We start from the raw sequence: 144,179 nt of genomic DNA, 5'->3' as shown, positions 1-144,179 counted from the left end.
CAAACTTCTACTGTGAATGCGGAGGGTGGACCTGCCCAATGTCAGTCATCCAGGTGGGTGGGCAGATCCCCAGGTGAAACTGGAGCTAAGGTGGGCCATAGAAAGGCAGGAGGGAAACCTGGACACTCGCCCACCTGCGTCTTTTCCTCTCTCTTTCCTCCCCCCTCACCATTCCTCCCCCTCCTTCCACTCGCCCCCCACCTCTCTCTCCCCTTTTCTACAAGTCTGGGCACTCCCCATGGTACTCTGAAGTAACAAGGGGAAGGCATTTTCTGGTTAAGTTCAGGGCTCTGACTTATAAACTAGATAATCTAATGATGGAGGACTCTGCATGTATTTCCTTCTCCTGTTCTAAGCCTCCTCCCTCCCTCCCTCCCTCCCTCCCTCCCTCCCTCCCTCCCTCCCTCCCTCCCTCCCTCCCTCCCTCCCTCCCTCCCTCCCTCCCTCCCTTCCTTCCTTCTTTCCTTCCTTCCCTGCCTTCCTGCCTTTTTTTCTTTCTCTCTCTGTCAGTATTGCGTGCCTACCGTGTGTATGCACTTTTCTGGGGCTGAATACACATGGTTAAACCAAACAGGCAAAATATTTTGCTTTCAGGAAACTTACATTCCAGTGGGGAAGACAGACAGTCAACGTAAAAGTAAACAAGAAAATATTACTAGACGAGTGATCAGATGCAAACGTTAACGGATATGGTAGAGACTGACCGGAGAGCTGCTCCAGCAAGCGGGGACAGGGAGGCCTGCCTGGGGGACAGCAACAAGCAGAGACCTCAGCGGTCAGGAGAGACAGGAGGGGAGAGCAGACGGGGAAAGCCGGCCAGAGAGACCAGGCGATGTCGCAGCAGCAGTGAGCACGGCGTGTTCGAGGAACAGGAGGAAAACCAGGCCGCGCCGGAGCCTAGGGAGAGAGGGAAGCTGGCGTGAGACGTCCGACCAGCGGGAAGGCTCTGCGTCCTGTGAGGTCTCACGGGGCTTGGGTTTTAGTCCAAGTGCAGTGGGAAGCCATTGGAGCTTTACGATCAAGAGTAAGTGTGATTTATGTATGAAACAGACCTGTGGCTGTTGTGTGAGCCGATTAAAGGGGATGCTGTAAACTAGAAGCAGAAAATCCCGTTGGGAGACGACTGCAGAGGGCCCGGTGAGAGAGGGTGGAACAGCAAGGTGCCAGGCGTAGAGTAGGACGGAGATTTGGATGATATTCTGGAGGCAGAACCGAATTTGCTTGTGGGTTGGATATAAATCTACCAAGATGGGGGATATGGGGGTAAGACCTGGTTTGTGTCCAGGGAGCCAAGTGTTCGCTTTTGGAAAGGTTAAGTTGAGGATGACCACTAGATAATCTAAGTAAGGATCTAGAGTAGGCAATCGCTCAGGGGTGGAGTCAGGGCTGGAGATATACATTTGAGAGTTTTGGGCATTGTGATGGTATTTTAAAGCTATGGGATTAGATGAATTTTTCTAGAAAGGGAACCTAGAAAGAGAAGAAGAGTTTCATGACCAGCCCCAACGTTAGGGGTCCAACCTTTAGTAGTATCTTGCTTAATAGTGTAACTTGTCTCAGCTGTACTATGGCAATGAGAGGAACTGTAAAATCCATATTTTGTCCCCCTAAGGTCAGTCTGCTGATTGTGGCTGCAGCAGACGTTGGTGTGAGAGACACCCAAGGTTAATTTAGGGTCTGGAGTAAGGTCCCTCCCAAGTAGAAAGTCTCCCTCCATCGCCAACTTTTCAAGGTATGGGTTTAAATTTGTTAACCAAGTCAGCAGATTTTCCATGTATATCCTGATTTTGCAAATAGGAAAAGCGAGTTTCAGAGCTTAGTGTCTTGTGGAACTCATGCTCAAGTTAGGCTGACGTAAATCTAGCACGTTCGTAATCTCAACGCTCTGGAGTATTTGGCCCAGTTGACCATTTTCTTTCCTTGAAATCTCTGTCTTGGCTCCTACAACCATTAGTCCTTTCTAGTTCTTCTCCCTGCCCGACCCAGCTCTGAGTGTCCCTTGCTAACTGCCCTCTCCACGTTCTTTGCTCATTCCCTGGATTCTACCTGAGGAACGCTGTCTGTTTCCCCAGACTCAGTTCCCACCTGTATTATGATGATGCCTGAATCTCTGTATGAAGCTCACCTAGAAAACGCACAGTTTCCAGCAGTCTAGTTTTGGCTCTGCCCCTAACTAATTCTTTAAACGAGGCCAATTTGCAAACCCCCTGGGCCTCCGTTTCTCCATTTGTACAATGAGAGAATTAGACTAGAGGATTCTGAAGTTCCTTCCAGTGTTCATATTCTGATTCTAGACCCTATGCTGCTTCTAATAATCTTAGTAGTGGTAATGACACATGTTACCTACTCAGTGTCAGACACTGAGCCAAGCATGGTGCACACATTAATGTATTTAATTCTCCTAGCAAATCCCCATGAGGCAGGAGCTATTATTATCCTTATTTTATAGTTGGGGAAATCAAGATCCAGATTATGTAATTTCCTGCTGTTTTATAACCCAAAGCGGCAGAGTCAGGATTCAAACCCAGTTTTGGTCTGGAGCCGGCGTCACTCAGTCCCTGCTCTGTCCCTGCTGTTTCCCTTTCGAAGACCCTGATCCCTGTGCTCCCTTCTCACCTTAGCCCCGGGTCACTCCTGCCTCCTCTTGATTTACTCCTGTTACCTCTCTCCACTGAGTCTTCAACCTCTTTCTCTCTTTGCCCCTAAGGGCTGTTTTTTCACCCTAAAACAAAACAAACGAAAAGCACCTTGCTTTGGACCTCCCGCCCTCATTCACCGCCTCAGCTCGTCCTCACTGCTCCGGCACTGTCCCCTCCACCCAGAGGCCTTCCCTGACTCTCTTGAATAAATCAGCTTCCCACCTCCAGGCACTTCTATTTGGGGAAAGTTAAGTTTGAAATGCCCATTAGACATCTAAGCAGAAATGGCAGGTGGACAACTGGATATAAAATTCTGGAGCTTAATTTCCACGGCACCTAACACTCCACTATTAAATTTAACTTCTGTATTTTTTATTTTTGTGTGACCCCCTCAACCAGAACACAGACTCCGTGAGAGCCAGCACTGTGTCCTGTTCACCACCAGCAAAGAATTAGCTGTGGAGAGGGCTCGGAATAACAGTGTGTTAGTGTCCCAGGGCGGCTCTAACGCATTGTCTCAACCTGGGTGGCTTAAAAGAACAGAAGTTTATTCTCTCACAGTTCAGGAGCCTAGACATTGGAAATCAAGGTGTTGGCAGGACCACACTACCTCTGGAGACTCTAGGAGAGAATCCTTCTTTTCTTCTTCCAGCTCCTGATAACTGTCTGCGTTCCTTGGCTTCCTTGGCTTGGGGCCCCGTTGCTCCCATCTGGCTCCATCTTCACAAAGTCTTCCCTTCCTTTGTGTGCCCCTCCTCTTCTGGCTCTTGCAAGGACATTTGTCATCGGATGTAGGGCCCACTTAGATAATCCAGGATGATCTGGTCATAATTTAATGACATCTGCAAATTTTTACCTTTTTACGATTATTTACTTTATAGTAACATTCAGAGGTTCCAGGGATTTAGACATTGGCAGGGGGAGGGCGCACCATTCAACCCGCTACACAGGGCACAGGAGGAGTTCAGGAATGTCTTTCTCCAACCTTTATGCTGGCTGATTTAAATGTCCTTCAAGATTCAGCGCAGTGGATGCCCAGTCAAGGGAGCCACACCCCCATTCCCATTGCATGCCCCTCCATTAATAATAATAATAATAGTTATTTAGGACTTCATGGGTAGGAACTCACTTAATTCTTGCTACAACCCTGTGAGATGCCCCCTATTACTATCCTTATTCTACTGAATGCTAATAGTCTGCTTTGTTGTCTCTTTCCCCCGGTAGACCTCCTCAGGGCTACAACAAATAGTCATCCCTCTGTCCCCAAGACACAGCATGGCACCATGTTGTGACTATAACTTTTGTATTTATATAGGGATGGTTCACAGACTTCCCTAAGTAGAGCATCATGCCTTCGTTTTTTTAAAAAGATTTTTTATTGACTCTTAGAGAGAGAGGAAAGGAGAGGGGGAGAGAGAAACACGGACGGGAGAGTAAAACACGGGTCGGCTGCCTGCTGTGCGCCCCTGCCGGGAGGCAGGCCAGCAGCCCTCAGGGCAGGGACTGCGCCGACCGCCTGAGCGGTGCTGGCCATCACAAGCACCACACTTTCTTTTGCTCTCATAAACTTTTCTAATACCTCTCTCCTGGAAAAAAATTAAGCACCCAGACAGGCATCAATAAATTGCTCAGCTTCATATTGTTAGACGTTACAAAGTTAGAAAACAAAATTAATAAGCTTTTAAAAGTACCTTTGAAATTGCTTATTTTTTCCTTTATAATTTATGTTTGTTTTGACAATGTACATTAGTATACTAGTCCGTGCATATGGTTTTAAATAAATAAATGCCCTGGGCGACTTGTCACCCCCTAAGCCTCTCCCATTCTTTCTAGAGCTTTGTGCTCTTGTTACGCTTTTTCTCAGCCTGGTTTCTCTTTTCTCCATGTGGCGGGGTCCTAGTGATTGCTCAGTCCTTCCCCAGCGTCCAGAGGCACAGCTAATCACTTTGTTTCTCTTCCTTTAGAATATGCCTCATTGTGGCCCATCTCACCTTGGGTTGCCCTTGCCTTGGTCGTGTCTCCCCTAGTGGCTGACGGTGGCTCCCAGAGGTAAGGACCATTCTTGGTCGTCACTTTGTCCCTAATGCCACCGTGCAGTTCCAAGGAGTGGGTGTTGCACGTGTTAAATGAATTTAGTCATCTCACAACGTTCAATGTCCTAAATTTCAAATCAATAGGAGACATACAGGAACCTATGAGACAATATGAGATATGAAGGAACAAGAAGCAGAGGGCTATGGAGTCGAAGCAAGAGGCTTAATTTCACCTACAGCATTTTATAAGAACGATTCTTGAGGTATGGCCTGTAGGGCTCCTGAATTTAACAAAGGCCCAGCTTCCTCAGGACATGCGAAGGGTGTGTAATTCCACAGGTTTCCAGTTCTGTGTGCAGCGAGGGGGCACTTACTCATCTCCTAAATGTGCTATTAAAATGTAATATTTATAAACTGCAGTTGGCACACATCTAAAGAATGCCGAGGATTCTAATTTAGCGCTCTGCTCAAAAGTCTGGCAGCCACGAAAACGCTTGGCAGGTGCACATGTGCAGAGTGGGATTTCTCCCAAATTTCAAAAGGCCGATTTCTTATCATGGACCATCACTGTTCTATTGAGGTATCTGAGGTTCTGATTACAAGTCTTTTTACTTATAAAATGTGTATTACTGTTAGTTTAGTTTTTATCATTATCGGTTTGTTCTGCGTTTCATAAATTTGTTGGTCTCAGCAGGATAGGTTTTAGACATGGGCTCTGGAGAAACAGCATCTTCCCTGTACAATTAATATGAACTTGGGCAAAGTATTTAATTATTCTGAGCCTCAGTTTCTCCATCTCAAAATGGGAGTGGGTGGTAAAAGTGCTTATCTTATTGGTGTGATGTGGGCAGTCGTTGAGTTAATGGGTAGAGTGTTTCCACAGACAGTCCTTAGAGAAGGTGCTGCCCCATAGTACATGGTTATATTAGGACTTGGTTCAGCTAAGAGGGACAGAAAAACAAAATAAAAATGTTATTAAGACAGAAGTTGGTCCTGGCTGGGCAGCTCAGTTTGTTAGAGCATCGTCCCAATACGCCAAGGTTTTGGGTTCGATTCCTGGTCAGGATTCATACAGGCGTGAACCAATGAACGCATGAATAAGTGGAACAGCAAATCAGTGTCTGTCTCTTTCTCTCTTTCTCTCCCTTTCTCCTCTCTCTAAAACCAATAAATAAAAATTTTTAAAAAGATAGAAGTTTATTTCTTCGCACATAACCATGGGCAGCCCAGAGGTGGTATGACAGTCTACAACCATCATACTCCTCCATCTCCACCTTGTTCCGTGATTTCTCAAAATGGGACTGACCTCCCGTGGTCTGGGTGGCTGTTCCAGCACCAGCCGTCGGCACCCGCATTCCAGGCAGGAGGAAGGGAGGGTGGCAAAGAGAAGAACAGCTCTCTCCAAGGACGGTCTCAGAAGTTCCACACAGCACTTACATCCTTTTGACCAGAACTTGATCTCATGGCCGCATCTAGCTGTAAAGGCAGCTGGGGGGAAAATCTTTATTTTGAATAGGTATGTTCCCAACCATAAGAAGGGGGAGTTCATTATCACAGAGCTGGGTTTGTCAGCTGGAACAGCGCTGGCCGTTCGGGCAGGACCCGTCTTTACTGGATGAGACTGTTCACTTCAGGACATTCGCACCTGCAGGCCCAGACACGACCTGGATGCCAGGAGCGGCTCCCAGGCGCTGAATTAGATTTTAGGTTGAGTACGTCTGCCCGGGGCAGTATTACGCACCTTCCAGGGAACGCTCCTCACGGCCTTGTTGGGGAGCCGTCTTCTCCAGTGACCCTTTCTCTGACAGAGATGAGAAAATAGGCCAGCTTCTGGCGCAGGCCAGGCCAAGTAAACTCTTTCCCAGGTCTTCATAAAATTGAACCTAGGGGGGAAATTTTAACTTCTTCACTGGGGTGGTCCCGGGGGGGGGGCACAGGAGCCAGTGCCCTTCATGCGCTACTGACGAGAATGTAAAATGGTGCTGCTTCGGAAAACAGCCCGGCAACTCTTCAGAAGGTTGACTATAGAGAGACCATGTGACAAGCAGCTCTACTCCTACTCATGTACCCAAGAGAGATAAAAACATGTTCGCATACAAACTTGTACATGTGTACTTACAGCAAGCAGCATGATTTGCAATAGCCGAAGAGTGGAAACAGTCTAAGTGTCCACCAACAAAACGTGGTGTATCTCTATAATGGAATATTATTTGGCAATAAAAAGGAATGGAGTACTGGCAAACGCTACAACATAGACGAACCTCGAAAATAGTATGCTACGTGAAAGAAGCCACCCCAAATGACCATATTTTACATGATTCCATAGATATGAAGTGGGCAGTGTAGGCAAGTCCACAGAGACGGGAAGTCGGCTACTGGTGGCTGGGAGCGATGGGATGGGAGGGACTGCTCCTGGTATGGGAAGACAGTCCAGTCACATGGCCAGTGATTTAATCAGTCATGCCTCTGTGATAAAACCTTGATTAAAACGCTAAAGAGGTTCAGAGATCTTCCTGGATGGTAAATATATCTATGTACTGGGAGAGTGGCACACGGTCCCAGGCCTCGCCTCACGCGTCTCTCCCATTTGGTAGTTCCTGAGTTGTACCCTTTATAATAAAATAGTAAAGTATAGTGCTTTCTGAGTTCTATGAGTCATTCTAGCGAATCATCGAATCTGAAAGGGGTCATAGGAACCCCTAAATTTGTAGTCAAGCTGGTCCATCAGAAGTGCATATGGCCTCTGGACTTGTGGCTGGTGTCTGAAGTAGGGGCAGGCTTCTGGGACTGAGCTGTTAACCTGTGGAGTCTGTATAGTGTCAGGTTTGAGTGGAATTGTTCAAGAGTTGTTAGAGTGCACTGGGGAGGGAGCGTTTGCTAAGAGGGCCATTATCTAAAAAGTCTAAGGACACTGCAGGACAGGAAAGTACTTAGTACAAAAGCACCCAATCTTGAATATAGATAGAAGGTAGCAACAGTGCTACTTGGAGGCTCTTCTTAAAATGAGAGATAAAGTATTGACATTTTTTGAGTTGAATTGTACTTTATAATATGAATGTTTACTAAGGGTACTTTTCAAAAGATACTTTCTCTTCTTATTGACCTTTTCAAAGATAACGAGCCCTGTTTACCCAAAATTATTCAGGGTAGATACGCCTGCAGATGAAAGAATGAAGTGAGAGGCTCTCTTTTAGCCACAGGATTACATGTGCTTCCATTAGGAGAATATCTCCCAGGATTTTTAAACAGAACAGCTGCTGCTATCCAAATGTGTATGAATGGTGGTATGAATGTAACACATTATACTTCATTCAGTACATATTTTTGTTACATTGATTCTCTTGGAAAAGTTGATTTTTTCCATACTTGCTCTGTACCCTCCTCTCCTCTTTGGTCTCCTCCTTTGTAGCCTCCACACCCAGGTAGGAAGAAGGACCTTCTTGTGACCAAGTGTGTGAGCAAGTTGGACATCAGGAGAGACATTAACGGGAAAGAAACAGTCCATTAGAAAAAAGTTCCATCAGTCCAAGAAGATGGGAGTAAAGGGTGTTACATCGTGACCTGTAAGGCAGTGACTAGGAGACGAAGGGCCACACTTTCAGGTTTGGACAAGCACAAGGCTTCAGAGCAAGCATGTGGCAGGATATAGAAAAAATATTTGTAAAATGAACATAAATTATGAGAGAATTTTTTAAGCAACTGCAAAAATAATAAAGAAAATAACTGGTCAATGTGTGTGGCTATAGAATCTTCCTTATGAAGAATCACATCATTGTCAGATGTGTGACTGCTCTTATTGAAGCAGAATCCGCACCTAGGGCATTAACTCACAAGTTACATTTTTAATAAAAGATTTGTCTCCCTCACTAAATACAAGCAATTGTTTTACTGTTATTTTAAGTGAGAATATTTACCGTGCTTCATTGATTTAGTTCATCAAATAGTGACCAAAATGGTATAATGACATTTTTTCTCATTTTAAAAGTTTGCGGTTACAGTCTTATAATGGGTCTTTATAGATTGCCTTTTGTGCTAGAAAAAACACCTTGTATTAGTCTCCTAATATTTTAAGATGACAAAGCCTCTATTAATAGCGCCCTGAGGAAATGGTGAACATGAGTAAGATTATGCAGACAGTTTTTAGTTTGCTAATTGAATAACACTTTAACTCATTCAAAGTGGTTCCTAGAGACTGTAACAAGCAGTTCATTTATTTTTAATTGCTAATTTAATTTTGGCTGTAACACTTTTATTTAGGAAATGACTTCACAGGAGAAGGCGTTAGGCGGCAAGAAGAGAAATACTCAAATATGTAATAATCTTTAAGTTTCCATCAGGCAGAGGGCTCATGATACTATTTAGAAGAAATGGAGCCATTCCGTAATTTTCACTTTCATAATCTAATGTATATTACATTTGTAATAAAAATAAATATGCATCTTTTAATTTTTCAAATGAGTTAAATATATTTACCAAAAGGGCTGTGCATTGTCGCGGAGGGAGCGCCGAGGGGGAAAGCCCGCGTGTTCCAGGTGCGTCTGAAACCCCCAGCCCCGCGGCCTGAGGCTTGTTCGCCCGCTAGTGTCACACCCGACCGCTGGGCCTCATGCTCTAGAGCCTCTGGCGCCCGGCTGCTGCGGCGCAGCTGGCGGGAGTGTAGGTCCTGAGTTCGATTCCAGACTCCGTCAGGGCACCAAAGGGGGAAACATAAAGGAATCCCTGACGTGCTCCCTGGCTCCACATTTCTGTGCTTCACCCCATAACCTTCGGAGTGTACCTACCCTATCAGCATGTTTTAGGAGCAACAGGGAGCCTAGGGTTGCAGTCGCACTAAATGGATCCCCCAGGCTGCCACTTACTTGCAATGTTACCTTGGGCAGGTAGCCTTTCTCACTTCCAGTTTCCCCCGCCCGCCTTAAACCTGGCTTAGTAATACTATAGCAGACAGTGCTGGTGCCCTGCCCGCCCCCAGCCCCGAGCCCCCCACCCCCGCAGGGCACAGCCCCCAGCCTTTCAGCTGCTCACCTCTGTGCCCGCCCTTGTCTCCTTCACGCCCCCTGCTCTTTCTGAAGAATAACTCTATGTATCAAGCGCTTTAAAATATTCACACTCTTAGATCCAGTAATTTCACTTCCAGGAACATTTCTTAAGGAAACAATTAGAAATTTAGAGACGTGTACAAAGGTGTTTGTTATGCTTTTTATAATAGGAAGGAAGAATGAAAGGAAAGGAGGAAAGAAAAAAGGGAAGAAAGAGAAAAGGAACTGGAAACATCCTAATATTTAATAACCGGGGACAACTACACACATTTTGATGTGCTCTTAGGATGGACTATTTTGCAGCCAGGCCCATAATATTATTTAAAGCAGCGGTTGATAACTTGTGCATAAAAACTTCTATAGCTCAAGAAAGAGAAGTTAAACACTCCTTATGGAAACAATAGGCAAATAAGTAGGACGTTTACAAAGAAAAAAGGTGAGTAAAAACATTTTTAAGAGTCAATCACTAATTGTCATATAAATTTAAATTTAAAGATCTATAAGCTATCATTCTTCACTATGAAAATGGCAAGGATTTTTAAATACGACACCCAGTGCTTCCAAGAGGGCAGAGAGCTTCTCTGTAAAACAGCAATATGTATCAAAAGCTTCAAAATGTACACAGAATATCTGAGGCCTAATTAAGCTTTCTTGAAATCCTCCTGCAGAAACTTGCTTCTACCCCCAGTTGGCTAGGTCCTGAATGGGAGGTGAAAAGGAAGCACGGTGCGTATTGCTGCCGGAAAGAAGCCAGCCTCAAAAGGCTGCATCAGGTGTGATTCCATTCCTGTGACCTGAAAAACGCAAACTATAAAGTCTGCAAACCGATCAGTGGTTGTGAGGGGTCGGGGAGGGGCTGAATAGATATAATACAGAGGGTGTTTTAGGTGGCGAGACTGTTCTGTATGGCACTGTATTGATCATGTACGGAATGGACACATGACACTGCGTTTGTCCAAACCCGTAACTTGACAGCATTAAGAGTGAGCCTTAATAAATGCAAATTCAAAAAATCATGAAGGAGGCTGGGGAATCCCAGGATGGGATACACAGTGTGATGCAAGAACCTAACTGTATGACATGTATGAAGCAGCCTCACGACGGAGCGGGAGGGGAAAGGTGCTGGCCTAGGTAATACTGGAAATGAGTGGAGTCTGTCGATTGAAGGCCAAAGAAACTGTAAACACTGGCCCTGATGCCCCGGTTGCTGCTCATGGGGTACATGCTAACAGTCTGAAACTACTTCGCATGTACACTGACACCGAGTAATTAGGTGGGTGGCCGGTGGGTGGGGCGCCAGGCTTCCCCCCCGGGGTGGGCGGTTACAGATCAACAAGGAAGGAGGCCAGAAGGGCCGTGTGGCGATGGGTTTGCTTCGGGGTCATCCGTATGAACTCACGCTCATCTTAGCGCAGGTACAGATGACTACACATGGGAATATTTCTAGATGTGTGCGTTTACACCGGGTAGTGCACACACATCTCCTTACTCCTGAGAGGCCCGGAAGCAACCAGGCTCCAGGGCGCAATGAGCAAACCTTCTGGTTTCTAATGCTGTTCTCCAATAAAAGGAACCAGGGCCCTTTGGAAAAATGGCAGATTCTAGGGCTGGGGCAGGGACGATACCAGATCAGCCTGGGGTATTCTGTCACACAGGAGCCAGCGGCCAGCTCCCAGTGCTGTCCTCACTATAGGGGATCAAGGGCACTACACTATCAACGTGACTCATTATTGATACTGACCTTAATCATCTGGCTGAGATAACTGTTTATCAGCTTTCTCCCATTGTATGATGCAATGGGAATTTGCATTTTACCTCTTTGATCTTCCTACTGACAGACTTATAACCTGAGTCTAATCATGAGGAAAAGATCAGGCAAATCCAAATTGAAAGACATTCTACAAAATACCTGGCCAGTACTCCTCAAAAAAGTCAAGGTCATCGAAAGCAAAGAAAGCTGAGAAACTATCTCAGCTGAGAGGAGCCCAAGGAGACACGATAAATTAATGTAATGAAGTGTCCTGTATGGGATCCTGGAACAGGGAAAGCACATTAGGAAAACTAAGGAAATTTGAATAAAACGTGGATTTAAGCCAACAATAATGTATCAAGGTTGGTTCATTGATTGTAACAAATGTAACCTACTAATACAAAATGTTAATAATAGGGTAAACTGGGTATGGGTTCTAGGAGAACTGTATATACCATCTTCACAACTTTTCTGGAAATGTAAAAACATTTTTAAATAGAAAGTTTATTAAAAAATGATAGCCAATAAAATGACTTTGAAACTGGAAAGAAAAAAAAAAAGGACCTATGGCTTGTGATAAGTCCACAACACAAATCTCTTTCAAGGGATTTGCTTCCCAGCCACTGGGAATGCCTTTAGCAAAGTCTCAGCTCTCAGCTCCTTCAGGGCCTGCCTCCTGCAGAGAGATGCCCTCCTAAGGGCACTGCTTCCAGAAGCAGCCCGTCTCCTGACTGAGCAAGGTGGGTGTGAGAGCTCAGGCGTCTTTGCCTGAAGACACACAACTCTGATGGGCGATACTTGCTCCAGAACTCCCCACCGGTTGGCTGAGGTTTTATTGGGTCTACATTATGACTCAGATTCTCCCTGCTTCATCCCACTTCTTTCCCAGGTTTTATCTCCAGTAAACACCTTGCATATGAAACTCCATTTTAGCATCGGCTCCCAGGTTTCTATTTGCAGATCATGGGCTTCCTCTTTTAACAGAGAAGTTTTACTTAGTATTAAAGATAATTTACCTCTGAGCCTTGCCTGAATCCCCAACTTATGTTTAAATATTGAAACATATTTACTTAATGCTTTCTCTGTTATCACTTAAATAAGTTTACAGACACATGCTTATATCCTGATTTCAAACACATATTCGAATACAAATAGTATCTTGCTAGCACTCACTGCTGCTTTTGCCTGTCCAGCAGCCCTTACCCCTTCCTTTCAAAGAAACATTTTTGTTTTTTAGTGGGGGGCTGAACATGTCTGTGCCTTGGGATTTTGGTGGGATCCATGAAGGTGCGTGTGCATACGGGCACACTCACTGCCAAGGGTGGGCACACAATCCAAGCCAGGCCAGCGAGACTCTTACCCAGGCGTTTGAGTCTTAAGAAAAATGACAGAAAATTGGAAAGTGAAGCTGGATGGATGATTCCTCTCCTGTGTGAGCTACCCAGGCTCTTGTAACACACGTCTGCCTTGAGAACTTCAGCCAGTGTCTATCTCTGTTGCCTGAACCAAAACGAAAACAGTAACAACAAAAATACAACTCTAATGGATGCATTTCTACTTTATAACCTTTGCACATAGCAATCCATAGAAATAAAGACTATTTCTACAACACTCCTGAAATATGGAGGAAGCTATCACAAAGCACTTGAGGGCAGTTAGAGAGGGGTAGCTAAAGCTGAGGATTTTTCTCAAGTCCCTACAATATCCACCAACCTCACTTCTAGGAATTTGTTCTAAGGAACTATCTAAACAAGCAGTGAAAGATATATATGCTAGGCTGTTGACCACAGAGTTTCTTATAAAAATGAAATATAAAAATAATTTAGATACCAATGGGTAGTTCTGGTCATTAAAAATGTAATGAAGGCTTATTTGTATTAATATAGAACAATATTCTGATAGACTTTTAAGTGAAAAAGGTGATTATGACATAAAATACCACTCTAAAAATATAACTACATCTAATATGTAAATATGCAGAGAAATTATTTAGAAGTGAATGTATGGAAACATTGACATGACTATCAGAATTATAGAATTATCAGTGATCTTTATTTTTATATTCCTCAGAAATTTCCAAATTTTTTGCACAGAGATAATAGAACACTTATGTTCAGAAATAATCAACTCTTAAAGACTAATATTTTTGAAGGATCTTCAACAGCATGAAAATAATATTAAGTATAAAAAAAGAATAAAGTACTATTTTTAGCATCACCTTAATTATTTAAAAAAGTATTCACTGTTTTAGAAGAAAATATACCAGCATATTCTGTGCTTTTCTCTGAGAGGTTAGATTATTAAAGATTCTAAGAATCTTATATATAAATAATAACTAAGTGTGTGTGTGTATACACACACATAATTTACCTAAACAAAAACAAATGAAAAGTTAAAAAGTTTTCAATCCAGACACAAATATAAACCCTGTTACTGCATAGAACAGAAGAAAGAGTTGATTACACATTTAGGTTCAATCCCTGCCCTCGCCGGTTTGCCCAGTGGTTAGAGCACCAGCCCTCAGACTGGGTCCGAGGTTCAGTTCCGGTCAAGGGCATGCACCTGGGCTGCAGGTGCGTGCGGGAGGCAACCAATCAATGTGTCTGTCTCACACTGATGTCCCTCTCCCTCTCTCTCTCTCCCTTCCACGCTCTCTATAAAGCAATGAAAGAAATATCCTCTGGTGAGGAAAATAAATAAATAAATTCAATCCCTTTCTGACTGGGGAGGTGATGATAAGAAGAATTGAGAGAGAGAGAGAGAGAGAGAGAGAGATGATCAGACCCAATTTGGCATTAAAAGGGTTGATGGGCGTGGCCTGTCTTTTTCTCCCAACCCTTTCTGCTAAGGCCAATTTGATTCCTGTCCAATCACTCTTCCAGCTCCCTTATTATTATTATAGTTTGTTCCATTGAAGCTAGAATATTCACCAGGCATGCACAGCAGCCATGCCAAACCTTTGTAAGGATGTTAAATAAACAAAGCAAGTATGTTTTTCTTTTATGTAAAATATGGGGTAAGGTAGGAAATAAATATATCTGCTCAAAGTTGCTTAGGCAAACCCTGGATACACAAAGCACTAATAAAATATTTAATCTCTTGAGGAGATGGGTGGGAACTATACAGATTGTGAATCGAATGGGAGACTTTATTCTATACCATTTTATATTATTTTATTTTTAACCATATAAACATGTTACTTCTGAGACTGCTGATTTCCCCTGGTATCCATTTTTTATTTCTTCCTTTCACAAATACAGCCCCCCCCCCCCCCCACGTTTTAGTGGGCATATTAGTGCCGTAGAAGAGATACATATCCTGGCTTCCCTGCGGCTGAATATGCCATGTGACGGAGTTCTTGCACTGAACTGTGAGCAGAGGGGACATGTGCTGTGCTCATGTCGCTTCCTCAAAAGGAAGTTGCTTTCTCCTTCCTTGTCTTCACCCTTCCCGTGGGCCAGACTGTGGCCATGGTGTTGGGGAGCAGTGCTGATCGCAGCGGACGGGGTAACAATCAGAAGCTGATGGGGCAGCAGCAGCAGCAAGGAGTGTGGACCCCTGGGGGCCACACCAAGGGCAGCCGCCAGGCCTTTCCCCACTGCTCGCCACCTCCTGGGCTATTTCATGAGACAGAAATAAACATCTGTCTTTTTCGGGCCATTGAGTTTTGGGGTGTCTCTATTACAGCAACCTAGCCTGTATCCGAACTAATATATCAATTTAAAAGCTGCAAAGCTGCCAGGCTGGCGTGGCTCAGCGGTTGAGCATCAGCCTATGAACCAGGAGGTCACGGTTCGCTTCCGGTCAGGGCGCATCCCCTGGTTTCCAGCTCGACCCCCAGTGGGGGGTGCAGGAGGACTCTCTCTCATCATTGATGTCTCTCTCTCCCCCCTCCCTTCCTCTCTGTGAAATCAATAAAAACATGTTTAAAAAGTATTTTTTACAAAACACTGCAAAGCGTATGATATTTGGCAGTGCAGGGAAGTGCACACAGGCGTCCTGGCCCCCAAGCCCGGAGTTTTCACTGTAATGACTAAAGAGGCAGCCTTGCAGGGGCCAATTCTGCTGTCTTCCTAAAGATGAGGCACGAAGCACAACCTGCCAAAACTTACCATACCAACCAACCAACACCCACTCCTGGCGGCCCCGGTGGGGCTAAGGGAAAGGGCAGAACGTGTGACAGAGTGCTAGTGACTTTTGAAACCTTAGGCTGGGAAAGGAAGATTGATGACAAAGCAAACTGAACTGGAACATTTAACCAAAGGAGATGAGCACAATCCAATAGCTATTAGCAGATGAGGGAGCAAGGAACTTATGACTGAATAAAGGCTGTTTCACCTCATTCAGAAGGAACAAGTCTGCCAAGAAGAGAGGCACAGAGTAACCCCGCGTAGCAGGGTTATTCAGCAGCGGAAACTGAAGATGGCAGGACGGGGACAGCAAACAGGCTGAGACTAAGGGCAAGAATATTCTAGTCATGGTGCTGTCAGAATATGCAGGGGTGTGTGTGCAACTCTGCTCCAAGCCAGTGGCAATATCGAGGGGGGCTGCAACTCCATCAGTGTTCTAGGCTCACAAAAAGGAACAATGCTGGCGCCGCGGCGGCCACAGGGAGAAAGGGATTCTTTGAGAATTACAGATGCCAGAACCGGGGAGCTGACCCAGCTCCGGGGATGATGCCAAGGAGAGTGACCGGCAGGCCAGGTCATCAGACTCCAGGGAGCAGGTCATTTCACGGGACGCCACTTAACGAGATTAGATTTTAAAAGAGCCTGTATTAAGGAGTAGCGCAAGCCTGCAGGGATTGGTACTTTCTTGTAGGCTTAGATAATTCTTACTTTTAAAACAAATACCAAGCCCTAGCTGGTCTGACTCAGTGGTTAGAGCGTCGGCCTGCGGACTGAAGGGTCCAGGGTTCAATTCCAGCCAAGGGCACTCACCCAGGTTGCAGGCTTGATTCCCAGCCCTGGTCTGGCCTGTGCCAGAGGCAACCAATTGATGTTTCTCTCTCTCTGTCTCTCCCCCTCCCTTCTACTCTCTCTAAAAAATCAATGGAAAAAATATCCTCAGGGGAGGATTAATGAAAAAAGAAAAACAAAGATTTGGCACAGATTTTTAAAACAGACACTACAAGCACAATCCATAAAATTAAAAAAAATCAATAAATTATACTCCATCACATCAAAATCTCTGTTCTTTTAAAAGATCCTATTAAGGAGATAAAATGGCAAGCCTTAGAGAGAAAATATTTGTAAGTCACATATCTGATAAAGTATTATATCCAGCATCTACAAAAATAAGTAATAAGAAAGCAACCCAATTAAAAAATAGGAAAAGACGCACAACCAAAGAAGGTAGATGGCTGGCAAACAGGGGCATAGAGAGATGCTCACACCATTAGTTATTGGAGAAACGCAAGTTAAAATCACACTGAGGAGCCCCTGCAAAACTACAAGAATGACTAAAAATTTAAAAACCGAGTATAAGTACTTCTGGTGGAGAGCGGAACAACTGGACCCCTATATATCATCCCAGTAATATTAGAACATTTTTATCATCTGAAAAAGAAACCCTACACACCTTCACTATTGCCCCTCTCTTACCTCATCCCCGAGTACTGACCAACTGCTAATGTGCTTTCTGTGTTTATAGGTTTGCCTGTTCTAGACATACAGTAATATAAATAGAATGACACAAGTGGTCTGTGTGACTGGCTCCTTTCCCATAGCGTAACACTTAGGAGATTTATCTATGTTGTATTACTTATTATTACTTAACTCCCTTTTATGGTCAAATAACACTCCATGAAATGGATATGCCATATTTTGTTGGTATTTTCATCAGTTGATGGACATTGGGATTGTTTCCACCTTTTGGCTACTGTGAATAAGGGATATTCTTATATAAGTTTTTGATGGACATACATTTTTGTTTCTCTAGGGTATGTAACTGGAAGTGGCATTGTGGGTCATACGGCAGGGAGCTCTATGTTCAACCATTTGAGGAACTGCGAAACTGTTTTCCAAAGTGGCTGTACCAGTTGACACTCACCAACAGTATATGAGGGATCTAATCCCTTTGCATTGATAACAAGTGACACATGTTATCCAAATTAAAAAATATATATATGTCTTTATTGATTTCAGAGAGAGGAAGGGAGAGGGGGAGAGATAGAAACATCAATGATGAGAGTCCTTGGTCAGCTGGGGATCGAGCCCGCAACCTGGGCATGTGCCCTGACCGGGAATCGAACCTCAATCTCCTGGATCATAGGTCGGTGCTCAACCACTGAGCCACGCCTGCCCGGCTCTGATTTATTTTATTTTATTATTTTATTTTATTATTTTATTATTTTATTTTATTTATTTTATTTTATTTTTTTAATTTATTTTATTTTATTTTATATTTTATTTTATTTATTTTATTATTTTTATTTATTTTATTTTATTATTTATTTTATTATTTTATTATTTTATTTTATTTTATTATTTTATTTTTTATTTTATTATTTTATTTATTTATTTCATTATTATTTATTTTATTTTATTTTATTATTTTATTTTATTATTTATTTTATTATTTTATTATTTTATTTTATTTTATTATTTTATTTATTTTATTATTTTATTTATTTATTTCATTATTATTTATTTTATTTTATTTTATTTTATTTTATTTTATTATTTTATTTTATTTTATTATTTTATTTCAGCCATCCTAGTGGGTATGAAGGGGTATCTCCTTCTAATGATGTCAAGAATCTTTTCATGTGCTTATTGCCATTTGTATATCCCCTTTGGGGAAATGTTTCTTCAAATTCTTTAACCATTTTAAAAAATTGGGGTGTCTTGTATTATGAGTTGTAAGAGTTCTTTATATATTCTAGATACAAGTCCTTTATCAGATATAAGATTTGCAAATATTCCCTATTGTGTAGGTTGTCATTTCACTTTATTGATAGTGTCCTTTGAAGCACAAGAGTTTTTAATATTCTTTTTTATTGTTCAAAATATTACAGATGTACCCTTTTTTCCCCATTGACCCCCTCCACCCTGCAACCAAGAGTTTTTAATTTGATAAAGTCTAATTTATCTATTTTTTCTTTTGTTACTTGTGCTTTTGGTATGATATTTAAGAATCCATTGCCAAATCCAAGATCATGAAAATTTACCTGTGTATTTTCTTCTAAGAGCTTTATAGTTTTAGCTATTACATTTAGGTCTTTGATACATTTTGAAATAATTTTTGTACATGGTATGAGATAAGGGTCTGAATAAAATTTTGAATCTATGAATATGAGATGTTTTTTCATTTACTTAGATCTAAAAAAAAATTTTCAAATTTTTTTGGGTGTAAGTTTTATATTTCTTTTGTTACATTTATTCCTTAGTATTTTATTCTTTCTGATGTACTGTTAATGAAGTTGTTTTCTTAATTTCATTTTGGATTATTCATTGCAATTGTGTAGAAAACTGATTTTTGTATACTATCTTGTACTGATACAACCTTGTTGAGCTCCTTTATTAGTTCTGATTCTTTAATGGCTTCTGTGGGATTTTCTGTATACAAGTTCATGTCATCTGTGAATATAGTTTTACTTTTTCCTCTCCAATTTAGATGTTTTAAAATACCGGACCATTTTTACCTATAGCGTTGCAGGAGGCGTTCAGGATCTGCTGTCAGTTACACTGCCCGAAATGAAAGTGGAAATAGCTTCTAACCTGCTCCCTCTTACCGAGTTCCTTTCCAGTTCATCAGTTTTACTGCTGTCAGGTGATCTTGCGTTAGGGTTCTCTGACTGCAAGCCACAGAAACAAACCCTAGATGATTTAAGCTAAAAAATAAAAATAAATTATGGAATGCACAAGCTCTATTTGCATTGTTTTTGTGTCATGACTTAAGATTCCCCCTTAACAGTGTCTGGGCAAGCTTAGATCGTGTGCTCTTTTAGATGTATTTTGGTGGTAAAAGGAAGAATCTGATGGAAAGTAACCTTAGGAACCTCTTTTGTAGAGGCATTTACTTTCCACCAAGCTGGACACATTCATTGGAAAATCTCCCCAAGTAAACTGGGGTTCCATTAAAAAGGGAATAGATCCTGCATTACTAACGATATCAAGCATTCACTAGATATCTTTTCTAAAATGCAGATACGTCACTTCTATGCTTAACATCCTTGACTTCATTTCCCACAGGATCAAGAGCTAAATCCTTAGCATGACAATAAAGGTTTTTCAGTCTAGCCTCCAGCCTCATTTCTATTCCAGTGCAGCTCAACATGTATTGACTATATCAGACTTTGGCTGTGAGCTGAAACACAAATAAGCACTCTTGCCCTGGGACACTCAAAGCCTAGTAAAAGATGTACATTAGTATGATCACTTCTCAGTTGCCTAACTTGTCTTGTAATAATAGCAATGGTAACCATACGTCCTGGTTTTTGCCTGTTGTCCTAGTGCACCAACCCTCTTCTTTCAATCTCAAAAGTTCCTAAGTTTGGACAATCCATTACAGGTCACTCTATTATAGCATACCCATGTCACCTCAGGTACCTCTGAGCAACACACTTCTTGAAGGACTGAATCTGTTAAAGTCGTAGCGGGAATGAGATGGTACATTCTTAATAGGTAATTTGGGCAGAGTAATAAAAAGACTATTTGCAAGGGTGTGGGATAAATGTAGAGGAACCAGGAGTTTACCCTGGATTATCCTAGGGAAGCAGGCGTGGCCTCCGGTGAGGAATGCAGCCAGCCTGCAGCGGCGCCATAGCAGGGCGCCTGGGGGAATAAAGACCAAGCCCCTTTCTTTGTTGGAGGTTGTTGCTCACCATTGCCTGAACTCAGACGGAAGCTGAGGGAAAGAAAGCCCTTTGAGCTCAAGCTTCTGGGGACAGAAAGGAAGGGGAAGCGTGGATCTGGCAAACATGTCCTCCATCAGGACTCGCTGCTGCTACCCTATTTTACAACAGAAAAAGATGAGATGAAGAGAGGCAACTTGGCCAGGCCGGGCGTGACTCAGCGGTTGAGCGTCGACCTGGGATCCGGGCGATGGGGCTCGATTCCGGGTCAGGGCACATGCCCGGGTTGCAGGCTCGATCCCCAGTCGGGGGCCTGCAGGACGCAGCCGGTCAATGACCCTCTCATCATTGATGTTTCTCTCTCTCTCTTTCCCTCTCCTTTCCTCTCTCTGAGATCAATATATATATTTTTTAAAAACAGAGGCCAACTTGCTCAGTGTCACAGAGCTAATAAGTAACGACCTGAAGTTGCAGTGCGTGCCCTCCCCAGTCTACCAAGCTCCCTGAGGCTGGGCTGTAGCAACGCCAGAGCGCCGCCCCCTCTGACAGCACCACCGCCCTCCCCCGCCCAATCTTCCTTCATTCTGTTCCCTGGTTGACTGTCCTCCTTGCTCTCTTCCCTCTCCACCTCCCCGGCGAAGCCTTTCCTGTCCTGACAGGGAGAGTGAATAGCTCCTTTTACAGCGCTTTAAAATCCCTTAATTCATGTATCTTTTCTAGGATTTGGATTATTTACCAGTGGTGTTTAAAGATCTGCCTCTCAGAAGACTGCGCACTGATGAAGAGTGGAAGAGTATCCTCAGTTAAAAATATTCAGTTGTTGCCTGGCCGGCGTGGCTCAGCCATTGAGCGTCGACCTAGGATCCAGGAGATGGAGGTTCGATTCCTGGTCAGGGAACATGCGGGGTTGCCTGCTGGATGCCCAGCCGGGGGCCTGCAGGAGGCAGCTGATCCAGGACTCTCTCATCACTGGTGTTTCTCTCTCTCTCTTCCTCTCTCTGAAATCAATAAAGACACACACACACATATGTAAAATTCTTAGTTCGCAGCACAGTGCTGGGCACAGAGTTAAAAAGGCAGTCTAATCCCTTAGCAACCCTATTAGGGAGGAACTATTGTTACACAGATTTTAAAGTTGAGAAAACTGAAGCACTAAAAAGTCAAGTGACTTGCCTGAGGTCACACAGCTGTGACGCGGTTTTGAACCCAGGTAGCACGGCTGGAGGGCGATGTTTCAATAACTTCGGAATGAAAACTGACATTCTGAAATGCCCTTTCTTAGCCAACAGTAATTAAACTGTATTTTTATTAAATACATTTACGCCTACCTGCCCCAAAAAGTCAGGGAGGTGGGAATTTAAAGCGTTGCTCCCATTCGGTGAAACTTTCAGGCAGAAGCTGGGTAAACCGAAACGATTTTGACCCAAAAGGGTTTCTTCAAACAGTTGAAATCTTAGACTAAAATACTTTAAGCTTTTGTGATGAGAATAAACTAACCTACCCACAAAGGCAGGGAATTCATACTCTTAGAATCTAATCAGCTGTTTTCAACAGAAGCGTTTACAAAGTAAATAAACATAAAACAGTTGATGAAGCCCTGCGGTCTGGTCTGGTCAACGCAACAGGACGTGGAGAGCTGGTCTGCCATCACCCCGGCGCCTGGCTGGCAGTGGCCACAGCGCTGACCAGGCCTCATGTCCATGCGCAGCGGCAATGCCTCATCCTTCCCATGGGCGAAGGGACAGCGGATACAGGGGGCAGCCGGCGGGAGACTTTCCTTTCCCCTCCGCTGGCACCGCACCCATCCCGTGGCAATCTGGAGCGACACTTACTGGGCGCTCACGGCACGCTTGACATAAAAGGGTGGACCACGTCTTCCCAGGGTTGGAGGCTACGGGGCAGGAATCGGTCACAACCGAAAAGGCCCGTGTCCGCAAGCCTGGGCGCGCTGCAGGCCGCAGAGCCCCGTCTGAGCCTCTGTCTGCCTTCCCCTGAGGGGCTTCCCTCAGCTCATCCCCGAGGGTTCCACCCGCGTCCTGCTGGAGGAACTCGGCCTGCGTGGCCTGGCGCCCTCTGGCCCCTCCGGGTGGCCATCCAGCGACCGCCTCGCCGCAGCCACTGGCCCCCGCCCGGAGGCCACTCACCCTCGGCCGCGGCAGGAGGGGCGGGCGCGAGGCCCCGGGAGCCGGGACGCTGCAGTCTCCAGACTCCGAGGCGCCCGTCTGAAGAGGCGGCTTGTCTCTGACCCGGCTCAGCAGGCCCTGGTTCTCCCTGCGGGCGCAGTCCCGCGGGCCGCTCGCAACCCTTCGCCGCCTCCCCCGCGCCCCCTGCGCCCGGTCCAGCGGCTCCCCGTCTCCGACCGGCCGCTGTCCTCAGCCACCTTGCTGTCGCGGGCCCTCTGCGGGAACCCACAGCACCTGTCACGCCTCGCCGCCAGCCCGCACGCCTCCGCCCGCACACGATCGCGCAGGGGCGCCCCGCCTTCTACGGGGAGATCCTTCCCCACCGAGGAGCTTCCCAGCCCCACGCGCCCACAGTCGCCCGGACCCCGCAGCCACCCGCCCGCGCCGCCGCGCGCCCCGCAGCCACCACCCCGCGCGCCTCCGGGTCGGTCTCCAGCGGTCAGATCAAGGCGGCTGAGCCCCACGCGTGGCCGGCGCGCCTCCGTTACTCCCGGCGGCCGCGGCCCCGCGCCCGGGGGAGTCCGCCGCGCCCGTTCCCCGCGGGGGGTCCTCCGGTCCCGCCCGAGCCGCGGCGGTGGGTCGTCCGCAGCAGCAGCCGCTCCGGCGTCTTCCTCCCCCGCGGCCCCGCCGGCCGCCGCCTCGGTGACAGCCCCCCTGCCCGCGCCGCGGGCTCTCCCTGGGGGACACCCTTCCGTGGGCGCGACTCTTCCCGGCGGGTCCGCGCAGCCCGCCGCGTCGCCCATGTCTCCGGGCGGCCGCCCCCGCTGACCCGGCGCCCTCGCGCTCCCCGCAGCCGCTCCCGCCGCCCGCCCGCCCGGCGCCCTCGCGCTCCCCGCAGCCGCTCCCGCCGCCCGCCTCGCCGAGCGCGTGGCGCGCCCGGGGCCGGGATCGCCGCGCCCGGCTTTCCCTCCGACCCCAGCACGTGGAGGAGCGGGGGGCGGCGGCCGGCGCGCGGGCTCGGGGCGTCGCGGCGGGGCTGCAGAGGGTCGCTGCGGGGTGCTGGTTACCCTCGGGGACCGCGAGCCCCGCCGCCCGGGCCCGGAGGCCCGCCCCCCGCCCGCCCTGCCCGCGCCGCCGCCGCGCCGCCCGGGCGCACACCCCTTTCTGGGGCAGCAAATGGTCGCTCCCAGGCGGGAGGCCATGTTGCTCTAATAAAGCCGGAGGGGCGGCGGCGCGGGGGGGCAGACGGCGCTGGCCGCGCGGGAGCCGGGCGCGAGCAGACGCAGCCGCGACGGAGGCGCGGGGGAGGCGAGCCGGGGCCGCAGCCGGGGCCGGCGTTGGCGCAGGGAGCCCGGGCGCAGCCGGAGCCGCCGCCGCCGCCGCGATGGCCGTGGCCGTGGGGAGACAGCCCGTGAGTGCCGGGGCCTCTTTCGCAGCCCGCCTCTCCCGCGGCGCTGCTGGTCCCGCTGGGGCTGGGGCGGGGGCGGGCGGGAATGGGGGGCCCGGCGGGGCGGCTGGGGCGTGGGGGTGCGCGCGGGGCTGGGCGCGCGTCTGCGCCGAGGCGAGGGGCGCCGAGCCTTGGCCGCCGCGTGATGCAAGTGTAGCGCCCCGCTGCGCCCCGATTCCCAGGACGCGGGAGGAAAGGGACCCCTCTCCCGTTTCCCCTTCGGAAGGTCCTTTTAGCCGCGGCGTTTCTCCGCCGCCTCGCTCCCCGCGCGCACACCTTCCCGCGTGACAGCCGAGGACGGCGCCGGTGCGGGGCTTTCCTCCCGGCTCCCGGCGCAGGGGCGAGCGGGCGCGGGGACTCGCCGGGCGCCGCGTCCCCGGGCTGCCGGCGCGGGTCGGAAAAGAGAAGGGTGGGATTTCCGCGGTGTTTCCCCAGCGCATTGTGAGGTCCGGACACCCCCAGGCGTCCGCCCCGGAGCCGGGCCCTGCCCAGAACGTGGACAAAAGCCCCACATGGCCTCGCGAAGTTTTCTAAAGGCCCCCTTGTCGGGCTGGGTGGAGGAATTAAAACGCTCCGCCGGAGGAAGGCCGGGGGCGGCGGCCCGAGGAAGAGGAAGGGGGGCGGCGCTCAGCGCGGGCGGGGGGGATGCTGACCCGCGCCTCCCGGGTGCGCCCTGCGCCCTGCGCCCCTGCGCCCGGCCCGCCGCGGAGGGCGCGGCTTCCCCGCATCCCCGGGTGAGAGGCAGAGGCGGGGGGGCGGCCCGTCCTCCCTGGTGGAAGGAGCGGGGTGGGGAAGGCGGAGCCCTCTCCCTCTCTGTCTCTCTCCGTCTCCGTTTCTTTGTCGATGTTCACAGTCCACTTTCGCCCCACCAACTTTCGGGGCGCGTCGCTCGAGGTTTTTCCTGCTCTGCCCCCCCCCCTTCCCGTTCTCTTCGCCTGCCGGTCGCTGTGCAGCTGCAGGTGGCGGCTGGACAGATTGTGTAGATACAGACAGACAGAAGTCCCCGAGACACTGGAAGCCACGCGACGCCGGCCACGCGGGCGGTGCTCGCAGACTCCGCGCGCTTTCCGCGACTCCCGCCCGGAGGCCCCCTTATCCCCCCTGCCCCCCGCCGCCCTCCCGCCGCCCCCCCGCCGCCCCCGCCCCCGCCCCCGCTGCCCCCGCCGCCCCCCTGCCCCCCCCCGGGTCCCCCGCGTGTTCTGACTCAGGCTGATGATTCCGCGCCGAGCCGTTTTCGGAGACCGTCTCCCGGGTCCGAAAGGGCCAACGGCCGTAGGAAGTGTAACTGCGGGTCTTCCCGGCATTGAAAGCTGTGATGGTTAATGACAGACTTAAGAATTCCGACCTCCTCTTGCACACAAATTGTACTCTTGATAATTAGTGGTCAGAGATTGCTGTCACTGAGGAAATTTGTAGCCTCTGGGCTAAGCTGCTTTTTTTTTTTTTTTTTTTTCTATTGAGAAAATTGGGGTCCAGAGAGGTCAAGTTTGTCTGGTATAATTACTCGCGCCCCCACTATACTTATTTCCAAGGCAGGGATTCAGATAACTAAAATAACAATATCTACTTTAGGTAATTGGACCGCATCTGGGAGTGCAGATGTGTGTGTGGGGGGGTATCTTTCTGTAATACCTATTGCGGGTGCATTCTTGAGGCGTGGGGAGTTGGAAGAAATAATTTGCTGCACATTTTCTATAAATTAGTTAGTTCATATATGTCAGTTAAATAGGAACAGTATGTGGATTTAAGATTTAGTTGTGTGGCCAAATCATATCCAACACCAGGTCTGTCAACCAGATGTGAGCTTAATCCCACAGAATTCTTGGGTAAGACCTCGCTCATTCAAATAACAGAGGTTTTTAAAAGCGTGCGCGTGGAGGAGGTAACTGCTTTCTCTGCGCATTCCCTGTTGTCACTGGAATTAAGATTAAATTACTTACGGTTTAAAAACAGAAGACTTCTTTCTCTGACTGAGCTGTGGTATGGGTGATCCGGAGTTGACTACAAAGTTGAAGTCTTTTCATATATTTCCAGGGAACTGTTTCACTTTGTTTCTCACTCTGTAAATGTCTTAAGTGTAGCATCTGCAGTTTGTCTTCAAAACACCCAAGTACATGCCGATTGTCCAAACACGGCTCGGAGGGGTCCACACTGCGTCATTCTTAGTGGGATTCTCTGCCCCTTCTGTCCCCTTATCTGCTCTGTGATTAGAACAAAAGAAAGAGTGTGGAGAGAAGAGAGTCGCTCCGGAGTCCATCTGTGCGGGAATGGGGTTTCTCTAGTGACTTCTTTGGAATTCGATTTTTTACAAAAAGTTCTTTAGGAAAACACGACCATATCTCCTTTCCCTGAAAACTGCCTCCCTCCTCCAGATCGAAGGAAAGTTCAGTCAGAATAATTTGCCCTCAATTTTAGACATTTTCAACTTTGAACACACTAGTGTGACATCCCAGGTAAATATGACCTTTCACTGAAGAAAAATCCTTATATGTCAGATGCAGTAGTTTCTAGATTATGAAGCGGTTACAGTAATCCCCCTATAGCTACAGTTTCGCTTTTCGGGGTTTCAGTTACTGATGGTCAACCTCAGTCCAGAAATATTACGTGGAAAATTCCAGAAATAAGCAATTCGTAAGTTTCAAACTGGCTGCTGTTTGGAGTAACATGATGATGGGCCACTTGCTGGGCCGCCCAGGGACGGGAACCGCCCCTGTGCCCCTTTGTCCAGCTTATCCACGCCGGTGCGCTCCCTTCCTTTCGTCACTTAGTAGCAATCTGAGTCATCACACTGACTTGTGCCTCAGTGCTTGTGTTCAAGGAACCCTCATTTTTCCTAGTAATGGCCCCAGAGCACAGGAGTAGTGATGCGAGCGATTCAGGTACGCCAAGGAGAAGCTGTCAAGTGATTCCTTTAAGTGAAAGTTTCCAATACGGTAAAGAAAAAAAAAAATCTTATGAAATTGTGAAGAAGGAAAAATAAATTCGTGCTGAGAGGTCACATTTATAAACTTTTATTACAGCATATTATTATAATTGTTCTATTTTATTAAGAGTTATTGTTGTTCATCTCTTACTATGCCTGATTTACAAGTTAAACTTCGTCATAGGTGTGTATGTGCTATTTGAGGTTTCGAGCAGCCACTGGGGGTCTTGGAGCGTACCCCACCAGGTAAGGGGGGATTGATTGCTTTATATTCAGCTACAACCATGTAAACCTCAAGGCTAAATTCAGATGTTTCTTCAATGGATTTGCCGTTGGCTAGAAAACAAAATCTCCAGCTTGGTGTGATAGGCTTTATTTCCGTTCTAATCTCATCCCCTGGCTTCTCCCTTTTCCCACGGATGGTCTTGGGGCTTGGCTCCGAGCAGACCCTGAAGCACATCTGCGGTTTCCCAAATGTAACTGATGATCAGCAAGAGCATTTCTCCCCTGGGGATGTGTCCACGTTTTGGATGAATTAGTATTTTTGCCTCCAAGCCCCAGGGCAGCTGTTCTTTTTATTTTAAGCAGAGCATGGTGATTTACTCTACCTCGGAATCAGGCTTTATGTAGCTGGTCCACTCTCTTAGAGTGTGGTGTTCATCCAGTTAGAGTCTAGAATTTGATAGAAACTTGAGAGGTCATTTGGTTCAGCTCCACCACCACCCCCCTCCACCCCCCACCCCCAGTGCAGAAATATTTATTCCTAGCAGAAGGTACGTGTTTAAACTTTTCCAGTGGTGGACATTCCGCTATGATATCCTTCAAGAAACATGTTTAATTGTTTTTTGTTGAGCAAAAAGAAATGGAAAACCGAGTTCATTTATTTGCTCATTTAACACTATTTATTGAGCACCTCCCCCCATGTGCTGGGTGCTCAGGACATGTCAGTGGACAAGAGAGAAATTCCCTTCTTCCCTGGAACTATTATTTTCTGAGAGATTTAGTGTCTGTGTGTATTAAAGTGACAAATATAAGCCATTTAGGGAGACGGGAACTGTTTGCCTGTTGCTGAGTCAACGGTAATGATGTAGGTAAAGGATCATCTGTCTGAGGATCATTACGTACAGTTCCTGAAGATATGGTCCGTGTTCAGCAGGAGGAAGGTGGGGACTGACATTGAAATGTTATTTTTCCCTTGTTGTAAAAGTGCCATTTCTAGGCTTGAGGATGTGGCCCACATGGAGGGTTCTGGCTGCTGTACTTGGAGAAAGATTAATGGAGCTGAGGAAAGTCCAGGGAATGGCCATCCAAATGATAAAGGGGCTGTTTTCCAGGGGGAGGTTTTTAAAAATTAAAACTCTTTAATCAGTGATATAAATTATTCACCTTGAGGCTCTATAAGCAATCATTAAGGAATCCAAGAAGCATTTGAGGTGCAGTAATCTCTCCTTTTAAAATCTTAAAAGCTGTAGATTTTTAAAATCTTTTAAAATAGCTTTTTAAAAAATGACATGTCTACATCACAATGAAAAATAGACCCCCTAGGAATTGATTAAAATAACAAAACTGCACATATCCACCAGCCTGATATAAAAGCTCGTAGATCATTAGTGTATTTTTTTTTTAATTTTTTGAGGTTTGCACCAGCAAGCATAACCCATCTCGAATAAACTGCTGCTTAGACACGACACTCTGCGTGTGTGGACCCTGTCTGATTATAGGGACACTCATATAATAAAGGGAACAGATGCTTAGTGCTTTCAAAGAGGCCACCCTGTGTCTGTGTCCAGACAAAGGAACGAATGATTTGGATGGCCTACTTTGATTGATTGCCAAAAGACCCAGTGTTTATACCCGCTGGTGATGCCACTGCCGACAGTGATCTCAGGGCTTAGACTCCCTGTGGAGCAGGCTACAATCAGTTTTCTGTGCCTGTGTTTCTCTTTATAGGACCTTAAACTTGGTTGGGACCAGGGCTGGGGTGGGACATAGGGCTACTCTTGGATTTTTATCATTTACTGGGAACTGTTTCTCGTAGTCTAAGGTAGCCCTTTCTCAATTGGGGTAAGCGAAGCTGAACCATTCTTTAAATAAAGGCCCAGATCTACAGCTTCTGCCCTTTTTTCCAAGGAGACCTACTTTACAATATAATTGATATCCCCCTCAACCCCTTTTAAAATCCAGATTGACAGAAAACTCCCTTCCAACTAAACAATACCTCTCCTGACCCACTCGAGCCTGCTGGCAGCCCATCAATGCCGCCGCTGTTGAACATAAAAACAATGCTTGGGCTAAGGTGATACAGACTGACTTCTGAAAAGAATTTGCTGGGTGATCGAAAGTCAAATTTGCATCATCTCAGACCTGGCCTGTGGTGGAAATCAGGAGTCTGTTCCCTGATACAACCAGAGCCAAGGCATTAGAGCCACGTTGTTTTTTCAGGGTCCGTGCCAATGAGTGTGAGTGCCTTGCTCAAGTCAAAGGACACCGGAAGTAGAATCGTGTGTACACATTCTGTGCACCTCCTGAACTCTGACCCGTGGGACAGAGTGTGCTGTGTTGGTGGAGGGAGCAGGCGGAGGCCTCGGAGGCTTCCTGCTCCGAAAAGAACGTCTCTGGTCTCCACGTGGGAGCTTTGTTCCTGCCATTTTTGTTTGTTTTGCATTTTAAAAATTGTAAATATATATGTAACATAAAATGTACCTGCTTGTTTTTGATGATTCAGTAACATTCCTTAGGGAAGAATTTATGATTTTCTTATTAATCTTTTTCCTGTAGAAGTATAATCACAATCATGTAGGTAGGTTAGAAATTGCAGAACAAAACAACCCTCAGTAGCCGAGCCATCGGTAATTATCCTTGGCTTCCTCACCCATCTGCGTCCTGTGCGCTTTCTCTGTGCAGGGCTGAGGTGGTGATGCGGAGTATTAGAGATGCTCTCCTCAGATTTCCCTGAAAGATGATGAGCAGTAGAACTGAGCAAGGAAAGCGAGGTGGGAAAGGGTTCCAAGCCCAGGAACAGCCCGCGCACAGCTCTGGAAGGGAGGCAGAGCCTCGTCAGGAAACGCAGGGCCGCTGCGACGTCGGCGTTCAGAGTGGGCCGTGGGAAGAGCCCAGGCCACGCAGCGCCTGCTTCCAGGCACGCGCATAAGTACCACACGGCTCTTCCCATGTTTTATATCCCGTCCACCCCTGTCCTTAACTTAGGGTGGCTCAGACCCTTGGAATTGGCTGATGGAAGACACTGAAAGTCTGCAGAGTAGTAATTCTTCAGGATTCAGTACAGTGGAGGGGAGATGGCAGAGGATCAGAGGAGTCGATTCCTTTCGTGGCCAAATTGAGCCCTTAAACAGCAGAGGAAGTGAGACTGAGGAACTGCCCGAGGGGAAGGAGGAGGGCCCAGGGACAGCATCCCCGGCACGGCTTCCTCTGCCCGTCTTCTGCTCGGAGCCCTTCCTCAGGATGGAGAAGAGAAACTGAGTCCTGAAGGGTGGGGGTCCACCTTGGACTGCAGATACCAATCAGCGTGGCCCATAAAGAAAATTGAAAATCCATTGAATTCTATGAAAGTATGAGAAATGTCTGTACAAGCCAGGGCTCGTTAAGACCTGACACCTTCATTCGTCTCATCCCTTTGTGCTGTTTTCAGGCCACTGTGAGTCCCGTCCGTCTCATCAGGGTGCCCATTGCATTTACTCAGATCTGCTGTTGAAGGGAAAAGCCTTGACCAAAGACCTCTGTGCACAGGAAGCCTGCTCAGCATCTTGATTTTTAATTTTTTTTCTACTTAAATTACTGTCAAGACGATTCTCTCAGTTTAGCCTCACAGAATTCCTGAGAAGTACTATAGACAAGGAAGGAGGCACAGAGAACTTGTTACTTTACTTACCTACTGTGGTACAGCCAGTGAGTGGGAGAGACGGGCCGTAGAAGCAATGACTCTTAGGCCCAAACGCATGCAGACCTACTGTCCGTATCGGGCAGTTATGTTAAAGCATGCTGAAGTGACCCACTGGCCCCCAGGTTTGTGGTTTCCATAGCAAAAGTTTCTTTATTCTGCGCCCAGAGTCCTTGTCTGTTCCATTCTCTGAGATCTGTTCCATGCTGTGTGGACGCCCGGACCCAGGCCGAGGGAGTGTTCCCATTTTGGACATGGCCAGTCTGGTGGCAGAGAAAAAAAAGATTTGCTAAACCCTGAGCTGATTTTTCCAGCTTTTAGATGGGTCACTTCCACACGAACTTCACTGGCCAAAGTAAATGGTCTCTCCTAAATGTACAGGACGGGGGTGGATAACAGTCCTTCTGCAAAGAGTGGCTCTGTCAGCCACTTGGCCAAGCTTGAGGGCCACGGGATCGGGAGGTGAGCCCTCCCCTTGGGAGGGGCAGGGCATATGCTGAGAGGTAGGAGTTTGCCATACCGCCCTGGCCAGTGTGGCTCAGTTGGTTGAGCATCGCCTGGTGCACTGAAGGGTGACCGGTTTGATTCCTGGGTTTCGAGTTTGGTTCCTGGTCTGTGTGAACGGGAGGCAAATCACGTTTCTCTCTCTCTCTCTCTCCCACTCTCTAAAAATCAATAAAGACATACTAAAAAAAAAAAGAGTTCGCCATACCTTCCTAGTCAGGGAATTTACTACAGAGCCAAGCGTCTTTATTATTTTCTAAAAATTATCTCCCTGTGTAATGATTTCTCTTACTCTGTTTGCCCTGCTCTAATTCCAGCTAGACATGTTAGAATGATGAGAGGGCAAGAAAGTGTGTTTATTAAGGAGCCTGACTGAGCTGAAGGCAGAGAGTACGATTGTCCCTATTGTTCAGTCACAACGAGTGTCCAGTAGCATCGTCACCAAGTGAGTGATGGGTGGTGACTTTCAGAAAGACCTTCTGCGCTGCTCACTGGGGCCCCAGCTCTGGGACTGTTCTCTCTGGAAATGGTTTTGAGGCCATTAGGCCTTCCAGCTGCGTGACAGAATTATTTCCCTTGGGATGCTTCCGAATCAGGCCTTTCTCAGCCGTCTGTTCCTAACTGCGGACGCATCAGATGGCACCCTGCTTTTCTTGCTTTGTTTTCTCTCTGCCGAGCGGCTGTAGTACATAGCGTTTTGGTTATGAATGTGGGCTCTGCCGGGGTTCTGGGGAATCAGCTCTGCCACTGAACCACCTTTGGGACCTTCGGCAAGTGACTTACCTTGTGTACCTCACACACCCCATCTGTAAAATAATAGCAATGCCTTCCTTAAAGATTCACCGGATTAAATGTTAGTATACAAAGTGCTTATAATGATGCAGGAAATATTCGTCTTCAATAAAAGGGATACATACTGAAATAATAAGGACTTTGATTTCAAAGAGGGGGAAGGGAGGGAGGAGAGAGGGAGAGAGAAACATCAGTTGGCTGCCTCCTGCACGCCCCCCGCTGGGGAATAAGCCTGAAGCTTCAGGCATGAGCCCTGACCCTGGAATCGAACTGGCGACCTTGTGGTGCATGGGATAATACTCAGCCGACTGAGCCACACCGGCCAGGGCAATAAGGGCTTTTAACTGAAGACTGGGCTCAGGCCAGAGCTGCCACCCCCTCCACCCAGCAGGAAGTGAGCGTTTCCCCCTTCTCTCCTGCACCTGAAATGTGCAGTCTTCCCTTTTTCTAGTCACAGCTGACTTGAGGCTCAGCTCAAACATACTCTCTTCTTGAGGCCTCTGCTCTCCAGCTCAGGTTTCGGTGACTTTCCTGCAGCAGTGATGCCTACACTTTATGTGTCACCCACATAGTATTCTGGAGCTCCCCCCACCTTCTTTAAGTTACCTTTTTTAAGTAAAGAGGAATTATCAAATATAGTGGTAAATGTTGAAGTAACCTCATTACCATAAGCAGTGTGTCCTGCTGGCCTTGAGCACATTCTTGTGTTCTCAGCCTATGTCACCAGACGTAAGGATTGAAAAGGACTTGAAAAGGGAAGGGACTATGTTGTGCACCCTCACTAAGAAACGTTTGACTGGATGGCTGAAAAGTGATCCTTTGGCTCAATTGGATAAGACTTGTGTTGGATGAGACTTGTGCCAGCCCACATCCTCTCAGTCTACTTTTTTACTCCAGCTCTTGCTGTGCGAATGTCAGGCAGGTGTCTACATATCAACAGCTTTGTGCCCCAGGCATCTCTGCTGTAGCCACATGGGTTCTGCTTAGCTCTTCTGACCTATATACACATCTGGATGTCCAAAGGAGTTACCATCCCATGGGCCAACTGTAGACTGATGACAATGGAAGCTGATGAATAAATACTTCTCTCTTTTGTCACTAAATTGGACAATCCTGAGGCATAATCTGGGGGCCCCACATGGGCCCCGGCCACCAGGAGTGGTTAGCTCCATATGTATAGCCCTAGGATGGATGGCTGACCTTTCCTATTACACTTCCCAGTCCCCACTCCTGTTTCTCTGGATCACTTCCCAAAATAGCTACATGCATATATGTCCTTGCCTCAGGCCCCTGTATTTTGGGAAAACCTAGGTGAAAGCACCTTGTTTCCTGGCTTGGGGCTCTTATTTTATACTTTATGCAAATAAGGAAGCATGAATGTTACTTTTGTAACATACCCGGTTACTCTGGACATTAAAAATATATGCTCAGAACAAACTGATCTTTTATCAGGTTTTTACTATTTATTGGAGAGCAATAAAAAAAAAAACTGTTGTAAAAATTAGACTCAGAAAAGGAAAAAGCTTGATAGGTCACCTAAACTTTTCTGTAGTTTTCATTGCTAGTTCCTTGGAATGGAACTCACATTCTTCTCAGGATGGAAGCGCTTGTTTCTGAGTGCTTAGTGCCTAGTCTGTTCTGTAACTTATTTAACATACCCATTTCAAGTCAATTACATAGTATATATTTTAGAAACTAGATACAGAATATAGGGGAGGGAATATATTTTTGATATATGAGCTATGAACTTGTGCCAAAGCTTAAAACTGCTTTGAAAAAAATCAGAGAAAGTTTGGGCTTACATTGTCTGCATAGATTAGAAAAAAATTAGGTAATGATTCTTGAAACAACATTAACTAATATTGAGCAATTTTAAGGGCCCAGATTAAGTATCTGTTTGAGAATTTTCAGGAAAATTGTTCAAGTCATCCTTTCACTTTGTATGAGCCTAACCCAGAGGAGATTTCTAATAGCAATTTCAGAAATTGTATGAACCAAACTGATTCATTCTTCAATTCTCCCCAAATTCGTCACCTTTGCTCCACTCTTTGAGATTTGGTTTGATTTTTTGTGTGTGTGGCAAGTTAATCTAAGACTGTCCCACTGCCTGATGGAATGACTTATTTCATTATCTATTACATACCTCTTTGTTTTCAAAGCCTTTTCAATCCTTAGTCAACCTCTTAGTCACTTCTCCTCTGGGGAATGTTGGATGGTCCACTGTTGAACAATTTTATTTCTGAGCCCTCTAAAGAAATCTTTTAGTTGTTGGTAATCAAATTTGCCCCATTCAGAAACCGGAATTCCAAGGTATTTTATGACCTTAAGGCTGACAATTAAATTAAGGTTCGGTTTCAGAGATTGAAATGGATAATAATTAATTTGCCGCCACTAGCTGCTATTCCAAAGCTGGCTTTTAAGCTGTGTGGAGGGAAACCCGAGTCTGAATTGGGTTTCATAACCCAATCAAAGCTGAGGTGAGGAGGACTCTCAGGGACTTCATGTAAAAGACATTTATATCGGCATATCGTGGAGTTAGGGATACTTCTTCATGTTACTAAATCTTTCTTGAAGAACTCATGTTTTATTCCTCAACGGACTTTCCTATTTCCCATTCATTAAGTCACCAGACATCGAGCCCGGGCCAGCACCATGCATGAGTGAAGATGTGTAGACCATATTTCTTCTCATTCTTCCGCCAAGCCAAACCAGAACCCACATCTGTTTCTGGGGGTGGGTCTCCCTCTCACCACGGTTCAGAATCCTGGAGTAAGTCGTGACTCAGGAGTGAGTGGCCAAGTCGTGCTGGCCCGCCCCACCCGAGCCGCGGCCGCTGGCAGCCTTGGTCGTGACCGTTCGGGTGGTTTGGGACCTCCAGTGTTTCTAGCCTGCTGCCCCTTGCTGTTGGAAACACATAGACGTGGCTCCTGCGTCCCGTAAGTCTAGGAGGTAGTGAGCGGGGAAGCCTGAGACTCAGGCGATGCCCGCCGCCCGCGCCTGGGAGGGTGGCAGGCCCCGCTGACCACCCTCCAGCCTCCCGTCTGCAGGCGGCTCGGCATTCGGAAAGAGGGCCCGTTTGGCTGCCTCCCTCCCCTTTTTATAATGTAATTTGAGGAGTGCTGTAAGGATAACCCCAACTTTCTTTTCTCCAGGGCTACCATGAACAATTTATTATTTTGGTTTAAGTGGGGATAAAAAGGGCGCACCCAAAGGAGACTGAAACACTGTATTGGAATCGGGAGGGAATGTTTTCAAAATCACTGCCAGGTTAATGCGGGCCCTTCGTTCCTTTTCCAGGGCATACCGCCTGCCCACGGCATTCCCAGTGCCTCTGACCTGCAGGCTGTTATTTTATTTTAGGCCACATGTGCATTCCTGTACCCACCACGCCAGCTGGATCAATAAGCAAGAGCCCGTGCTTACGGGGTCAGTTGTTTGTTTCCAAACCTGCTTATGCCAGTCGGAGTAATCATCGTAGTGGCATAATTTAATAATCTACGAAAAAGTGCCGAAATAGAGCTGCTGCTTCTAAATTAGATGCTTTGGAAAGATTTAATAAAGGTGAGAATTTTTGCTACATAAAACCACTGTGGATGTAATATGGATAAAATAACTTAAAAGTTGGAGAGAGCCCAACAGGCGTGGCTCAGCTGTTGAGCATTGACCTAGGATCCAGGCGATCGGGGTTCGATTCCCAGTCGGCACATGCCCGGGTTGTGGGCTCGATCAATGATTCTCTCATCATTGATGTTTCTATCTCTCTCTCTCCCTCTCCTTCCCTCTCTCTGAAATCAATAAAGATATATTAAAAAAAAAAAAAGTTGGAGAAAAAAGTAAAAATCGGAAGAATCTGCATTTAGTTTGCATTGAAATGTTAAATTCTGGGTCCACTTGAGGGGAACAAACTGGAAGTCATGGATGATGCCTATGGGTTTGTGCTAGAAGGACATCTCCAACTGGAATTCCTCTGATTGATTATGAGGAAAAAAATCTTGGCCTTTGTCCGAAAATTGGTGAACAAATGTGTGTTTATATGTTTTAAAGTGAAATTAAATGTTTAGGTTGTAACTATTTTTTCTAAAATCTCAGTCTTGAAATACCTCTTTAGATAAATCATTTAACCCCTGCTCCTAATAGCATTGCGTAATGGGACTTGTAGACGACAGAACAAGCACTCCTTCCAATTTCTGCTCTTCCATCCCCGTATTCTAACAGACAGGCCCTCTGCTTGGGAAGCATCGGGTACGCCCATCCCTGCACAGGTGGATGTGGGGGGAGAGGTTGAGAATTACTGGTTTCTCCTGAATAGAGATAGAGATATACCTGAGAGAGTTAACTCACTGGACAGATTTAACTTCTTTTACAATTGATGTATATGGTTATTAGTTTTTTTGTGTGTGTGTTTTTTGTTTTCTCTGATTTCAGAGAGACTACAGGACACTAAAAACATTGCCTGCTTCATCACTTTCTCTTAGTCCAGAGCATGATTTTAGACAGCAAAATAATCTCATTTTAGAAAGTCAAGGTTATTTTGAGACCTTTTACATTCTCTCTCAGATACACATGAAGACACACACATGAGACTCGGATTACTCACAGATGCACTCAGTCTGCCCGGGAAACAAACTCTCACTAGATGTAGATGAAAGCTTGGACCACGGTCTTCATAGTCAACCTTCCTGGATTTTTGTATTTATGTGCTTTGATTTTTTTTGGCCCAAATGGTTCATTCCAGCTATCCTTGGATAATCTCCCATCAGTAATTTGATTTAATTTTTAATCCCAACCATGAGAAAATTGTGTTAAGAAAAACAAGTAGATAGCTGCTTTCCCATTCCAAAATAAAAGAAGTGGGAGGAGAAAACTTAACAAGTTGGAAGCTGAAATGTGTGACTCTTCCATTTCTCAAACTAGAACTGGAATCATTTTTCAGGATTTTTTCTCTCCTGTCTTTAAATATACATTTGGAATGTTGCTGCTAATGTGCACATTGGCTTTGCCACCAAACTCACCACACACACTACAGTGATGTCCTAAATGAAGTGGTGCAGTTTCACACGTTTCTGTGATTAGATTTCCGTGGGTAAAAGCTGGCCTTCATAATAACCCTGAGGAGGGTTTGATTAGATTCTTGGACTCAACCCCTTTAGCACTTACTTGATGGATGTGGATTCAGACTTATCCCAGGGAGCTTGGCTATGTCCTCGCGTACCAGATGGAGATGAGATACCACCCCAGCCTGAGAACAGCACCGTCCGGTGGAACGTTCTGTGGCGATGGGATGTTTTACTACTGCATTGGCCAGTATGGTAGCCACTGGCCATATGTAGCTATTGAAATGTGGCTGATGCAATTAAAGAATTAATTTTCTTATCTTGTTTAATTTAAACTAATTTGCATTTAAATTTACATAGCCACATGTGGCTCATATCTACCATTATGGAGAGTGAAGTTTTAGGAGTATAGTCTAGAAGTAGTGATAATCTGACCTCTCTCTCTCTCTTTCACTATTTTAGAAAAACTTTTTTATTAAGGAAAATTCCAAACATATATGAGTAGAGAGAATGGTATAATGAAAGCTTTCATCTATCACCCAGCCCAATCTTTTAAAAAAATTTTTTTTAAACTTTATTTTTCATTTACAGTTGACACATAGTATTATGTTCATTTCAGGTAGAACAGTGATAAGACATTTACATACCTTACAAAATGATCACCCCAGTAAGTCTAGTGTCCATCTAATGTCATAGTCACTCCTACATAGCTATTAAAACATTATTGACTATATTTCCTATGCTGTACTTTACATCCCCACCCAACCCAATGTTATGTCATCTGTTTCCCCTTCTCTCCAACCTCCTGTCTCCCCTCCCTACCTCTGTCCCTCAAGTTATTTTGAAATAAATCCCAGGTACAGTCTTATTTTGTTTTAAGAGCTAAGCTGGTGAGCTGGGGGGGGAGGGGAATGACCCCAGGAAAAAAGCTACTCAGGGTTCTTCAAGTGTATTTGTGAACAATAAAAAAAATAAAAGACTTGAAGTACAGAATATGGTTGGTAAAAGTTACAGTTTGACAATAGATAATGAATATAGAGATGAGTGACAGTCTGTATGCTTAGTAGTTCATTGCCATCATCCTCATAATGAGCCCAGAGATGGACCAGTCACTGTGCCAGGCCTTGCTTACCTGTACTTATATTGAACTTGGCATTCAAGGATAATTTAAACCTTTAAATATTATCCATATGCAGTATTTATCATTAAGCTTTACTGAATGCCAGTAGTGCTGGAGTCATAGAAATGTTAAACAGTGGAAAGCAAGCTGAGGATCATTTTTAGCTCACTCTTCTTGGAGCACTGATTTCCAGAGAGTGGTACAGGATCTGAGCACACACTGCGTGGCCCGGTGCTTTCTGCCCATCCACACTTGCCAGGCTGACTGATTGGCTGAGCTAAAACTTGCAGCACTAAGTCATACCTAGTTTGTTTGTTTGTATTTATTTGTTTTTTACCCATTGATTTAAAGTATACATATATCTTTATTGATTTCAGAGAGAGAAAGGGAGAGGGAGAGAGGTAGAAACCTCAGTGATGAGAGGGTCATTGACCGGCTGCCTCCTGCATGGCCCCTGCTGGGGATCGAGCTGGCAGTCCCGGCATTGTCCTGACCGGGAATCCAGCTGCGATCTCCTGGATCCTAGGTCGACGCTCAGTCACTGAGCCACGCCCGCCGGGCCCTATCTAGTTTTTTAAATGGCAGATTCTTCTAACCACTTTTAAAGTACAGATGTGATTTCTTAGTCTACTTGCAGTATTGTAGATTATTCCTTTTGGAGAGAATTGTTTTGTAATTAACCAGTATAAAGGAGTCATTTATGACATGTTATCTTTTGGGCTGAGGACTTATGCCTATTACTGGCAGAGATTATTATAGAAAATGCACGTTTGTTTTCTGCATTTCTGTTCATAAAAGAAACTGTTATAGCAAGCACATTTTGGTCATGTGGATACATTGAAGGAAATAATGCTTGCATCAATGATGTTTAAAAGTGCATTTTTCCTTTGCAACATAAAGCAAAATTGTTGCTGTGCTTTTGTAGTTGAATTTAGGAGCTAATAATGATTTTATTCCTTGTGGTAGAGTGCAGAATATGTATATTCTAAATTTGGAACCCTATACTTAGGATCTCAGGTATTAAAGGGAATGAATTTGTGATGGTCAGTGGATCTTGTATCATCAGAAATGCTCCCAGGCCTTGGCTCAGCCGTCCTATTGATGGAAAAGGTAATATACTTTAGAAGAAGAGTTATTAAAAATTTCAGCAACATTCTGAGCAGTGTCAAGCCTACAGTGGCAACAGATGCTGTTCCTTTTCCATGGTCAAGTCTCCGGTAGAGTCTGCCCTTTGTGTTCCCTTCATCTTCTGTTTCCCATGGTCTTGGGAGAGAGGAAAGAGCTATGTCTAATCTTACCTGCGTTGCAGCTTACTTCAATTTGCTTTTATTCCATGGCTTGTGGAGGTGGAGAATAGTTGGTTAACACCCTGCATATTAATGTTACCACGACTCAAGATTTGTGCCGTTTTTGCTAATAATACTCCTGTGAAATGAGCCTTCTTATCTCCACCTGACAAGAGGTATTTGAATCCCTGATAGGGCCAAGAATAAGATTTAGGAATATGTTTTGTCGAATCGGTTGCTCTGTACTTTTCATTGCAGGGTAGAGACAAGAAACTATTAAGGCTTTTGAAATGACTATGACCTGATTAGGAAAATATAGCAACTATTTTCAGCAAAGAGGGCAGAAGATCAGTATAAGTAACTGTGGTTTTTTTAATGTACTAAGCGGATAGGTTTTGAAAAGCTTTTATAATAGAGAAATGTAAATCTAGCAATACCACACCTTGAAAAAGAAAATTAAAGTTTCATGTCATCTAGATCTCAATTAATGCTTACACTCTGTTACAATTGGAAAACTCCTTAACTTGATATAACCATAACATTAATAAGAACGAGAAGTTTACCTTATCTAGTCTCTTTAAGGTAGTTCACGACCAGTGGTTTATCACACAGCTTCGGAAGGCCTCAGTTTGGTCTGGATTGAATTATTTATGTCATGGTGAGGATAGTAAGGGTGAGAAATACAGAATCTACCGTTGACCAGGGGGGAGCATCATTTGGCTCATTTATTTGAGGGAGAAAAATACCAAAAGGGATTGCTCAGATCCTCAAACTTCTGTAAACAGGTGAGCACAGGCCACCTCTTGGCTCTGGCTGGTGAAATGAGGCCCTTAGTGGTGTCCTAGTTTTCAATTTTTCAAGAGAAGATGGACATTTAGAGTTTGAAGTGATATTTTCCCATCTGAAAACATTGGCAACTAGATCAAATATTTTTAAAATACTGTGTGGGCCACATAAACATGTTTGTGGGCTGAGACTGCCAATTTGCAATCTGATTTCCACTGGAAATAATACATTTATTTTTCTTTTATTTGAATAATGAAGCCATTAAAGAGTTTTTGTTGTTTTTTTTGGTATGCCTTTTAGAATGGTTTAACATTTGAACACTTAAAGCGCTTTTCGTGGAAATGTGCTTGTTTTTACAACAGAAGTGGAGCAGTTGCTTGAACTGTGAGATGAGAGCTTGTAGATTGTTATTTGAGGGCAGCACCAAAACTTGTCAGTTGTTTCCTTAACAGGGCATCTCAAACGTGTTTGAGCTGTAGGAGACCAAGCGGGAGAAGCGGAGCCGGAGTGGAGGGTTGTGCGGTTATATAGGACCTAAAACAGAGAGCAGAGGGATTCTTGAGCGTGTGCAGGCCGTGTGAATGTCCCGCCCCAAAAATATGCGCTATATATAGTGAAGGCGGTGGAGTTTTTTTCTTTTTGGTTGAGGTCCAGTGGCAGTTAATGGCTGTTCCTTACAGGCTGTAAAATTATTTATGAGCTGGCAGTAGGATGATGTGAAACGCAAGTGGATACAGGTAGAATATGGTCTGTTACCCCAAATCCCACTACATTGTTAGTGCTAGAGCCAGGAGGGGCTTTAGGTGGCACCTGATCCTGGGCCTGCCTTTGAGGTGAGGAAACAGGCCTGGGGAGTTCAGCCGAAGCTTGAATTTCTCACTAGCCGTCCCCGCCCAGCAGGAACCCAGCTCTCTCCCTTTCTTTCCTCTCTTCAGCCTGCCTATAGAACAATGTATTTTCCAGGAAAAACTTGTGGCAAAACAAAAAAGCAGGTGTTTAATAAACAATTTTTAGAAAAACTTCTTCCTAGATTGACTTAGCGTTTTTCTGATGGTTAGAACATTTTTATTGATAAAATCTGTGGTTTTGTTTTTGTATGAGTTTCGATACCCTTCTTTCCAAAAGCCCGCTCTTCGTGATGTTTTAAAGAAGCAGATAAATCAGTTAGATCCGCAGAAAAACGTGGCCAAGTTACCTTCAGTTCTGCGGAATTTCCTAGTGGTAGGCTGAATCACGTGAAGTAACTCACTTCAGCTGTTTCTGAACTACAAAACTGGTCGTTTCATATGATTCAAGATAGTAACTTGAGCAAAAGGATAGTGAGGAGTATTGGGGTATCTGTTGAAGACATCCTCGACATTTTACGTGGTTATTGATCAATCAGCCCTTAGTTTATCCTGCTCGAACACTGTTATGTTGGGGCATTTTTACTGAGAAATGTGGAATCGAAAACTCTGTGTGCACACGTGGAACGGTCTTCCTTCCACATGTTATGTTTGGCTTAAAAAGCCTCCCTTGCCTTGAAGAAAAGACTGGACTACCCAGCTAAAGTCAGATGCTGGATTTGTTTCTAATTTTTCAGGCCAACAGAAGCAAGTTAGAATGGAAGTCTTGGTCCAAGCACAGTACTTTGTATGCAGTTATATTAATATTACACCTCTTATTGAATATCTGAGACTCATGAAAACATTGCCCTGTTACTGTAATTGAATCCTAATTCTGTCTTGGCAGCGGCAGGGTGGGGGGTGGAGTAGGGGGGTGGTGCAAATGGGCCCACAGAAAGCATTCTTGTAAACTTTAGACCTTGTCTTCTGCTAATTTTATAAATTGAATCCACTGAATATTGGCTTTGTCAAACCAACTTCTGTAGAAGTGCCATTTTTATATTTTGGAGATTACAAATATAAGTGTAAAATAAAAGACATTTGAACTGAACTCTGACGGGAAAATTTGAGAGATGTTATGACCTCTGCGGCATAATTAGAACCCTTAACCAAATTAAATAAATCTTTTGACTTTAGGCATCAAGGGAATTCATAATAAAAGTATGCATGCTCATTTTTCTTGAGAAATTAGAAAAAAAATCCACCCCAAATCCAATCCATAGGAGAAAGCCAAACTCTGCCAGCTACATGGTTCACGTTTATAAGGATCCAAGTGCACCACAGCTGAATAAATACAACTGAACAGCCATCACAAACGGCAACTTGGCAGAGGGGTTTTTCTGTACTGCTTTGAACCAGAGGTCTCGGTTAGAAATTCACTTCTGACATTTCAACCCCCTTTTGACTATTAGTTTAAAATTCGAGTGCTTGCTCTAGCTCTTAAAAAGCATTTCATGATATTTGTCTACGACCCGTAGAACGAAAGGGCCCCTGTGTTGGGATCAAAGGTTTTCCAAAGGAAAGCGTGTTGGAGAGACTGAATCTGTCCCCCACCCCCCTTAAGTTATTTCCGCACCCTGTTCTCTGCAGGATAAAAGCTCACCTCCCAGCACTGCGTGCACGCCCTTCCGTGACTCGCTGCCTTTCCTTCCATAATCCCCCTTTTTCTGCTCGTAGCCTGTGCACGTCCCCTTCTTCCCCACTCCTGTCTTTGGTCTCTTGAATGCTTTCCCCCTGGCTCTTCTCACTCCCTGCGCCTGCTCGCCCATCCTTCAAGCCTCTCCAGGCTTTCCCCTCACCAAGGCGGTTAGAAGGACTAGTTTTCTGAATTCCCATTTATCTTAGGCTCCTGTCGTAAGCAGGTATCTTGTTGTACCATGATAGTTTTCATGCCTTACTCATTTTTGTATTTTAAACCCAGCAAAGAATAGGTCCTGGCCCAAAGGAGCTACTCAGTAAATGCTTCAAAAATAACCGTGCAGGCCCTGGCTAGTGTGGCTCAGGTGGTTGAGTAGCATCCTGTGTACCAAAGGGTGGCCGGTTTGATTCCCAGTCCGGGCACATGCCCGGGTTGTGGGCATGCAGGAGGCAGCCAATCCAAGAGTTTCTCTCTTACATCGATGTTTCTCTCTCTCTCCCTCTCCCTTTTTCTCTCTCTCAAATGAATAAAAACATTAAAAATAATAATAACCATGCAGTAATAGGCCCAGGTTTCTGCCTATGAGAAAGCCTTAACCAGTAAAAATTACTGCATATAACATCCTAGAAGGAATTCTCAGTTGTTATATGTTAATGGTTGAACACATGGTAGAGAGAACTTGGGAGGGCTGAGAAGTGATCACAAACACAATGGGCTGAAGATTTTAATTTTTATTTCACCTGTTTCTCATCTCAGCCCAGGGATGTTCAGGCCATACCAACTGGAGCTGGCAAAGCATAATATAATTTACTCCTGCCCATCACATCTATGGCAGAGTGGCTGGGTCAGGCAGCCTCAGTAAATGGTATAGGTAGGGAGTTCTCTTTGATGCTGTGTGCAAGGCCCTTCCCTTGCTTACCCTTCTAATTATTGAAATTATATGTATAGCAATGACTCTTGGAACTATTCTGTGTGGAAATCAGTGGGCTGCTTTCAGTATTTTCATTTTTATTACTTTTATTACCTTTCAGAGAGCTGAGAACATGCTTACTGAAAGTTCTAGAAATAACAGTCTGAGAAGTGGTTCTTCAAAGGTGTCTGTGATTTGTGGAAGTGAGGATATAGGATTCAGGGGAAGACTAAGTATTTACATTTTAGAATTTATATATGATATCTATATGTATATCTTATATAAATATACTTAAATGACTAGCAGAATTGACATGGAATTGATAGAGAAAGATATTTTAAATATTATGTTATGAAATTGCTTAATGTGGGCAAGACTATACCAGGAGCTTTCTATAATCTCAGCTGAAACTGTAACAAACCTATGATAATAGATATTTGCCTCACTTTAAAATTAAAAGAGACTTAGAAGAAACCTGCCCCAAAGCCATTCAGCTCAAAAGTGGCAGAGCTAAAATTTTTACTCCTGACTGACTTGCTGCAGCCATTGTTTATGATACTTTTCCATCTGCTTTAAAGTTTGTATCGGTGCCCGGCCGGGCGTGGCTCAGCGGTTGAGCATCGACCTAGGATCCAGTCGATCAGCGTTCGATTCCTGATCAGGGCACAAGCCCGGGTTGCGGGCTGCAGCCGATCAATGACTCTCTCATCATTGATGTTTCTATCTCTCTCTCCCTCTCCTTTCCTCTCTCTGAAATCAATAAAGATATATTTTAAAAAATAATAATAAAAAATAAAAATAAAGTTTGTATCTGTTAGAGAGATTTTTTTCCTAGCCTATCACTTAAGATATTGACATTTAAATAATTAAATTTAAAAATGGTACCACAGATTTCATGCAGACCTGTCTGATTTGCATGTTGGTGAAAGGCAACACTAATTATTTTTTAAATTTAAATCATTGTATTGATGTGGGAAAGAATGTTATGGTGGCTGTTTTAGCTAACTACTTCTTTTTTTAAAAACATTTATTTTTATTGATTTCAGAGAGAGGGGAAGGAAGAGGGAGAGAATAGAAACATCAGTGATGAGAGAATCATTGACTGGCTGCCCCCTGCATGCCCCTGACTGGGGATGGAGCCCGCAACCCGGGCGTGTGCCCTGACCGGGAATCGAACCGTGATCTCCTGGATCCTAGGCCGATGCTCAACCGCTGAGCCACGCTGGCCGGGCAGTGCTTCTTAATTACAATCTTTGAATCTTGTGGGGGTGTAGCGCAACACTTATGAATATGCCAAGACTTTTATGAGCTTCTTTGAAGGGCGGTAGTTGCTTGGGAAATGCGGGGAAAGAAAACCACCTTAAAAGGGACACATCGTGTTCGGGCTGTTCGGCGATACACTGCTCATCTTTTTTTAACCCAGAATGTGCTCGTTGGGATGGGCCCCCACTCAGCCTGGTGCAGGTGTTCTCAGGGCTCTCCCTTTGCAGGAGCATCTTCCCGTCACCCTTGCTTTCCCTCCTGTGGCCTGGAGAGGACAGTGGAGCAGCCGGCACACGAAACCACCGTTGGTGCGTGGCCCGAGGCGTGGTGACCGCCCAGCATCCCGGCATGTCCCCCGGGACGCAGGAACGGGGCTCTGCGCCAGGCGCTTGCTCCTGTGCTTGCTCTCCTGGGGGGGTGAAGCAGACCCTGCGCGAGGCCGCGGGTGGGGACCCCCACATGGGCGCCGCCGGTAAAGCGGTACACCGCTCGTCTTAATGGAGATCGGGGTGCGCCAGTGAGGGTCGGGGTGAAAAACGTCATGTGGCTGTCAGTGACTCTTTTCTGTCCAGCTTCATCTGGTCCTTTAAAAAATAGGCCTTTTAAATTATGGGGAAGTAAAATCACTCTTCTAAAGTAGTTCTGAGGTACAGATGGCCAGTGGCTCCACGAGGCCCAACCACCTCCACGTGGTGGCCAGTGGCTCCACGAGGTCCAACCACCTCCACGTGGTTGAGCTGTCCAGCTGACTATGATTTCAGTGCGGCTGGCATATTTTCATACGGTTACTGCCATTTGTGTTTATTTCTCTGTGAATAACCTGTTCACATCCCTGCTTTCCCTCCCTTCACCCCCAGTTGGACGATTTCTCCCTGTCTTGTATGCAAATAATTTTCACCCAGTCTTCCCTGTATCTTTACTTTTGTTTTTGGTGTCTTGTTACAGAGAAGCTTTACATGTGTCATCTTTTTGATTTGTGTTCTGGAATCTTTTTTTTAACTAGTTCACTCTTCACTGAAGTTCATTTAATTATATTTTACAACTGTTTTTGTCTTTTGCTCAGTAATTTAGTGGACACAAGAATGCAGCAGAGTCCATTTCTCCTGTGGGAGGTGTCCTGACTCCTGACTAATAAATTTTGAAACAACTCAAAGTGGAGACAGAAAGGGAAGAGCTTGGAACATGACAAAGAACAGAGCTAAAAATCCAGTCCTTTAGAGAGACACAAGGCACTTAGTGCTCTGATCTGAAGAAACTTTTGTGAGATGATTAACACCTAACCTGTAATTAGCATTTGAGTACACAGTGTGCGAGGTGGAAGATGAACATGGCAACCCTTGAATTAGAAACGGGGTCTTTAACTGAGTTAGAAATTTATTGTTTTGGGCGAGAGATCCCATTCTAACTCATTTCAATTGGGTTATTTCTAGGCTCATAGATCAAAGTAATGTTCTCTTATTGATAATAATAGGTAATATTGAACACTCACTCTGCAGCAGGTACTGTGCCTAAGCACTTTCTATGCATTTTTTTGTCAATAAATTTATGAGTAGGTGCTGTTATTATGCCGTTTTACAGATAAGAAAACAGGCCCAAGGAAGTTAAATAATTTTGTCCAAAGACACACAGCTCGTAAATAAATGGATTTGAATTCAATTCTTTCTGACCTCAGCGCCACCAAAATGTGATTGCTTCACATTTTTAAAAATAAAAAAGTATGTGATGATACTGAGTGATGAGTCCTTAAAGTCAATAATTGTGCCTGTTCTACTTTAAAATCAAGCTCTATCAAGCAACTGAGGCACGCTCTGAGTTAGTTGCTCTTAATGGAAGTGAGAAATTTTTGCAAGACTCTACCCTTGAAACCCTTAAAAAAAAAAAATCAAACTGCTTTCCTCCTGAGGTCCTTGCCTTTCTCCTCTGGCTTTGCTTCCTTCTGCCCGGTGAAGAAACGGTCAGTTTCTCCTTCCAAGCTCCGGCCTTGCTCCCCAGCAGCCCTTCTCACAGGTCACAGGTAAACCTATGTGTTGCTGTGGTGCAAGAGGATTGGGTGACCTTGGCAGCGTGTGTGTTCCTGAGACACGCATGTGAGGTGGCCACACAGCATGCGTGAGGGAGGCGGCCTGCTTGCAGATGCTCAGCGCATGCGACCTCCCTAGGACCCCTTCATCAGCAGGGCAGCTCCCCAGCTCAGCGTGTATTCTGTCGGACCATCCCAAACATACCCTTCCACTTTAGCGAACACAGGACACATATCAAGCAAACAGGACAGAAACCAAAATTTGTTTTTGTGGAAGAAATGCTGCGGCGAATCACTGATATGATTTCATAGTGGGTTAAAAGTCTAGGTTTCATTACTTACTGGCTCTGAGACCTTGGGCACATTTCTTTATGACTCAGTGACTTAATTTCTACATCTGTAAAATGAGGGCGATGATACCTATTTTAACAGGGTGTAAGGAGGTAAACTTTAATGCATGTAAAACACTGAGAATAACACTTAGAATTCATATAAGAGCCTTATGAATGTTAGCTAGTTTTATAGATTGAAAGCAATAAGCTGCCGTTTCCAGACTGGCGGCCCTGCCCCTATTTCAGCGTACTTCATGGAGATCTTTATCTTCTTCCCTCTGACAGTTTTGGTGAGTTGAGACCACGTTTACCGGCCCTTGCAGATGAAGGCGTTTCTGTGGGCTGTGGAGAAGCAGGGCCCTTTGAGCCCCAGGAACACTGCCTCTGGCTCTTGGTCTGTCTGCCTCAGAGGCAGTCCCCTCATTCACACCTGAAGAGCTGCGTTCTCACTCTCTTAATAAGGGTGGCGTTTGTAAGCTCTGCCCTGGGCGGTTGGAATCCGGACTGAAACATCCTGGCTGCCCTGTGCTGACTCTTCGACTTCTTCTCCGGGCGCCCTCTGCCCCCTCACAGTGACACCATAGCTACTGTTGACTGTTTACAGCCCGGGAGCCCGCGGCGAGCACTTCTGCTCTGTCCCAGAGCCTGTGGAGGCGAAGTGAGCACCACGTGAGGTTCCTGTTGCTCGGGGTTTTCATAGATTGTCACGAAGGAAGGACTTTTAAAGAAACCGGCTCATCCGGCCCTTTCATTTTACAGAGAAGGAAGCTGAGACCCGGGAGAGTAGGTGACCTGCTTGAGGCCCAGACTCAGCACTGGCGCCAAACCCTGACCTCTGTCTAAGGGCCGCACAGCTGAGGCGTGCCGGAGGGGCCGTGTCGGCAGATTCTTCCAGGTTTCCCATTGCCCGTCGGGGAAAGCCCAGACCCCCCTTCCAGTCCCTTACCTGTGTTTAGGACCATGGCCACTGACTGATTTGTGGTGATAAAAGTCTTGAACAGCCTGGCCTGTGTGGCTCAGCGGTTGAGCATCGACCTAGGACCCAGGAGACTGAGGTTCGATTCCCGGTCAGGGCACATGCCCGGGTTGCGGGCTCCATCCCCAGCAGGGGGTGTGCCGGGGAACCTGATCAGTGACTCTCTCATCATTGATGTTTCTGTATCTCTCTTCCTTTCGTTTCCTCTCTCTGAAATCAATGAAGACGTATTTAAAAAAAAAAAAGTCTTGAAGAGCTTTGGGGCTGGGCTGCAGATGGGTGAATCAAGCTGAACTTGGGTCCTCAGTACAGTTGGATGTTTATGGTGAGCCACCCCTTGTAGAACAGTGAGCCCTTGTAAAAGCCCACGGAGCACAGCCCAGGTTGCTGTGGGTGCTGCTTGTGTGCGGGCACCTCCGGCCTTGCGCCAAAGGATGCCCAGCGCCTTACGGACGGCACAGAGCTGCGTCTGAAGCCTCTCCGCCAGCCTGAGTGCTTACCGCGCAGCTCGGCGTGGGGCGTCTTTGGTTAGTTGGTATGCTTCATACCAAAGCAAAGTACTTAGTCTTTCCCATGGGGTTTTGTTGTAACTCTGGTCCACTCCTATTATTATTTTAAGTTTAAAAAATATTTCCTTATTAATTCATTAAGGATAATCTCATCACATGTTAGCATAAATAACAGTTTTATGAACTATAAAATAATAATATAATGTTTCAAAACATTAGTGAGATATGCATTGTTTTACATTTTTGTGAATCCTTTTACTATCTTACTTAGAAGGCAGCTGGGTCTTCAGATCTGCTCTTCTTTCACTCTGATGCAATATATGGTTTTGGTTGAAGTACATGAAACACACCCAGCCTCACCGACATGTGGTTGGACAAGCTTCCTAAGGAGGTCCCAGGGAACCTCTGAGCACACTTTAGTCCTTTAAAGTAACTCTCCCAGCCTCTGTATCCCCATTTATTTCCCTCTAGAGACGAGCATTGAGTTTCCAGATAGATAGCATGGAGAAGGGAGTGGGCACTGCTATTATTTTGATGCCAGGACTCTGTGCTGAGGGTGGTGTGTAAGGTAACACTTAAAAAAGAAAAACAAAGTGATTTAATGTGAATTCTGGCGGTGAGCAGGAGGGAAAGGGATGCCGTCAGGTGGGGTCCTCTGGGCCTTCAGAGCTTTTGATAATGTCCTGTTTCTTGGCTGGGTTTTGGGTATACGGGTGTTTGTTCTATTTTCTTTACGCGGTAAGGATATGTTATAGACACTCATAGTTAAAGAGGGCTCTGGTTTCTCGTACTGGGGGAAGCAGTGAATCTGTTTTTATTACTTTTCCTCATCTGTTCTTGTCTCCTTTTTTGGCTTGGAGCTCTTAAATCTTTCTAGGTCTAAAAAACACCTGTTTAGATACAGGAGTTTTGAAAACTGTGTCCATCACGGTTGTTTTTCACTTCCTGTGTTTGTGCTAAGGGAGACGCTGAGGCCTGTGGTTCTCTCGTTGTATGAATAAGCGCAAGTGGAGACCCACACTCAAGTGTGGGGCTAGAATTATGAGTTCTCTTGGTGTGGGAATGGTCTGGTGACAGTGACCTCCCCCCACTCTAAGCCCCTGTCGCAGTGATCACGCCCATATGGGCTGGCCAGTCGTTTCGCTTTCTGTTAGATAATAGGCCGGTTTTGTGGTCTTCAAACTATACTAAGTAGTGCTTCTTGGCCAGAGTAACCCGCTATTTGACTTGCATTTGGATCCATCCCCCTGTCTGTTGTGCCTTCTCATTTGGCTTGAGTATTTTGTACTTCTGTTTTGATGACTGAATACTTCTAGTAAGGTTTCACTTGCAGCCTGATAGCCACTCTAATGCAGGCTCTGGCAGCCTTCCTTCTCTTTCCCCATTGTGAATGATACAACCCATAATTTAAGAACTAGAGATTGTTCATGGACCCTTTCGCCATAACCCCTCTCCCCTCACCTGCGTTACAGGTGGTGAAACGGAAGCCCAGAGAAATGGTAGTGCCTGTCACCTAAAGCAGAAACAGGGTTGGAAGCCCTGCAGGTTTTTACGCTATGGAATGTAACGGCTGAAGGAACTTTGTATATGTGTGTGTGCTCACTTGCTTTTAGGTGGGTTAATGCAGCTACACAATATAATATGGAATGAGGTGGAGAGAAGAGCATAGTATTCTAAAAAAAGAAAACATTTGGTGGGAGAGACATTTAGACCATAGGAAAAAGCTCAAGAGGAAGCAATTACCAATTTTTAGTAGAGTAGGAGGTGGTATTAAATAACATGTGACTTTAAATTTATTAAAGTTTGATTTTAGAATGCTCTGCCATTTGTTGTGCTTATAGAAATATTATGGCCTAAAGAGATGCCCCCCATATATGTTTTCATATAACTGAGTAAACTATTTGTAATTTCCTTATGGATTGTTAGGAAATAAGAAAAACAGGTATTTTGTGTTGGTGCCACAGTGGCTGATGGTTTAAACATTTGTCCCAAATTTCAAGCTGCAGAGAAGAGCATGGGAAAGAATGTGAATGCAATTAAAAAGCCTTCAGAGAGGGGAGTGAAACATTCAGTGAAACAACATAAGTGAAATTACCAGCTAATGTCTAGCTCAAGTAGGCTTTAGAATAATGAATGTTAGTTTCCCTGAGGATGAAAATACTACTAACTTTAAAAAGTTTATTTTTTAATATTGTCTCAGGAAAAGTGGATAATAGTTTTCCATCAGTAAATCAGTAGATATTTATTTTCTCTTTAGTCTAAACTTAAATATCTGGGTGATAAACCTCTTTACTCTTCTCTAAATAGGATGAGGGAATGAATCTGGAGATGTTCTCACATCCCAAAATTTATTTTAGAATAATTAAGTTGATAAAAATGGCTTGCTAATTCTTTGCACATAGTAGTAGGCAGGGGGTACAGAAAATGTTTCTTCTCTAGCCCTTCTGAGTTTTGGGGTGTTTTGGGGGGTCTGTATCCCAAAAAACACCCCAAACCACATGTGGGTTTGCCCCTCAGTGGTCTATGAGAAGCAGGAGCAGCAGCGATAGGAATTTCTGATGTGTCAGTTGTGTGGTTTTAAGCGCTCAGGACCGCTAACTGCGTCCTGTATTTATTTCTCATGCATTTTCTGTGTGAGCTTTGGTTGGTTTTTCTCTGCAGCTGGTACATACCTCAGAGGTGATGGTTAGAGATAAGTGAGTTCAGTGTAAAGCACCCATGATGCCTGGAATGAATTAGTGTGTGTGCACGCGCGCAAGCACACACACGCACACACACACACTCATGACAGGGATGTGTTCTAAGAAATGCATTGCTAGGAGATTTCGTCACTGTGCAAACATCATAGAGTTCACTTACACCAATTTAGATGGTATAGCCTACTACACACCTGGTCTATATAGCCTATTGCTCTGTAGGGAGGAAAAATACTTTTCCTTCTGTCCTTCTGGGCTCTTGCTGAGATATCCCTGTAATAAAAGATGAGCAGGAGAAAAACAATGTTTAATAAGATGCATAGAAGGGAGAGACCCAGGAAAATTGAGGAATCTCATGCCCCGCAGGCCCCCCCTCCCCCAGATTATTTAAAATGGCTGAAGCCACCACCTTAAATACCATCTTCAGCTGAAGACAAAGATGTGGGTGGGAGGAGTCAGTTATGGGCGGTCACTAGGGAAAGCACAGTAAATAGAGCAAGATTGTTATGCAGAAGAGCAAGATCGTTACACAGATATAAATGGTTGTCTTCTGCTTCTGCCTTGAGAAGAGTTTCTAGAGATAAGATCATCCCCCTCTACCTACTGCAGGGAGGGAGACACCCTCACAGGTAGAGATTTCTCTTATAAATGGCAAAGTTCAAAGGGTAACTTTTACTTGGTTTTCAGAGCTTCTCCCAGGTCTGCTGGGTTTTTTGTTATTGATAATTAACCTGCCAAAAAATAATCCTTATGCCAAAGAGACACATTTTGGGGTGACAGATTCTGTCCCCCTGCAGTTCCTAGGCCACAGACCTGTACAGCATGTTCCTGCCCTGGGTCCTGTAGGCAGCTGTAATACAGCGGCCAGTGTCTGTGTAATCAGCTGCTCTAAGGCAGCACAGTGGCTATGATGTCGCTGGGTGATAGGAATTTTTCTTTTCCATTATAATCTTATGGGACCACCACAGTATATGCCGTATGTCATTGGCTGAAATGTCATTATGTGGTGCACGACTAGATAGTCATTAATACGTAAATACATATATACAGAATAACTTCAGCAGAATAGTTTTCCGGAGAGCAAGCGCCGCTGTGATGTTTGCCCTCTAACTGGGCCACGGTGCTTGCTGCTGAGTGCTGGGAAGGGATGGTAGGGAAGCATGCCGCTGGAGCATTAATGCTCTGTCTTCGCCATCTTACGAGGCCTCGTGGACCTCACCCCCTCCATCAAACACACGTTGGGCATTTTAGCTCATGACGAATTCTCCTTCTGTATGGCAGCTGTTTTCATTGGAGGAGAGGGGGGCAGACTTCACTCTGAGAACCGAGTCTCTGTACTCGCTCATCCTAAACATACAGCAGTGGCTACATGTGACATTGTGGTAAGTCAAGTTCAGAGTAAGACGGTTTGAGGAATAGAGTGAAGAAATAAACTGGTCACTACAGTCAAGCTGCTAAGTTACTAAAATCAAGTAGGTTGAGGTATGGGGAAACAGGCCTATTCTTGTTTTAACTAGCCTGGGAATGCAGGCTTTTGAAGTTGCCAGTCCTGGGTCGATGCCTGGATATACATCAGACCTCCAGCTAACCCTCTGATTTACCCCCAGAAGGACTCACATGTCGAGACCACCTGGCATCCATCATCCTGATAACCATCCTGGACCAATCCTCGAGCTAAGAATGCAAGACTAATTCTTCTCAAGAATGCGCTTTTTACTCTAAGAAACTCTTAATGTTTCTTCCTTCTTTGGAATCTGGCAAAACTTCAGTGTTTTTGCCTAGTTGTGTTTCCCATTTGCAAACCCTAAGACCCTCTAGTAAATCTTTATCATTTATTTCTAGCAAAGCCTTCAGACTCTTGAGTTTATTCAGTAGTTTCCTGTCCTCAAGGAATTTACATTCTTCTGGGGGCCTAAGTATACTGCTAGGTGCAGGATGTGACAAGTGGCCCAAATACAGCAAACGTTTGTAAAAGACGGGGCAGTGGTGTTTAGTTTTAGGAAACGGGGCTAATGACGAAGATGGCATTTTGCCTGGAATTTGAAGAACGGGCAGGACCGACAGGGAGAGTTGGGGACGGACGCGTTCTCTGCAGAGGCCTTGTGCTTCGAAGAGAATCAGTTGTCCAGTTTGAGGTCTGGGTGGCGGTAGACTTGGAATCTGGCAAAACTGGTTTGAATGCTCGCTCTGACATTTACTTAAGCTTTGGCTTCTTCATCTGTAAAATGGAGCCAATAATCTGCTTCACAGGGCTATGAGGATTAAACGGGAAGATTTTTTTTTTAAAGGTCCAGGTGTGGTGCCTGACACCAAAGTGCCCAGTACACGATTGTTTGTGTATGTGATGGTTGGGGTGGAAGGAGGAAAACATTGAAACGTTTGAAGGGCAGACCAAGCTTGGTGGTTCTTGGAGTAGCTTGTTCGCTTTTGCTAAACTGCGCTCAGCATTGCGGTTTTTACGTAAATGTTCAGTGATTGCTTTCTGGTTGCTTGATCAAGGGAAATGTTCGACCCCTGTCTTTTTACATCTCTGGCTAAAGCAGTGGTAGGACCTGTTCCTTCTTTTCCCTGCCCTGAATATTTTAACCTTCATTATTCAGGTACCCCAGGCAACTTTGAATTGATTCTTTTAAAAGATACTGATTTGCTTCCACCTAGATCCCAGAATATGAGATGAAGTGGTTAGTGCTCTGCTGTCCGTGAGGAGTGAAGCTCCGCTAACTTCTGGTCCCTGTACACCTGGTTTTACAGTGACTGCCCCTTGAGCGTTTGTGCAAGCGAGCAGCCCCATGACTTGTGGCTGTCACACTGTCTTCCGAATTAATATCTGGGCTAAAGGGTGTGTGGGAAGTTGGACTGAGCATCCTGGGGAATAGCTGCCAAGCCTTATTTCCTTTCATTGGTGGTTGCAGTTGCCACATTGCACAAAACCCACTCCTGGTAATAACCAACCTAAGTATGTGCAGTTGGTGCAATTGTGGCCGGCGGGGTTTAACTCTGTGTAGCCACGATTACAGTAAGATGTATGGCCTGACCCTCTCCATGTGGGAGGGATTTGAGGCTTGGATTTTTCTCAAAGCCAAATGGCCAAAGTTGTTCTTCCTGTTTTTGCCCATGTAATGACCATTTATTTCCTCCCATCTGCCCTTCATTTTTACTATTTGAATAATAATTATTCTAGTGAACCATTGGGCTTTGGAAGAGTTTAATGGCAGCTGCTTGGATCAGTGCCTAAGACTTCTGCTAATTCTGTTCTTTCTTTCACCCTGGGCCTCACTTAGCTTTCTCAGTTTCCCCTTCCTGCAGAATGTATGAATTACAGCAAGGATCTCTTGCCAAGCTATAATCTTTCAAGTTTCGATTTCAGCTTAATGTTTCCCTGTAATCATGCTGTCAGAGGCTGTCAGAAACATATCCCCATTCACATATCCCATAACTCTTAATCTATTAATCTAGGAGCACTGAGGTGGAACTGGACCCCGTCAGCGAGGAGCCTGTGCTTTGTGGGAACAGCATGCTTGAAAATGTAACCTCTGCTGTGTGTTACACATCTTTTAGCATCTGTTTTTGAGAGCTTCTGGGATTTTAAACAGATCATTGTATATCGTAGAGGTTTCCCAGTGTCCTACTTGGGCCCTACTTGATTATGCAAAAATACCATGTTAATAATGATAATGAAATGCCTCTTTAAGGGACAGTGGAGGGGGCTGTGGGAACATTCTTTTGTGACGGCATGTGAAAAGAAGGTTTGTTTTACATTAGCTGATCTAAACAAAAAAGCCAGCATCTAAAATCATCCATCAATAGGAAACATTTGAGAATAGAGGAAAATTGTAATATGGCCTCTTGGGTCTGCTTCCCTAAGGACACCAATATGTGTGAGAAAAGCCCTAAACCCTTTTCCCTTAGAGCTGGGCGGATGCTTCTGTGATGTGCAGTCAGTGTTCCGCAAGGCAGAAGGTTGTCCGCTGCGAACGGGAGCAGTTGTCTCCTGAGAGGTTAATTGGTTCTGTTTCTTGAGAAGAGTCAAGTAAGGAAGAAATAAGGAAGCTTTCGCTTGATAGAATGGCAGGAATTGTACCCATAATGGAGTCAGTAGTCTTTTAGGGTCTCTGCAAGATAATGCATTTTTTTTTTATGCTGTGGAGGAAGTTTGCATCAAATAGCTTATCATTTGGAGCATTGCCCAGGCTGGTAATCTGGGTTAAAACCTTGGCTAAAAGGCAGTTCTATACTCCAGATCCTTTGGGCTGCTGCTCTGGTGGGAAGATCTGTGCATAAGTGTGTGCACTGGGTGGTAGGAAACAGAAAACTCTTTCACGATGCGACTGCTCAGTGACTGCTCCTAGATCTCTCCCTTCTCTCAGCACCGGGCCACCCAGTGACGGATCCGGGCGCGCACGTGTTTAGTTTTGTGTTGCCCATGTGTGTCACTCATGCTTCGCTTTAAGGGACGTTTGCAGTAAACTGAAATGTGAATCCGTTTTGAGGTCTTATATTCTCTCTCTCTTTTGAATCCTTCAGTTTCTCAGTTCATTGATGCCCACCCACGCCCTTTAGACTCTGTCCCCCTGCGGCCTCCCTGGCAGGCCCTCCTGTCTGTCCCCCCGTCTCCATTCCTCCTCAGCAGCTGCCCAGGTCTTGTCTAACCTTATCACGGCCTAGGTCCGACCTGACTCCCTCTGAGGAAGCCTTCCTTACCTTTCTGCTCTGGGCCCCGCTGTTCCCCATTGTCTCACCTGATGGCCTTTGTACTCTATTTCATCATCCAGCATCTTGCATTTTTCTGTTTTATCTCAGTGACATTTCTCCTAAGAAGGCTTAAATTCCTTAAGAAGCTCTTGCATTTCCTAGAATTCTTGTTCCTCAGGACCCACCTAAGTATTTGCAGTTTGCTTCCGTTATTGGAAGACTTCCTGCAAAGGCAAAGGTACTCTCTAGCTAGTTGTTGGCCGCCTTGTCACATTTGGTGTAAAACAGCCTCGGTAACTTGAGAGGTCTTGCTTACTGTGCTTTAACTAATTTCTGTCTTTTTTTCCACCTGGAGAACTTGGTCGTGTTTTGTTTTGAGTTAGGGAAATGCTAATTCTCCTTATTATATCTACGCTTAGGATATAGGAATAATATAGGAATAATAATGGGAACTGTGGTTAGCAGAAGCCTGAGGTGGCCCCAAGATCCCAGCCCCTGGTGCACAGCCCCGTCTGACTCCCAGAATTGTGAAGATGGTGAGACAGTCATCCCTTCCTTAGGCTTTGCTCCAGCACTGTTGACTTTAAGATATGATCATTCTGGCCGGATCTGACCTAATCAGTCCCTTTCAAGGGGTAACGCTCTTCCTGAAGGAGATTTGAAATGTGAGAGGGACACAAGGGATTCTCTGTTGCTGCTGTTGAAGGTGGGGTGGCCATATGACTGGTAACTGGAGGTGACCTTTTGGAGCTGAGCGCAGCCTCTGGCTGACAGCCAGCAAGGAGAGATGGACCTCAGTCAGTCCTACAGCTGCAAGAAATTGAATTTGGCCAACAACCAGAATGAGCGTGGAAGTGGAATTTTCCCCCAGAGCTTTCAGATGAGAACTCAGCCTGGCCAGCACCTTGCTTTCAGCCTGGTGATACCCTGAGTGGAGAGCCCGGCCATGCCATGCCCATTCCATGCCTAGACTTCTGACCTAATGAATAGGCGTCGTTCCAGGCACCAAGTTTGTGGTAATTTGTTACCTGGCAATAGGAAACTAAGACATGGCCCAAATTTATGTCAACAACCTCTATTCCATCCCAGTAGAGTTTTTCCAGGGCTGAGATTAGGATGCAGTGCAACTCTTGTCTTAGGAAGGCTGGAGTATTTTCACCAGGATTGTTTAGTAATGTTTGCACAGTGATATCAAATGTTAATTTGTGTATTTATTTCCTAAGGATGTGTTTACCATGGATTTGGCCATTTCTGGTGTCGTCCCTCAATTTTCAGGTGCTAGAAATGTACCCTTGCACTCAAAGATGTTCCATCTCAGCCAGGCTGAGGAACTGAAGATGCCTTGGGAGAGAAAGTGGCCAGGTGGTGACAGAGCCGCATCCCTGGCGCTTTTGTTTATGGCTGCCCGAGGGCTGGTTTGGATTTTTTTCTCCCTCTTTCTTGGAGACTATCATTACAAGGTCATTGCAGTAACTAAAAGCCCCTTCCATTTTCAGAAAGGGACAGAAATAAACAATACCTGTTGATAAAAATGGTGGCACAGGGAAGGAAATGGCCCATCCATAGGTCATTCCTCGATGGTGGATGCCTTTAGTGCCTGGAAATATATGAACTGAGCCACAATATTTCTCAGATAGGAAGCATGAGGAATTGATGCGTGACTATGAGGAGTCAAACTGTACATAAAAAGTCGAGGGGGAAAACCTTCCAACCGATACGGGCCCCTTCATTATCTTTGACCTCCTAGTCATCACTGTTTTGAAAAAGCTCGTCTGGAAAATATACCTCACTGTAAAGGCAGGGCCGACGAGACAAACATTACCCAGACGAGCAGCTGTGAGAATTTGGGTGGCTTTTCTCCTCTGCAGGATGGTAGGTGCTGTGTTTGAAATGGACTCGGATTATTGGGGATCCCCCTGGAAAGCCAGAGAGCTTTGAACTGACTGGCGACCCTCCCCCATGGCTGTCTCCTCAGCTCTCCTAGGTGGCCGGCCCAGCGAAGGATTTCTCACCATCTCTGAGATGTAGGGGTGTGAGAGAGCAGCTGTAGCATCTGTTTCTAATCTGATCGTGCCTTTATAAATACTTCTTGCTGTTTGTCACATTGCTTTCCTCCCACCCCGGCGTCTTCTGAGTGCTGCAGAATGTGTGCGAGCCCCTGGAATGCACATGTGGGCCTTGTCTCCCGAGCACGAGACTTTCTGCTGACCAGCACTTTGTAACGCCGGGCTGTTACAGGCGCTGGTCACTGGGACTCCGTGGCAGACTGGTCTTTGGAAACAAGAAAATGTCTTTTGTGATATGTGGTTGTTCATTCTCAGCATCCAGTTAGATTGAACCTCTCAGTGTTTACACTGACTTTTAGAAAAACATCCTGCCTGTAAGAAAAAAGTGCTCCCACGTTTTACAACGTTTGGGTTGTCACTCTTGGTGTGGCTATTTGCTGAAAGGCTGTTTTCCTAATGACCCCAACCTCCCCTCCCCCCAGCCTCCCCAGGATGCAGGGTTGTGAGCAGAGCTGGGGCTCTGTTTATTTCAGATACCTGCTTCTGGTTACTCATTTTAAAGTGTTTTTCCTCATTGTTTTGTGAGACATCTGATGGGACAAAGGTGGACAGTTACTGTTTTATGTGAAGGTGGAATGTGGAGAAGACAGACTAAAGACAGAAGGCAGGCGGGAGGGAAGTAAGAGAACTGAAGCCACACTGTGCCTTCAGGCCTTTGGTATCAGGCTTCACTCCACGGCCAATATGAATTCTTTTGGTGGACAGGGCACCCCGGTGCTGAGTGTTGGCCGTGGGTGTCTCTCCACTTGGCCCTGTGCTTAGGGCAAACCAGTCACCGTATCTGCCTTCTTATCTGAGAATGAGGCGGAGGGAAAGTATGATTTCTGGGAAACAAATTCGGGTGAGGCCTGATTTTGAGGGTAGTGTTAGGAAACGAGGAAGACCCAAGTTGTGGGTTTCCGGGCTCAGAAATAGAAATCAGCTGGTAGACTGAATGCACTGGTGTCAGTTAAGAGGGATGAGTGGGAAAGGTTGACCACAAAAAAGGTGTGATGGGCGGTTATTACATCTGGGCACAGAGGAGAGAAGCTAACCTGGGACGGGTGTCTTCAAGAAGCCTTCCCTGCCCAACACGGAGGACAGTGGAGGCTGTGAGGTGATTCACTAAGCCGTGGGCTTTTCCTTCTGCAAGAGGGCGGAGGCCTGTAAATTTATTCAGATTTTAGCAATATCCATGCCAATTGATATTATTTTAGGGCCTCTCTAACATGTTGAAGTAGATGTTGCCATTTGACATAAGAAAATGGGAAGTAGGACAGATCTGAATTGAGAATGGGGGTAGAATGGGTCCCGCTAGGAGATGTTGGCCTAGAGGTGCCTGGGCCACTGATGCGCAGGAGGGAGGTGGGGTCATGACTGGGGAGTTGTTAGCCTGTGGTTGGTCACTAAAGTCATGGGCAAGGAAGTCATCTAAGAAAAGTATGTCAGATGTTAATTCTTGCAGCAGCCCTGTGAGATAGTGCTGAGAAGTTAAATGACCTACCCTAGGTCCCACAGCTAAACAATGGCAGTGTTGCCCCGAGGCCTGGCTTCGTGTGTCAGACACTTTCCTCCATACTATCCTGCTTTTCTGCTCACTCTTACACTTTCAACGTGACTTGGTTCTGTTATTAGGAAAACTCATATTTTCCTCATATATTTTATACCTACCTACTTAGCTGCAATAAAAATTTGCAGGCTTACCTCTTTTAAAAATACATATATATTTTTACTCTTTGTGTATTATTGTTGTTATCAGCATTCCCAGATTTTTTAAATCTAATTTTTCTATTAAAAAAGTGTGAGACGTGTGTGTGTTTGTGTGTTTTTGGGGTGTGTGTGTGTAATAATTCAAACACAGAAACGTAACAATTAGAAAGTAAAATTTTCCTATAATCCTACCACCCCCAAAGAAAACCCCTACGTACCACAATATTTTTGCAAGGATCTGGAAAAGCAAAGCTTTTTCCCCCGTTGGCAGTCTTTTGGAGAGAGTTACTTAGAGATGGCACTTGAAATTGGGGCAGCCACTCAGTATTAATCAAGATCTTTTCTGGTGAGTTGGCGGTGTTTTCCAGGGCGGCTCCCTGGGTCTGGCAGCCGGGCCTGATGTCCCTGGCTGTGTGACTTAGGGTTGGCCCCTGGATGCCCCCTCTTCTCAGTCCTCGCTTCCAGCTGGGCTGCACTCAAGTTCTTTCCTCATATGGTTTTCCTCCTAACTGTTCCCCTCTCCTTCCTGGCTCTCTCTGTTCTGCTGCTTGTGTGAAACAGTTTCCTTGGGGGTTTTCTTGGCTCCAGCCTTGGGATTTCATGGTATAGATGTCAAAGCAGAGCAGCAGATGTCCAAGTCATCCCTAAAGAACACGATCCTCATTGGTAATGAGATGCTTCAGACGTTTATAGTATGAAAGCCGCCCCAGCAATGCCTCGCCTTGAAAACATCCCGATGCAGGCTTCATAGCTGTGGTTTGGGTTGATACTTTGCATTCCAGTGTCTTCCCTTTTGCATGGGAACTGAGGGCGTTGCCCATCTTCCCACCAACTTTCCCTCCTTTAAGAGAGACTGTGAAACCAGTTCAGTACTGTGCATTTACAAAACTGACCGATCAGGTATTTGGGTAAAACGTGCTTCTTGGACAGTTTGTGAGGCTAGAATTTCTCCAAATCCTGGGAAGTGGCCAGAAGCCAGTCAAGGATTTCTGAGAGGCAGCATGTTCTTCTCTTTGTCTCTTTTCAACAGGACCTCAAAAAGAGGCACACCCTCAGATGAAGGGATATGACCTCTTCTTTTCTCCAGGCGGGCGTCTTCTTTACGGAGAAAAGACAGAGAGCAAGGGGAGGATGCCCCGTGGTTCCATCTCAGCGCCACTTAAAATTGAACATTCATTTTCTTAAGACTTGGGTCTTCATCACTTCTACCTCCCCACAGGCATTGCTGGTCAGAAGGACTGTATTTTCATCTGAATGTATAAAACCTGCATATCACCTGTACATAGGAGCTAGCTACTAAATTAATGATGTTGAGCAATGCTGCAGACTAACCTATGTTTTTACATACTCCATAGACGGGTGGATTCGGCCTGTGTAGCATGACCAGTTAGTCACATAAATTCTAAGGCTGCAAGCACCCTGTGGGTGTCTGTGGGTGACCATTGGATTAACATCTGTGCCCGCGAGACTGTAAGGAATGCTTTGCTTTCTCACCATCGTCTCCTTAGCATTTAGCACAGTTATCCAGCCCATGTTGCTAGTCAATAAAATATTTGTTGAATGAATGAAAGCATGAGTAAAGATTTACTTTTCTTCTTGAAGACAGATGATTAACTTACACAGATGAGTTATTTCCTGTTTTGTTTTGAGGCTATAAATCCAGCTTTCAAAAATCTTGTGGAAGGCTGCAGATAGAGCTGAAGGAGAAAAAATGTTTTAAAAGCAGGGCATTTATAGAGGGTGGGTTTTTAACTTGTTGAAACCAAGTCATAATTTTTATATAGTTGGACAAGCAAAAATGAAAAGGTCAGGTGGAAGCAGAGAGGTGTGCACACGGATTTTAGGTGTGGAGTTTCCCGGGATAACTGATGGAAACTCCCTTTCAAGGGTCTTTGAGAAACTGAGCGCCTTGGTCTGGCAAGAGAACCTAGACGGCCAGGAATTCTTCATCCCGGGCTGGCTTTCCTAAAGCACAAGGACAGGTTTAGATTTATGCGTCTCTGACGCCCAGACTGGAGAAGCCTTAGAATTAGCATTAGAATCAGAGACTCTGCTTAGAGGTCATTCGGTTCAATCTCCTCCTTGGACAGATGAGAAAATGAAAGACCCGGGATTAAGTGACTTGGATCCATGTAATTACCATAAAATGAGGCGTTGGGAAGAACAGGATCAGCACCTCTTGTCAACAAAACCTCCAGCTCTCTCAGTGAATGAGTCACAGAGGTGAGCTCTTAAATTAAAAAATAATTTAAATTTTAAAGGGGGCAAAGATCTTTCTAAACTGCAATAGCCGTCGTTAAAGGGAAGAACTAAGCCTGTTGTTCTCAGCATTCGTTAAAACATACATCACCCTGGTAACATCTCGGGCTTCCGCCGCCCGATAGGGATCAGCCGCCTCGATGACCAGACCGCCCCGACCGAGGCCCGCAGCCTCCAAAGTGAAGGATCGGGGCGCGCTGGCGAGCGATGGTGAGTGGAGGCCAGCGGGGCACATCGAGCGGCTGATTCAGGAGGCTCTGGGCTGGATTAAAATAGAAGCAGAAGTGAAGCTGGGGATCCGAGTGGCTTCCAGCCGAGAGCGAGGCAGGCATGTGATTCTGCGGCCCCCCCCTTTGCAAAGGCCTTGCCCCGGCCGGTGAGGGGGTTTTCTCGCTGCTGCGGCCCTCCTCCCCCCTTCCGTTTCCTTTCTGGGCACTCTGTTCTCCCCTCTGTGGTTTCTCCTCCTTGGTTCGTCTGAGGGCTCTGCTGATGGGCAGCTGCTCCCGGCAGGCCCAGCAGCCACGGGGGAGCTCCTCCATCTCAGACTCTGAAATGACGCCGTCTCTTCCTCCCACCTGACTTAGGGAAGGGAAGCCCGGGTTTCCCGAGGCCCCGTTGAAGGCTAGGCGCTCTCACACGTGCCATTTCCTTAGCTCCCTCCGCCCTCCAAGCGCTCCATTTCTACTGATGGAGAAACACATGCGAAAGCAGGATGCAGAGCTGGGATTCAAACCCGTGGCTGCCCGAGTCCCGGCCTCCTGCCACCCTGCATCTGGTTAAGCGAGGTTTGGAACCGGGGAACACATTTTCAAAGCAGCGCTCGGAAGTAAGCGTGGGCACACATTCTTACATAATTTGTTGTATAACTGTTTCAATAATGAAGTCAACCTGGCGGCGTCTGAAATACTCACCAGGTATAAAATTCAGAGTATACGTTCATAATAAAGTGGCCCTTTGGGCATAGATAGCGTTTATCTGGAAGGCGTCTGCAAACGGGACTTTTGTTGCCTGGTAGGTTGGGGCGCTCTGCTTTCCTAAACGGTGCCTTCTGATTTTCCCCAGCCGAAAGCTGCCCCCTCCCCCCAGGACCACCCCATAGTTAAAGTCATGGTGTTCGTCACTGTTACCCTTAGTAGCATTACCTTATGTCCTGTCTCTACGGCTACATTGTATCCCCTTTAAAGGCAGGACGAGTGTTTCTCGGTGAGTAACAAAAATAGCACATTTTGCTCCCTTAGTGCTTTGAGCGATGAGTATTTTTGAATGAACAAATAATCGTATCCAGGTGATGTTCTGAAAAGAGAAAAATGAGATTGTCAAGTTAAAGATTGGTTATTTTATTTTATACCACAGAGTTTAGTCACAGCCCATTTCAAGGTAGAAGGGGCGTACAGATCTTTTAAGTACGACCCTAGGTAGGTTAGCAAGTGGAGGATTAATCAGCTAAGGCCTTCCTACTGAGCGGCTTCGTGTTGGTCAGAACTAAGCCTGTATTATTGGCTTCATGTGCCGTAGTTGCAAAAATCACCATCTAGTCTCAACCTTGCCAGGTCCAGTGAAAATATACTTGGAGCTACTTTGCCGATACTGTTCTTGACTTCCGCCTCTTACGGTTGCCAAAGAGTGACAATTTTAGAGAATTTTTTTCTTTTCTATTTTAACATTGGATTTTTATAACACTAAAACCATTGTCTTGTCTGGAGCTACTGGGAACTTAGGTCAGCGATTTTTAACCCATGCGCTGCAAGAATTTTTAAAACATGCAATTTTTAATACCTGACTATGTTGCCAGGGCACTGATCTCTTTCTCCTCAGATTTTGGGGGGGGGGGGGGGCAGCATTCAACACAATAGCTCTTGGGTGTGAACAAGTCAAAATTATACCAATTTTTTTTTTTTTTGTCAGATTGGCAAAATATATGTTTTTTGTTGTGCTGCAGAATTTTAGTAATAGTTTCTGTGTGCCATGAGACGAGAAAGGTTGGAAGTCGCTGACTCAGATCATCATGAGATGGCAGTGACGAACGTCACATTCACGTTTCAGCTCCCCGCGCACTAGCTGTGTGACTTCGGGCAAGTTACTAGGCTTCTGTGCGCTGTTTTCTCACCTGTAAGTTGAGACTGGGTAATGATAGTAACTGCCTCATGGAATTGTTTAGGTACGTTATCTAGTCCATTCATGCTTAGGGCTTTTCTGGAACGTTGGAAATGCCCGTAGCCGTTAGCTGTTACGATGATGTGGGTGGAGCCCCAGACAGCTCCAGCCGCCCCTCATCCGATCACTGGTTTCCTTTCCTTGGTGAGGGGCATGTTCACTGAAATGTCACAATAAAGACAGTGGTGGAGATACAGTTCCAGTGGGATATGTAGACATTGGCTCTTCCAGATGGAGAAAATAGTGTGAGTCAGTCTGATGGGATAAACCTGGGATTGTCCCAGGAAGGTGAGTAAGTCAGCTGACCGGCAGTGTCAGGTGCGCGTTGGGGGCAGTGGGAGACCCAGCAGGAGCGGAGATTTGGGGTTCGCCCATGGAGGTCCTGAGGCGGAGGGCCGGGCGCTTGGGCTGTGGGCCTTTTTGCTGAGGTCCCTTTGGCAGCAAGGTGCAGAGAGCATGAGAGGGGCTGGGGCCTGGCTGGGCCAGGAGGCCTGTCCATTGAATTAGCAGGAAGGGAGAAGAGGGTGTGGCATTGAGAGCACTTTAGAGCTGATACCAGGGCTGGGTGGGGCCAAGCACAGGTGAGTGCCACTCACAGAAACGGGGAGCTCTGGTTCCCTACTTAGGAGAGCAGAAATACGATTTCAGCTCCGTGAATGTCAGTCTGAGGTACCGATAGGACAGCCCAAGAGAAGGTCCCCCTTTGATGGAAATTCAGAGCTGGACACAGGCAGAGAGGTGGGCTTCAGAGAGAAAGTTCCCCGATTCTGAGAGTGGTAAAGACAGAAGAGGTGAGGTTCTCAGGGCCCACGCCACAGAATCAAGAGACCCCATGGGCTTTGGACAGAAGCGGCTAAGGCATGAAGCAGGAAACATGGGCCCATCAGCCCCGGAGGGCAGGGATCTGATTCAGCTGCTCCTTGTGCGTTAAACGCACCTCTCCTCACATCTCCTGCGAGCCTTCCAGTGTGTCAGCCTGATCGTGGACCAGAGGAGAAACGCCTGTGTCCCTTTTCCCCATCACAGGCCGACGGGCAGCAACTCCCAGGACTCCTTTCATGCTGGGCAGAGAATTAGGCTCAGATTGCGGAGTTTTAAAATGGCATTGTAAGATTTACATATTTTATGTTACAGTGTTAGAAGACAGAGGCTCTGAAGACCTAACTTCAAATTTAAAAGATTTCAGGACCAAACTGTGTTATAACCCTTCATTTTGTGTGCGGTTTTTCAGTGGGTATAAAAATACTCGGTGGACGTGTGGGTGGTTTCTCGTGCTTTGGAAATGGTGAGAATGTGAGATGCTGAGCGTTGGGCTCCGGGATGAGAGCTATAATTACTAACTGATTCTTGACCAGGATTGGCTCATGGGTGGATATCTGAGTCTAAAAACCCAACACCCCAGAATCCAGAGCAATAACCATACCCCCTCCTGATCCCTGGACATTAAAATTGTGGCAGAGAGGAGAGGGAATGTAGGGTGATGGTTCTTCCTCGCCTTGTCTCCTTGAATGCCGTTTGCTGAGTGAGTGAGTCAGGGACGTGACGGAAATGAAGGCTGGCGTGGCCTCTCCCAGCCTGACACACAACAGCCCCTGTGCAGCTGTGATGGAAAGAATTCTAAATATAACCCAGACTCATTTCAAATCTCCCTCCCCCAGGTCTTGGCGGATGTGGTACACACCCTAGAAATACCTGCTGTCTGAACCGTTGAGGGGGACCCGAAGAGGAAGGGACGGGTGATAGAGCAGAATTAGGGCCCTGTGGTGTCTGGGGGAGGGCGGGCCGGCTACCAGGCCTGCTGCCCACTGGGGCCTGCTCCGGAAGCTGCTGGTGAGCTGCCCACCGTGCCACCCTGTTCAGGGATAAGTGCCTACCCTTGAGGCTCGTATTCACTGTTGGCAGGTCTCAAGGAAACTATTCATAGACTGAGCATCTGTTCCCTGTCCCATTGACCTCAAGCCTGCAGCTGCCACCATGTATTCAGGCAGTGTGATGGCTTTTAGTCTTTTTCACAGAATCAGGATTTTAGAGCTGGCGAGGGCCGTAGACATTATACTGTTCATAAAGCAGTCCCTTAAAATCACTACGTTCGAGGAGTCCCATTTCTCTGCCTATATCGTGACCATAGCGATTTGGAAATGGAGTCTCAGCCATTGACTAATTCAAAGAAATCGCTCTCATCCTTATCTAACACAAACAGGCATAATGAAAACCATTATTTTATTTTTTTAAAATATTGACTAAGTGACCCTGGGCAGTGCTTTTTCTTTTTTATTAAACCGTGTAAATTTGGGGCTCTTGCTTTTTTTTTACCCAAACGTCAGTATTTTGAATATAAAGTTCATTGGCAACCTGGTAACCAGAACACCAGGAGTCTTGTTTTTAGGAAGGTTTTCAATATCCAGTGTCTGGAATCCCAAACCAGAACCACGGTGGTGTAACTGAAGGACCATCGTTGACCTCTGCTTTCCTGGGAAAGAAAGGTTTCACAGGTCACCTCCAACACCCACGGGATGCCTTCAAAGTCGTGGGGGCCGTCGGCACCATTTAGAAAACAGATTAGGTCACCCAGCTTTTGAAATATATAACTCCTTAGTCCAGCCTCCTTCGGGAAACTGGGAAGGCGGAATGAGGAGCCCTTGCGAGGAGCTGTGTAGGGCAGGACAGGCCAGTCCCGCTAGTGGAGGGGATGCGACCAGTTCATGGGCTGAGCAGTTTTAAACATGTTGCGTTATGGTGGTTACAGAACTTCCACAATTGTAACAAAGCATGTATCCACTGAGTTTCTGGAAGATTGTTCTTTATTTTTTACTCTGGGTTGAAAGTAATTGAAAGCTTTTTTTGACTGTTCAGAGGTATCAAAATGGTTGGAGTTTTTTATGTCTCTTAATACGCATCTGAAATAGCCGCCTCTGGAGGCTCAGTTTCCCCCGGACCAGCGCGCGCGTAACAGGAGCTGAGGCGCGCTGGGGCGGCCTGCTCCGGGCGCGGCGTGACTTTGTGGAAGCAGCGTGGCTTTGGGATTGTTCGTCCCGTCAGTTGTGTAGGAGCCGAGGAGGGTGTGGGCAGAGGGAAGCCCTTTCTTCCATGCCCTTTAGAAGAAAGGAAGGGAGAGGGTAATGTCAGGTGGCACAGCTCATGGGTTCTCAAACATTTCCCCTCTGAAATTCCAGAATGAAGAGCTTCGAAACTTGTCCCTCTCTGGCCATGTTGGATTTGACAGTCTTCCTGACCAGCTGGTCAACAAGTCGACCTCTCAAGGGTTCTGTTTCAACATCCTGTGTGTTGGTAAGTGACTCACCTGCTGCCGGGCACGGCGCCTGACCTTCAGCGGGCAGGTGCCTCAGAGGGACTCATTTCAGGGAAATAAGCAGAAGGATATTTTACTCCATTTTTATTTTCATTGTAAAGCAGGACAGTCATACCCACTCTGCCCCACAGTTACAAAGGTGGAGACTTGTGTTTGGGTCCATGCTTTGTAAGTTGCGTGGTGTTACTCAAATTATCTTTATTTGCGTCACACAGTCAAGTTAGTGGTCAGTTTAATGTTGTTATTAAAACATTTATTTTCATTTTTGATGGGGTGGTGAGGGGACTTAGACCCTAACGAGACACTAGACAGTAAAAGAAGAAACTGGGGAAAAGAAAAAAAAGAAAGAACTGAGGCGTGGGTAAGATCACTGAGAAGGCCTTTAGGAACTTACTCCTAGGGCCCGACTGCAGGGCCGCAGTAACCTGCCCTGGAGCCTTTTGTAAGAGGTCCTGCCTACAGTAAGTCAGTCTGAAACTACTCTCCTTTAACATACTTACAATGTTTAAAATTTTTGCTTTTAGAGCAAAAGACAACTTAAAATTCTGTTTTATATTTAAAATAAACTTTCTGCCTGAATTGTCAAATTAATCTTTTGTCCTTCAGTTGGAATCTAAAATTGACTGTAGCCCTGGCCGGTGTGGCTCAGTGGTTAGAGCGTCGGCCCTCGCTCCGAGGGGTCTCCGGTGTGATTCCTGGTCAAGGGCACATACCTGGGTTGCGGGTTCGATCTCTGGCCCCAGTCAGGGTGCGAGCAGGGGGGTGGGGGCAACCAATTGATGTGACTCTCACACGTGTTTCTCTCTCCCTCCTCCCTCCCTTTCATTCTCTCTAAAAGTCAATGGAAAAAACATCCTTGGGGGAGGATGAACCAAAGAAATAATAACAATAAAAAGTAAAATTGACCTTCGTTTATTCCTGGTAGACAGATGGCAAAGGCCAAACATACCTGACTTATTTGCACCTTCAGTACGTTTTGTTTGTACCCTTTAAACATTACACAGTAGCGTAGGCCTCTGGCCGTGGTATTTCTCTCCTGCTTTCTAACCGTGTCCCTTTTAAACTAAGAGGAGGAAGGAGGAAAATAGAAATACAAGTCCCCTGTTGGTTTGAAGCAGAAATGTCCCTGACAGATGATGGCCTTTCCTTCGGCCTGTCACTCCTGGTGAATGACCAGCTAAGCCGCGGCGAGGCGGTGTGGGCTGCGTTGTCCGGTTGCCGTTGTCCCCTGGGCATGTACTCCCGAGACGTCCTCTGAGGTGGACCAAAAGGAATTCTGTGTTTCTCTGTAGCCCCGTGGGCCGTCCTTCACCCAGGCTGGGCAGAATGTACCAGACGCACTTCTCGTGTCCAATGAAATGAAATGGTTTTAGAAAAGGTGTGTGCTCAATGTAAGAGCCGCCATTTATAAATACGATATTCATTGTGGGGAGGGGCAGGATATTTTCCGGTTTGAAAGTATTTGAACAGGTTGAATGCAGCCGCTGCACTGGGCGTTGTTTGGTGGAAAGCCAGCGTTGATTTGCACACAGGCCAGCCCGCTCTGGCCTGGTGTCTGCAGCCCTGTGTGAGAGGAAGGCTGGAGGAGACAGGACCGGCAGCCAGTTCTCATGCTTTCTTTCCCCTTTCCCTGCATGGAGCCGTTTAAAATTCAGCAGGGGACCTCCTGAATGGCAGCTAGTTCTGAGGAGTGGCGTAAATGAATTGCCTTTTCTCTTATGGTAAATGCTCCTTGCAAAGCCTGCAATTCTTCATTAGCATAGCAATTTGTTGGCAATTTGTTGATTTTTCTATTGAAAAGTGGGCTGAATTGTAGACCAGTTACTATTCTGGCTTCTCTTTTCTGCCTCCCCCAGCCTTGTCTTCAAAATCAGCTTCACAAATACGTGTGAGCTGTGTTGCAGCTCCTGCAATAGGGGAACCTTCCCGGGGACTGGCCTTGCTGGACGGACCTGGCTTGAGCAGGGGTGTGGTGTGAAGTGGGTGTGCTGGCTCCTTGGCCGACCCCGTGCGTGAAACAGCACAGTGGTCACGCTGGTCAGAGCTCCTCACCAGCCACGTCCAGGCTGCCCTGCTGGATTTGCGGAGCAGCTGCTGTTGTGACTCACCTGGGTGGGTGATAATACCTATGAGTCTTAGATTTTTATTCCGGTTCCATTCTTAGACATGTTTAAAACTAGTTTTTTAAACTAACAAAAATAGTATATCTTTTTTGTTTCAAAAAAATAACCCCTCCTTTTCTTCTTTCACCCTCATTCCCATTCCACGGAAATAACACTGTGAAATCCTTCTAGAAACTGTCTACCTCTTTCTGTACTTGGAAATTATTATTGGAGGCGTAAAACTACACCAATTTATTGTTATTAATTATTATTATTGTTATTATCATCTTGTAGTTCTCTAGAAGTCCAGCGTGTTTCTCACTGGGCCAGCTTCAAGGCATCCCCAGGGCCACGGTCCTTCCCAGAACCTGTAGGGAGAGTATGTGTCCTTGCTTGTCTGGCTTCTAGAGGCTCCTGCTTTCCTTGGCTCTTGGACCCTTGATCTTCAAAGCCAGCAGCCTTGCATCTCTCTCTCTTACTGTTCTTGTGTTAGGAAATTTTCCATAGAGAATTGCTAAAATCCTGTTTAAACTCAGCTAAGACTCTTCCTCAGCCTCCAGTCACCAAAAAGGTAATTCACTGAGTTGTGTAGTTGAGTACAGTTGGCTCTCGGGATCCCGAGAGTGTCTCCAGGGCTGTGTCTCTGGTCTTGCCCCTCCTTGCTTCTGCTTGGCTTCGCGCTCAGGCTTTTTCTTCGTGGGGGCGGCGTGGCCTCCAGCAGGGCGGCCAGCTTAGCAGCCCCGGAGGAAAGAAGACGCCATTCCTGACAGGTGTCACCGAGGAGTCACGGGATGTCCCTGATGGACCTGAGTCCGGTGCCCGCTCAGGGTGGGAGACGGCGAGCCCAGCCCCCAGACACAGGAGGCTCCCTGTGGGTAGGAAGACTGATGAGAAAGCGGGTGGGCACGGAGAGGCATGCGCTCCCTCACAGTTGCATAAGCACGTTTTAATTTTGGTTTAGGGAGCATGCTGCTCACATTCTTCTGTGTTTTCTTTTTCTTAATCCACAGGAAGACCTGGCTGTCCTTCCACGCCAGTCATCCAACAGATTCTTTTCCTTAACTCTGGAGCCCTGTGGTTGGCACCAGCATCAGCTCTTTGGAATGTGGGGGTGTCGGCGTCAATATCAAGCATACTTATCCTCAGGAGTAGAACACATCAAATCTTTTTACCATAAATATTTTATGGCAAAGTATCTGTATAAGAAAATAACTCTCCTTGCCAATCAATAGTCCATCTATTTTTAAAGGAAGAGTCTATGAAAAAGCATCCTAGCTGATCAAAACATTTTGAGAGCCACCCCGAGGGGCAGGTGTCGTATTCAGCTTCGGAGCATCCATGGTGCTGTCTTTCTTCTCGCCATCCCACTGTGCGCTTGTCGTTTTTTACACAGTGTGTGCATGTTCGGTGTTTATAGCATCATTATTTTCGTGTGATAAATATGGAAGGAAATTGAGGATTTTTTTAAAAAGTTCTGAGCCTAGTAAGGAAACTGATGATGTTTATCAGAAAGGTCTTAGAATTGTGATTTTGTTTTGCGGCAAAGACACCACGTAGGTTGCAAATAGAGGAAACGAACCAGGGCAGAGACTAATCCTGGCATGAGTTTAGCCTAGTTTTGAAGGCTCTGAATGACACGGCTGTTATTAGCACCCGCCTCCGATGCGCTCCGGAGAGAAATGGAATCAAGAGTGAGAGCGCGTGTTCACTTCGCCGGGAAGGGCATTCTCGATGCCCGTTTGGGCACAGAGCGCCCGGGTTCACAGCTCCCTCGCTCTCCATCGCGCTGACAACACACCGGATCACCCCAAAGCTGCACTTTGGTTTAAATAAAGCCTCTTCTGTCTTGCCCATGCCGTATTCCTCCAGAGAACCTAAATTAGTCTTCAGCCTTTCTTCACAATTTTACATTTAAGTATCTTTCTCATTCATTTCCCAAAGCGGCACTAGCTCTGCGAGGGACGTCAGCACTGCTGCAGCTGTGCCGTCCCCCGTGGCACCCCTGCCTGACGACCGGCTCAGTAGCAGGGTCGCAGTAAATTAGGAATACATCTTGAAAATAGGAATTCTTAAAATAACCAAACCATCATTGTCTTGAGGGAGTGACAGAAGAGGAGCAGAAAACAGACCAGTTTAAGGCCGTTTTAGCGAAGGCTGTCGTGTCAACTACACTGTTGCAGGATACAATCAAATCGTGAACTTTTCTTTTAGCCCATGTTGCTTTTCCAGGAAAGGATATAAAGTGGTTTACAGGGTGAAACGAATGAGTAAGTGAACAAAGATACAATTAGCCCTCCAGAAGAAAGTGGAGTCGGGTAGAGTCAGAGCTCAAAGCCGTCAGGTCAGCCTATGGCAATTAATTCTGTCAGGAATACGTTGCCTGTCCGCCCGTGGTCAGAGCATGGAGGAAATCCACTCATTCAACACATGTTAGTCAAGCACATATTCTGTGCCAGATATAAGTTAAAAGTTTAACGGTGACAGATTTTAGTATCTGTAAAGTTAAAACAAAATAGTTGCTCGAGATGAAACACAATTTCACCTGGGAAAAGTTTCTCCCTTGGATTTTCAGAAGAGAGATATGGTAAATGTCCCCACATCCGGGTCTAGGTTCCTGAGTGTCCCCAAGACGGTACAGTCGATCCGTGCAGTGCCAAGTGTCACATGCTGGGCTTTCAAATCCCTCATGCAGGCTGGTGGGATTAGCCAAAGCATGTTTCATCAAAGGCGATGCTCTGCGGAGATCAAACAACACGGCTTAGGTACATAGCTCTCTGATTATCTGGCTCCAACCAAGAATAAGGTTGAGAATATTTAGGGCAGGTGGACAGACCTTCCTGCAGTTACTCGGGTGTCATTCAAGTAGCCGGCCTTGGCAGTCAGAGTAAAAGAGGCTGCATCACAGATAAAACTCTTTGATCAGTCTGCAATTCCCTGCTAATTAATAAGACAGTCCTTCTGCTTGTTTGTTTTTTTAATGCCCAACTTAGGGCTTGTGGATGAAATAAGCCCGAGGATAGAAAGGGAGAGGCGGGGCTGCTTTCCACTGTGATGTGGGTGTCATGCTCCACCAGCACTGGCAGGGGCAGGAAAAACAGAAGCCACGGATAGCACTTCAGGAGTAAATCTCTAATTATTCTAACAACTAAGCATTTAAGTAGATGGATTTACAACAGGGAAAAAAAAAACCCTCCAACAGGAATTTACAACAGGAAAAAACAAAACCAGCAAACTCTGAAAAAAAATCTACCAAAGTGGCAAATCTCAGTATAAATGATTATCAGGATCATCTTTCTTTCCAATTAACTTTTAATAAATGCCAGGTAGTCTGCTAGGGAGTTTGGAAATGCTTCAAAGTTGGTCTTAGTCATTAATTTTCTCAAAATATTGTGATAGCTATTTAGTTTGAATTGGAACCTATGCCTAGTAGGCTTTCGGTTGCTCAGAAAGAACAAAAGCGTTCTTGAGGTCCTCAAAAGTATAGAAAATGTCCTTTCAGAGGCTAGAGAGAGGCCTCAAAAATGAATGCACCGAAAAACTCTCCTAGTTCTATAATTACATTTATTCCAAAAGCTGTCATTTCTTACTGAACTGCTTTTGGTGAATCACACTGCTCCTGGAGTAACTGTGTCTAATTACAGCTTTTAAAAGCACAGGACCTAGAAATGGAAAGTAAAGCACTCCGAAATTTAAAGGAACAGTGGTTTTCCAACCCACTGATTAACCCTGTACTATAAGTAGGGCCTGGAATGCTAATTGTTCATAATTTCCTCCCTAAGGTAAGTGATAATTAAAATTACCTTGCCTTTAAAAAAAAAAAAAAAAAAAAAGGCATGATGTTCCTCATTGAGACGTGCTTAACTAATTCTCAGCCTAGTAAATGAGATGGTAATTTCCATCTTGTCATGGTACCCTGGAATCCTGGCCATGGAAACTGAAGGCGTGATTGCTGTCCTTACGGAAAGAGATGAAAGTTGAATGGGTCAGTTTCTCCGGACAGAATCTTTACCTTACACAGAGACCTTTATAAAGCAGTTCTGCTGTCATGCCTTTGTCCGTGGTCTGAAAATAGGTAAATCGTGAAAAGAAGTTTGTTACACTTGAGAAAGTTACACATGTAACAGGTACATAAAATGCCTGGAGTACCTACAGTATTGAATTGCCTACCAGAGTCTAAGTATCTTAAGAGTTGAGAGCCTTGTTTTGTTTCTGTATCCATTACATAGTAACTTGGTTTTGCTCAGAGTTCCCCTGTTAGGCCATGAATCGTGGATATATGCCTGTTGAGCTCTAGCATGTTAGGGAGCGCAGACTAGGTTAGATTACTCTTATTGCCAGGCCTTTTTGGTAAGAATTTCCAGGAAGGTAAGGAAGATAGGAACCGTCTGAACTGCTCCCCAGCCAGACTTCACGGGGATCTGGAATGGCATTCAGGATATTACAGAAGTGCAAGCCGTGTCCGTTGTCTGTCTCCATTCACCATTTTATGCCCAGCACCTACGCCTGTCACATAGTTAATGCTCAGGTATTATTAATGAATGAATTTCAGATCCTAAGCTCTACTGTGTCTGCCTGCTCTCTTTCTCCTGTATTCCCAGCTAATGGTCTGTCAGCAGCATCTGTGATTTACCTAAAGCCGTTGCTGCCTCCTGACTTCTGCCTATTCCACTTCTCTCTGTATATCTTTTCTTACGCCATGGCCATATGTGAAGGTTGTATCTCTCACTCAAACCGCCAGAGAGAGGAGCTCTGACAGAGAGGCCACTGCCCAGGATGGAGCACTGGCCCAGGGCGTCATGATTAGGCCTTTGCTCAGGGGACTGGCCCTGGTTGAGTTAGTTACCTGTGGTCACTAGGTATGAAGTATTGCTTGCTCATCAGAGGAATGTGGTGACGCAGACGCTTAGAATATTATTCCCATAATAATTAGGGTCTCGTCGGTATTCATTCAGCCATGTCCCCGGCCAGATCCTGAGGCCTGGGAGAACACCACAGCGGCTAGTCCATTGTCGTGTTCCCAGACCTTGGCACGGAGCTTGGTACATAGTAAGCAGTGGAAAAATACTGGCTGAATGAAGGCTGAAAGAAGAGGAAATACTTTGATCATCCATGTATCCGGGGCCCAGTGGGAAAGGTTAAAAAGGAAGGCAAACATACTTGAACCACTCATCCTCTAAGTGAATCATTGTCGTCAGTGGCAAACCACATAAGGCTGCTAATTAGAGAAAGCTCAGATCCAGAAAAACTCCTACTTCACTTTTGCATTATGTTGGAAAACAATGAGTAATATGGAACTTCTCATTGGTAAGGGGCCTTTGCCATCACAGTGGGAGACTTGCCTCAAGGCTATAAATCCCAAAGTTATTTTTCCCCCCATGGAATTGTCCCCATCCTAATGGGCATCATAGGAGTCTTTTAGAAGAGAAACTTTTCCTGGGATTTGTTGGAAGGGCTGTAACATATTAGCATGTTGAAATTGAGCTGGAAATCTAATTGGGAGGTTTTCCAGATTAAAAATAAAAAAGACTTTCCTATGGATAATGTTCTTTGATTCCTACTTCCCTTTTTCCAACATCACATATTCGGTCACTAGCACCACCTCCAGTGCCCAGGGTAGGGTGGGGTCTTCCTCATTGCAGACTATTTTTGACTCAACATAAGAATTAGAATTAAGGAGAATTTTGCTTGGTTTTATTATGAAGGTCCGGCTAGTTTTTCTTGGGTCTCACCGTTTGATTAGCATAGTGGTACGAGGTACCTGCCACCCTGCTCTGCACGTATTAGGGTCTGTAAACACTTAATGACTTGAATTACCAATGTGAATTAATAAGGCCAGCGTTGCAGGTCATTTAGCATAATTCAGTTTCACTGTCACAGACATCACCCTGAAATTGGGAGACCTATCTAAGAAATGTTTGCCACCTTGACTCCAGCTGACTAGGGGGAAAGAAAATGGCGATAATATAGAAGATTCACACAAATTCATAACTATAACTGGAAAATATTAGGCAGGTGGTTTTTTCTGTAATAGGAAAGGCAGGATGCTTTGTTGGCTCAGTGTAGGTGTTAGCGTCACGCAGACTTGGGTTAGAAGCCTGGCTCTGCCACTTCACAGTGCGACTTCGGACAAGGTACCGGAACCTTACCCAAGTGTTGGTGCCTTGGCTGGAAAGCGGAGGAACCAGGACCAGCCGACTGTTTCTTGGAGGGTTGTAACAGCCTTTCAGTGAGGTCATGCTTTGGAAGCTCTTGCCACAGGGCCTGGCACAAAGTCAGCGCTCGGTCACTTAGCTGAGCTTGTGATTATTCCTGTTACTGTCAACAGTGTTGTTTTGAAAAATGTAATTCTTTTTGACAATATTACATGGTATCAGATAATTCAGTATAAATGGAATAAATCTTTTTTTTTTTTCCTAGTAAAAGGAACTTAGTAATATAATTTTTTTGGGTAACAGTTTTACACACCAATAGTTAGGAGAGGAAGAGAGATACTTTATTGCCTTTGTAATGTACAAACTGACCACAGGCAAGCTTACAGCTTGTTTCTCTATCCAGAGCTAAAGAAGAGTATCTTGATCTGTAAGTTCAAGACTTTTTCTGGTAAATAGTTTCTAAAATTTATTAAGACATTTCTAGGGAGGTATTCAGTAAATCACACATAGAAAGAACAAACTATCTTTTCGTGGAGGGATTTCTGGTGATAGTGACTTTTTTGGAAGTTTCACAAACATGATGAAAAGCTCCCGATGACGCGAACTGCTGTCTGAGGGGCACTGACACATTCTGTGATTGCTCTCTCGTGGCCATAGGTGAGACGGGCATCGGAAAATCCACGTTAATGGACACTTTATTCAATACCAAATTTGAAAGCGACCCAGCTACTCACAATGAACCAGGCGTCCGGTTAAAAGCCAGAAGTTACGAGCTTCAGGAAAGCAACGTCCGGCTGAAGTTAACCATCGTGGACACCGTGGGATTTGGAGACCAGATCAATAAAGATGACAGGTATATCTTGGGATTTTGTGGGGATATAAATGGATGAAGCGATAGCAGGACCCATCCCCGTTAAATTCAAAGGCTAAATGTTCACTGATTATGGGGGTTGGTCCAACTCTTATCACCTAAAAGATGAGACATTCTTGTCCTGAGAAATTTTCTTAGAGTGAAGTCAGCTAGTGTAATTGATTCCCGCTAGTGTAAACAGAGAAGGGATGTGTTAGAAGGAATATAAGCTAATTTGGGACATTTTTCCAGGAGGGCCATGGGACCAGGTTTGGGGGATTTCCCATCAGGAAAATCAATCTAGAGAAACAGAAGCATATAACCACCCCCAAGACAGTTAGCAGAAACCCCTGCCACCAGCCACCTTGGACAGTTTTGGCACTTGTGACCCTGGGGCCAGGTCTCTAGAACCTCCACCACGTCTGTCCCAGGTAACCAAATACCTCCTCCATCACGTGCAAGAAGAACCCTTTTCCCCGTGTGGCTTCTGCCTTGGGTTGCTCCTAGAACCCAAAGTGAAGAAAAAAAATTTTATGAAAGATTTGTTGAGAAAATCTTAAGTTTCTGGCTTACTATTTTAAATACTACATTTTATCTCAAAAGAAGTTTGAGAAAGTTAAAATAAAACTGTCCCAGGCCCAAAGATGATTCCAGAAGGGGTGCTTCCAGGGACATTTTTGAGCGGTGACAGCATTGTGGAAATGAAACGCTAAGTCAATAACTTCTGGTGTATTTGCTTAGGGCTCAGACGCTTCATTGGTACCAGGGTTTTTTCTGTTTGTTTTTTTATTCAAAACTTTATATAATATACATGTGTTTTGTAAAAAGGAACTTGAACTATTTTTATCTAGAAATGTGTATTGCTGAGATATACAGGGTGGGTTTAAGTAGGTTTACAGTTTGTATAGAAAATAATACAATGATTAATAAGTAATAATACAAGAATAAACTGCGTTTCACATACTCACAATTGTCAACCCATTTTTGCCCACCCTGTATTTTAACTGTCTCCAATATATATGAGCACCATGATAGTGACAGAGAAATTCCTAATTCATTATGTAGCTGAGCACCGAGCTCTAGTTCACCTACAGAGCAATTTAAATGCTCTTTAACAAACATTGTCCTGTAACAACAGGAGAAATTGTTAGAGAGAGAGATTGTATTTTCCATCTGGTCGGAAGGGACTCTCTGTACATTGTGTTGGGGTGGGAGACGGCCGAGCTCAGACCCTGAAGCTGAGCAGTTGCTCTTAATGTCCGACCTCAGTGCCACGGCATGGCGGGGAGGCCACTGCCCGGGGCTGCCTCCGGTGCCAGGCGGGACGGAGGAGGAGAAGAGCCTGGCCACGAGGGGAGCACGGGCGCAGGGCGGGAGCCGGGCACGGGCGGGGTCACTGTGCAGTCACAGCGCCCACGAGACCGACGCGCATCCCCGCATCCCCGCATCCCCGGCCTGCGCGGCCTCCCCCGGGTTAGAGAGAGCGTGTGCGTGTGCGTGTGGGTGTGCGCCCCGTTTAGAAGGCCGCATCTGGGCCTTTCGGGACCCCTTTGTGCGGGCACGAGAGCCCCCCAGCGTCTTGCTGTCCCGCTCAGAGCCTCGGTGCCTCCGCTGCATCCCTGCCTCTGCCCTGCCCGGGACCCTCCCTCGGGCCGGGGTCGCACTGACCAGCACAGACCAGCGCGCGGCCAGTGAAACTCCTGTCCTCATGATTGCAGCCGGAGGCCTCTTTAAGAAAGTATCTGACTCATTTGGGCCAAATAGTAGTTTCCAAGGAGATTTAGAAGAGAGGAAGTGTGATATTAACCTAACCTAGATACCAAATATTTTTTTCTTCCGAAGTTTCTTGACAGCTGTTGCATAACCTCTTTAAACGGATTTAGAACCCTGTGCCCCAGGAGGCAGTATTGACACTATTGATTATAAACCAGAGGACTGCTGTTTAAAATAGTTACTCCGATGGGCCCTGCGTCCATCCAAACATTGTGAGTGGGATGTGCATTTTTGCACTGATATGTAACCATATGGTGAGGGAAGTGCTGTTTGTTTAAGCCCATGATTATTTTACTAGTTTGGGGATTAGGCAAGCTTTTCTGCCATTGATGCAAGACTTCAAGAATGTCCCAGTTTATTTACATAGGCTTCGGACGTGTCAGCATTCCTGCACCGTTATCTGCCTGGGACCAGGCTAGCTAGAAGGAGGCAGGAAGAGAGATCGGGTAAGGTTTCCTGTTATGTTCAAGAGCGTGATTAACTCTGCGCAGGGGAAGGGCTTCCTCGTTTCGCTGTCTGTAGTCTTCAGAGAAGAAGGGGAGGGGTCTGGAGAGAAGGGAAACCAGGTTTTGCTGTGGAGCTGGAAAGCCACTGGTTAGCCCTGCGTTTGGGAGATGGGAGACACACGGTCACTGGCTTATTAACTATAATGATCGTCAAGCCCTGAAAAGCCCAGATGCTCGAAATTCACTTAGAACCCTCAAACTCACCGTCTTCGTCGGGGTTATAAAAATGGAACCGAAGTAGCCTGTGTGGCCTTTGAATTCTTTTTTTTTCCTTCACACTTTCTGGTGGAGATAGTTGAGGGATAAGGGAAGTTGACTTTGGCGAACAGCAAGATAGAGAAAAATACATGGTGGGCGTTCGGTCACATATAGAGCCGAGGGTCAGTCCCTGAACGATGGCACTGGCTGGTTTCATCGGTGTGTGGCTTGGGGAGACCGAAACATTGTATACATATTTCTTCCATCGGCTTCAGGGTTTCTGATGGCTGGAGGTGTGTGACAAATGAGTGGTGGGTGACCGAATATCGTGGTGCCATAAAAGGAGCTAGGTGGAAATGGACGGGCCAGATAGGGTTTGCCCGCCCCTCCCCCATTTCCTCCGATTTAGATGGCTACAATCCAGAGAAGTTAGAATTGGCCAGACAGAATATAAATAGGTGTCCTTTCTATAAGAATGGAAACTAGCAAAAGGCAAAATAGGGGTTAAGTGTCCCTGCCTTTGTGGCTGAATGCTGGTAGCGGAAGTGGACGGAGTGGGAGAGGGCAGTGGGTCCGTGGGAAGGGTTGCGAACGGGCGTAGAGCCACTTGGGACTGTTCCATCAACATCGTTACACCTTCAGCCTGAGGAATGGCGATTTTGGTAACGAGGTCCCCTGGAGCACGCTTTCTGTTCGCTTGTCATGACCCCCACGGTGGATGGGCTCTCGCGTTGGAGGCAGGAGGGGCTCTCGGGTGGATCCCTGGTGTCCGGCGTGGCCGGCGTGTGGGTGGAGGGACCGTGCCCTGAGCTGAGGAACACGGGGAAGTGTGGGGCTGGGGACATTGGACTCACTGAGTCAGAAGAGCACAGGGACATACCTGGTAAGCAGTTGGATGGATGGGCCTGAAGCTCAGGTGAAGGACCGGGGCTGGAAGCAGAGATTTGTGAATCATCAGGTGGATGGCAAGTGAAACACAGGAGGAGGAGTTGTGGTTTTCCAGGGGGACCAGGTAGAGGGCAAGAAGGAGACAGAAAGATTGGCCAGGACTCGGAAACGGGAAGCCAGGGGAGGCCTGAGATGTAAGGGGACAGCACATTTCTTCGGCTGTATTGAATCCAGGGCAGGACGCATTCCTCACTTGAAAAGAAGAGAGAGTCTGCCTTCCTTGGTCTGGGAGGATCAGAATTAAAGCCAGAGGCTAACAGGGAAATTAATAGAAAGCAGAACAGACTTGGACAGCTGCTGGGGAGGAGGTGCTGAGAAGCACATCAGGAAGTGGGGAGACAGAAAGGAGCAACTGCTGTGAGCCGCTTTTCCTCTCCTTGGGGCTGAGAGGGCTGGGGAGCACCCTGACTCCCCAAGCACGGGCCTCAGCATTAGGAGACCGAAAGATCGGGCCCTGGACTGACAGGGCATCGCGGCCCTTGTTGGAGGGGCCTGGCCCGCGTCCCGACCCAGGGGCCATGAGCTCTGTAGCAGAGCAGTTGCCAGGGAACCGGGTGATAGTCAAGTTCTCCCCCCCACCCCTGTCTCTTAAAAAAGTCAGGCTTGCTTTTCTCTTATTTGTTGTTTATTATATTACCGTGAAGTAGTTATGGCTTACTTTTATGTGCTAGTCCTTTATATACATTAGCTCAGTTATTTGTCACAGTAGCTCTCTGATATGTCTGAGGAAATTGAGACCCAGAGAGATTCAGTAACTTGCCCAAAGTCACACAGCTGGTGAGCTGTAGAGCGAGATTGTGGCCTTAGGTGGTCTGGCTCGAGTCCATGCTTCTAACCGCCATTCTATATGACTATCTTATAATAATGATGATGATTACTATTGTTCTGTAACGCCTGCCAGTATTTTAAAATTGGAAAACAGAGGACTCTTATCTTAAAACCTGCTCGTTGGAATTTTGCCTGCCGTGAGTTAGGACTTTATCTTATTGCTGAGGCGCAGACTACTTTTCTTTTTAAACCTCTAGAGATTTGTCTGCTTACAAAGAACCAAGGGTTTGCGATAAGTTTCCAAGGGAAAATGTCATCAAAAAGCTTTTCTCTGACGGCTTTGGTTTGAGTCATAAATATGTTTGGTTTCCTGTTTTGTTTTTGTTTATTTGTTTGTTTTTGTTTTTCACTTAAGGCGTCTGCGGTCAAATTCACTATAAAAGATTTGTAGTTCCCTTTTAGGATTTCTGTTAATTTATAGTCCTGGGATTCAGTGTTGGAAGGTTTTTCTGTTTCTTGAAGCTTAAATCATTGCTCAGCATCGTAGTAAGTTTGGGGAGAATTGACCTGTTGTTTTCCCACTAGACCGCTCTCATTGCTGCTGACTAACTCCCCCTGGGAGACCTGAAAGGGTTCATGGCTTATCCACAGTGACCTAATGTACCACTTACTCCCCGGAGAGCATGTGATTTATTCAAGATGTATTTCCAATGTGCTTTTAATGATTGTGTTTATGATCAGTTAATAGAATCGTACATAATAATCCCCCCAAAAGGATTTGAGTTATGGTTTGGTGAGGACAGAGGGTTATATATTTTATCTTCAAATCATAAAATTTAGAGTTGGAAAGAATCTACAAGATCATAGTGGTCGCGGCACTTCAGTTTATAGCTGAAATCACGGAATGTGCACAGGGCTTTAGGAGAGCATGGAGAACCCCTTACCTCTGGGGGACCGGGCAGAGGGCCAGGGAAGAGCTCCCAGTAGGAGGTGCTGCCGTATCCTGGCATCACAGGCCAGTTTTACTTTGTGCACCAGTGTCAGTCGGTTGGTGCGGGCTGTCCAGATCACTTTGTTGGGACAGGTTTGGAGGCTCAGTTTTGCCCTCAGAGGAAAGAATGCCACGACCTCTTAGCTACATCTTTGTGCGTTGCATGGGGAAATGACCACATGCTTCGCGTGTTTATAATCTCTGTTTTAGAGGATGGACGTTAGCCAGGAAAATAACAGCAAGAAGGCTGTCCCAGGTAGAGGGGCTGGCGTGAGCAAAGGCATGCAGGCAGAGCTTGCACGTGGCTGGGCCAGACGTGATGAACCGGGGAGGCATGGGACAGAGGAGCCTGGAGAGATGTTCAGGGACCACAAGGCAGAAGGCCTGGGATGCCGGGGGCTTGGGCTTTAGCGCTCGGGGAAGGAGGAACCGTTGAAGACATTCCTGGAGCCCTGTGCCACGCTGACTGTGAGAGGCGCGTGACTAGAGACATGCTGATTGAAAATGTGTTTTAGAAAACCTTCTTCTGCGTTCTAGCTACAAGCCGATAGTGGAATATATCGATGCCCAGTTTGAGGCCTACTTGCAAGAGGAATTGAAGATCAAACGTTCTCTCTTCAACTACCACGACACCAGGATCCACGCGTGCCTCTACTTCATTGCCCCTACTGGACACTCACTGAAGTCCCTGGACCTGGTCACCATGAAGAAGCTGGACAGTAAGGTACTCACTGCCCATCCGCTGTCCTCCACTCTCCTGTCACATCACCTTTATCCCAAGGCCACAGTTTATTCTCTCACTTCAGTGTAATTTGGTTTTCTGTTTTGTTTTAGACTTTTTTTTTTAAGACCAGTTTTAGATTCATAGCAAAATTAAGAGTGAGGTACAGAGATTTCCCATGCATCCCCCACAGAGTGGTCCATTTGTTACAACTGATGAATTGCATCGATACATCGTAATCCCCAAAGTCCATTGTTTACCTTAAGGCTCAGTCTCGGTGTACATTGTGTGGGTTTGAACAAATGTGTAATGACATGTATCCATTGTTATAGTATCCTACACAGTAGTTTCACTGCCCTGAAAACCCCTGTGCCCTGCCTATTCCTCCCTCTCTCCTCAACCCCATAATTTGTGTTTTCTGGTTTACAGAACCGTAGGGTTGAACAATGTCAGAAGAATGCTTCAGAACTTCTCTAGATGTTAGGAGAAAACAAAACAAAACAAACAAAGCCATGTAGCTTTGTTAAAAGTATTTGGGGAATTACTTAGTGGAGACAGGGAAATGGTTTAGAAAGGGTTAAGTTTAGGGAGATTGAAACATTAACTCATGATTTGTTTATTTCCTTAAAAACTTTCCCTAAATTTCTTAAAAGGTTTGGCTTTAATTTGAAGTTTAGAATGAAAAAAAAGAAGTTACTTTTTTTTATCTTAAATGCGATAACGGTCCAGCTTCTTAGATTTTGAAACTGAGTTGCACCCATGTGTTCAAAAGAAGTAAAGTCTTAGTTTCAGTTTGACCCCTGAGCTTTCCACACTGACAGACTCTCTCTTTCACAACATTTGAAGGAAGGGACTGATGAGTTTGATAACATTTAGTGATCTGCTTTTCAGTTCATTTAATTTTTCATTTTGAGATAAATGGAAGATAAATACATTTCTGAAATAAATCAGCAGCAAAGGGGAACAACTAAAATTTCTTTTTTTAAAAAAAATAACATTTTTTACTGATTTTAAAGAGAGAGGAAGGGAGAGAGAGAAATATCTACAGGCTTCCTCCTGCACACCCCTCACTGGGATCGAGCCCGCAACTCGGGCAGGTGCCCTGGCAGGGAATCGAACCCACGACCTCTTGGTGCCCAGGACGACTCTCAGCCAACTGAGCCACACCGGTCGGGGCAGCAGTAGCATCTTACTGAAACCTCTGTACCTACCAGGGAGTGGAAGAAAGTTAATCTTAAAAATGAATTTTTAAGAATGTATGCGGTGGGCAGTGCTGCCGGAAGCTGGAGAGGCCTGTCCCACCTCGGGGCGGGGCTTGCACACAGGACAGCCTTGGCCCGGTCTGGGCTCTCTGCCACTGTGGTCAAGCTCTGAGCGCTCCCTGGCCTGTGTGACCAGGGCTCTGAAAGCGAGCCCGGCCTCTGGCCCTAGGTCTCCGTCTGGCATGAAGGGGTAATGTGATAGAAGCTGACTTTCAGAGGAACTAGTTCGTGTGATTTTGAAAAATTTTAAAGTAGGAGAAACCATGTTTGCTTTGGTTAATACTCAGGTGCTCCCCTCCCAGCAGTTCTCAGAGTATCAGGAGAAGGGAAGGATGTTACCCTGCATAGAGCTGAATATTCCACTGTTCAAACTACCCAAAACTGTATTATTACACTGATAGGAACATGCAAAAATCAATTTCGTAAAGGAGCTGGGAGGGGCCTAAAAGGAGTGGTTGGTTATTGAAAGAATAGGCTTCTGCGTTATCGCTGTTGGTCATAGAGCAACACTTCCTTTCACGCTGTGCAGAAGCGTGAGGTGGCCCAGAGAGGAAATGACAGGGGGCCTTGCAGTGCCGATGGGGGGGAGTAGAAGTGTTTGCAGATGGAACCAAAAGGTCATCCCCGTGTCTTCTTAATTTTGCACCTTAGTCAAAAGTCCTGTTTTCAATATCCTCTCTATTTTTTAAGTCAGGTTTTACAATTTCTGTTTCTCTGTTTACTATGTTTTATTCATTTGACTTAATTATTTTTCTTACTTTGGAATTGTGCAAAAATGGATGCGTCTGTTTCATAGGTGAACATCATTCCAATAATTGCAAAAGCTGACACCATCGCCAAGAACGAGTTGCACAAATTCAAGAGTAAGATCATGAGCGAACTCGTCAGCAATGGAGTCCAGATATATCAGTTCCCCACAGATGAAGAAACGGTGGCAGAGATTAATGCAACAATGAGCGTAAGTCCTCACGTGAGAAAGCACCAGCCAGTGATTTCCTGGAGGGTTTTCTTGGTGTCAGCATGGTAGGGCGGCCGGGACGCTGGCCTGGGAATCTGGCGTCTTCAGTGTGGCCCGGTTCTACCACTGGTTCAAGTAACTTAACCACTGTGCTGCTCAGTTTTCCCACCTGTCAAATGGGCGAGTTAAACAAGGTGATCTCAGAATTCCTCCCACTCTAAAGTTATGATTTTTACAGCAAATCTGTGGGAAGGGGGCGCCAGCCCAGCACCACTTCGCACAGCAGCTTAGAGGAAGCAGATCTCTGCCTGCTTGTGCCAGGTTGGCCGAAACGTGTCCACCTGCCTCACGTTTGCTTCTGAGATTGGTTCCTGCCTTTCCCCCCTTTTTTTACTTTCCCCACCCTTTCCTGAATCATTAGGTAAACCGGCAGTGGAGGGTGTAATTTCCACATCACCCGGGGAAACTGGTCAGGAGATTAATGATTGAAGCCTCAGCATCTAGGTGTGCCTGTGGCATAATCTCTCCTGGCAAAGCCCATCCGGCGGGCGACGGCCGCATCCGCCCGCTGCCCTGTGTCTCTGAGCCACAATGAGTATGTATCTGTTTCCATCCGGGAATGCGTAACTTCGGTAAAAGCAGCATTCTTTGTGGATGCCCAGTAATGGTCTTCGGAATTCTTAAAGTTGTAGGTTCCCTTCAGTGAAATGTAATTAGAAGGTACCAAATAGCTTGCCCTCACCTGAGTACATGCCGAGAATGGATTCTGACATGTGCCAGTGGCAGCGGAAGTCAGTCTGAACTTTCAGATTTGTGGAAGGTGGAAGTCTGTTCCACTTTCATTAGGAGATCTGATCATGAAAAATTGTGTCTAATCATGTCATTGTTAAATGTACTAATGACACTTTTAAAAAATTCATAGCTTTACTGTGATATAATTGATATACGGTACAATTCAGTTTCCTAGTATATCCACAGACTTGTGCAGCCAATGCCACAAACAATTTTAGAACATTTTCTTCACCCCGAAAAGATGTTCGGTACCTTTTAGTTGTCAATTCTCTAACCACCCCAGCCATAGGCAACTGCTAACCCACTTTCTGGACTCTGGATTTGCCAGTTCTGAACATTTTATATAAAGGGAGCCAGGCTGAGGTGTGTCTAGGGGATGAAATGACTTGGTCAAACCCTGTAGCGAACAGCAGGCCGGAGGTTTCAACCCCGCCTAGCCGGTCCCGTTATGTTTGTCATCAAGCACTTTGGAAGCAAATGTAACTTTCTTCCCCTCTGGCGCTGTTATTGTATGAATTTAAAATTTAGGCATGTCATTAATGCAGAGGTGGTCCAGCTTCACTCTGCCCCGTTCTGGCCACGCTGACCGTTGTGTGACCCGCTCTCGCTGTCACCCTCCTGTGGCCGGGAGAGTGAAGGCTCTGGAAGAACCTGGAGGGCAGATCCTTCCTGGGAAGCAGGCACGGGGTGTGTGACAGGAAGGTTGCCGTAAGGGGGAATGACTGGACTTATTCAGAAGACTGAACCAAAACTAATGGGCGGAAGAGCAGGGAGGGGCTTGGGCCCATGTGCAGTTTGACCGTCGGCACCCCCGCCACACAACAGGCACCTGACCACCTTGGGAGATTCCTGCGCTGATCCCACGGAGTGTTACGTAAGGTCTCTCCTGCCTCTCAGATTCTCTGGTTCTGGGTGGGAGAGCTTCATGGTTCTAGTAGCACCTGACATTTTTGGTATGTAGGGAGCATTTACTACGTACCAGGTGCTGTTTGAGGCTTTCCATTTAATCTTTGCAATAATCCCCTGGGAGGTACTGTTATTTCTTTCTTTCCTAAGGGAAGCATCAGCCATGCACCTGAGGTCGCACAGCTCTCGGCAGCAGAGGCAGGATTTGAACCCAGGAGCTTCACTCTAGAGCCAGCAGCCTCGCCTTCATGCTCGCTGCCACCAGGCAGAGCGCTGTGCTTGTTCAGGCGCTGTCCAGGGCTCCGCCTGCGATGCCACTTGTTCCTCCTGCCGTGGAACTGCAATTGGGTGTCAGTGTGGGATTCAGGAAGGAACACGAATGAATATCATCTGATTTTCTCTTTATATCCCTTCCCCTTCTTTCAAGTCATTTTGCACAGTCATAAAATTAAATTTCTGTTAACTTTTTTGGCAAGAAAATACCCATGGACCTTTTCTCTCTTTCTCTATCAGACTGAAAATACTAAAGACCTTTGCTATTCCCAAATTCGCCTTGCTCTTTATCAGGAAATTTTCTTTTCAGTCTTCATTGCAAACCATTCCTGGTGATGAAGTCCCATGTGCTGCCTGGAGGAAGCGCTTTCCTTGGTGGTTACACCAATTGTGGCCGGAAGGATCCTGTGTCTCCTCAGCTTTGGGGAACACATTTCAATTCCAGACTTGGAGTTTGAGAAAGAGACATGCTTTCTTTCCTTCCTACGCAGTGTGAGACAAACTAGAAATATAAATATCTTGAGCAGCAGAAAAAAAATACCACTTGGGCAGCCTGGGCAGAGGGTTACACCAAGCTCTCTGTGGGAGAGGACTTGGCTTTAAAACATTCTTCCTTTCTCAGCTTATCTGCAGTGGAAGAACAGTGGATCAGGGAACCCTAAATAATAATTCCCAGGGCAGCCACTTTAAGTGTTCTTATTCCTACATGCTAATAGAAAAAAGATAGAATTACTGTTTCCTGCCAGAATGTAGCCATAGCTTCCAAATAAGCCAGCGTGGATCAGCCAGTTGTCTTGAACACTCTCTGCTTGAGATACGTCTGGGTGCAAGGCCCGGGCCAGTACTTTGGGCGATGGTGTATTTCTAGCTTGAATTCTGTGCAGTAGTCAGCTTTCTAAAGCAGTGCTGTTGAACAGAAATATAACAAGAACCACACAAGTATTTTAAAATTTTATAGTAGCCACATTGAAAAGGTGAAAAGAAACATGAAATTAATTTTATAACTTATTTAACCCAGCATACCCAACATATTATCATTTTAACATGTATAAAAATAAGAATCATTAATGAGGTATTTTCGAAGCAAGTCTTTGAAATCCACTATATGTGGATGCACACCTAGTTACTCCTAAATACTTGGAAGTTTTTAAAATATAAGTACCAAAAAGGTAATTTTCCTTTAATGTATCCGCATTGACAAAACTGGTTCTCCTCTTTGTAGAAGATTTGCATTTGAAACAAAGTGAAATTCAGTTTCTTGATCCCACAAGCCCCATTTCAAATGCTCAAGAGCCACATACTTCAGTGGCTACTGTACTGGCGGCTTGTGTGTAAAGCTTCCTGTATAGTTGCAGAGACCCACGCGGTTTCCCCTTGGGTGCAGCTCTCAGATATTCAGAGTGGGTGTGGGGGGCGTGGGGTGCACGAAGCCCCCGGACTGCAGTGCCGCTCCCTCTTCCACCCTCCCGGCCTCTCTTACCTCTGAGCCGAGGCCTGTGGAAGGGGGGGAGTGTAGAGGCGGCTGGGAATCCAGGCCTTGCGGAGCTGGGCAGGGTCCCTATAGCAGGTCCCTGGATAACGTCCTTTTGTTCAACATCATTTTGTTATAACTTTGATGAGTGAAAAAAAATGGATTCTCGGCCAAGGCCACTGTCTGTGTGGGGTTGTCGCGTCCTCCCCTTGTCTGCGTGGGCTTTCTCCGGGGACTCCGGTTTCCCCCACATCCCAAAGATGTGCATGTTGGGTGAACCCGCGTGTGCCTGCGCTGTCCCCTCGGGGTGTGGGTGTGGGTGCCCCTGGGGTGGAAGGGCGGGCGTCCTGTCCGGGGAGGGCCCCTCCCGGTGCTCTGAGCTGCCTGGAGAGGCTCTGCCACCCTCGACCATGGACGAATCAGCAGGTTGGGAAATAGTGACCTTCCTTGTTTCTATGAATCTTTCTTAGCCGTGTGTAGCTCACATGTTTTTCCATGATTAGAAGGGTTTTGGATCTTTAGAAGTTCGGGGATGTTTCCGTGACCAGAGATATGCCATAGGAACTTAACTGTTGCTATCAGTTGGACTGTAGCGGACGACGCGAGGACTCACTGCGCGCACTCTCTGTCCTTGTGTTGCTGGCAGGTCCACCTGCCGTTTGCGGTGGTCGGCAGCACCGAAGAGGTGAAGATCGGCAACAAGACAGCCAAGGCCAGGCAGTACCCGTGGGGAGTGGTGCAGGGTACGTGTGCGTCGCGGGGGCTCTTCCCTCTAACCCCGTGGTGACCGGCCGCGTGCTTGGGGGGCCCTTAGTCGAGGGCGGGCGGAAGGGAGCGGCAGGGCTGTGCACCTGGCAGCTGTGGAGGCGAGGAAGAAACGGTGACCAGGTAGGACAGTGGGGACAGTGGAGAGACGTGGCCGCAAAGCCCTGGTGCCCAGAGGCAGCCCCGAAAGAATGGAGGCTTGTGCGGGAAATTCAGTATAAGCTCCTGAGAGAAGGGACTTCTTCCCTGGAGCCTCAGCCGGTTTCATCAGTGAAGTATAAGAAGGCCGCCAAGAGTTTCTTGCGAACAAGAGAAGACTCGTTTCTCCGTGCTTGTTCATCCCTGGGAGCAGTCCTCCGGTTAAACGCTATCTCGGTAAACACCTGAGAGTTAGGAGAACGCCTGGCCTAGGCTTGGCACTGGGAGACAGGACCACAGTCTAACCTGAAGACGCTTCCATGTGCCACTTGGATGGCCAAGGACTGTCACCGGCCTTGTGTGCTTGAAGCAGGGTGGCCACTGCTGCAGATTCAGCGGATGGCTCTAGAAAGCCCCATCACTGGTTTGAAATATGTGAGTCCCCTGTTTCCTTTGTTCTGAGTAAAGGCAGTAAATCTGTAAGGGGAAGAAACAACACCTTTGATCTCCTAGGAAAATTATAAATGTTATGAATCTTACCAATTTCTCTACAAGAAAATTTTCTTCATAGTGCTGTCGATAAATTAAAGGAGGTGGTATATAAAAATAGGCCCCTCTTTCAGGCCAGAGGCCATGGTGTTTGAGTATTGACTCTGCCACCTCTGTGTGAGCCAAGCCGTGCCTCTGTCTACAAAGCCAGTCTCAGTGCCGCCCTGGCAGAACTGTCAGGAGGGTGAAGACAGTATTCGCCACCGAGCAGGCTCTCCTGTCATCCGTGTCCTGGTCAATGTCAGAAGCCTTGTCTCCATTGGGAAAGTAGGTGGGTCAGTAAAGGTCTCCAGGTGGCTCCGAGACCTCTGAGATTTCAGGAGCGATGGTGACGCCACCTTGGGCACATCGCCTCCGATTTTCGGTGACGTTGTTACTGATGGCAGCCCCGCCCTCCGCTTCCCCTCCCCCGTCTCTTGCAGTTGAGAACGAAAACCACTGTGATTTTGTGAAGCTCCGGGAGATGCTGATCCGCGTGAACATGGAGGACTTGCGGGAACAGACTCACACCCGCCACTACGAGTTGTACCGACGCTGTAAGCTTGAGGAGATGGGGTTCAAGGACACCGACCCTGACAGCAAGCCCTTCAGGTACGGGGCCGCCTAGCAGCCCGGTGTTCCCAGGTCGGGGGAAGGTGGCGTCGGTGCAGCGCAGAGGTGCTGGTTGGATCGAACCGTCGGGAGGGAAGCACCTGGTGGGGGCGGATTAACCTGTTGCCAGGCATGGTGTGACCACTTCATCTGCCTCATCTCAACCACGGGGATAGTTGATGTCATTATCATCAAACTCATTTTACAGATGAGGGAACGGGCACCGAAAGTGTAAATAACCTGCCCGAGGTCCTACAAGTGGGAGGTGAAGGGGGGTGAGCCTTGAACCCCTGCTCCTAATCGTTACACTCACAGAGGCCCGGAGCCTGGTCTGGGCACTTACAAAGGTGTGGCTCATTCATGAGTTTGCCGCGTTCATTTTTGCCAGATAGGTTTGACTTCCCAAGGCTCACTCTTTTTAAAAAACAATAAAAATGTTTTTATTGATTTTAGAGAGAGAGGGAGAGAGAGGAACATCGATGTGAAAGAGAAACATCAATCGGCTGCCTCCTGCACCCTCCCCCCCCACACACACACTGAGGATCGAGCCCACAACCTGGGCCTGTGCCCTGACCGGGAATTGAACTGGTCATCTGGTGCTTGGTACAACACTCAACCAGCTGACCCACACCGGCCGCGGCAAGGCTCACTCTTTCTGAAGTGCTCTTACTAGCTTTGAGTGGCTCAATACAATTCAAACAGTGAATGAATGGGAAAGGGGATAACTTATTGAAAATTGCTTACAGATTTTCCTACATCATTGATGGATGGAGATGAAGAGGCAAAATGTGAAGGGGAAAGGGGAAAATATTGAAATTAATGTCGAATTAGTGGCTTAGCAAAGGCCAAGCCCTGTCAGAGCCCAGTGGTGGGGAGGGGCCTCCCAGGGAGGGTACTGGCTTGGTGGTGACACGTCAGTGGAAGGTGGGGCGGCCAGGACAGGCTTGCAGGAGAGGATTGCTTTGTCCAAACTGAGTCTTCACAGTTTCTTTTCTTTTTAAAAAAAAAACATTTTTATTGATTTCAGAGAGAGAAAGAGAGAGATGGAAACATCAATGAGAGAATCACTGATCGGCTGCCTCCTGCACGGCCCCAGCTGGGGATTGAGCCCGCAACCCGGGCCTGTGCCCTGACCGTAATTGAACTGCGATCTCCTGGATCCTAGGTCGATGCTCAACCGCTGAGCCTCGCCGGCCGGGCTTCACAGTTTCTTAATATAGGTGCGAGGTGTGACTGGGCTGTGTCTTTACTGACTGGGGGCCACGGGTCGTCGAAAAAGACTGTTTTCCTCGTCTTTTGTGGCCAGCCCCATAACTCACACTCTGATACCTGGCGCTGGCTGGACTCCATAGCGTCGGACTCCATCCCCCTGGGTCTGAGCTGCCATTGTGGCGTTAGGGGTTCATTTTCTTGGAATTGCTGTAGAGGTAGTTTGGTCAAGTTGGGCTCGGCTGGAACCGTGCTCTGTGGAATGCTGTGAGCACGTGTGAGAACATTGGTGAGAACAAATGGAGACCCCAGCAGAAGGCTTCTAACCACGAAGTTAGCCTCTGGCATCGTTTAGTCCCACCCTGGGGGCTTGTAAAACTCATTCTTCAGCCACATGAAAGGCCACTTTCTGAGTCAAGGCGGAGAATGCCTTTCTGTGAATAAGTTAGGCAACTGAGCCTCGAAATGCACTGACCAGAAAATAGTCCCTATGAGGTCAGGCCTGCTATGTGGGTTTGAAACCTGATAAAAATGTTTTTTTTGTAGGCGATGATGCTACCTTTATTTTTCCATGGAGTTTGTTGGGTTTTTTTTCCATGCATAGAGGTAGAACAAAAAAACTGCAATAAAATCAAACTCATTTGCCCTCTGCCTCATTCAGATCCAGGCCGGGCTGAAGAGCTTGGCGAAGAGTCAGCAGTCTGGGTTCAAGTCTCGGCCCTGCCGTTACTCAGTTCCTCAAGCTGTCTGGGCCTCAGTTTCCTCATCTGTAAAACAAGGAGCGGGGCTAAACCGGGACAGTCAGATTTAGTAAAAGGACTTTTCATGCGATAGGCCAGGTAGTAACCCAACCAGAGCTTTATGTTGGACCCATGGCCCCACTTCCCCCCTTCTGGCTGGTGTTTGGGGTAGAGGGAAGGGATATAGACACAAGTGGGAACTGGTCTTGTCCCTGCTTTCTCCTGAGACACCATTGCCCTTTGCCCAACAGTGTCTGTCTGAACCAGCCCTTCCTCATCTCAGAGTACCACCTTCTCCTGGACTCAACCTGTCAGGCCACAGAAAGTGCTCAGTTATCACCATTCTCTCCAGAGATCACAGTTTTCGGGCCCATGAGACACATTGTTTTAAAGAGTGTGCAGGCCTCGGCTCCGCAGCCGAGCAGTGCAGTGCGGCGGGCGGAGGTCCCCTCTGAGCCAGGCGGCCTGGGTGCAGATCCCCCCCCGTCACGTCCCCATTGTGTGAACCAAACAGGTTACTAAACACTCTGTGCCCAGATTTTTCCATCTCTAAAGTGGGAGGTGATGATAATGCCCACCTTATTGGGTGGTTGTAGGATTGATGAAGCCCCGCATCTGTATTACCCCATAAACGGTGGTGTGTGTTACACCCTGGCCTGCCCTCACTGGCTGGTTCCGGAGATTGTGACCCGTTGGGAGAGAATCATGCTGTATAAATTGTTAGAATGAGGAGCGAACTGAAATGTCTGTATTCATTGTCCCTTCCCTCGACTTCCAGGAACAAAACCTGCCTCTACCAAGGGCTGTTAGGAGAAAAACAAGAAGATAAAATCCTTAGTTTCAAACCATCCTAATGCCTTATGAAAAATTGTACATTTCTCACTTAGAAAGGGTGTTAATAACTGCAATTAAAAATTAAGTTGAAAGAGCTAAAAATTGCAAAAGATATTGCAAAAGTCACTTTAGGTGTCTGAGTGGATAGTGTAGAACCAGTTCCTTCTGCACTGGTTTTCACTGGTTGGGAGCATGGGTGAGGGTTTCTGGGGTCTCCTTTCCATCTCAGTTGGCAGAGGTTCCTGGGGAATAATGTTCTGTGAACGCTGTGGTGGTTCTGAGTCATTTCTTAATCATTTACTGTAGTGACTCCCTTGGAATAAGGTTCTATGATTTCTTTGTGATATGTTCCTGATCATTTCCAATGTCAGACTTCAAAAAGCTGGTTGATATCCTAGGGTACAGCGATCTAATAAGGAGCATTGATCGAGCCCCTTTTCCTGTTCCCACCCAGGATGTCAAACCTGCTACCAGACTCTTGGCTGAGGCCACCTGCCCGCAGCAGCGTGGCTCCTTAGTCTTTGTCTAGCACACGGGATTTCCAACTTTGGGTTGCAACCTTTACTATAGAATACGTTCTACATTATGTCCCAGGGTACACATTTCATGAAGCAGTACTTACTCTTATTGTTTGTACTGCGCTCTGGTATTTTCTAGCCTATTCCCTTAAACTTTTTCTTTGAACATATTGGTTAGGACCCTCAGTTGGGTCATGAACCATAGTTTGAAAATGTATCTCCAGAAACTGGAGCATAACGCAGGTTGTGGCTGAGACTAGATGAGTAGTTATCTTGATAGTTCTCAGAATTCTGGATAGCATTGCCCAAAGGACTTCTCTCTGGATTATTTTTAAAAAGTTTCCAGGATTGAACAAGTTTGGGTAGCTCTAAGTCAATCAACTTAAATAGGTTTTTTACTGAAGGACTTTTCAGAGCCTTTAAGATAAGTAGTGGGCCCAGCTGGTGTGGTTCAGTGGTTGAGCGTCACCCCATGAACCAAGAGGTCACCAGTTCAGTCCCTGGTCAGGGCACATACCTGGGTTGTGGGCTCGATTCCCAGTAGGGGGCGTGCAGGAGGAAGCCAATCGATGATTCTCTCTCATTGATGTTTCTATCCCTCTCCCTCTTTCTCTAAGATCAATAAAAATATAGTCAAGAGAAAAAAAAAGAGATAAGCAGTGGATCACAAACTGGTTACATCACATTACTTGGGGAGCATTTAAAAGCTTCAGATTATTTTGCCTTAGCCTGACATCCTGAGGCAGCATCTTGGAGGGGGCGGGGGTTAGGAAGCAGTTTAGAAAATTCCAGTGAAATGCGCAGGTGGTCCTGATGTGCCGCGAGGTTGGGAGCCACTGCGCTGTGACTCTCCTAAAGGGAGATCTCATGTAGCATTTTCCCTTTACTCTTTTGACTTGGAAACCCCTCTGTTTAAGGTCTCTTGAATTAGTGATCTCTGGAACGCACACTGGGAAGTGCTTCTTGGTAGCCTTTTTATTAAAGGTGTCCCACTGCTTTATTAAAGGTGTCCCTCTTTGAAGAAAGAGGGAGATGTATTCACTATCCTAAAGTCATCAAAAGCCAAATTTTCCCTCTAAATTTCATAGCAGGGATAAGCCATCCTTTGCCTTCAGCAATTCAGATCCAAGTAACGGTGGTGAAGTGTTTATTGGAAGCCAACAGCGTCAAATTCATGAATTATTTTGTCATTCTATTACCAACGCATTTCTGTATCTCTGTGGCTATACATCTTAAACTTTCAAGTCCAAATATCACTATTACTATTAGTCAACATTAATATTGGCCAAACTTGGTTTAGTCTCATAAGATAATGTGAAAGCTAAATATACTTCTAGAGATTGAAAACAAAGGATTGTGCACTAGCAGGGAGTGTTGATCCTCTTGAGGGCAGGAGAACTTACTTTTAGCAGCCAGTAAAAGCACTGATTATAGAAGCAGAAATAACACTGATTAAGACAAATTGTTTAGTTCTTTGTATATCTACATGCATGTGCACTCCCACCACCTGGATGTCCCCTTTTTCCTTCTAAAGGCCAAGTGTGAATGCTGGGGTGGCTCTGCATGGTGCCCGGTGCTGGCCAGTGTGGAGTCATGAATTTGGCCCATGAGTAAAGGTGGATAATCCTTCAGGCTCATGTTACTGTGACAACTCTTGTTCCAGGGAAACTGCAAGGGAGAAATAGCAATAGCACCTTATAAAATACCAGCAAATGCTCCTCTCTCTGCACGGGGATGGGTGTGTGTTTTTTCCAAAGGTGATACTTCTGTAAATATATTTGTTCTGACTTAGAGATCAAGCTGAGTCGTGGCATTCAATTTAAAATTTGGGCCTCTAAGCTCTGTGGGAGGAGGGTGTGGCTTAAAATAAAAATAAAACTCCTCCCTGTTCTATTATAATTGGTAACTCAACTTTAAAAGTAGCAAGTTTGTGAAATACCTTTAGATATACTATGTCTGTTTAGATGGTTCACCGAGTCTATTTTCTAAACTGGGGACTGGAGGGAGATGAGTGGGGGAGTGTAGTATTTGTTAAGAACTGAGTGCTTTACTCACTTTGCCCCCATTTATCCCCATAATCATATCCCTGGAAGGTAAGTGCTTCTGTATCCGCATCTTACAGGGGGAGCATTGAGGCTTAGAGGCTGTGCCCTTGCCGAGATCAGTTAGTAAGTTGCGATGGCCAGAATCCAAACCTTGACCTGTCTGGCTCTAGAACCCGTGCATTTCTCTCCGGACACCACACCACCTCCTTCTCCCAAAAGCCTTAATCATATCTTCCATGCCCACCGGGTATGCTGATCTGGAAGATACCTGCCAGCCCAGCCCAGGCTTTCCCCGTGTGAACATGCGTGGGATAACACTAGGCCAGTCAGAGACAGCCCATGAGTGCTGCCCTGTGCTTATTGACTCATCTCTGCTCTTGACGCACTTGTCTTTCTGACCATGGTGTAACTAAAAAGAAGAGGGTGCCATTTTCTGTGTCTTTGACAGGGTAAGTGGCAGCCTTATCTGTTTTTTGGAAGAGGGTGGGTAGAAATTCTAGAAACTGAAATGTCTTACGCAATTTCATGACCCTGCCCTTGTTTGTGACTTTTGAATAGTCTTCAGGAGACGTACGAAGCCAAAAGGAATGAGTTTTTGGGAGAACTTCAGAAGAAAGAAGAAGAGATGAGACAAATGTTTGTAATGAGAGTGAAGGAGAAAGAAGCTGAACTTAAAGAGGCTGAGAAGGAGGTGAGCCACCTGTCATTCCTTTTCCCAGCGAGAGAAACAAGCAAGGTGTTTTACTAGCGCTTCACGTTTTATGGGACTTCATGCTGTTGTAAGTGCTTTCTACATGCATTTTATCACATGCATGGTGTACTGACCTAGCAAGAAAAGTAGTTCAGATACTCTTATCCCCATTTTACAGATGATAAAACTGAGAGTTATAAAGGTTAAGCGATTTATGCAGTCATATACCTAGTTAGTAGCAAAGCTGAAACTAAAACTCAATCTTAGGTCTCCAGACCTGGTCCCATTCTCTTTGTGCCTCCGTATTTCCTCGGTATAGAAGTCGAAATATGAGATTTGAGATTCTGGGACTATTATTATCTTAGTCTATCAGCTACGTCAGAGAGCTGAGCAGTGGGTGCCCTTCAGCACTGATAGGTGCTGGTCTCCGCAGGCCGAGCCTGGGCTCAGCTTCCCCCTTTGCCGGCAGGCGCTCTCTGCTCCAGCATCCCTTTGGCTCCTCTCGTTCCCCAGGCCCAGGCCCAGGCCAAATTAACTGTGTCCTAGACGTCCCCATGGGCTTCTGCTCCAACACCCACCCGCTGAGGGAGAGAGAGTGCGTGTGAAATACGTTTCCTTCTGATGATAGTGAGCGCCTCCGGTGCTTGACGATAGTGCAGATACATTGCAAATACATTTACAAATGAAGCTGTCTAAATAATTTTCTCACCATCCCCTTTTTCTTTATCTCGATGAAGACGACAGAACCTTAGAGGTTATTTCAGTAGCTAAGCGCTCGACACAGTTTTGCCCAGAGACAGGAAACTTGGGCCTTACCTGCTGTTGGCTCTAAGCACCGAGAGGCTGCTGGTGAAGGCCTAGAATTGCTAGTGAGACTCCGACCTCCCTCCCTCCTTCCGCTTGTTTCCGCCTGGCCATAATTTGCAAAATTCAGTTTGTCAAGGGCCAGGAATTTCTCAGCGTAGCCCTGCGGTCGCCGTGTCTCTCAGTAAATGTACGTTTTACGTTACGTAGAGAACTCCTCTTGCCCCTCGGGCAAATGTACTAGGAGCGTGGGTCGTTTCTTTCCTTCCTCATGCATCTGCCCGGCATGTGGGCCCCGCTTAGCCCCGGCCAGGCGGGCGAGGAGCGCCGGGGGCTTCGAGCCGGCGCTGCTCCGCTCCTTGCAGGCGCGTGGTTCCCAGCAGGTGCCCGCGCCTCCTGCCCGCCCGCCGCGCGCCCGTCACACGCCCGTCACACGCCTGTCACGCCCGCCACACGCCTGTCACACCCCTGCCACACGCCCGCCACACACCCGTCACACACCTGTCACACCCGCCACACGCCTGTCACACACCCGTCACGCCTGTCACGCCCGCCACACACCCGTCACATGCCTGTCACGGCAGCCACATGCCTGTCACACAACCACCACATGTCTGTCACATACTAGTCACACCCACCACACGCCCGCCACACACCCGTCACACGCCTGTCACGCCCGCCACACGCCTGCCACACGCCCGTCACACGCCCGTCACACGCCTGTCACGCCCGCCACACACCCGTCACACGCCTGTCACACGCCCGCCACACGCCCGCCACACCCCTGCCACACGCCCACCACACACCCGTCACACGCCTGTCACGCCCGCCACACGCCTGTCATGCCCGCCACACGCCCACCACACACCCGTCACACGCCTGTCACGGCAGCCACATGCCTGTCACACACCCACATGTCTGTCACACACCAGTCACACCCGTCACGCCCGCCACACACCTGTCACATGCCTGTCACGCCTGCCACACACCCGTCACACGCCTGTCACGCCCGCCACACGCCCGTCACACGCCGTCCTCTCCTGCCCGCAGCTCCACGAGAAGTTCGACCTCCTGAAGCGGACGCACCAGGAAGAGAAGAAGAAGGTGGAGGACAAGAAGAAGGAGCTGGAGGAGGAGGTGAGCAGCTTCCAGAAGAAGAAGGCGGCGGCCCAGCTGCTCCAGACGCAGGCCCAGCAGGCGGGCGCCCAGCCCAAGAAGGACAAAGACAAGAAAAAGTAAGCGGGCGCCGGCCGCCTCTCCCCTTGCATGTCCCCGCCTTCCCGCTTGCAGACGGAAGCGTCTGTCCCCAGAAAGACCGAGGCCGGTGCTTTCTCTGCCGCGCGGGGCCGGTGGCGAAGGCCCCTAAGTGCTCGTAAGGGCGCCCGGCGCTCGTCCCTGACCTGGCCGCCCGCCGAGCGCGGGGATCCGGAGGACTCCGGCCGGGCGTCCCGCGTCAGGGTGTGTGTTTGCTCTCCCGGCCCGCACGGCGAGGCCCGATGGGCCGGTCGTCGTTCCCCAGATGAACGCTTTGGAAGAACTGCTAGTGGCGTTGTTAGTATTCCTCTACATTCCACAAGATGGTGAATTGCTTTATTATGAAAATGGGGGCACAGCCCCATCCAGCAGGGGACGCCCCCACCTCCCCTCAAGACGCACCTGTGCCCACGCACCACACGCCTTTTCAATACGGCTTTGGTGTAATGTGCCAAAGGGCCAGACCCCGCCCGTGTCGGTCACTCCCCGTGACTGCCCAGCGGCAGGCGGCCGTCCCTGCCACCCTCCAGTCACTTGGAGCTGTAGGTCAAACCCCTGCAGGCATCTGCCGTTCGGCAGGAAGCAGTGGGCAGTGAGCCTCGAGGGAAGGCCGTGTGGCGGCTGACGGCGCGCCGTGGGCGCCCTGCTTGGCGTGGGCAGTGCTCTTCGGGCAGGCAGCCTAAAACAGCTCAGAGCCTGCTCAGGATTCTTTTTTTTCCCTTTTTTTAATATGTCTTTATTGGTATCAGAGGGGGAGAGAGAGAGAAACGTCAGTGAGGAGAGAGCCGTCGACCGGCTGCCCCCTGCGTGCGCTCGGCCCTTGCTCTCCACCTGTGATGCTGGCGTCCTAGGGAAGAGGCTGACAGCTAAGTAACGAGAAAAGTGGTGGTACCCGAGCAGGCAAAGACACTTTTTAAAAATACAGAAGACCAGACTGAGTCTGCGCAGTAGTTGAGACCTACCAGAGGGATTGTTCCCTGAGTCTTGGTGAACAAACAGACTCACCCTTGAGGAATCGTGTTAAGTTGCCTGTGGTAGAAATCAAAATGCGCTGCTACAGGGACACACGGATAGAATTTTAAATTATACTGTGCAAACCACAAGCTGGGAGACAGCAGAAAGCGCGTCAGGAGAGCACAGGAGCAGGCACGTTATTCTAAGCAATGGAAAGTCGTTGGTAGAGGTGAGGTGTGATTTTAATGGGATTGGTACAGACCCAAGTGATGAAATGACTCCAAGGGCTTAGAAATTTGTTATGCTAGATGAGTTCTGAGAGTAACAACTGCCTCGATTATAACCCAGTTCAAGAAAGCACTGTAGCTACACACAGTGGCCGAGTGTCGGTCACCAATGGTGACATTCCCCGTGCAGTCAGAGTGCAGCGACTCCTGGAGGGAAGACAAACGGAAAGCCGTTTGGCACCATGCCCTTGTTGATCCAAACTCACCCAAGATAAAAATAGGTATGGGGTGTGTGCGTGTGGGGGGGGGGGTCTGTGTGTGTGTGTGTGTGTGTCTGTCTACATTTATGGGCATGAATGAGAGAGAACAAGCTATGACTCACAGCTTCAGAAACCCAAAGTTAGGGTTTTCTTATCCTGAAGCACTAACATACGTAAAGGTATATATTTTAGAACTAAAAACGTTTATAAACGACCAGCAATGTTCTAAGGGTAATTCACGTATACTGGATGTGCCTTTAAGCAATAAAAATTCCAAGAACTGATTAGTATTGTGCCTCCATTGAAAAAAATATATATATAGTTAGTAACAGACTTCCCAGTGTAGGGAGGTTTTTCCTTGCCCTGTTGAACATTTTAGGTTAGATTCCCATCCTTGGACCTTAGCAATGTGTGATGCTTTCAAGTTACGTGAAGTATGTGTAAATTCTATTTTAGCCTTATTTATATATCTCACTAATTATTCATGGAGTTAGACTTAATTTGGTGCACAGTAGTCACCAGGTTTTGTGTCTGACAACGGCACATATTTTTAGGTAATTTCTAGGCTCCTACCCTTTCCCACATTTTACCATTTGAACAGTGAAATCAACTGCCAGTTGGAGTGTAAAAGTTAAAAAAACACACAAAACCCAACCAAAAAAAAGCAGCGCTCCTCTTCCTGCAGTGGAGCGCTTTGGTTAGAGAGGACCACAGAAAGACAGTGGCCGGGCAATGGAACGGGATGAAAGGCTCTCCTCGCGCAGAGATGCTGGAGTCACCACGCAGGCCCCGCAGGCGCTGGCTTTGTTCAGGGAGAAAACAAAAAAAGAGATGTTTATTTATTCACCTGCTGTGTTTCCACCTCGGAGCCTAACTTAGTTTTTTTAATAGTTCTAAATTCTGTTTTTTCTATTTTAATGACATGCTCCCTTTTTAACGTAGGTAAAGCTTTATACTTCTCCTTGACCTGTAGTGGCTTGAGATCCTATAACATTTCCTAAGATTACAGACAAAGTAAACTAACCCTGGCACTGCCATTAGCTGGACCCCACCTCCTGCCGCCTCTGGCCACCAAGTCACTTTCCTTGTTTGCGGCTACACCACAGGGTGGGACTGCCCGACGGTAAGTTGCCGAGTGGACAGTGTTCATCTTTCCTGAGAACTTTGCACAACCGCCGGCAGGCATTTGCTGGTTAAGATACATCCATCCCAAAATAAGTTTTTAAATTCCATCATTTTAAAACTGTACCTGGCATCTGATAACTATAGTTTATACGATCATCCATTCTTTTTTTTTATTTTATTGATTCTTGCTGAGGAATGAAGTTGCATGTTTTGGACTTGCCGACAGACATGTGGATCTGGGATTTGGCACTGCCTTGAACCTAAAAGAGGGGGAAGGCTCTTGGCATTGCTGTAGCTGTAACCACATAATGATTGTGCCTTTTTTTCCTTCCCAAGTGGATTAATAGCATGCCCTCCATCGACTGTATTTCAACCGCCAAGTTAATTGTTCAAAGCCATTTATAGCATATTTATTCTCTTACTCTAGCAGCTCAGAAATGGAAGAGGCAATTCCTATTCAGTGCACATGTGATGCCCAAATCTAACATAAAAGATAATGGTTTTGTTTATTGGAGAAAACGAAAATCAAACAGTAAATCCTTCCACCAGAACATGTAATGGTTTCAAGAGGTCACCTGTGAATTCTAAATTACATGCAGATGGAAACTAACCACGTGTTCTTTAATTCAGTATGAAAATGTCGCTTTTGCTTGTTGTGTAGAATAGCTTACTCAGATTTTTGGTTCCAGTTTCTGTGAATTCCATAATCATTGCATGAGCATTCACCATCACCTAATGCTGGTGCTGGCGCTCCCAGTTTTCCTTTTTTATTTGTTATTATTTCTAACTTTTTTGTTTTGTTTTTTAACTTGCAGTGCAAGCTTCACATAAAGCCTGGCAAGCCAAGGATGGTCCCGCATTCACCTGCTTTTGCAGTAATATTGTATCTCTGCCATCTGTGTCTTTTTTTTTTTTTTTTTACCTTTCCCCAGACACCAATAACTCTTAACTCATTTTGCTAAACGTTGTTGGGTGCTGGAAAGTGATAGAACACGGGCATAACAGCAAAAGCTCTGTGCAGCTGGACTTTGTCTCTGGAAAGTAAATGAGTTGCCTTTCGTGCCTGTTCTGAGTGGCGGCAGGGAGCATGCCTGCTGCTTGTATGTTGCTTTGGACTGAGGGAAGGAGGGTAACTTGCTACATGTTCGTCTGACAGGAAAACTCACCGCCTCAGCAGCCGAACCATACACCTGAATATCCATGACAGCTCACTTTCCTTAATTATTCATCTCCATGATGGCAAAGGCCCTGAACTCACTCTGTCTCTTCTCCGCACCTGCCCCAAACCCAAGGTAGTTTTGCACGTAGACAGACCAGGGGGTAAGCTGTATATGACTTTGAAACGTGCATGAATCGCTCATTATAACAACAGTATTTGGTCTGGGTTGTGGGTCTGTTCAGACTGACTGTCTCTGCTCATGGCTTTAAAAATCTCTCAAATTCTGGCCAAGTTGAACTGTAATAAGACGATGCTATCTGCGAGAGTATCAAGGTTGCACTGAGAAAAGCAAACATAATCATAGTTTCACAATCAGTGTCTCAAAAGTTGGACAATGCAACATTGCTTCATAGGAGCACCTGCTAAGGGTAGCTGCTTAGAATTAGCAGCCTTTCCTAAACACACCCGCATCCGCTCTCAGTGGGCTGGGATATCGGTACTTCCAATAATCATGAGAAGAGATTTTTCAGAAATCCTTCAAATAAGACGTGATATAAATTGTGTATCATCTGCAGCAGCACCTTGAGGGTGTCCTGTCAATTTCAGGTGACCTGGGAGGGAGCATAACACAAAGACAGTGGAAATTCAGCTGCACGTCAAGCCTCCTTGCATAGTGTCCTTTCGATATTTGGGAATAAAGGGAAGAAAAAAATACAGCAGCTGGTCTTTCGAATCTAGTTGTCTTGAAGGAATTTCTTCACCTTCCCCCTCACAACTAGGTCACCTCCCTCTTTATGTCCATGGCCCGTCACCCCATCAGTGAAGATTAGGACTAACCCATATGCCAGGACACAGACCGCACCCGCATTTGTATGGAAAAGGGCACGTGTAATCTCTTTTCCAGGCTGTTCCTCTGTAAGGCTTATCCTTTCATCTTTTTTCCTCTCTGATAACAAGATCCTCCCAGCCTTCCCTCTAACTCTGTAGTCTCCTGTTTCTTACATGAAAGAATAACATTTCTCACAAACCTGAGACTTTATTTACTTCTGCATCTTCCCTCTGGAATTACTAGTCATACGTAAGGTAAATAGGATAGAGTGCCCTGTACCTCCCGACATACACATTTTTAAAATGAATAAGTCTGTAGCTGATTCCGATAGATTGCTTTTCCCTTCTTGGGCCTGAGCCGTACTCTTAGGGGACAGTGCTCTGCCGTCAGCGGATGTGGCTTCATTAGGCAGAGGAAGAAATCCGCCTCCTTGAAGCCCAAACGAAGCTGGGACAGAAACTGCAAACTGGGAGCGGCCAGAGTGGTGCAGAGACAGGTCTGAGAGGCACTGGGCCCGGGTTGCGTCCCTGCTGTTTTTAACGCTTGAGTGCGCTGCCCGGCGCGGGGCCCGCGGTCGCCGCATGCTTCCTCTGCGGCCCGGCCGGCTCGCGCGTGCGGTGTTGCATGCCTGTGTGAGCGTCTGTCTGTGTAACGGAAAATGCACTCGAAATTCTAAAAATGCATCACTTTACAGTCACTTTCAGTGCATCACTAAAGCCTCTTTAAATGAGCCTCGCCGTGGAAGGCATCCAGCTGACTTTGATTCCAAGATTAGTGATTGATTTTTTTCCCCCATTAGATTTTTCACAGTAAAATATATCATGTGGAGAGTCAGAGAATAAAAAGTGCAAAGAAATATGTAGACTATAGCAGCTTTTTTTTAATGCGTTGCTTCTGAACCTCTTCCTGCCCCTGCTCCCTGGCCCTGTTTCGTTCGTTATTGCTCTCCTTCTTTCTGTATCTGTGCCTTTTTCCACAGTAGTCCTTGGCTCTGCACGGAGTAAATGATTCCCTCCAATCTAATTGGATGTGCTTTCGCCTTTGCATGTAAGTACGGTAGGAAGAAATTTTTGAGATTTTTCTGACTAGAGAAACATGGGATAGATGGATTTTTTTTTTTTTCTTTTTGGAGGGGGGTAGGGAGGTAATGGTTTGAGTAGCTTTTGGTTTAAAAAAAACCCCAAAATATATTTAAAATGGCCACTTTTATATCTTTTTCACAAGAAACACATAAATTCAGTTTTTCTTTGACATCAGTATGGAAGTCAGAAATGACGAGCCCCAGTCTGTGTTTGCACAGCGTGGTGGGTGTCATCGGATGTTACGGAGGGCTCTGGGTTTGATGTGAATGTAGAACGAGAAACTACTACCGTCCACTGGAGAAAATCAAGAGGAATCGTTGTTTATGCTACGCTGCCTCTGTGACTGCTTAATTTTTTGTGATCTTGCTTTAATGGCTTTGCCCCTGTGCTAACTGCTGGCAGTGATCACCTCTTTCTTTAAGCCAGACAGCTCTAACTCCCCTCCCCACATCTTTTGTTCAACTGCAGTGGCCTACTTTTTGCCTCTTCTGGACTTTAGCTACCCGTCATAGTTGTACATGCAGTGGAATGTGACGGAAAGACATTTATGAGAATTTATTGGAAGTTCAGAGACGATGTTTTCCAGCTTAGGCTTTTTATTAATTGGTCAAGGTTTTGTCTAGAAGGGGCATCTCAAACGGGGGCATGTTTAACGTAAAGCTGGGCACAGGTTACTTCAATCTTCCTCCTCTGCTTTGCAATCTCACCAGCAATAAAAATAACTTATCCTTCATATCATGTCAAACAAATAGACTTGGTTTCCTCACTTTCTTGACATATCCATGTGTTTCACATACAAACAGCTTAATCAGGTTTTTCAGCTGTTGCCAACCCATGTCATAGCGTCTCTGTGTGGTCCTACCAACACTGTCCATTCAGACCCCTTTGCTTTTCCATTTGCAAATGTTTGAAATTGTCAAGTCTCAGCTTCCAGAAGTCTTGGTTCCATTGACAGAATACGTATGTATGACTCCTGAGTGGAAATTATGACCTACAAAGTCTAGACTGTATGTAGGTATGAAGGGAATTTTTTAAATAAATTGAAAATTAAGCTGTGAACAGCATTAGAACTTTGTCTATTTCTTAATTTTTAAATATGCTGATATGCCTTAAACTATAGTTGTAGATCATTGTCATTTTGCTGTTTGAAAATAACCAATGTGTTTCTAAAACTGTTGTGTAATCTACTTTCGGTGTTAATGCAAAATTGTCATATATGTAAGCTGCATGTTAGACTTGTCTTTTTTTAAAAACTAAAATAACTGTATTGATGTGAAGCATATCATTTTCTCAAGTATGAAGGTAATCACTTAGCAGACGTGCTCAGTCACGTGGTGCCTGTCACGGTAGGAGAGGGCTGGACAGGTAACCTATGCGTATGTCACTAGTGCCAAGACATTAAGTGGGGGAAATATATTTTTACCCAAACACTGTGTGCCCTTTTGTGAGTTCTTTTAGTCTCTGTGTGATCTGCATATATGCCCATGCTGATTACCTGGGATGAGAGAAACGGGGAAGTCTCGTGCTTTCCCGCCTTGTCTGGTAGGCAGCACCAGTTTCTCCAAAACACCGTGTGGTGTCCTGTACTTCCCATGTTGTCTCTGCCACCGTCTCCCCCGTGTCCCTGCCCTGCGTCCTGGTCAGTGTCCCCTGGTGCCCACTGCCCCAGGCCCGGGCACGCCCTCCCCGGCCTTCGCTGCCACCCCTGCTGTTGCTGAAACCTGTGCTCAGAGGAGGTCACCCTGAAACGGCCACACTGTTCTTTCACAGTTCATTATAAAAAAGCTCCCTTTTAAAATTTTTTTTTTAAGCCTTTAAGAACCAAATTTGAATCTGAACCTTTGTTTTTTCTCTTCTGTAGCTTCTTCTTTATGTAACCATCCTGTTGACAAGCCCTACTCTCTCCTAATGGACATAGAGCATTAGAAGAGCAGGAGCTATCTGTTCACACGTGTTGGGGACGAGTTACCTCATTTCCACCATCGCCTTTTTTAAGTCTGGGTCGAATATTCACTGCTGTTTGTATTGGTCAATGTCTGTTTACAAACCACTACCCATAGTGGTTACAAAAGTGACTTATCACTACCAAAAAGTTATACTACTTAAAAGGAAATTGAGTGAAACAGAGAACTGGGGCCAAGACCTAAGGTAGCCCCGTGTTGGGATCTTCTTGCTTGGCTGTCGTGTTCTTGGAGCTGCTGTCCAAGAACTCACGGACCGAAGACAGCACGTACCCTAATGTGAGGCGCCCCCACCTCCAGGGGTCACAAACTTGATCTCATGTTAACGCCAGCCCATGAATGACATTCTGAACAACCCATTCGGGACCCTCAGCCATCAATCAGGCCATGAGATCTGGGCAACATTTCCCTTCCCTTTGTTTGTTAGTTTTATGGGTTTTGGAGTGTGGGGTTTTTTCTTAAACATTTGGTATTGCATGAACAGAGGTGGCTGCACCTTTATTTGGCGTGTTCTATTGATACAGTGTTTTTATTTTTCAGCTGACCATCTGCCTCTTGAAAGAAGTGGGCATCCTTCCTTTAAATTCAGGAACCACTATTGTTTTATTTGACTCTGTTACCTGCACCCCTTGTATAAGTTGTTTTGGCTTTGGGATTCTGTTTTTGGGGGGGAAATGCCAGTTAGCCAGTTCTGCTTTATGTACTGGTTACTCAAACTTAGTTTTGGTATCAAAATTAAGCTAGTTTTAAGCTTAAGGGGAAATTTCAGTGAAGTCACAAAATTCTCTTTAAAATGTTCTCATCTCAGACATCTAACAACAAACCCTTTGCTGTCACTGAGGTTTTGACCTACAAGTCTTAATCATTTTTCAAATGTGAGTACTGGGTAGATGACTTTTCTGCCTCTGGGACTCGGTTTATATTTAAAGGTACCTTAAAATAACTTTCTGGGCCATCCCTGCCTTCTTATTTATGTGAAGCTCTGCCCTACCCTGTGTCCAGAGTTGTTTTGGACCATGGGACATAAACCGGAACAAGCACCTATCCTGTCCCAGACAACAGCCTTATTAGCAATGATTCTGATCCAGTCTTCTCAGAATTACCCAGGTGGCTTTCTGCACTATGTCTGCAAGAAAACAGTCTGCAGGGAATCACTTAAATATGCCCACATACAAACACACACTTCTGCCAGTTGAGTCTGATTTCTAATGCTAACCCATTCGTGACAGGCTAGATGACTTTATTAGCAGTCACCTCTTAAGGGCAGTTTTCAGTCAAGGGACAGTTTTCAAGTTTATTTCTATTTTAGAGCATGAACATACATTTTAAGTTACCTTATAATTTCATCACTTGTCTAGTCTTTGCTTTTTCTCATTTTTCAGCCCCACAGTAGGTAGATCACAAAAACATTATCGGTGGCATGAGTTGCATGTGACGATCCTTTGGAATGTCCCCTCTACTTAAGAAATAGTAACACAGGCTTCTGTTGGAAGGAGAAATGAAGGAACAGGCCCTGCCTCTTGAGTCATTTAATTCTTGGAATTAGATGAGCATGCTGGCCTTTTTTACTTAGACACTATGATTAAACGCAATAGTCAGATTCGTCCAAGCCATTAAATGATCAAATTATGAACAGAGCCATCCCCTCCAGTATAACCTATAAGGACAGAAATCTGCTAGCGACCAGTAGTTCAAGGGGGTGGATGAACGGGTACCCACTCCTTAATGCCAGAACATGACAAATTAACATGCCAATATATAAACTATTGCGTGTGAAACCACTGTAGTCATTAGGTACCAAAGTTATTTTTAAATTCATATTTTAGTATCAGCTTTACTCTAGCACTCTTTAAAATTTTGCATCAGGTCATAGCCATCTATTGAACAATATTTAAGAATCAAATTAGGATTGTTTTAAGTAGAGAAATATGTAGTCTATTGTTGCCGTTCCTTTTTCCCCTTTTTAGCCCTCTGGTTAAAGGAAATATATTAGTAATCATCTTAATGGGAGGGGTGGGGGAACAAGCTATTATAAGTAGGCTGGCCTCTGTTCAGTGACCAAGGGAAAGCTGGTCACGGACAAACACACCGCTGGTCAAATGCACTGCCCTCTCTCCATTTGGCATTTTACTTCAAGGGGTTCCTTTTCTCAAGTACTGATAATACTGGCTATGAAACCATCCCAGGGCTAATTATCAATAATAAAAATTCACTTACCCCATGGTAGACTGTGGAAAAGTAAAGCAAGAATTGACCCCCAAAACCTATTTCCATTGGCAGCAGGCTTTTTTTCATTCAATCTTAAAAAATATTACTTGATTTCAGATACAGACTGTGCCTTATTGCTACAGGTGTAGTCTGGTAGCCTGAGACTGCCACAGTACTCGTAGAGGACATCCGATTTCCTGAATCAGTATGTGCTGAGGTGGAGCAGGTAAATTAGGTCTTCTTCCTAATATGCTTGGCCAAACTTTCTCCGTCAACTGTACCTATCAAATGAAACTTCCTTATTATTATTATTTTTTTGCCAATCGTTGGCCCAGCTTATGGGTAAACAGTTCTGATATCTGAAAAATGAAGTGTATGATTTTCACTGTATTCAAATGATGTTTCTACACAAAACCTTCTGCTTTGCAGATGACTTGTCTTTCCACCCTGGAGACTGGCCGTGATTGCAGTGTAGCTCACGTAGAATATCCCTGTGCTTGAATTGTTAAGACCACAATATTTAGTCCTTGTGACTTACACCGTTTGGCTTTCAGAACACTATCTAGCAGGCAGCTGGAGCCCCCGGCTGGTGATGGGATAGAGTGTGTTCATTTGAGGACTGTGAGTCTAGGTACCCACTCACCTCCATCATATCAATGAGCTCTTTGGTTGTCAGTGGAGCATCCAGGTGAGGTACAAATGATTTCACATCTGGCTCAAAATCCGTTATGTACTCACAGTGCTGCGAGTTGAATGACATTTCAGTTCACTATGGAAACTTTCGAAATTATGGCACCTTGATAGGTCAGAGGCGGCAGAGGCTGTTATATAACAAGGTTGGTCGCTGTCCCACAAGACAATGTGTATGGGGGAGGGTGCAGAGAACATTCTATAGAGAGCTTGGCTCACCCACACATTCCCTACACAATGCTTTAAGACCTCTGGAGTTGTAGTTCTAGCTCTCCTTGCCCTTTATTCACGTCCATCCACCCACCTTTCCCACACCTTCCCTCTTTCCAAACACTTTTTTTTTTTTTTTAAGTTTCTATTGATTTTAGAGGGCGGGAGAGAGATAGATAGAAACACCGATCGGCTGCCTCCTGCACGCCCCCCACGGGATCCAGCCCACAACCCAGGCATGGGCCCTGACCAGGAATTGAACCGGTGACCTCTTGGTTCATGGGTTGACACTCAATTACTAAACCACCCCAGCTGGGCTCCAAATACTTTTTATTCTATATACTGCATCAGGCCTACATTAGGTGCTGGAGATATAGCCAGGGTCTATGAGTTGCACTTGTCTCTGTATACCTCATAAGCAAACTTCTGGAATAAAAAAGGTAAGCCCTTTCTATGCAAAGCTGCTGGATTGATTGTAGTCTGAAAAGCAAAGGCGCCCTGCCTCACCTCACCCCGCCCCCAAATTGCTTTTCAGTGGTTGCTTAAGGTTGCCCTTCATTCTGCAGTGTCTCTTGCCCAACAAACTAAGCTATTTCTGAGAAATGAGAAGCCAGGTCACTAGGCCTATGCTTTTCTACTGCCCCACTGTTGTGTAACACAATAAGGTCAACAATTCTGGTATTTTCTCTGCTTTGAAGGTTGTACTTTAAGATCCAAAAGAAAAGGAAAGGTTCTTCTCATTACATTCTGAATTCAGAAGATCCTAAAAACTAGAAAACTAGCTGTGAGTTCTCAAGTTCCTCTATCTGGCGAAATGACTATATTACAACTTTTCAATAATCAAGAGATGTCAAAGGGAGTTATGTCTCTGCTACACATGGGTCTTACGTATTAGTATGTCATAAAAATCACTAAACTCAATATGGTGGGGGAAAGCTTTCTTTTAATTCCTTGATGCAAGCTGTGCTACAAAAGCCTGCACTTCATCTTTTCTGACCTAATGACTGGTCAAAGCCAACTCAAACTGAAAGCATCAAGGCGTTCATTTGTGAAACTTTTTTTTGAATGAGACCTATCTAGCCACCATCTGCCTCATACCAGAGCAGATCCTGCTCATTTCCCCTTCAGTCCCACATGTATGGGCCTCCTGTGCCTTAGGGACATGAACTTGTAACTGCAAATGATGTTGAATGTTGCCTAGCAACAAGACATAAGTGTTCAACTACTCACTCCTCTGCAGTAAGCCCAAACAACTCCACTTCTAGAAACCTAAAAGATGTTTCATTTTCCTCGAAGCACCATCTAGTGGCCAAAGCACAAAGCAGTAACAGGAGTGGGAGACACTAACAGTTTAAAGGCTAATTTCAAGAATTCTGGAGGCCTTACAAGTAACAATTGCATGTTAGAGAAAACTTCATGTTATCAAATATGAAGGCAAAAGATCTGAGGTGAGTTGGAATTTGAACCTTTTTAAAAAGTCTTAGTTATATGGCAATGGACAATCATCTAACCCTCCACTGGCTACTGTACACCAGGCATGCTGTCTCCCAAGATGCTTGTGAAAACACTTGGCACGGCATCTTCCCTTTCCAGCGAAAATGTACAAAGCACCATAAGGATGAAGATAAGTTCTCGCCATGTTTGCCACCCATCGGTGATTTAATTCCATTTTTAGCGAAAGGCCACTGTGCTGCTTTGGGCAGTAATGCTCAAGCACAACTTTCATGTTTTGGGAACTCCACACAGTAAATTAGGTTGAAAATCTGGTATGTCGAGTACAGAGGACACACACACATGTTGGTTCTGACAACATGGGGGGGGACTTCTTGAGGTGGCAGACAGACAGCAATGTCTTATTTCCCTTAACAGTGGTAACGTAGACTCGGATTCTCACATCAGCTTGGCTGAGTGAAGAGCTATGCTCTAGCTTTTTTCAGAGCCAGAGGCCTATGTAATTTCTGGAACATTTCTGATACATCAGTCAAATCTGACATTTGGGGGCACTTCCCCTTCTCAACCCTCCCCTCCCCCCTCCACAGTAATATAAACATCATCTGTAGATAAAACATCCAGTTCTCCAGATAACCAGCTTCATACCGATCTTGCACAGAGGATGAAGTACATATGCAGCTTCTAGTCTAATCTTCGAGAGCACGCACCTTCACCTTTTCTGTTGAATGGAAGATCAGAGAATAAGTTATGCCCATCAAGTTTATTCCCTTGCCTTTGTGCAGGCTTCATGGAATGATAGGTTTGCTAACCACCGGGAGGCACCAGACAATTATGATCCATAAAGGTCATTTCCACATTTTGGAAGAGAATAGTATAAACTAAAGTAACCTGGGATAGGCTAATGAGAATAGTTTCAGGTAAAACAGGATCTAATTTAACAGCAGGAATGTTCTTAATGAAAAGTTCCACACTGTTCAAGAATATTGTATTGTGCCTTTTCTTTCTCAATCCATGAGTTCAGACCCCAGAGCCAAAATTCTCCAAGAGCCCAGTTTATGGGATAGTGCTCAGAAAGGTCTGGTCTCCAAAGAACTGTCATTTAATTTAAGTATGGGTTAAATAAGCTTTAGGCATAACAGCTAACCATCCCAATTCAGTTTCCCATGAAAACAATACTATGTTCCAAACCAATTTACCAGCAATTTTTTGTGATTAGAAAAACCTCAAGGTCAAAGAATTAAATTCTTCCTGTCACTAACTTATGTTCAATGTAGCTACTGAACTACAAAAATATTCTGACCCTAGACTCAATTTTATCACTAGCTTTTTATGTAACAAAAATGTTACTCATCTGTTAAGTGCAGGTGGGGGGAATTTAAGTGCCATTTACTTTACAGAAATGGTGAACATATGTACTTATAAACTTCTTGAAGTTCCCACAATTAAGAAGAATTAAGAAACATAACCAGGGGAGATTAGGAAAAGTGGGAAATTTTAATGTGTATCTGCAAAACCAGTCTCTTACTGTCTTCACCCAAACAGTTTTTTTAATCTTCCCTCCTCCCTTTACTTACATATAAATGCAAGTTTTCACTTTGGGTTGAAAGTCATAAGCAGGAAGGTTAGCCAACCCTACCATAAGAATTTCAAGTCAAACGCTGACCCAAGATTAATCTTCCTCTGCTAAACTGGAACAAAATCAATAGGTTAAAATGCCGTATTATCTAGATGTGGGTCTACCTGCCCTCGCGCAGTATCAAGATGAGAATTTACTGTTTGGAAGGTCCACAATCCATCCACCACTGAGGAAATAACATGAAACATTCTTTGTCAAACCCCTACATCCTTCACATTTAAATCCCTTCTGTCATGTTTTATTTTCTGTAAAGCACATTCTTAGGCCTCCTATCATTTCCCAGTTTAAAGAAGAGTGCCTAAGCAATCAGGAACTTGCACTTCTTCACGAGCAGAAAAAAAGAGATACAACAGGGTTAAGGACAACATTTATTGCTACCAGAGGCTTTTATCATCAGTACATGGCTGGTTCTGGCTGCAATACCTTCTTCAGACTGCACAGGGAGCTCAGATTCCAGAAGTCATTAAGAGAAACATAGGTAGGCTTGGGAAGCAGAACAACTTTTATCAAGAAAATCCTAAAAGCTTAACATAAAACTAGGGTAGTGAATTCAGTTATTACATGTTACAGACCCAATCACAGAGCTGCCCCAACATCAAGACAGTCTCGTCTACTGATTGTAGAGTGAAAAGGAGCTGATCAGTTACCAAAAAATCTAAATTTTAGTTATGTTTCTTTGATAAGTACAAGGAATATTTATCACAAATTTCTTATCCAAATGTCAAAAATGCTTTCAACAAATCTATGTATCCTAATTACATGACACTTTTTTCAATTTAAGATCATCAAAAATAAAAATTTTGTTTCCAAATCCTAGAAATTGAAATGAGGCAAACACGACAATCAATATGGTAATGTGAGTCCTTTTCCCATTACCATCTCTGATTCATATGGGGCAATTCTGATAAATCTGAATTTGAATCATGGATTAAACATGGCTGTCAAAGTGAAATAATTTGTTCACTAAATTGCTAAAAAAATTTTGAGGGTTTCCTAATCAGTAGAAGTCAGGCTATAGATCAACATGCATAAAATTCATTAAGCAGTCAATAAAAGAGCAAGCAAAAGCAACAGGAAAATTAAGTCAGGACACGGGATAGGATTTGCTAGCTATGAATTTGGGAACTTACATAAAAAAACACTACTGAAGGTGAATTTTTGACACGGGGCAACCTACATTACATTTTAGCAGAGTAAAGGATAGAACTGACAACTACTACAAAGAAATTTTTTACTTTAAAAAAATTGTTGGATCTTTTGAAATTTATACTTTTCATGGTCTTTAAGTGCTTAAATAATGTTGAATTATAACTAGCCACAATAATAAACGGTTTTGTTTGTTTTTTCTGGCTCACTTCAAATCAGCCTGATTAGGTATTTACCTTCCCTGGTTTTCCATGTTCCTGTTCCCAGAGTAGTAGACCTCAATTTGCACTTAAAGGTAACACCTGAAACTACATGACAGACACAGGCTGCAAAGGAGGACAAGGGGAAGTGTGTCCCTCTTGCCTTGATAAATCAGTGCCACATACAGAACCCACATTTTCTGAAGCATTATCTTCATTATAGAGCCGTTTGATTCCATCATAGAAGTCATCCACTTCCATTTCCTCTACTTTGCGTTTGGCAGAGGTATGCTTGCACCCACTGGCAGCTGGGAGATGAGAGTAGGCTGCTGTACCTCTGATTGGCACTTCTGGTTTGCTGTTGTCCTTGGAGAAATCTGGGCCTGGGACAGAGGAGGGATGTAATCTGAACACTCCTTTGTCACAGGTCACCAGGGTGTGCTTGAGGGGACGGTAGACATAAACGGAATTTAGAGGCAGGGAAGACTGCAGAATAGAAAGGTGATGTGCCACAAGCTCCCGACAGTGGATCAACTGGGAGCTATCCATCTGCAACAGGGATTAAAGGAAAGGAAAAAAAAGTTGATAATTAACATAGGCTGCTCTATCATCTTTGCTGGCTGCTTTTCTATCCTGTGCCCTCTGCACCCCCAGCTTCCTTTCCTCACCCCATCTATCTTCTACCTCAAACCCATCTATTCCTCCAGCCTACCCATCATCTTCGGAATTCTGTCCAAATCTGTATTTTTAATATAAATCTGTTTGAACTTGAATTCTGCATTTGCAATTGTATGCTGAACATCTTTATGAAAGTAGAAACAAGTCTTTCGTTCACTACTATATATCCAAACATTTGCTTTTGTTCAGTCCATTCCCCTTACCTCTTCTGATATCTTCAGTCAAGACCAAAAGACAGATAAAATTCATTGAGAATTTAAGAAGCCAGAAGCAAGAAAAATTTTAAATAAGAAATGGGAAAGGCTTTCTGGCCTTCAGAATAATTTAAGTATTTTGTTTTTTAAACAGTAAGTGAGAACTTTTGACAAGTCATATTTTTGTAGAAAATAGCAGGCTTGACAACACTAGGAAGAAATGTTTTTAATTTGGAGTTACACTAATTTCTTCAGGATAGTTCAAATATCCTTTCTGAAGCCACCCTTGACTCCCCCCACCCCCAGCCTCCTACACACCCAAACTCCAGAATCATGTTTCTATATCACCTGTCATCAAACTCAACCACACTGTATCAGCATAATCTATTCAAACATTTAGCTTTTCCCTCACAGACTACAGGATCCCAAGAGGTGGGCAGTGCATCATATGCATTTCTATTCCTTGCTTCTAGCATAATGACTGTACATGGAAGATCTTCAAAATCTTACCTCTGGTAAAGAGTCTAATTAGTCTCTTGGCCCTCTGTTCTCGGTAATTATAGGTGTAGTCAAAATAATCTTCCTTTAGCAACATATACTTCTCCCCTATCCAAATTTCTTTAGTGGCAATCCAATGCCTACCAGCAAAAAGCTAACCTCTTTAGCTTTATTGTTATTAATAAAGCTCTCCACAATCTGACCCCAACCTCCTTTTTCAGCCTTGTTTCCTAGCATATATCAATTTGTGCTCTACATTCCTGCCAAGTGGGCTTGCTCTCTATTCTGTACAAATCTTGCCCTTTCTTACTTTACCCTTGGCTCATCCCGTTTCTACTTGTTGAAATTGTATTACCTACCTATAACCTTCCAGGTCTGGCTAATTACCACCACCCTGCTGGAGGCCTATCTTGACTATTTAACTATCAAGGGATCACTTTCCGGTCTTGTGTATTTCATAAGCATTTTTGGACATTTCTTAAACAAGTCTTATTCATTCCTACATAACCTGCAGCACACAAGCATGACTGTTTGCAATATCACAGAAAAAATAAAGGAAAATAACATGTTTTGCAAGAACACATTTGGTAACAGCCTTTTATCTCTAAATATATTCATTACTTGTTACCCAGAAAAACAGTGAAACAAAGCACAGAGAAGAGGGATGGGATTTCTAAGTTCCTTAAGGTGATTGATACCCTACCCAGTACTTCAAGAAGCCTGCAAAAGAGAGGTAACAGAAATAAGAGACAGAAACTGCGAAGTGAAAAAAAGACTATTATAGTGTGAAAATTATTTCTAAAAAGTAAGTACCTAGAGTTTAATAACTGTGCTTTAGCAAATAAATGCTACTTAGTGGCCTAGAAAAGTAAAAGTACCACAAATATTCTGCTTTGGTCATTAGGCACAATACCACAGCAGAATTCTGAAAAGAGATGAATTTAAGTAAAAGGAAGACTGTCACTATAATCTTTCTCTGTGAAAAAAGTAAGTAGGTAGCAGAAAATGATACAACTAGATATATATTAGAGATTAAACACTGAAAGTTTACAGGACAGACATCCAAACAGGTTACTGTTGGAAAGGGGGAACAGGACAGCATGACATAAGTGATAGGTTCAGATGGACCTGGACAGCACAAAGCACTGAAAAATCCTACCGCAATAGTCTGACCTTAGGCACCTTCAAGAACTAGAACTGGGAGACCCTGGTAAGGAGGGTCTGCTTCTTTAACTCAATACTCTAATTTTAAATTATACCACAGCAGGGAACATCAACTGCCTGGCTAGTGACTAGGAAGACCACCACACTAATTTGGGTAGGGTTTAACATCCTTAGGTTATCAAGGTGAGCCACATCCGTCAGGAAAAGGAGAACACTGCATATAGCAAAAGAATTAGAGCAATGAGAGAGGGGTAAGGAGAAAAGGGTTTAGCCATCTCAGAATGGTGACCAACAAGTAGCCTAAGAGTTAATAGGGGTGGGGGAACTAGGAGAGACAAGAGGAGCTTGCCTTTCAAACCAGGGAACACTAACTGTACTTTGAATTCCAGAGGGAACACAGGCAGAGCTACTGACAGTGGCTTCCGCACAGCACAGGATATCTGTGATGAACCATTGGCAGTCCTCTTAAACCAGACCACTGAGAAACATCTCAGAAGTAATTCTGGCATGATCTCACCAATCTGATACATGAGTTTCCTATACAAGAATCAGAAGTCCTCCTGGGAGGAATATCTGGTATTACCACGTCACAGGTCTAATCACAAAGATTTTTGGCCTTGTGGTCCTACCTAAATACAGGTGAACTTAGCAAACAAAACTGAGTCTTGAAGAATCAGGAGCCATCAGGTTTGGGTCACAAGGGTTGGCCCAAGATGGTTTTAGAAAACTGCTAAGATCAGTTTCCAAAGTCTCTAAAGTTTTCTGACCTTACTTGTTTTTAACTGTCTCCTCCATTGTAACTTGAATACTACATGGGGCACAGGCTTTCTTTTTAGAATCACTGTATCCCCAGTGCCTATATCAGAGTTCCCAATAAATGTTTGTAAAATAAAATATATGTATTATATAAAAGAATGGAACAGTGGTTTTTCAAACTATGCTCAGCTTACAGAAGGGAAGAGGCCATGCTGAGTAGGACTCTGGACCCAACAGGTCTTTGCCCCAAACATATATTACAAAGTAATACTTTTCTATTTTGTATTCTGGGATTGTGTGTATACATTTTGTTAGTGGTGAAGGAAGGGTTCCAGTTCTGAAAGAAAAACCACTGTACTAGAATCTCTAAGGTTTGTGTGGTATTGAAAAAGCACTTTGTCTACTTTACTACTAAGCAGTCCTGTGTGTGTCTGAGAAAGTCCCATGTTCCCTGGATTACAGGTATAAAATTAAGGAGCTGAAAGAAATGATTTCTAAGAAGATTCCTTCAATTCCAAGTTTATGATACTCCTTCAGTAAAGGGGGAAACAAGGTTCAGTGAACACTTTCTTTTTCTAGCACCAGCACGAGAAGACTTATGAAAGAGAAGCAGCAGATTCTCCAGTGTTCTTCAGTAGAGAGCAAGCCCTCAAAGCTACAGAATACACATGCTATTTACAACATTCTTATTATTTATGCTTCAAAGTTTGTCCTTTCTCTGTGACAGTAACACTTCATATAGCAAATTTTCTGTGTACTAGCTTGGGAACAGGCACAGAGACCAAGTCAAGTGGCTTTTAGAAATATACCATTTGTTCAAATAAAAAAATAAAAACTATAATATAGGTTTTCTATTAATGTGCCTTCCCTACTTTCACAGTCTAACATAATGTAATGATTAATAATGTTTTATTTTTCCAACTCTCTAGGTAGGCAAAACTAATTTTCTGTGCCACACTATTCATGTGGTGGTTTATGATAGTTTCTAAAAATTCTGATGAAATAGCAACTACCTCCTAGGATTTACTTTCATTATAGCATTTATTTCAATGGAAATAAACACTTCTCAATTATTTCAATCTAACATATACTATTTAAAAGAACATATCTCACTTGTTAAGAAAAAACAGCCTGTATTACACTAACATTACATGTTCCAGGAATAAAGAACAAAGTGAGCCGTGCTAAAAACAGTGGAACCAAACACACAGAAGAGGGACGGTGGTGCTCTGGCTAATATGTTGCTCTGATTGTTATCTTCTTTATAAAAAGATTCTCAGTCTTTCTCTGCTCACAAACTAGGGGCTGAACTTCTCAAAGCTGAGAGGAAGCCCTAAGGTACTTCTTGTATGTATGCTAACTTTTTCAGCTCACATCTATAAGATCATTAGTTACAACTGTCTTACAGAAAACACCAAATTCAAGTATTATTCTCTTATTTTTCTTTTATAGTATCCTCTTATAAGCTTTATTAAAATAACTGCTGCCTCTGCTAAAATTAGTTTTTATATTAAAAAATGTTTTAAGCTCAGAATTTAAGCCTTTTCTCTAAATAAAATCCAGTAAAACAAATCAGAATAACTACTGCCAAATGAGAATAGGGACATATAAAAGCAAGCTTATGTCTTTTTTGGATTCAGTTGGCAGAAGAGTGAGGTTTGCAGATCTAAACTTGTAAGTTCTACTTGGTAACATGAACTAATAAGAACTCTCTCAAAGTAATTGCTACCATTACTAACTTTCCATTGGAATGAGAATTTTCTCCTCTAAACTCTAACATTTCATATAGACTATTGATAAGAATTTAACTGACCCGCAGCATTCTGCACCAACTTGCAGATACAAGTTACGGACTAATCTCAGGTAATAAACAGGCACTACCAGGACAAAAACCTTTTTCAGAAAGATAGCTTCTATTTGCCAAACTGTGATACAAATACTTCATTTTCTAGCCAACACTAAATTATGTGCTTGTCTAAAAAGCAACTTCTTACAATTTATGTTTTTGACTTATCTTTTATAAAATGAGTGAAGTATAGAAGTACTATAATGAAACATACAAATGCAGCTAGGAAGGTTCTTCATACAAAACTAAAGGAAAATATATTATTGAAAATCATATTAAAACTTTCAGGGTGCTTCAAGATTTTAAGTAATCTGGAAGGGTTGAAAAGAATCAAGGAAATACTATACAAGTTTTAAAGGGAAAAAAAAAAAAAAGACTAGCCCATAAATTTAAAGTGTAAACTACTTCACCCTTGTCTACCCTTAAAAATGGTCTGCCATTGTAAGATTAGAAATGTCTCTTAGTTTTTTTAATAAGCATCTCGTAACCCTATTTATCCAAGTAAGAGATATACTTAAAATGAACACTATTTAATTAGACTAACACCTACCTGTGCTTTTTGAAGCAGTTCAATTGTAAGGGGAAGCCAATCAGGAATGAGTTTCTCCATTTCCAAACTAACCATGGCCAGAGCAAGCATGGATCCTTTGAATTGCAAAAGTTGGTTGCAGGCCATACAATGAAGTAGTTGCTTGGTTAGGATTGCCAAATGTTGAGATGGGCTCAGTTTGGGCAAACTGAAAAGTAACTGAGGTCTAGTTGACACTGCAATGGCATGGAACTGGGGAGAAAAAAAAAAAAAAAAAAATCACAAGATCATCATTCTAGTTTTATTTAACTGTCTTGGTAAATTATGTACAGAACTTGATGAAACCTTGAGTATTACTCAATTTTTAATTTTTCAGTTTGAAATTTTAGCTTTAGTGATTTGACATACATCCTAATTTCTAATTTTTCCTTAGCTACAACAGGAAGTTCCCTTTTCCTAAAAATCAGAACAAAACAAATGAGTAGGCAAACTACTTTTCAAGTTACTGAAATAGGGCTACATATTCAAATAAGAAACTCAAAAAACTTCAGGTATATTTACAATGTGAAGAAAATCCAATGGCGTGGCTGTGTGAAGGTCCCAATTCAATTTATCCAGAATAATTCTCTCCATCCTCAGAATTTCAGATGAAGAACATCCACAGAAACTGTCTCTTGCTAACACCTTCAGTACTGGAATTCTCTATCCAAAGCAAAGAAAATAAATAGGACGGGGTGGAGAGATCAGAAAAATTTCATTTTCAGTATTTGTTTTGGTAAACGAAAAGCAGTGAATAAATGGAGAGGAATATTAAAAAAGAGGCATAATTAATCTTCAAAGGAAAATATTTACCTCATCTTCCTCAACAGTCTTGGCAGCTAGGAAAAAACAGCTGATTGCAATACAACTCAAGTATTTTGGATGGGCCTAAAATTTTGAAGAGGGAAAAAGCAATTTCAGTGATTCTTCAAAAAGTTAAAGAGTTTATTTTTAAAAACTAGATAGGCAGATGAGACGAGTATGCATACTTTTGATGGAAAGCAGTTAATCTGATTCCCACTCATTGTTTTCTAAGATCAGAGTTAACTTTTCACTTCACAATCCCAGCCATATGATATTCTATGGAAATACTAGGATCATTCCATTGCTGGAAGTTCAACCAATGCTAGTTAGTCAAAGTTCATTTCTATCCAGCAGAACTTGATTTTAGAAGACAAATTTTAATTTAATAAATGAAATTGCCCAAATTAAAAATATTTGTGTATATGTGTATTTTTTAAGCTAGTTTTATTCTCCTTACCTATCAGTCAGTAAAATTACCATACTATGTGTCAGGAGAATTAAGCAGAAGAGAATATAAAAAGGCTATTAATAAATTTCAAATGCTTTAAAAAATTATAGGATAGCAGGTGAGTAGAAACGGTTTAATTATTAATGTGCACACACAAAATTATATATTCAAGTTCCATGATAAGAATGAAAGGATCCTAAATTTACACAGAATCAATTAGTGGGTAAAAAAAGAAAGTTCTTAGGTTTGAAACCGATAGTTGGGCTCGAATTTGCCTGTTCTCAGTATCTATAATCAAGTTGGTCCTCTCTTCACCTTACTGGTAGAATAAGGGTTTGCAATCCAGCATCGGAATCTAGTTTAATAACCAAAACAATTTAGTTCAATTATATTGAATGACACAGAGGTAAGTTATACAACACAAAGAAAACCTATGTCAACATGTATTTTACACTTAAATATTATATTCATTCCCATGAAATTGGGGAAGCCTTCTGATGACCAGAGTACAGCACTGATTAACTTATTTAACAAGCATGCCAACGACCACTGCCTCAGTACAAGTGTTATATGTTTAGGAATCTTAGAATCCTCTGCCTGTATGAGATAAAAGCTGGTTCTATAAATTTTTTAAAATAATCACTAATCAGTTAATACAGCTCAGAAAGTACTTCTATAAATACTGTCATGCCTAATACACCTTCTTTTTATTTAAGGGACACCACATGAGTGATCTAGGAATGAGTCAGATCTTGTTGCTAAGATAGATTTCCAGGCTTCCTTATTTCCCCATGTATATAACATATCAAACCCACATCCATGAGGTAATCAGAGTTCACTATAAAGAAAAGATCCCGACAGTTAATAACTTTGGGTAGGCAATGCAACCCCTAAATCAAGGACACCAATAATAAATTTAGTAATAAAAAGAATCCCAGCAGCAAATGTGTGATTTTATTTTTAAACAAATAGCAGTTCTCAGTCATGGATGTACATCCAGGATGTAGTCTTTAAGTAAAAACATACAGAACTCACCTACTAGAGATTCAGAATCATTAAGTTTGGGAGGGGACTTAGGGTCTATACTTTTAAAGAGCTTCATAGTACTTCATTCTGCACAGCTAGGATGAAGGCTCCATTCATTGTTGTAGCCCTTTTATGGTATAGTTTAAGTGCCTTTATTTAAACTATGAATACATTTTAGATGGTTTCAATATAGATTAGCCATCCTAAATAAATAACAGTACTATATCTGATGCTAATAACATAGGACCCATTAAATAATATGAAAAAAATGAGACTATACTTTGCAAAATTCTCTAATTGTTTTAGACACCCAAATCAGTTTAAAATGTTTAATAATGTCAGTAATAATCTTTTCTATAATAGAAGCACAATAATTTTTGAAGAATATACAACCCAAGAAAGGACACTGAGCTTTAAACGTATCTTTCTCTGTGAAACGGAGGTTAATTGTTGTAGGGAGCTAAGGTGGAGGGATGGGAGACTTTATACTGAGATAAAAGTAGGCATCTCAGATTTCAGGCAATTAGTATTATTATATTTAAGCATTTTTTAAGTCTCTCAAGAGTATTAGTTTGAAACATAAAAAGGTAACTGAATAGCCATCCAAATCCTATGGCTTCTATATTTTATACCTAATAGGAAAAAGTATAGAACCCTCAGTACTGAATTCATAGTTCCCCCAGCTTACATATTCCTAGACATACAAATAACAACTGAACTGCTTTTTTACTTTTATATGCCTTGCCATTAAATAAATGCTACCTTTCTGCTTTAAATCTGTTAAGGGCCCACTATGACTGATTTTGCATAATATAACCAAAGATACACCAGCAGGGACAATATAAAACTCATTCATATATTTGTATGCTGCCATTCAACAAAAATACAAGGTACTTCCTCACAGTTCAGTTCATCTTGTTATGCTCCAAATGTATACCTCCAGAAAGTACATACTGTTCAGAAAGCCATACAATATGCAACAAACAAGAAGTGGAAGAGAAGAATGTGCAATAGGCTTATACTTCTCTAGTTTGACTCACTGTCCACATTAGTACACCACCAATGTGTTAAAAGACAACTAAACATTCTGCCAATGCTATGTGGTTTGTATTAAAATCAGGAGATCAAAAATTTCATAGGTTAAGTATAAATTAGGAATACTTATAGCAAAAAAAAAATTATACAATACAGTTAAACATTTCTGAAAATTTAAAGCAACAGAAGACACCATGTCTTCTTATAGGTAGACATATCATGTCCACAAAGGTCTTCCAATTCCTTTCCATCATATAGAATGTTTACTAATAGCCCCTAGTTTAGCATATAAACCCTCAAACAAGGTTGTGTTTAAGTGTATCCTAAAATAATTAATTACCTTTACAGTAGCTAAAAACCTGTCCAAAAGACTGCTAGCCAGAGCAAATGTTTCTGGGTAAAGGTTGAACTGGTACTTGAGTTTGGCCAGCCACTGAATCACTTCATCTCTCTGGGATGGAGAAACATTCTATAGGGGAAAAATTAAAACATAAAATTAAAATAAAATAAAACAAGTAAAGTTTCAAGTTATCATCAAGAATATATTTAGAAGTCTCTCTTATAAAAGGTTAGCAAATGCTATGGAATAGTGTTTATATTTTAAAAAATGTTTTTAAGTTTATTCAAAATCTAGCAAATGACATAAATGAAGATAAAACTTTATGTACTGATTATAGCATTTAACATCAATATCTAATATTCTCATTCTTTATTAAATAAAATCTTCATTATTTCATCTCACCACCTATCTATAATTAAATTGAGGTGTTCAGATAATACAACATTTAAAAGTTTAGGTAACCCTGTTATCAACTGATAGTAATTTTGAAATTAAGTTTTTGCCAGTTCTTGAAAATAAGAAAATATAGTGAATTTCTAAGACAGCAAACAGGCATTAAACTATCTTAGGAAATATAAACAGACTATGATAACAGAATGATAGACCATTAGAAACAAAGCTAGCCCTGGCCAGTGGCTCAGATGGTTGGAGCATCGTCCCGCACAACAATAGGTTGGTGGGTTCAACTCCCAGTTGGAAATTAAGAGCTACTAAAGCATAAGGGACATTAAGAGCTTTTAAAACACAAAGGGCTGTATATCTTGACAACATATCTCCTCAAACAGGTATTTCAGTTGGAATTTCTTCTCTTTCCTTTTGGATTTCTTTAGTGTTATAAAGAATAGATGACTCGGTGATCATTATAATCTCTGCCATTACACTAGCTAATTTCTCTTATTTTATTCTGACTCCTTTTTCTGTCACTTTTCAGCTTTAGCATTACAAAGTAAAGTGTTTCTTTATATCAGCAAAACCAAAACTAATCTCACATGTACGATTTTTACATCTAGGTCTAAACTCGGTTATAACTCATATTTTATAGAAGGTTAATCACCATACACCCACCTTCTGGTCAATTTCTTTATCAGATAGAGACTGATCTTAGAGCCCTGGCTGCGTAACTCAATTGGTTAGAGCATCGTCCCTATACACCAAGGCTGCAGGTTCAACCCCCCCGTCAGGGCACATACAAGGAGCAACCAATGAATGCATGAATAAGTGGAATGACAAATAGATGTTTCTCTCCCTCTCTAAAATCAATAAATAAATATTTTAAAAGACTGATCTTAGAATACGGCACAATACTGACAAGAATATGAGATAAAGATGGTTTACAGCCCAGCCGGGCGTGGCTCAGCGGTTGAGCTTCGACCTAGGATCCAGGCGATCGGGGTTCGATTCCTGGTCAGGGCACATGCCCGGGTTGTGGGCTCGATCAATGACTCTCTCATCATTGATGTTTCTATCTCTCTCTCTCTCCCTCTCCTTTCCTCTCTCTGAAATCAATAAAGATATATTAAAAAAAAAAAAAGATGGTTTATAACCTCTTACAGTAACATCTCACCATCAAGCTGGTGTTAAAACAATGAACAACAATATGAAAACATCTACCAATTGACATTTAATTCAGTTCATATTAATAAACAGTTAAGTGTCTATCATAAGTCCTGGAAATACAATAATGAATGTTTGTTTAAACTTCAAAACTTAAAGTCTCATGGTAAGGCAAACAATCAGGAAATGTGAAAAAAAACTACGGTAAATGTTTAAGAGATATATACAGGGAACTAGGGGTACAGACTGGAAGGGGAACCTGGCCCAGTGTGGGAGTAGAGTGAAAGCTTCTTAGAAAAGACAGCAACTTAGTGGTATATTAAAAGGGAAAAAGTGAGGGGAGGGAATGATCGGTTGCAAGGCAAGGAAAAGAGCCACGTGAACTTTACTCTGAAGAACAGTAATGTCAAAGAGGAAGCAATAACCTATTGCTAAGTTCCTCCACTTACAAATAAAATCAAGGTGTTGGGTGGTATTTAGTGATACAATTCCATGAATCAAAAAGAAACAAAGAGGCCCCAGTCGGGTGCCAGCGGGAGGCAACCACTCAATGTGTCTCTCTTACATTGATGTCTGTCTGTCTCTCTGAAAAAGCAATGGAAAAAATATCCCAGGGTGAGGATTAAAGAAAAAAGTCAACCCAAATAGAGCTGAAGATATGTGTAATATACAGAGCCTACAACAGAACAACTATACAAACAGTTAACAGAGAACTCCATAGAAACCCATGTAAAAGATATGGACATTTCACACACACACACAAAAGATATCTAATGGCTAAAAAACACATGAAAAACTACTGAACTTCTTTAGTTATGAAGGAAATGAAAATTAAAACCCAAAGTGATACTGTAACACACGCATCAGAATAACTAAAATGAAAAAGACAGTACCAAGTGTTGACAAAGATGTAGAGCAACTCAGGACCTTCATCCTCTTCTGGAAGGGGTAAATAAGAAAGTGGTCAATAGTGGTATAACAACTTTGGAAATACGGTTAGTGGTACCTACTAAACCTGAGTAGGTACATATTCTAGGTTCTAGCAATTCTACCCCTAGGAATATACTCAACAGAAATTTACATATATGTTCACTAAGAGATATGCATAAGAAAATGACTCTAATGACTATCAATAGAACAGATAAATTCATACAATAGAATACATGACAATGAGAATAAATTAATTTATGGCTACAGGAAGTTACATGAATGAATCTTTACACACAAAAGAAACTGAGCAAAGGAGGACAGTACATACTCTATGATTATATGTACATGAAATCTTACCAAGTCCGCAAATGGTACAAAAATCACAGGCAATATATATTAGATAACAAATATAATTTTAAAGCCAGAAAAATGGGCCAGAATAAACAGAATAATTTATTTATTTAAATGTTTTTTATTGATTTTAGCGAGGGAGGAAGGAGGAGGGAGGGAAGGAGAGAAACATCAATGAGAGAAACATCGATCAGCTGTCTCCTACACGCCCCCTACAGGGATCAAGCCTGCAATCCAGGCATGTGCCCTGAATAGGGGACCTCTAGGTGCATGGGACAATGTTCAACCAACTGAGCCACATCAGCCAGGGCCAGAATAAACAATTTTAAATTTAATAAGAACAAATAAGAAATGCTGCACCTAAGTTAAAACTAAAAATGTACATCTAGCATAGGGAAACTTTGCTTAAAAGTTGAGACAAAAAGAACAAGGTTTTAAAAACAAGTTCAATATAACCCAACAACATGACATTGCTGCCAAAACAACCGCACCCCCAAATTTAGGGTTAGATTAATGAAATAATCAATCCAAGACAAAGTGAGGTAATAGTTTTACTTTATTGCTCATTAATGACAACTGAAATGTCTCAATATAACACATTATAAAGAATGTATCTAGAAAAAGAAAAACTGGAACGGTAAAAGGGTAATCATATCAAACAAAAAATGGTTAAGCAGGAAGGGATGTTCAATCAGGAAAAGAGATGACTTTATGGGTTTAACACCAGTCTTTAACGAAAGGGCTGTAGTTTAAAATAAGAAATAGCTCTATTCTATATTGCTCCAGTGGCCAGAACTAGAACCAATCTAGGTGGCCACTAGAAAGAAGCAGTTTTAAGATTCAATTTAAGACAATATTGTGAATAAAGTTAAGAAAAACTTTCCAATAATTTATATAGTTTTTCAGCAGTGGAATGAACAAATATCCAAAGCCGAGGATCACTTATCAGAAATGTTAGAACTTTTAAATTTAGAACTTTTAAATTACGTTAGACTGAACCAGTGTTTCCCAAACTGAATGCATATTAATAAAACTATGAAGCTTTTAAAAATACAAATTTCCACAGTTGCCACCACAAACCCAGTGGGTGTGGGTGGGGCCTGGGAGCGTTGTAAGAAGCCTCCTAAATGATCCTGATTTGCCTAGTAGCCCAGTGGTTTGAGATCCTGTATTTAAAAACCACATAATTAGATGGCCTTTAAGATTCCTTAGGGTTCCAAAATAATGAAAACCATCTTTATATAAACAGCTTGAAGCTGTTTTATCTTTGTATGTGAAGAGCACTTTCGAAAAAAATAGAGAATATCTAAAAGTGCATGTCACTTTGACCAATCTTCAATTTTTCCCCCCCAAAAGTCATGTCAAAATTATCATATACTTGAAAGTGCTATTATTATATAAAAGAACGTCTCTAACCTGGATGAATTATAAAGAAATGATCATCAACGTTCATTTTATGAATGTTTACTGTGAGCCTATTATATGCCAGTAAATAAAAGTAATACAATTCTACCTCAAGAGAACTCAGTCAAATCACCCGGAAATTGTATTATCTCATAAGGAAAGTAGAGTGCTATGAGAGCACACAGAATGGGAGTAATAACTCTATAACATTCTTGTGTGGCCACTGTGTCCTAAACTAGGGGATAGGAGATGCAAATTAAGAGAACTGTGAGAGAACCTTGAAGTAGGTAGGATTTAGGTGGAGGAAGAGTAAGGTAGAAGGGAATTGGAGAAAAGATGCATAAAAGGAAGCTTTAAAATATTTTATTTTTCCATTTTTACCAGCACATAAAAAGAAAAAAATAGAAAAGTTGGAAAACATACATGTATAGTTTAGAGACAAGACTGTTTATCTCATGCAAGGAATCAAGAAGGGAAATCATCGTTAGAAGCAACAATGTAAGGGGAGGCAGAGAAGCCAGTCCCTGAGAGTGGCAGAAGAAAAAGGAATTAGTATTAGAACAGAGAAGTAATCTTGGGAGTTACTCTAGCAAGCAACTCAAGCCCCTATAGCTCTTTACTCCCCTCCCTATTATATCTCCAACTCCACCAGACCAAGCCCAACCATATTTTACAAGAATTAAGTATGACTGGGACTTGGCATTACTAAAGGAAATTTCTTAAGTAAATCCCTCTCAGAAGTTCTGATACTATTGTTTCCTGGTATCACCTCAGTAATATTTGTCAAATTACCTATAGAAATAGGCCAGATTAACGGACAATATAACAACATACTACGATCTTTGTAGGATATCACTTTCAAAGATCATGTTGTAAAAGTATGTCATTGTTGGTTACGTGCTGACTCAAGAAGACAGCAGAAGGAAGAATAGTTCTTAAAGGCAGCTGTAATAAAGCTTTGAGGCTTACTAGAATGGGCAGGAATTTCTACTTATCTCACTATTGCATCCCAAATGCCAGGAATAGTGCTCAGAATGTAGCAGTTATATAATAAACTGAACCCCAAGGTAAACTAAAAATCACATAAGCACACAAAAATGGAAAATAAAAATAAAAACAGAAAGAAAACTGCCTCAGATCCAAAGTATAACTCTACTACTTATTAGCTAGTCTTGAACAAATTGGGACTACTGCTTATTTCAAAAGATTGAGATATTAAATGTGATAGCACATGTAAATGCTCCTAACATAAAAGGTATTAATTCAAGTAAACTAATCTTCAATTTGCTAAATGATAAGTAACAGTAAATGCAAAATGTATTTCTTCAGCTTGTGGGAAAGAATAATAATAGAAGCCGGTTGGAATTAAAAAGGCATATAGATTTTAATAACCTATGAGCAAAGGTTAACCTAAACTGGCTGAAAATCGCTGACCTAAACCAACACCGGAGGAGCTTAGATATATACTATTCATTCACCTACACATATACACATACCAAAATTTTCTTGGCCAGTATTCTTTATCCCAAGCACAATACTAGTTACCAGGGGTAAAAAGATGTATAAGACATCTCATATAGAAAGTTTTTGGAGTGAATAAACTTCACAGTTATTTGTAAAAAAAATAACTCTGATGCAATTATAGGATAGAAGTATAAAATTTTTAAAAAGAAAAGGCAGAGATTCAAATATGGCACCTGCCTGCCGGCTATGTGCGGGGAAGACTCGCCAAAGGAGCAATGGCCTCTGCCAGCTCTTCTGCCTGGGAGAAAATTGTCCTTCTACCTCTTGCCCCAATTTCAGGCAGGTTAAATAATCCTATTAAGAGATGAGCAAAGGACCTGAATAGATAATTCTCCAAAGAGGACATACAGACGGCCAATAGACATATGAAAAAATGCTCATCATCACTAATTATCAGAGAGATGCACATTAAAACCACAATGAGATGTCACCTCACACCTGTCAGAATGGCTACCATCAATAAATCAACAAACAACAAGTGCTGGTGAGGGTGTGGAGAAAAGGGAACCCTGGTACACTGTTGGTGGGAATTAGACTGGTGCAGCTACTATGGAAAACAGCATGGAGTTTCCTCAAAAAATTGGAGCTGCCTTTTGACTCAGCTCTCATTATTTATGAGAGCCAAGATCTGGAAACAGCCTGAGTGTCCATCAGTATATGAGTGGATAAAAAAAGCTGTAGTACATTTTCACAATATAATACTATATGGTGGTAAAAAAAGGAAAACTTACCTTTATCGACAGCATAGATGGACCTGGAGAGTATTATGCTAAGTGAAATAAGCCAGCCAGAGAAAGACAAATACCATATGATCCCACTTATATGTGGAATCTAATGAACAAAATAAACTGATGACCAAATTAGAAACGGAGGCATGGCTCCATGGAACAGACTGACAGTTGTCAGAGGGGAGGGGGAAGGGGGAGGCTGGATGAAAGAAGATGAAAGGATTAGCTAAAGAACATACATGCGTGACACATAGATACAGACAACAGTGTGGTGATGGCCAGAAGGGGGGAGGGCTGGGTGGAGGTGGGCAATGGGGACATCCGTAATAGCATCAACCATAAAGTTTAAAAAATCCAAAAAAAAAAAAAAAAAGAAAAAAGAAAAGGCATAGCCCAGCTGGGCATGGTTCAGTGGTTGAGCATTGACCTAGGATCCAGGAGATCTCGGTTCAATTCCCGGTCAGGGCACATGCCCGGGTTGCAGGCTCAATCCCCAGCAGGGGGCATGCAGGAGGCAGCCAATCAATGACTCTCTCATCATTGATGTTTCTAGCTCTCTCTCTCCTCCTCCCTCTCTCTGAAATTAAAAAAAAAATTTAAAAAAATTAAAAAAGAAAATAAAAAAGAAAAAGAAAGGCATATAACCATCAGTAATTGAGAGGCCAGCTGCTATCTCCCTAGAAGTTTCCAACATTGTATTACCTTAGTAGTTTACTTGAACTCCTTATAAATATTCAAGAAGTATACTGCAAGTTTTTCTTCCCCAAAGACAATGATATATACTCAGCTTCCATGGCTAACTATGTATCTAGAAATAAAGGCAGCTTACTACTATTAGTATTGACTATAAGCAGAGAAAACAGACATACTTTATCTTCCTAAAGCTGTAACTGAGATAAAAACAAAACAAGCAAGCAAACAAAAACAGTTCATTCTTGTTTTGTTTCAGAATGAAACAAGGAGATATTTCTAAAATAAAGAATAGAGCATATCCTTTAATGGTACATATTTCTCCAATGCATGTCAAGATACTATATAGGAGAGTAATATACTTATTTCTAATAAAAGTCATCTATCTAGAGTAAAGAGAAAAATCATTACCTGGTTTGTAGGCATTTTCGGCACGTTTACCTTCCACATCTGAGCTTCCCTAGAGATTGCCTTTTCCAAAAGGAAAGACAATCTCTGGTTTTCCAAAGGCCCTGGAAACTTCATGATATCCTTTGAATCTGCCTGCCTCCCAGCTTGATGTAGCTACCTATAAAATCAAATATAAGACAATGCTCTTTATGTAATTAAAGAATAAGTATAGCATTGTATGAATATGTTGGTTCTTATTAAGCAATTCATAAAACAAAATAAGAATATTATGAGGTAGTATAGGACTTTATAGGTCTTTAAAATGGCATATATTAAAATGTTATGCCCTGGCGCTGGTATGGCTCAGTAGTTAGAGTGTTGGCCCGCTCACCAAAGGATCATGGGTTTGATTCCCGGTTAAGGGCACCTGGGTTGCAGGTTCAATCCCCAGCCCCAGTTGGGTCATGTGTGGGAGGCAACCAATCTGATGTCTCTCTCTCACATTAATGTTTCTCTCTCTCTGTCTCTCTCCTCCTCCCTCCCTCCCTCTCTCTCTAAAAAAGAAAAAAATCAATGGAAAAAATATCACTGGGTGAAGATTAACAAACAAAAATATTACAATAATAGTTATCTTAACACATTCTCACTTTAAATTGGAAACTCAGTTATAAAGAGAAAACATGGCCTTATAATTGAAAGAACCCCCTAGACTCTGATCAAAATATATTAACTGTGTCAAAAAATTTTAAGTCATGAGCTTTTTATACTAGGAATTCTTAGTATTTGTCCAAAATAGTCTTCTTAAAAATCTAATGAAGGGCTGCTAACCTTTTTCTTCATTAAAAAAAGTTACATCAATTAAATTAAATCCCACCCATTCCCACTTAATCAGTATGAAGCCATCACCTTAAGTATGAAACCATCTTTTTTTAAATTCAATTTTTATTAATTAATACATTCTCATGATTCAGAAATACAAATAGCATATAGAGTAAAAAGGCAGTATGAAACCATCTTGAATTGAGCTTCCAATATAGTGTCCAATAGCCTCACATGTGAGTATTTAAATTAGAATGCAGTCTAAGATCATTAACTTTTTTTTTTTGGAGGCCACACCACACCATCAATTTAGATAGAACTTATGGTCAACTAAAACTCTATAAACACTTTCTAAGGCATAGCCTTAGGCAAACTCCCTCTCCACCTGCCCCACACAAATTGTGTGTGGGGATTTGGTACCTTTGGGGGGGTACCCTTGTTTAAGGCCTCAAATGTATTCTCTCTAAAAAAACTGTTACCTTATTAGATTCCATCTACTGTTAGATTGTGCTGAAATGTTCTGAGATTCCAGTATTACTGCCTTGGTACTTTTCTCAGATTCTCTACAATTAGATGAATAGATTCACTATAATTTCTATCTAATGCACACATAAATATTAACCTTAGAAATGAAGTGTAAACTAGATAAGCATCTGTCAAAAGATATTTAGAAAAAACACCTATATGGGATGGAGACTGAACTTCACAGATTATAAGTCCTTCTAAACCTAATTCTAGTCTGTAATGTATTAACTTTTGCCAAATCTTCAAGTTTACTAGCCTGGTCTGTGTGGCTCAGGGGACTGAGCGTCATTCCATGCACCAACAGGTCACCAGTTCAATTCCCAGTCAGGGCACATGCCCAGGTTGCTGGCTTGAACCCCAGGCAGGAGACAGCCGACTGATGTTTCTCTCTCATCAATGTTTCTCTCTCCCCCTTCCTCTCTCTCTCAAATCAATTAAAAAAAAAAAAAACAACATACAAAAACTTAAAGCTTACTTAACTAATTATCTCATTCCATTAATTACACCCAACAAGGTGGCTCACCAGGATCCGCTAACCTTCTCAACACTCTCCAATGGCTGGCTGCCCCAGTGATTACTTTTCCCCTACAATGCTTCCTTTGAAGATTATTTTTAGGGAGAACATAAGGGGGACAGAAAAGGATATACAGGATTAGAATCACGTCAAGAAGAGTAAGGTCAGGTTCAATAAATTCCTGTTCTCCAATCTCCTACAATTAAGGTCCTCAGTAAGACTTTCAAATATTTAGATGCTTTTAACAACTTTTTTAAAACAAAGAAATCTGGGTCAAAGAAGAAATCACAAGGGAAATTAGAAAATACTTTGAGATGAATGAAAAAGACTACCTAAAGTACCAAAACTTATGAGATGCAATGAAAGCAGTGCTTAGAGGGAAATACCTGTAAATGCCTATATTAAAAGATACCTCAAATCAATACCCTAACCTTCTACCTTAAGACACTGGAAAAAGTAAACTGTACCTAAAGCAAGCCAGAAGAAAACAAATATCAAAGTGGAAATTAATACAGTAGAGAACAGGTAAGTCAACGAAACCAAAAGCTGGTTCTTTGAAAAGATCATCAAAATTGGCAAATCTTTAGCTACAACTGATCAAGGAAAAATGAAGGATAAATTACTAAAATCAGGAACAAAGAGGGGATATATTACTACCTATGTTACAGAAATAAAAAGGGTTATAAAGGAATTTTATAAACTGTATACAAGTAAATCGAACAATTTAGATGAAATAGATAAATACCTAGAAGCACAAACTATCAAAATTGACAAGAAGAAAAAGAAAAGCTGAAGAGTCATATAACAAGTAAAGACACTGAATTAGTAAACAAACTATTGTCAAAGAAAAGCCTATGCCCAAATGACTTCACTGGTAAATTCTACCAAACATTTAGAGAAGAGTTAATACAAATTCTTCACAAACTCTTCCAAAAAGTAAAGAGGAGAAGCACTTCTCAACTCATTTTTTAAGCCAGTTAACTACCCCACTACACCAAAACCAAACAAAGACAATAAATAGCACTAGAAAACTATAGCTCAGTATTTCTTCTAAATATAGATACACAACTCCAACAAAATACTAGCAAACTGAAATCTCCCAACATAAAAAGATTATACACCATAACCAAATGTGATTTAGTTCAGGAATGCAAAGTTGGTTTAACATTCAAAAATCAATTAATGTAATACACCATTATCAAGAGATGAAAAAGGAATCATTCTTTGCTTACACTAGGATGTCAACAAAAGATAATACTAACTTCTCTTAAACTTTAAAAAATGGGCTATAAATAATGCAAGTGAAAGACAAAAAGGATGGAGGATACCTGTGGGGATGCTCTAGATTTAAAGGGGCTACAGAAAAGCAAGACTGTACTATCTGACCTTAGACTGATCTTGCACTGAAGAGAGATAAATGCTAAAATGGTCATTTTTGGGTCAACTGACATAATGGGAACAAGGATAGTAGATGAGATAAAGTAAATGTAACGGAAAATGGTGAAAGGATTAAGTACAAACTGGTTGTTACAGAATAGTCATGGGGATGTAAAGTACAGCATAGGGAATAGAGTTAATAATATTCTAACAACTAGGTGTGGTGCTGGATGGGTGCCAGATTTATTGGGATGATCACTTATTAAGTGATGTAATGTCTGGTCACTGGGGTGTACACCTGAAACCAATATAATAATGTATGTCAACTGTAACTGAAAGTAAAAAATGATTTTAAATAAGTAAATGTAACGATGTTAAGTTTACTTAAGTTAATAACTTTACTGTGATTCTGTAAGAGAATAACCCTATTCTTAAGAAACACACACTAAGAAATTACTTAGAAGCTAAGAATGTAGAAAAGCAAAAAAAAAAAGAAGACAATTTATGGCAGTGCTTATATTAGCAAGCTATTATTTACATTCCATTTTTAAATCCTTACCCGAGGATATGTTTTTATTGATTTGGGGCGGAGGGGGGCAGGATGGACAACAACAACATCGAAAATATCAATCAGTTGCTTCCTGTATGTCCCCCAACTACGGATCAAGCCCACAACCTAGTATGTGCCCTGACTGGGAATGGAACCCACAACCTTTGGTGTACTGGACAATGCTCCAACCAACTGAGCCACCCAGCCAGGGCCAACATTCCGTTTTTAAGTTTCTAGTAAGATAGATAGTATGATACATTGGAGAAAGCATTGGCTTGAGTTTTACTTCTTTTACTGGCAGAAGATAGCCTATTTTCTAGTATGTAAAACAGACTGAGTTAGATGAATAATGAATCCTGCTAAGTAATAAAATACAAACACTTAAAATATAATTTTACTGTTTTAAATAATAGAACGTTATAGTTGTATTTTGTTATATGCCCATTACTGGTTACAGCCAGAATTTTGAATGTTCCGATAGAAAAGTCTCTGGAAACTAAAAAACAAAAAGACTGTATTTTGGTTGACATATTACACACATTTCTAACTTTATAATTCATTTTGCATTTCTTTTCCTATTCTTTCAATTGCTACTTCTGCTTCTTTCTCCATGTTTATCAAGTAGCTTAATGTCTAAGTGAAGTTTATAAAATCCTTACTGTATAGCATAAACTGTATTACAAATCTATATGCAGGGCCTCCCGCTCCTCTGAGGAAAACTATTGCACAGTACTGGGTATACAATAGAAGCAACTTCATTAAGATGGAATTATTATATTTATTGTCATTATATCACCAACCCTATTAATAATTCTGTATTGGTGCTAACTTCTGGATCCTAAGTTCGTCTTCTAAATAAGATGGATTTATTAATGTGACCATACAAGAACCTCATGTTCTAATATTACCTCCTTGACTTTATACCCTTAGTAATGAACTATAGTTACCTATAATCACAAAACAGGCTGCTCTCTTTCTCAATCTCCATGCCTTTTCACACACTGTTCTTTCCACTTGAAATGTTCTTCTGGAGCTCACACTCCCCTTCCTAGAGTTTTCATTTGCATCACTCTGTGAATGAAACACTGCCTGCCTACATCCTTACTTGGACATAATTCTATTTTTGCATTTAATCGCTGTGATAATTATTTGTAGACTTGTCTCTCCTAACCTTGAGTTCCTTGATGGCAAACACTCTCCAGAGCTTAGCACTATACCTAATAAATAGTAATAGCTTACACTTGTTACGTGATTAACAAGTAAAAACAGTGAGTGCTACTTTGTCAGGTATTATTCAAAGTACTGTGTGGTATTAACTGATTTAATCCTCACAAAACCTTATGAAGTTGGGATTAAGCCCATTTTAAAAATGAAACATGCAAAGAAAGGTGAATACTTTTCATTTTTAAAGTACTATACAATCAGAATAAACCATGTACACACACTCTGAGCTTCAAATCTTTACCAAAAAAAGTTGAGAGTTCCATTCTAACCTACTAGGATGTCACACTGCCACATAAACTCAACTTATCTGTAACGCAAATCATCTCTACTGCACCCTTTCCAACACATGCTAATTCTACTAGTCGGCTCATCAGTATTAAGATTTTCCTGGTACTGAAACTCAAGGCTCACTCATCTGGCTGGTCCCAGATTAGCGAATCTAAATCCTGTCCATTCTTTCTTTTTTTTTTTCTTTTTCCTTTTGTATATATACTTTTTATTATGTCCATTCTTTCTTAATCTATTTATCCATCCCCTTCTATTTCCTCCACCACAAACGACCTCAAAAGCTAGAAACAGATGACACTACTGTTAATCTTTTCAACAAATGCATTTTCGTAACAGAGACTATGTACATATTCAGATTGCAGATCGGGTTTAAACTCTGGCCACCGAGTTCTAGTTGTGTCATCTAAGGAGGAAATTACTTCATTTTGTTGCAGAGCCTCAGTTTCCCTCATCTGTGCAATGAGACTCCATGAAACCTGCCTCGATGAATCCTTGAGGATTCAGTGAGTTGCAAACCACTGAGAACAGTCACTGTCAGATAATGAGCCTCAACAAGTGTTATTGGTATTAACGTCACACCGTCACTGATCAAAGGCTGAGCGACTCCCCAACGACAGAACAAAGGCTAAATACTTGAGCCGAGCATTCTGAGCTCTCCAGCCCGACCCCATGCTGCCTCCAGAGAGGTACCTTCCACTATTTTTCTCCCCAATTCTCAACTCCTGCCAATGCATCAGCAGTGGAACCTAGAGCTCATCAGGGGCCCTTCTTCCCTGTTTTTAAGATTTCGCTATTTTTATCTGCCCTTCAGGGTGCAACTCAAACCTCACCTCTTCAGTTTCCCCCGCCCACACCCTGGGTAACGTTCCCCGCCCGGAGTCCCGGCGGCGCGGGCGGGTCCCCCGGGCCCCGCGCGCTCCCCGCTCGGCACCGTGCAGGCCCCTCCTCGGGCTCCCGCGGGGGCTTCCAGGTCTGGGGGTGGGAGTGGATCCCCTTCTTTGTGTAGGACACAGGCTCGCGGAGCCTAGAAAAAAATGCGCTACGGGGTAGGCAACCTGCAGTTCCCACAAAAAAGTTACTCGGTGACAGGAAAAAAAAAATGGTCCGAAAAGGAACAGAGGAGAACTGTTAGCAGACTGGGCAGGTGCCGAGCTGCTCCTGCGCGCAGGCGGCGAGGGAGCGTCCGGAAGGTCCCCGCGGAGGCGGAGGCGGAGGGGGATGTGGAGGGGCAGATGGGGCTGGCGGGGGGGGGGGGTGATGGGGGGAAGGGATGCTGCGGGGGGGAAGGGATGCTGGGGGGGGCCCTCGGAGGGCGCAGCCCGGGTGCCTCCCCGAGGGCCGCGCGCCCGCGGAGACTCCCGGAGACCCCCGCCCCGCGCGCTCACCTTCTCCTCCTCTTCCTCCTCCCTGGCGGAGCTGTAGGCCTCGCAGTGGTGACGCGGGGTCATCCGGGGGCCCGCTACCACCTCATTTTCTCAGCGCGCGGCGGCGGGGCGCGCGGGGCTGGGACCTGGCCGACTGAGGAGGGAGAAGAGGGGGACGGGGCCGGCGGCGCGGGCACTCGAGCAGGACGCAGGGCTGCGGCCGGCGGGTCGCTCAGCGAGTTAGTTCCATGGCGCCCCCGGACCTGAGGCCGCCACCGCAGGGCCCGCTGCGCCGCCCGCCGCCGCCTGAGCCCGGGTGGGGAGGGGGCTCCCTCTCTCCATAGGGCGGCGGGGGCCGGGGAGAGGCGGGGAGTGAGACCGGCTCGGGCCCTGCCCGGGGGAGGCGCCTCCGAGGGGAAATGGTGGAAGGGAGGAAGGGGGAAAAGAAAAGAAAAAAAAGGAAGGGGAAGGGGAGAAAATAAGAAAAAGCGAGACAGAGGCGCGCCGGCGTCCGCCCGCGGGGAAGGCGAGGGAGGGAGGGGAAGAAGCGCCGGCTCCGGCTCCGCCCTCGCGGACCGATCCCGGGCGGCGCACGGCTTGTAAACAAGGCTGCGTGGGGCCGCCGCGCCGCCGTTTCCTCCGCGCCGCCTGCCCGGCGGGCGAGCGCACGGAGGAGCCGGGAAACGCGGCCGCCGGGCGGGAGAGCTTGGCCCGGGGGGAAAAGTGGGAACATTTTCTGTGGGCAGAGGAGAGCGAGGTGCGCGGAAGGGTCCACCGGGCGGTGACGTCAGCGTCCCCTGCAGCTCGCCCGAGCGGCCGGGTGCGGGAGCCGCCGCGCATGCGTCGCGGGGAGACGGCGGCGAGCGGGGCGGGGGCGGGGCTGCGGCCGCCGGGGTCCCGCCGGGGTCCCGCCGGGCTGGCCTCGGGCCGGCCGGGAGCGCGTCTGGAAGGGGCTGTAGAGCTGTTGTTCAGGGGCGTCGTGTGCTGTGCTGACCTCGCAAAAAAGGGTGTTCTCTAACCACTGACGTGGAAACAGGATTGCGGGTTCGGCGGCCACGTCCGGGTGGAGGGAGAGCCTACAGCCTTCGGCTCCGGGACATCTGGGGGACCGTGTCCTCGGGCGCCGTTTTGCTGGAGGCCTCTCCCAGCGGCGAGTGTGCTGCCGAAGGCCGGGAACGCGCCGGGAGGGCGCCGGGACATCCCAGCCGCCGAAGCAGCGCACCTGAGCGTTTCAGACTAGACTTTATTGCCAGGTGTTTAACGAGCGAGCGGTGACATGTAAATGTCTTTTATTTGGGCATCTTTTACTCGCCTACAGTAATTTTTGCTCATCTTTTGTTTTAATTATAAAAAATGTGTAGAATTACAGTTTTGAAAAAGAATAGGGGGGAAACTCGCTCACGTGCAGAGGCGTCTCCGTCGCGCTTTTCATCTGCGTGTCTTTTATGCCTTTCAGGTGCCTGTTTTGAGACATTGAGAAAATGTGTGTCGAGCCTTTTCAGCCGGCCGGACTCAGTGCTCAGCTCCACCAACCTGCAAGCAACCAAGACAGAAGAGCTCCTGCCTTCATGGTGTTTACAGTCCGGAGGATGAACACTGAGCTAGTTGTCATGACCTAAAATCACCCAGGGCATTGATTCGGTTACTTCTACTTTGTATTCCCTCCCTAGAATGGAAGGTTTTGGATGGCAGGGATCCTCCATGTTCTTCGCTCACTATCCCTGCGTGTGAAAGGCTCTCAGTATTTGATTACTGATTGAATAAACAATTACAGGTATCAAAAGTATTACGATGGAAAATTGCAGGCTGCTATGGAAACACTTAACCCTAACCTAGTTACCCATATAAGAGAGGGTTTCTTTGAGGAAGTGACATTTAAGACGAGACCTGAAACCACTGGGCAAAGAAGTGGGGAAAGAGTGATACAGGCAGAAGAAACAACATGTGCAAAGGCCCCGAAGCGCAGACAGTCTAAAAATCTCTGAAAGGCAGTATAGGTGGCCCTTAGAGAAATGAGGTGTGTAGGGTCAGCGCCATGGGACACGGCAGGGAATGGGAAGCCCGGGAAGGATTTTAAGTTTTTTTCTCTTTGTGTAGCCTTTTTCCGTATTACTATGTGTTTTTCCTTCTACGAAGCCAGCATTTTTTTGCATAATACTCGAGAATGTAACATTACTGCATAATACCTCTGAGAGTGTAACATAATTACATTGTTAGACCAAGATTTTAAAACTCCGATAAGAATAATATAAATTGCATCCCTAGGTATGTAGCCAAGAGAAATGAAAACATATCCATCCACATAAAAACTTGTGCATGAGCCCAGCCAGTGTGTCAAAGTGGTTGAGCGTCAACCTATGATCCAGGAGATTGAGGTTCGATTCCTAGTCAGGGCACATGCGGGGGTTACAGGCTCAATCCCCAGAGGGGGGATGTGCAGGAGGCAGCTAATGACTCCCTCTCCCTTCCTTTCTCTGAAATCAATAAAAATATATTTAAAAACAATAAACTTGTGCATGAATGTTCACAACAGAGTTAGTCATAATAGTCAAAAGGTGAAACAACACAAATGTCCACCAGCTGATGAATGTATAAGTTAAATGTGGTATATCTATCCAATGGAATGTTACGTGGCCATAAAAAGAGGTACTGATATATGAGGTAACATGGATGACCCTTGAAAACAATCTGCAGTCTTTTGTGACTGGCTTCTTTCACTTAGCACAATGATTGCATTTCTATGAAATGCCCAGCATAGGCCAATTTGTAGAGACAGAAAGTAGATGAGTGCTTAGGACTGGGGGCAGAAATGGAGTGGGTGATGATAGCTAAAGGGTGCTGGGTTTCGTTTTTGAAGAAAACGTTCTGAAATTGGTTGTGGTAATGGTTGCATGGTTCCGAATATACTAAACCATTGAGTTGTACACTTTAAATGGGTGAATTGTATGAGCTGTTAATTATATATCAATAATGCTTTTAGCCTAAAAAATGAAGAAAAAAAAAGGAATACAATTAATATCTTCATGTATATTAGATTATTTCTGGGTCCGGTGGTATTTACCGTTCTAAGGCTTTTGATGACTACCAATTTGCCAAATTGCTTTGCAGAGAGGGGTTGAACCAAATAAAATGTAACTGGGAACATTTAAGAGCTCCCACTTCATTATATACTTATCCTTTTTGTACTTTAGGTTTATTAATACTGTCTTGCTGTCTGTGAGATTGCCAGTAACAGTATAATCTACAATACTATAATTACAAGTAATTAACAGGTGGTAAGGAACATGTTACAGTTGTCCTAACAAAAAATATGGACATTCTTTTTCTTCACTATTCACTCTTAAGGTCTTTTAATCAACGTCTCATTTTTCGTAACTGTAATTTTGCTTTTACAATGAATTGTGGTTGTAAAAAAAATAGAAAGCCTTTGAAATTCCCTGAGAAAATAAATGAGGTACATAAAGAAAGCCTTAATACACTATGTTGGTAAGGAATTCATATTTTTTCATTTTAAAAATATCGTTAGGAATGTTTCCCTTATGTCCTAAATAGTAAAAATAAACTACATTTTTACATGGCATTCGAGAATAATAATAACTAAAATATGTTGATTACTCCCCCTGTACCAGGCATCGCATTATGCGCTTTTGCATTCTCTCATTTTTATCCCAACAGCGTTCCTCTACAAAAGGTATTTTTGTTGTCCCCATTTTACAGAAGGTAAAGAGGTCAAGTGAATCCACACAGCTTGGAGAACCACAGCCAGCACTGAAACCCAGCTTGTCTGACTCCAGAGCCTGGTATGCTTTCAATCACTACCCTTTATTGCCTCATCCTGTGGGTATTTCTGACTTGCATTAAATCTGTGAGCAAAAGTACTCACCCTATGGTCACTTAAATCTTAGAGCAAATATTAAAACACACATACATTTTTAGCAAGCAGTTTATATTTGTGTTGCTAGAGAGCTGATTTTCGCTTGGAAAGGGATTATTAAATTTTTCTTAGACATGTTTTATTTTGTTACTGGAATACTGCATGTTGAAGTATAAACATGCCTTGCTTCAACTGCAGAGTGGCAGAGCAAGGAAGCACCTGAGAAACAGTGTGCTGTCATAACAAAGGCTTTGTCCTGAAATGCAAAATGAGACCTCTTCAGAAGTCTAGGACTACTAAAGGGAATCAAGTTGATGGGCACAAAGTGGTTTGCTAGCCTTAATCTTTCAAGAAAAATTATTAGAAACGCACTGGTTACATTTTTGTGAATATAGAAAACCAGGCTATTTAATCTTTAATAACAGAAATTTCTAATTCCATTGGTCTTAAATGAAATTTTTAGGGTAATATTCCCAGCAGGCAATTTATGAAGGTACTACCTTGTAGAAGAAATACTAAGGCCCACAGGAACAAAGGAAGTGATTTATTATCATTATAATCATTTAGCATCTGTCAACCCTTAAGGATCCTTCTTATAGCTTTCAAAATATTTGTTTTCATTAATCTCTACAGAGAATGTAAGAAGAATAAATCTCCCAAATATATATAAAGAGAAAAGGTGTCCCCATTCACAAAATAATATAAAGACTTCCTACTTACTATTAAGTGGGAAGGAAGTTTTCAGAGAAAACAAGTCAAAAATTCTAAAATAGGAAGCCTCAAGCTGCTTTCCAGACTTTGGCCAACTCCCAAGGCAAACTGGCTTTAGGCTTCTCATATTTAGGTACTTACTTAGAAAGATCTCACTTGGAGGGATCATTGGTCACAGGCTTTATGAAGAGGAGCCCCAGAAGTCAAATAGTAGCCACCTATTTTAAATTTGTAAATCTAAAGGCTTCAGTAGAAATATTTCTTTTTTTGGTGCTGTTGGGAAAAAATGCACCATTAAAAGAACACCATTTACTCATTCACAAATTTAGTAAGTTCAGAAGAAAAATCTTTTTTTATATATCTTATGTAATTAAACTACCAACACTATTTCTTGTCAAGCATTTATGGAGGAGGTGTGGAGAGAGAGGAAAACATATTCCAAAGTGTATTTTTAGTCTTCTTCACAATATGTGTTTACTATAACCCTTATTTTTTCTCAGTAAAGGAAAAGAATTATGTTTTGGGAATTAATTTAAATTATCTGTAATCAAGGTTTCCAAGACTTCCTTTTCACATAACTAAGCTGCTTTTGTCACCAGCTGATGATTTAGTAAATATTTGAGTCCCAATTGAATCCTGGGCTAGGCCCTGTGAGAGATTCTGAGGTGAGCCATACATGATCCAGTTTATAGGAAACTTATTCATTCACTCATTCTTTAATTCAGCAACATCTACTAGTTGTGTGACCATAATCAAATTAATCAGCTTCTCTATTACTTGGCCTCAGTTTCATCATCTGTAAAATAGGGGTAATAATATATCTCGTAGGTTTTTATGAGGATTAAATAGGATAATATTTACAAAAGGCTTAGAACATCATATAACACATAAGAAACACTGTTACCTTAACTATTTTAAGAGTTCTTTATGCCAGGCTTGTGTTTGATTTTTCTTTTTTTCCACTTAATACAGTTAAAGATGGCCCACTCTCAAGCAGCTCTCAGCCCTGCAAGAGAGACAAACACATAATAAAAACGTTACTATAACATGAAAAGTTTTATAATAGTTATATGCAGAATGCTATGGGAAGATGGAGAAAGGAGACGTTCTATGTGTTGGTGAGGGAAGTCTTTTATAGACTTGAATTGAATGTGGTATTATTTGCTGTGCAACAAATTGCCTGAAAACTTAAGCTGTGAGAGAGAACAAACATTTAGTATCTCACCATTTCTGAGACTCAAGAACTGTACCTCAGTCCGGTGGTTCTGGTTCAGGATCTCTTATGAGGTTACAATGAAGTTGTTGGCTAGAGCTGAAGTCCTGAAGGTACTGGAGAACCTGCTTCCAGGCTCAGCCATGTGGCTGCAGGCAGGCAGCCTCAGTTCCCTGCTGCTGGGAGTCTCCACAGAGCTGCTCGGACAGGCTGCTGGCTCCCCCATAACAAGCGATGAGAGAGTGTGAAATGATGTCCTCTCACGTCTGCCGTGTTCTCTTAGAAGCAATTCACTAAGTCCGGCCTACACTGAAGGGAGGGCAATTAAACTTGAAAGGACGACTCTCAAAAAACTTGTGAACATTTTTTTGTTTTTGTTGTTGTTGTTAACCCTCACCTGAGGATATTTTTTTCATTGCTTTTCAAAGAGAGTGGGAGGAAGAAAGGGGGGGGGAGAGAGAGAGAGAAACATCGATGTGAGAGAGAGACATTGAGTGGTTGCCTCCTGCATGTGCTCCAATGGGGGGTGGAGGGTGGAGGGAGAGTGAATCTAAAACCCAGGTACAGCCCGGCCGGGCGTGGCTCAGCGGTTGAGCGTCGACCTAAGATCCAGGCGATCGGGGTTCGATTCCTGGTCAGGGCACATTCCCGGGTTGTGGGCTCGATCCCCAGTCAGGGGAGTGCAGGAGGCAGCCAATCAATGACTCTCTCATCATTGATGTTTCTATATCTCTCTCTCCCTCTCCTTTCCTCTCTCTGAAATCAATAAGATATATTTAAAAAATAAATAAAAAATAAAACCCAGGTACGTGCCCTTGTCTGGGAATGGGACCTGTGACCCTTCAGTGTGCAGGCTGACACTCTAACCACTGAGCCACAAAGGCCAGGGCATGGGAACATATTTTTAAAACCACCACAGGTATGAAAGGAAAAGTAAAGTTTAGCTAGGTAGAGAGAACAAGTTTATTACCGGCACAGGAGTAAGAGAAACAAAGAAACAGAAATACTAAATCAGATGGCATGTAATCTAGGATAGCTAGAGAATCGAGGGGGATTATTGTTATACCCATTTTAAAGATAAGAAAACCCAGACTTAGAGAGAGTAACTTTTCCAACATATACAGTTAGTAAGTGGCAGGTCCATGTCCTGAGCCCATACTTCTGATTATAGAAGCCATGATATTATCACTACCTGTATTAGGCAGGGTTGTCTAGAGAGACAGGATGTGTCTATATCTATATCCATATCTACAT

The 144,179-nt window shown here is 44.3% G+C and overlaps 2 protein-coding genes across 5 annotated transcripts; one reads left to right on the top strand and one right to left on the bottom strand.

The window, feature by feature from the left end:
- The first annotated feature begins 23,724 nt into the window (after nt 1-23,724).
- Nucleotides 23,725-113,540, top strand: SEPTIN11 (septin 11). Of its 3 annotated transcripts, none has more exons than XM_087826830.1 (10): nt 23,725-23,792; nt 67,454-67,568; nt 76,502-76,697; nt 82,416-82,602; nt 84,658-84,819; nt 88,908-89,004; nt 90,136-90,304; nt 96,209-96,341; nt 98,196-98,380; nt 105,897-113,540. In XM_087826830.1, the coding sequence occupies exons 1-10, from the start codon at nt 23,766-23,768 to the stop codon at nt 105,910-105,912; spliced, it is 1,287 nt and encodes a 428-aa protein (XP_087682956.1). In that variant the 5' UTR covers nt 23,725-23,765; the 3' UTR covers nt 105,913-113,540. The 3 variants fall into 3 exon arrangements, with proteins under 3 accessions (XP_087682956.1, XP_087682950.1, XP_087682958.1); XM_087826824.1 differs by lacking the exon at nt 105,897-113,540 and adding an exon at nt 101,781-105,463; XM_087826832.1 differs by lacking the exon at nt 105,897-113,540 and having other exon boundaries at nt 98,196-98,384.
- On the bottom strand, nt 112,548-137,316 carry CCNI (cyclin I). Of its 2 annotated transcripts, none has more exons than XM_087826847.1 (7): nt 137,149-137,316; nt 130,256-130,264; nt 122,896-123,024; nt 120,056-120,130; nt 119,765-119,905; nt 119,225-119,455; nt 112,548-114,087 (listed from the first exon to the last, which is right to left on the bottom strand). In XM_087826847.1, exons 1-7 carry the CDS (start codon nt 137,209-137,211, stop codon nt 113,647-113,649), a joined length of 1,089 nt encoding a protein of 362 aa, XP_087682973.1. In that variant the 5' UTR covers nt 137,212-137,316; the 3' UTR covers nt 112,548-113,646. The 2 variants fall into 2 exon arrangements, with proteins under 2 accessions (XP_087682973.1, XP_087682966.1); XM_087826840.1 differs by lacking the exon at nt 130,256-130,264 and adding an exon at nt 130,488-130,644 and having other exon boundaries at nt 137,149-137,170.
- Between the last annotated feature and the right edge of the window lie 6,863 nt (nt 137,317-144,179).

The sequence above is a fragment of the Miniopterus natalensis genome, chromosome 1 (assembly GCF_054644295.1).
Source record: "Miniopterus natalensis isolate mMinNat1 chromosome 1, mMinNat1.hap1, whole genome shotgun sequence".
NCBI lineage: Eukaryota > Metazoa > Chordata > Mammalia > Chiroptera > Miniopteridae > Miniopterus > Miniopterus natalensis.
This window is presented reverse-complemented; position numbering and strand designations above follow the sequence as displayed.

Coding starts and splice junctions, on each gene's coding strand:
- SEPTIN11 (XM_087826830.1), top strand. CDS start 23,766: ATGGCCGTGGCCGTGGGGAGACAGCCC. Junction 76,698..82,415: donor CAGATCAATAAAGATGACAG/GTATATCTTGGG, acceptor TCTGCGTTCTAG/CTACAAGCCGATAGTGGAAT. Junction 84,820..88,907: donor AGATTAATGCAACAATGAGC/GTAAGTCCTCAC, acceptor TGTTGCTGGCAG/GTCCACCTGCCGTTTGCGGT.
- CCNI (XM_087826840.1), bottom strand. CDS start 130,601: ATGAAGTTTCCAGGGCCTTTGGAAAACCAGAGATTGTCTTTCCTTTTG. Junction 123,025..130,487: donor CGAAAATGCCTACAAACCAG/GTAATGATTTTT, acceptor TTTCCCCTATAG/AATGTTTCTCCATCCCAGAG. Junction 114,088..119,224: donor AACTGCTTCAAAAAGCACAG/GTAGGTGTTAGT, acceptor TCCCTGTTGCAG/ATGGATAGCTCCCAGTTGAT.